Below are 144,179 nucleotides of genomic sequence, written 5' to 3'. Positions count from 1 at the left end.
CTATGGTGGACGCTGGGGTTGTGGGATGGCAGAGCCAATCCTGACCACCTCAGAGCTCCTGCATGAGGAGAAATGTCAAGCGTGGTTTGGGCTATCCAGATTACTATCCAGAAACATTTGTAGTTTGCCCCTGTGTGTGAATAGGGCCAGAATTTGCAGATATTCCAATTTTCTCCTGGGCAGCCTCCTGTCTTGTAAAGTCCATGAGCTTGAGCACTTACAAAACTCTTCCGCTGGTACCTGAGCCTGTGCCAAGTCCCACTGAAACATAAAATCCTGTTTAGATGTAGACAAGATTGTTCCTCTTATGGGATAATCTAGAGCGAGAATGGTCACTGTCTAAAAATGAGGGGTCATGCATGTAAGTCAGGGATGACTCAAACATTTTTCTGTGTTTGGAACCCTCTTCCTTGAGAGACAGTTGGAGCAGTCTTTGCATATTTTAGGGCAGCATCTTGTGGATTCTTGATGAGCGAGGGGTGAAAGGTTATTGGAGGGAGATGGGAGCATGGATTTGAAGTGACATTCAGATCAACTGTGACTGAATGGTTCTCTCCTATTCCTTGTTTGGATGTTTATCCAACATCCCTGTGGCCATTGGCCTTCAGCTTGCTATGGATGTATACTCTCAGATTTCCTCCATAAACCAATACTGCCCTTCTCCCCTCCCTACCTCCCCACCCACACCTTCTCCACCTATCTTCTTTACTCTCCATCTTCGGTCCGCCTCCCCCTCTCTCCCTATTTATTCCAGTTCCCTCCCCCCATCCCCCTCTCTGATGAAGGGTCTAGGCCCGAAATGTCAGCTTTTGTGCTCCTGAGATGCTGCTTGGCCTGCTGTGTTCATCCAGCCTCACATTTTATTATCTTGGAATCTCCAGCATCTGCAGTTCCCATTATCACTGCCCTTCTTTCCTCTTTTAACTCCTACCTTTTTGACCACGCTTTTGGTTATGAATCCTAATAACTCCTTATACACACTTCTCAGTGTCAAATTTTATTTATTGATGCATTTTGGAAGGTCTAATGCAGGACGGAAGTATACAGTAAACATCAGAACCCTCAGAACATTAACATACAGAGGGATTAAACGCACAGGTCCACAGTTCCCTGCCAGTGGCAACCCAAGTGGATAAGGTGACCAAGAAGACATATGGCTTGCTTGTCTTCATTGGTCAGGACACAGAGTTTACAGATTGACAAGGCATGTTGCAGATGTATGTTTAGGCCACCTTTAGAATATTGTGCCCAGATCTGGTCACCATTCTACCAGAAAGATGTGAAGGCTTTGGAAAGGGTACAGAAAATGTTCACCAAGATGTTGCCTCGTAGCGAGTTTTGAGAAGATTTGTAGCTCAGGTTGAGTTTCTGGATGTGAGTTTGCTCGCTGAGCTGGAAGGTTAGTTTTCAGACGTTTCATCACCATTCTAGGTAACATCATCAGTGAGCCTCCGATGAAGCTTCGTCGGAGGCTTACTGATGATGTTACCTAGAATGGTGACAAAACGTCTGAAAACTAACCTTCCAGCTCAGCGAGCAAACTCACATCCATGATAACAAAATGTGAAGCTGGATTAACACAGCAGGCCAAGCAGCATCTCAGGAGCACAAAAGCTGACGTTTCGGGCCCAGACCCTTCATCAGAGAGGGGGATGGGGTGAGGGTTCTGGAATAAATAGGGAGAGAGGGGAGAGGCGGACCGAAGATGGAGAGAAAAGAAGATAGGTGGAGAGAGTATAGGTGGGGAGGTAGGGAGGGGATAGGTCAGTCCAGGGAAGACGGACAGGTCAAGGAGGTGGGATGAGGTTAGTAGGTAGATGGGGGTGCGGCTTGGGGTGGGAGGAAGGAATGGGTGAGAGGAAGAACAGGTTAGGGAGGCAGAGACAGGTTGGACTGGTTTTGGGATGCAGTGGGTGGAGGGGAAGAGCTGGGCTGGTTGTGTGGTGCAGTGGGGGGAGGGGACGAACTGGGCTGGTTTAGGGATGCGGTGGGGGAAGGGGAGATTTTGAAACTGGTGAAGTCCACATTGATACCATTAGGATGCAGGGTTCCCAGGCGGAATATGAGTTGCTGTTCCTGCAACCTTTGGGTGGCATCATTGTGGCACTGCAGGAGGCCCATGATGGACATGTCATCTAAAGAATGGGAGGGGGAGTGGAAATGGTTTGCGACTGGGAGGTGCAGTTGTTTGTTGCGAACTGAGCGGAGGTGTTCTGCAAAGCGGTCCCCAAGCCTTCACTTGGTTTCCCCAATGTAGAGGTAGCCACACCGGGTACAGTGGATGCAGTATACCACATTGGCAGATGTGCGGTGTTTTTTTTTCCTCTTTCAGAGAAGGAGCGGGAGCATCAGAGGAAGTGACGAGGACCAGAGGGGCAGCCGGGAAGGAAAGCAGTGACCATATATATCAGCAAGGCGGCTTAACCCGAGACTCTACAACTGTAGAGTCTCCCACCCGCCCTCCTCCTCTAACCTAGTTAATAAGGTAAGGTTCATTCTAAACTTTCTCTATTGAACATAAGTTTGTTATTAATTTGTTATTATTACTTGAAGTGAGCTTTCTGCTTTAGTATTGAGTGGGTGTTCAGATAAGTGGGGTATGGATGCTAGGGCAGTTGCTTGCTCCTCCTGCAAAATGTGGCAGTTGGGAGATGTGGCACACGTCTCCGCTGGCTACATCTGCGGGAAGTGCACCCAGCTACAGCTCCTTGAAAACCGTGTTAGGGAAATGGAGCTGGAGCTGGATGAACTACGGATCATTCGGGAGGCAGAGGGGGTAATTGAGAGGAGTTATCGGGAGTTGGTCACTCCTAAGGCTCAGGACGAGGATAGATGGGTTACAGTTAGGGGGAGGAAAGGGGACAGACAGACAGTGCAGAGATCCCCTGTGGGCATTCCCCTCAGCAATAAGTATACCGTTTTGGATACTGCTGGGGGGGTTGACCTACCAGAGGAAAGCCATAGTAGTCAGTTCTCTGGCACTGAGCCTGACACTGTGGCAAAGAAGGGAAGGGGGCAGAATAGAAAAGTACTCGTGGTAGGGGACTCGATAGTTAGGGGAATCGACAGGAGATTTTGTGGGCAAGATCGGGATTCCCGGAAGGTATGTTGCCTCCCTGGTGCCAGGGTCCGGGACGTCTCCGATCGGGTGTATAAAGTTCTGAAAGGGGAGGGTGAACAGCCAGAAATCGTGTTACATGTTGGCACAAATGATATAGCCAGAAATAGGTTTGAGGATATAAAAAGTGATTTCAGGGAGTTAGGATGGAAGCTGCAGAGCAGGACGAACAGAGTAGTGTTCTCTGGTTTACTACCGGTGCCACGAGATAGCGAGGTGAGGAACAGGGAGCGGGCGCAGCTGAACACGTGGCTACGCAGCTGGTGTAGGAGGGAGGGTTTCAGATATGTTGATAATTGGGATGCCTTCTGGGGAAGGTGGGACCTGTACAAGAAGGACGGGTTGCATCTGAACTGGAAGGGGACCAATGTCCTGGGTGGAAGGTTTGCTCGAGTAGTTCGAGAGGGTTTAAACTAGTATGGCAGGGGGGTGGGAACCTGAGCTGTATACCAGAGGTGAGCGTTGATGCAGGTGAGGCAGTAGCAAGAGGTAGACCAGCTAGTGGGAAGGATTTTCCTGGGAAGGAACCAAGGGATCGGTTAAAGTGTGTTTGCTTTAATGCAAGGAGTATCAGGAATAAAAGTGATGAACTTAGAGCATGGATCAGTACCTGGTGCTATGATGTTGTGGCCATAACAGAGACATGGGTTTCTCATGGGCTGGAATGGTTGCTGGATATTCCAGGGTTTAGAACATTTAAAAAGAATAGGGAGGGGGGAAAAAGAGGAGGGGGTGTAGCACTACTAATCAGAGAGGGTATCACAGCTACAGAAGCTTCCATTGTCGAGGAAGATCTGCCTACCGAGTCAGTATGGGTGGAAATTAGGAACAGCAAGGGAGTAGTCACCTCGTTAGGGGTTTACTACAGGCCCCCCAATAGCAGCAGGGAGATTGTAGAAAGCATAGGTCGACAGATTTTGGAAAAGTGTGGACGCAGTAGGGTTGTTGTAATGGGTGACTTTAACTTTCCTAATATTGATTGGAACCTCCTTCGAGCAGAAGATTTGAATGGAGCTGTTTTTGTAAGGTGTGTTCAGGAGGGTTTCCTAACGCAGTACGTTGACAGGCCGACGAGGGGAGAGGCCATTCTAGACTTGGTGCTCGGAAACGAGCCGGGGCAGGTATCAGATCTTGTGGTGGGAGAGCATTTTGGTGATAGTGACCATAACACTCTCTCATTCTACATAGCTATGGAGAAGGAGAGGATTAGGCAGAATGGGAGGATATTTAATTGGGGAAGAGGAAACTATGATGCGATTAGACACGAGTTAGGAAGCATGGACTGGGAGCAGTTGTTCCATGGTAAGGGAACTATAGACATGTGGAGATGGTTTAAGGAACAGTTGTTGGGAGTGATGAGTAAATATGTCCCTCTGAGACAGGCAAGACGGGGTAAGATAAAGGAACCTTGGATGACGAGAGCGGTGGAGCTTCTAGTGAAAAGGAAGAAGGTAGCTTACATAAGGTGGAGGAAGCTAGGGTCAAGTTCAGCTAGAGAGGATTACATGCAGGCAAGGAAGGAGCTCAAAAATGGTCTGAGGAGAGCCAGGAGGGGGCACGAGAAAGGCTTGGCAGAAGGAATCCGGGAAAACACAAAGGCATTTTACACTTACGTGAGGAATAAGAGAATGGTCAAAGAAAGAGTAGGGCCGATCAGGGATAGCATAGGGAACTTGTGTGTGGAGCCTGAGGAGGTAGGGGAAGCCCTAAATGAGTTTTTTGCTTCTGTCTTTACGAAAGAAACGACCTGTGTAGTGAATGAAACCTTTGAAGAGCAGGTGTGCATGCTGGAATGGATAGAGATAGAGGAAGCTGATGTACTGAAAATTTTGTCAAACATTAAGATTGACAAGTCGCCAGGCCCGGATCAGATTTGTCCTCGGCTGCTTTGGGAAGCGAGAAATGCAATTGCTTCGCCACTTGCGAAGATCTTTGCATCCTCGCTCTCCACTGGAGTCGTACCTGAGGACTGGAGAGAGGCAAATGTAATTCCTCTCTTCAAGAAAGGAAATAGGGAAATCCCCGGCAATTATAGACCGGTAAGTCTCACGTCTGTTGTCTGCAAGGTGTTAGAAAGGATTCTGAGGGATAAGATTTATGACCATCTGGAAGAGCATGGCTTGATCAAATACAGTCAACACGGCTTTGTGAGGGGTAGGTCATGCCTTACAAACCTTATCGAGTTTTTTGAGGATGTGACTAGGAAGGTTGATGAGGGTCGAGCTGTGGATGTGGTGTATATGGACTTCAGTAAGGCATTTGATAAGGTTCCCCATGGAAGGCTCATTCAGAAGGTCAGGAGGAATGGGATACAGGGGAACTTAGCTGCTTGTATACAGAATTGGCTGGCCAACAGAAGACAGCGAGTGGTAGTAGAAGGAAAATATTCTGCCTGGAAGTCAGTGGTGAGTGGGGTTCCACAGGGCTCTGTCCTTGGGCCTCTACTGTTTGTAATTTTTATTAATGACTTGGACGAGGGAATTGAAGGATGGGTCAGCAAGTTTGCAGACGACACAAAGGTCGGAGGTGTCGTTGACAGTGTAGAGGGCTGTTGTAGGCTGCAGCGGGACATTGACAGGATGCAGAGATGGGCTGAGAGGTGGCAGATGGAGTTCAACCTGGATAAATGCGAGGTGATGCATTTTGGAAGGTCGAATTTGAAAGCTGAGTACAGGATTAAGGATAGGATTCTTGGCAGCGTGGAGGAACAGAGGGATCTTGGTGTGCAGATACATAGATCCCTTAAAATGGCCACCCAAGTGGACAGGGTTGTTAAGAAAGCATATGGTGTTTTGGCTTTCATTAACAGGGGGATTGAGTTTAAGAGTCGTGAGATCTTGTTGCAGCTCTATAAAACTTTGGTTAGACCGCACTTGGAATACTGCGTCCAGTTCTGGGCGCCCTATTATAGGAAAGATGTGGATGCTTTGGAGAGGGTTCAGAGGAGGTTTACCAGGATGCTGCCTGGACTGGAGGGCTTATCTTATGAAGAGAGGTTGACTGAGCTCGGTCTCTTTTCATTGGAGAAAAGGAGGAGGAGAGGGGACCTAATTGAGGTATACAAGATAATGAGAGGCATAGATAGAGTCGATAGCCAGAGACTATTTCCCAGGGCAGAAATGGCTAGCACGAGGGGTCATAGTTTTAAGCTGGTTGGTGGAAAGTATAGAGGGGATGTCAGAGGCAGGTTCTTTACGCAGAGAGTTGTGAGAGCATGGAATGCGTTGCCAGCAGCAGTTGTGGAAGCAAGGTCATTGGGGTCATTTAAGAGACTGCTGGACATGCATATGGTCACAGAAATTTGAGGGTGCATCCATGAGGATCAATGGTCGGCACAACATTGTGGGCTGAAGGGCCTGTTCTGTGCTGTACTGTTCTATGTTCTATGTTCTATGTTCTAACCTCTGCTTAATATGGAAAGTCATCCTGGGGCCTGGGATAGGGGTGAGGGAGGAGGTGTGGGGGCAAGTGTAGCATTTCCTGCAGTTGCAGGGGAAGGTGCCGGGTGTGGTGGGGTTGGAGGACAGTGTGGAGAGAACAAGGGAGTCACAGAGAGAGTGGTCTCTCCGGAAAGCAGACAGGGGTGGGGATGGAAAAATGTCTTGGGTGGTGGGGTCGGATTGTAGATGGCGGAAGTGTCGGAGGATGATGTGTTGTATCCGGAGGTTGGTGGGGTGGTGTGTGAGAACGAGGGGGATCCTCTTTTGGCGGTTGTGGCGGGGGCGGAGTGTGAGGGATGTGTTGCGGGAAATACGGGAGACGCGGTCAAGGGCGTTCTCGATCACTGTGGGGGGAAAGTTGCGGTCCTTGAAGAACTTGGACATCTGGGATGTGCGGGAGTGGAATGTCTCGTCGTGGGAGCAGATGCGGCGGAGGCGGAGGAATTGGGAATAGGGGATGGAATTTTTGCAGGAGGGTGGGTGGGAGGAGGTGTATTCTCGGTAGCTGTGGGAGTCGGTGGGCTTGAAATGGACATCAGTTACAAGCTGGTTGCCTGAGATGGAGACTGAGAGGTCCAGGAAGGTGAGGGATGTGCTGGAGATGGCCCAGGTGAACTGAAGGTTGGGGTGGAAGGTGTTGGTTCAGTGGATGAACTGTTCGAGCTCCTCTGGGGAGCAAGAGGCGGCGCCGATACAGTCATCAATGTACCGGAGGAAGAGGTGGGGTTTGGGGCCTGTGCGTCCCTAAACCAGCCCAGTTCGTCCCCTCCCCCCACTGCACCACACAACCAGCCCAGCTCTTCCCCTCCACCCACTGCATCCCAAAACCAGTCCAACCTGTCTCTGCCTCCCTAACTTGTTCTTCCTCTCACCCATCCCTTCCTCCCACCCCAAGCTGCACCCCCATCTACCTACTAACCTCATCCCACCTCCTTGACCTGTCCGTCTTCCCTGGACTGACCTATCCCCTCCCTACCTCCCCACCTATACTCTCTCCACCTATCTTCTTTTCTCTCCATCTTTGGTCCGCCTCCCCCTCTCTCCCTATTTATTCCAGAACCCTCACCCCATCCCCCTCTCTGATGAAGGGTCTGGGCCCGAAACGTCAGCTTTTGTGCTCCTGAGATGCTGCTTGGCCTGCTGTGTTCATCCAGCTTCACATTTTGTTATCTTGAATTCTCCAGCATCTGCAGTTCCCATTATCTCTTATACTATTTAAACTCTCATCCATGTTGCCTGGTTCGGAATGTATTTGCTAAGACGAGGGATTGGACAAACTTGGGCATAGTAGGAACTGCCGATGCTGGAGTCAGAGATAAGAAGATGTAAGAGCTGGATGAACAAGCAGCATCAGAGAAGTAGGAAAGCTGACGTTTCGGTTCCTGAAGAAGGGTCCCGGCCTGAAACATCAACTTTCCTGCTCTTCGGATGCTGCATGGCCTATTGTGTTCCTCCAGTTCCACTATATTGGACAAACTTAGTTTGTTTTCACTTAGATAATGGATGCTAAGGAGCGACCTGATAAAACTTACTATATTATGAGAGGCACAGATAGAATAGATATTCAGAGGCTTTTTCCAAGGGTAGAAATGTCAATTACTAGGTTTAATGTTAAAAGGGGGAATGTGTAAAGGAGGTGTGAGAGCCAAGTTTCCTTACACAGAGGTGGTAAGTGCCTGGAATGCACTGGCCAGAGGAAGTTGCAGAAGTAGACGCAATAGCAAAATTTAAGAGGCATATTGACAGATATAGGAATAGAGAGATGTGTGTAGAGGAAAGATTTTTTTAGTTTAGAAAGGCGCCACATGTTGGTGTGGGCTTTTTAAGTGGTGCTAAAGGGCCTGTTCCACTGCTGTGCTGTTCCTTGTTCCTCTGAATTGCCTTGGAATGTTTTACTATGTTAAAGGTGCTACATAAATGCAAAGTGAAGTTGTTACGGCCTAATCAAAAGGATGGCTGAAATCACTTTCCACTTGGTGAGCAATGAGTGCGGAACCATTGACAGCCGTGGAACCAGATCCAAACAACAAGCCAATGGCTACAGGAGAGGAAGCAATTAGAATGAGGGGGATGCTGGTAACTGAAGGAGATGAAAACACACCCAAGGGGTTGCATCTTGCTGAAGCTGTGCGTGTTTGAGGGAGCCACGACAAAGCAGCTGAAAAAATTGGCAGTCATTGGTACTCGATGGCGTTCTCCTACATCAGCCAGATCTTGGACTTGAGAGTGCAGTGCTGAACGCTATCCAAACCAATTCAAAAAGGGGAACACGTTCACCCATAAGCTGTAAAACAACACATTACTTTCTGCTTGAATGTCCTGGTTTGAACGTACATGGGACTCAAAAAAAAGAGCAATAGCACGTACCTGGATTCAAGTACAGGGAGGTCAATTTGGAGAAAGGCTCAATAGAGGAAACCAAAGTAAAAAATGATATGCAACAAATTGACTGTGCCATCCATTCCACGTACGCACATACCGATTTTTTATATTTTGTTGTAAACAAGATTGAGAATATTAATTGCACAGCATAATATATGTGGACGTGTGAATTATGCATCAGACTTTCGGGAGATCGCCTTCATCATATTCAGACGTTAAAGTTGCATGAGGTTGCTTGGTACAATGCAGTTAGAACCTCGCCCTGCCTGATCTACATTTAGACTGAGACCACAATGATGGGTTCGACTGTCTCTTCATTCTGACAGCTGCAGCAGGCCGAAGTTTGGGCACTCATAGCTCAGTCCCCAGCGGATGAAAGTCCACAGCACAAATTGCTCGTAATTTGACACTAATTAGCAGTAAATTGACAATATCTCTCGGAGAGGCTGCAAAAACCGATGTGGCTAATGCAACTGTTATAACGGGGCAGGAATGCGTTATTTGAGACTGAGCATGGCCAATTTTTTTTGCTGGGGTTGTGGTCGGAGGAGGAAAATATAAGCGTGCCCTTGGGAACAGCTTGTAAAATATTGATACAACAGCAGCAACTTGCATTTGTATAGCACCTTTAATGCAGTAAAATGCCCCGAAGTGCTTCACAGGAGTGGAATCAATTGCTGTTCTTTCAGTTTCTCGGTGCTCTGAGTAAACTTGCGGTCCTTGCGACATCTGTCTCTGCTATTCTGTTTCTAAACAAATAGTCAGAGGGGAATTTGGAATTACTGGCAGGTGTAACATTTAACTTCAATTTGCATAGAATTAACAACATGAAAACAGGCCCTTCGGTTTAGCTGGTATATGGAGGTCTTTCTTTGATGTATGAACCTATTTGTTCTATCTAATTCTATCAATTTTTTTTCTACTCCTTTTTCTCTCATGTGTTTATCTCTCTTCCTTCCCAACCGGCATCTGAGGGTCTTCATATTAATTACAGTCACAGCAAGTTCCTCATTCTGACCACTCTCTGAGTGAAGGCATTTGTTTTGAATCCCTAGTGACTATCCAATATTTACAGCCCCCTAGATTTGGACTTCGCTCCGTAAGTGGAAATATTTTTCTCTACTTCTGCTTGATCAAATCCTTCTCCAATCTTAAACCTGTTTATTAAACGATACACAATCAGTTCAATATTTGAATGGGTAAGTGTCATCCACTTCTGAAGTGAACCATTATAGACACAACACATGCTCAGAGCACATATCTTACATATTAATTACCAGGAATCTAGCATAAATGTAAATGAATGCCCCACAGTATATCATGCTATTTAAAGTGGAATTATTTTTACTTGACTGGATACAGAAAATGTAGTTCTTTAGACCATAAGAAGTCTTGCAGGATGTTAGGCTTGTGTATTTGTCTGCTCATAAAAATGAATGTTATAGCTGTTGTTGTTCACTGATTAGAGACTATTTTGCAATAATAATAGCACTGCCTTTCCTTATGTTAGCCGACAGATTGGTACTGATGAGAACAGGCAGGTGGGAACAGTGTGAATGGGTGGGAGGAAGAGGTTCAATGGATTGTAAATCCAGAAGGATGGAGGTTCAGGCAAATTAACAGCAGGTTGAGATTTAAAAACAAATTTTCAGTCTCCTAGCCACAGCTGGACAACAAAGTGGCTTTCGGGCTAGTGCGTGTGGTCGAGACCATAGCTGGTGATTTGGTACAGGCCAGAGGGTAAGAGATGGCATGGGTTTGGTGCATGGATGTCAGATAGATCACTGGATTGGGGGGTGAGGGGTGAGGGGCTGAAATGGGCAGACAGAATTCCATTCTCTCTGACGATATGGCTGATATTTACTAAAGATTCCTGACATTTGGCCAATGTTTGTAGGAACGGTTAGGGATGTTCTCTACAAAGGATATTTATTAATTATTATTTTGGGACTCCTATCCTAAAGGCTCAGCTGGTAAAGTCCTTATCCATTTGTTATTAAAGGGTCAAGTGTCACCTTCTGGTTTTTTGTTGCATAGTGTGGGCAGGAGTTGGAGACATGACTTCTCGCATCTATATTTCTCTCTTGGCCTTACAAACTGATCACAGAGCAAGGGCAGGATCCCCGATATCTGATCAGGAGCTGCTGAATAGCCTTTGACTTTTCAGAGGCAGTGGGTACAATTTGACTCTGGGCTGGATACCAGGGCATCTCTACATATTGATAGGCCTGGTACAGAATATCTTTGGGGACCAGGCCTCCAGCAGCTCATACAAGAGCCAGTGGATGCCTAGTTGCTACATCACCGTGAGGGGGCACTGCAGTGGAGTTTTGGCAATGCAGAGGGAAAGGAGAGACTTGAACACACACATCGAGTGAGGCGATGGCAACAGAACATGAAACAACACTTGAGACATAACATCAACCTGTGACACACCAATGTGAACATCGTAGAATCTGTTGTGGCCAGTATGAAATGGAGCCTTGGAAATCAGGAAGAAACTTGAACTGAATTATCAGTGAGGACAAGTCAATTCAGTTTGTACAAGTAAAATGATCAGGTTTCCAATGGGCCTTTGCTCCACTTGGACAACGTATTTGTAATTCTTAGAATCAATCTATTTGGAGTGTAGTTACTCTCCTTGGGAGAGGTGGGATTTGAATGTAGATCTCCTGCTCTCAAGATAGGGACAATACCACAAGACCCAATTCAATGGGAGTGGGGAGGTGTGGGGCGTGTGTACTGTTTTGAAATAACCAATGAAACTAAATTAACCAAATTTATTTATGAAAATAAACCAGCTCCCACTGAACGAAAGTAAACTGGGTTAATTCTCCTTAGCTAAAGGTACTGCCTCTGGGGCTGGTATGGTGCAGTGGTAGTGTCATTACCTCTGGGCCAGGAGGCCCAAAGTTTAAGTCTTATCTGACTCAGCGGCTGCGCAGGTTGATTTAGAGTAATTACAAGTTATCAGCTTCTTAAAGGGGCGCGATAACAAAGTCAAACTTTCAAAGCAAATACTTAATCAAAATGTAATTTTGGGTTAAAGTAATGCAATCCAGCATTGGTATGTCCACAAGTCACAGAAGAATATGTTCGCATTTGTGGACATTGAGGTCACGGGACATAGCAATGCAATACTTCCGCAGGTGAACACAAATGAAATTTAGCCATTCTGTCAAAAGGTTGAAAGCCTGAAACATAAACTACACATCTCTCTCCACAGACGCTGCTTGGCCTGCTAAATAATTCCAGCAATTTGATCTTTCTCATTACTGACAATTGGCCCAGAGGGACATCAATTGACCTCCGTCAGCATGAGCCTGTGTCGGAAGAGGATGAAAAAGGTTAAAGGAGGGTTGGCTGTGTGAAAGCTGGTGTTTTGATCCATTGGACGAAGGAAATTAGAATTGGGCTGGTTGTTGGAGCAGAAACAAAGATATTGTGTGTGAGGAAAGCTTTCATTAAAAAAAGTCATCTGTTTTGGTCTCTTTATTGCCTCTGAATGTTCATACTCCATCTGTTACCATTCGCCAGAAACTAAGTAATAGATTCATTAGGATGACATTGAGACAAGGAGGGGAGGTGGGGGGGGGAAGGAGGCAGAACTCCAGATTTAAAAGCACCTTGCATTTAAACAGAATTTGCATATAAATGGATTTGACTGGAGCAGCAGTATTCTGGGACAAATTATTCCATTCTCAATAAAGTGGACAATTCCTGACAAGCACGTCACTTCTTACAACAGATGCAGTGAGAAAGTCTGTGGATTGTTTTCAATACAGAGGTAACATCAGTTTCCGCTTGTGATCTTTGCTAGTCTCCAAACACCACCTTAACTGATCAATAATGCGAGGTCTACGGTTGTGGGACAGGGGTGGTGTGATCCCGAGCCAAAGTTGTGGTTCAACCGCAACACACACTGTCTAACCTAGTCCAGCTGTATTACCCTCTGCTGCCACTTCATCAACAACGATGACTGACATTTATAAAGTGGATTAAAACACCGAGCGATATTCTGAAGGTTTTTCACAGGAGCATTACCAGACACAACGTGACAATGTGCCACGTAAAGCAGACGGCAATCAAAACACAAGAATGCTGCTGTAGGTGCTGGAAATATGAAATAAAAGCAGAAAACACGGGGAACACTCAGCAGGTCTGGCAGCATCTGCGGACAGAAAGGGTCAGAGTTAACAGTTTGTACTGAGTTAATAATGAAAGGTCACCGTCAACTCTAAGACATATTATCGTCACAGTTGCTGCTTGACCTGACGAGTATTCCCGGCAAATTTTTTATTTGTTTTTATTTCAGTGATGGAAAGCCAAAAGGGGAGGAAGGGTCGAGGGAGGAGAAAGTTATTAATGATGGGATTCCAGAGGTCAGGATCTGGGTAGCTGAGGACATGGCGATGGACAGTGAGAGTTAGGAATGCGTAGGAGGCCAGAATTGGAGGAATGCAGCGATCTGAGTGGTTTTAAGGCTGAAGAGCATTACAGCAATAGGGAGTGACAAGGCCCTGGAGGATTTTAAAAACAGAATTAGAATGTTAAAATCCAGGTGATGACAGACCAGGAACCAATGTACGTCAGTGAGCACAGGGGTGATGGGTGTTTTGTGATTAAGGATATGAACAGCAGAATTTTAAAACTAACTCTGGTCCCATCAAAATCCGGTACTGACCTGGAAGTGAACCTGAGACCTGTCATTCTTAATGGATTAATTAATCACCAGAATAATCTCACTCAGCCATCAAGGAGGACCTATATCATTCTTATTCTTCAAAAATGTTTGGCAAACCTTTTGTTTGCTTGCCAAACACATGTCACAACAAAGGAACTTGAGTAAAATGCATCATTTCATTGTAAGGAAAATAAAATGATTATTGCAGCTTCAAAGCTGAACAGCTGTTCCATATACTCTCCCTTCCCACTGACAAAGGCAGCGGCCCCTAAAGATTCATGGACTCAAATATTCAAAGGATATAATTTTTTTTCCAAAAGAAACATTAGCTGTGCTGTTGCCAGTCATGTTGTAGCTGCTGAGAGTAGCTGTAAAGTAAGGAAAGTCACCATATCTTGCAGGAGAGCTGCGAAATGGACTAAGTGGACATTGTCTTAAATTACCTGTTAGCTTGCCCTCTCTCTATTCATACTGCCTGACCTGCTGGGATTTCCAGCTTTTTATTTGCATTTTCAGTCTTAAACTCTCGTTTTCACATTTCTTTAATTAGTATATAATGATGGGAGGAGTGTGATTCTGAATTTTTTATTTCTCTATTTATTTTTTAAAATTTCTTACTGTGATTTTGTACTTTTGGAAGTTTGTAATGCAGGACTTTTTACTTCTTTATCTTTCTAGCTTTCTTTGCTAAGAATTTGTACTTCAGAATCTGCACCTAGATAGGTTTGAATCTAAAATGGTGCTGTAAGCGATGACTTTTAAACTTTTCACTGTACTTATGTGAGTACATGTGACAATAAAGCTAATTCAACTCATTAGAGAGAGATAGTAGGAACTGCCGATGCTGGAGAATCTGAGATAACACAGTGTGAAGCTGGATGAACACAACAGGTCAAGCAGCACCAGAGGAGCAGGAAAGCGAAACATCAAGCTTCATCCCATGTCATCTCATTAGACAGAGACACTGGTAGTGAGTTTAACCTGAGGGTCAGCACATCAGGCAAGGGATGAGGTTGAGAGGGAGGGACTGTTGTGTCCACCTCAGTCAGAGCAATAGGTAGATACAGAAGTGAGTGTGACTGAACTCCAGAGGGTAGGAGTCCAGAACAGAGGGCATAGGTTTAAGATGAGAGGGGAAAGATTTAAAAGGGATCTGAGGGACAACTTTTTCACACAGTGTGGTACATATATGGAACAAGCTGCAAGAGGAAGTGCTGGAGGCATCTGGACAGGTATATGGATAGGAAAGCTTTAGAGAGAAATCGACGATAGGTGGCAAATGGAATTAGTTCACTTTTGGAAACCTGGTTGGCATGGATGAGTTGGGCTGAAGGGTCTGTTTCTGTGCTGTATGACTCCAACTCTACGTTGCCAAGCTTGTTACAAATTTACCGAGATGTAATTTTGCTTTACATTTCTTTCAGTGAGCTTTGCAAAATAACAGTTAGAAAAATGGAACCATTTTGAGATTATGACTTTGGTCAAATTTAATGGGAGCTAAATACCTCGTTGGTTAAAGGAGGGAGCTTATGGAATTGGGATGATGCAGAAATATAGGAGTAGTCATCATAGTGTGAGAGGACTGTAAGGCTGCTCTCTCTCAGCAGGCAGAGACAACTGTTGGTGGGTCTAACCTAAGGGCCACCACACTTCAAGCAAGGGGAGAGGTTGAGAAGGAGAGCCGTTCATCATAACATTAACTGGTGCAGGATTTGAGCCCCCACTGTTTGCATGACACTGCATCACAAACCAGCCATCCAGCCAACTGAGCTAACTGAACCTCCTGGGATAGGCAGGGACCACCTGTACTGAAACGTGCCAGACATTGCAAGAAATATGTGGAACAGTTCTAGAATTGTGATGACTCTGGAGTTGCTAATTTCAAATCACCACATGTGGGAAACTGACGAGATGAAGTGCAAGATGGTTTCACACCTTTCTTGGTATTAATCTCTTACTGAACTCATAGAATCCTTACAGTACTGAATAAGGTCATTTGGCCCATCACTTCAGGACAGCCCTCTGTGGATGAATCCAGTAGGTTCCATTTCATCACTCTATTCCTACTCTTTCCTGGTTTACATTCCTCAAGCACCCATGAATTTCCTTTTGAAATCGTTGACTTTCACCACTTCCACCTCCTTATAGACAGCAAGTTCCAGACAATCACCACTCACGGCAGAAAAGTATTCTTAAGGATAATGGCCCTGTATCTCTTGCCCAGAACTTTTAATCCACGTTCCCCAATCCTCGTACCATCAACTGATAGGAACTGCTCTCATTTCCCTACATTGTCTAAAGTTGTCATAATTTTGAACAAAATCTTCTCCAAATCTTCTTTGCTATAAGAATAACCCGAGCTTCATCAACTTTACTTTGTAGCTAAAACCTCCGAACCCTGGAACCAATCTGGAAATCTCTTCCACACTCTCTCAGAGAGGGAGCCTCACATCCTTCCTAAAGTTCAGTGACCAGAACAGGATGCAATACTCACAGTGTAGCCCAACCCCATCCATGTGGTGAACAGAACCTCGCTGTTAATGTGCTCAATGCCTCTATATAATATCCAAGAACTCATCTAATTGCTAAATTACTCTTTCAATTTGTCCTGCCACCTTCAAACTATGGTGTGCATGAATTCCCAGATGCCTCTGTATGTTCTTGAGAACTGTGCCAACTGTCCCATTGTCAGAGAAGAACGATATTGAAGAAGATATAAAATTGGTGTTGCACCTGACCCTGTTTTGATCACCGAGCAATCGAGGTTAAAATTTACACTCTGTCATTTGAGCTATGATCATATCAATTGAAGTCCAATATTTAATGTATTTTAAAGACACAATGCAAGGGAGGTAGGGCAGACAGTGCCTGAATGCTATTGTCACCGGGCTAGTCATCCAGAGGCCCAGGCTAATGCTGTAGTGACTTGGGTTCAAATCCCATCATGGCAGATGGCGAAATTTGAAATCAATAAAAACCAGGAATTTAAAAGACCCAGTAACCATTGTTGTAAAAACTCACTAGCTCACTAATGCCCTTTGGATAAGGAAGTCCAACATCTTTACCTGGTCTGACTTACATTTGACTCCTGACCATAGCAATGTGGTTGACTCCTAACCAGTTCCTCTTGATTAGGGATAAGCAACAAATGTTTGCCAACATCCTATGAACACATTGTAAAAAAATGTAGGAGCCCATTAAACTGAAACACAACCACATGCTGTGTTTCAGACACCATTCACTGCAGGATCAAACCCAACTTGTGTAGTAATGAACCAAGAAGCTCTGTACCGTGAGAAAGAAGCCAGAGAGTGTAGTGGATGAGGGTGGTACAGATCAGCAATCAGGAGGGTGGGAGTTCAAATCGGACCACTGACAAGTCTGGAAACTGAAGCCATGAAATACTAAATGCTATCAAACACATGGCTTGCTTGTTGACACCCTTTCCCACCCAGTTTGATCTAAAACGTCAAGTCACCACAGTCTTACCAGACCACATGGCTGCACTCTCATTAGTGAGAGATGACTGGTGGTGCTTTAACCTGAGGGTCAGGCAAAGGCAATGGTTGAGCAGGAGATTCCTACATGGTTTGATCCACATGTGACTCCAGTCCAATCCATAAGTGGCTCCTTCCCCCATCCCTGAAACCAGGAACGGGTAGTAAATGCCTTGCCAGATCCTGAACAGCAAAGGCTTTCAAAAAAGAAGATGGGTTAGCGTTGACATAAAACCTGAACTAAACCAAAAAGTAAGCAAGAGATTGGAAGAAGTAATAGATTATTTCTGTTCCAAGCTGAATTGATGATGCCAGTTGACATAATAGATGAACAACAACATTTTAAAAAAAGGTCACTGATGATAAAAGGCTATTTGGCTCATCAAAGCTCCCCCTTGACTATATTAACTCTCACATCATGGCAACTAATTGTATTTTGAATAACTCAAAAGTCTTTATTTTTATTCTCTATGTTGGTAGATCATTCAGAGTATTCATCAATCTTTGAGCTGAGGCATTTTCCTGCGATCTGTTCTCAATGTACATTTTACTTATTTCCATTTCTTATGGCCCCAGTAATAAACTGTCCTTATTTTATTTATGCTATTTAATATTTTATCCTTTGATGAGCTTATATCTGTCAACTTTAGCCTTTACTTTTCAGTTTTGTGCAGAATGTGTGTGCAATTTTAACTCTTAGACTCGCCAACACCATTCTAATTATTAAAAGCTCCATTTATGCCTTGTTGGTGATGGGGGGGGGAACACCTGTCTTCCACTGTTTCTCATTTTTATGTAGCATTCTCTGTCTTTCTCACTGCTGTAGTGATAAGCATTTAAAGCCCTGAATAAGAAAGCCATGGTTCGCAGTCCCAGAGACTTGACCCCATGCAATCCAGACTGACTCTCCTAGTGCAGGACTGAGGGGGTGCTGCATTGTCATCACCAGGTTATATTTCAGATGAGATGTTAAATTATCCACCCTTTCAGGTGAACTGAAAGATCCCTTGATACTATTTATTTTTTCATAGAATCCCTACAGTGTGGAAACAGGCCCTTTGGCCCAACAATTCCACACTGAACCTCAGAGCATCCCACCCAGATCCATCCCTGTAGGACCCACCTAATCTACACATCCCTGAACACTACAGGCAATTTAACATGGCCAATCCACCTAGCCTGCACATCTTTGGACTGTGGGAGGAAACCGGAGCACCCGGAGGAAACTCACGCAGCCACAGGGAGAACATGCAGACTCCACACAGACAGTGGCCCGAGGCTGGAATTGAACCCAGGTCCCTGGCACTGAGAGGCAGCTGTGCTAACCACTGAGCCACTGTGCAAAGAACAGCAGAGGAGATGTTCCTAGGTTCGAGCCAATATTTATCCCTCAACCACAGCCCTGCTGAGTTTCTCCAGCACTTTTTATGTTTGTTTCAGATCTCCAGTATCCACAGTTCTTTGTTTTATTTAAGTGTACAGCTCTCTGGATTCTGGCCACAGATACAGTGACTTGTTATGTACATAAAGAAGGGTTAACCTTTTGGTTAGAGAGGGCTCATCTGATCATTTAATTTTGCTTTTAAAGAGCTTCATTAGTTGAACTCCAACACCCCTGATGGACTGTCCATCTTCATTCTGAAGAAGGGTCACCGGACTCAAAACATCAACTCTGCTTTCTGTCTCTAGACCTGCTGAGCTTCTCTATCCATTTCTGTTTGTGTTCATTCTCAATTGTGGGCTGGGCTGTAACCATCATGCAGAGAGGTACTACATCACTCGTGTTCGCTGCAAAACCTTGTGGTCGGGAGGAGGGGGACATGAGATTGAAACAGGCAGATTGATTTATTTTGACATTTGAGGTCTCACAGGAACCAAGAGCCACTGGGGATGACCGAGAAAGGCAGGCGAGCAGGGGTGGGGGTAGAGACTTGGTGCAGGTTCAGAAACAAGTGCTGGAGTTTGGGAATGAGACAAATCATATGCAGATCGCGACTGCACATTTTGTTCTGTTTTCTAACTGTGACATGAGTGAAGAATTAAGATAAGCTTTGCGTGCTGAGTGCTCACTAATAGCTGGAACCAGGTCTCTTACAGCCATCCTGTTGAGTTCATTTTCCCTTCCAAATGTCTTTTGCTAGCCAGAAAAGCCCCAGCAGAGTACCAAGCTACGCCTGCAGAAGTGGCACCACCCATTGAGGTGTCAGTTTAATCTAAGTATGCTGAAATCACCCGACAGAAAAGCAACCAACTCTCACCCAAGAACTTCACCAAGACTGAACCCAATATGATTGTGTACCCTCTAGTGGCAAACCCAGGTACTGTAATACTGAGGCATTGCAATACGGTACCTCAGAGTGAAACCCAAGAGACAGATGGACTATCTACTGGGAGTCCACAAAAATGACGCAACACCTGATGCCAATTTAAAGTTTACCCATCTTGATGACAGATTTTTCTTCCGCCTTGTAGGAGGTGCTGAGTGTCTGCCTGTTTCTGACAAAACACTGTTAGTAAATGGAACGCTAAGTTCTGTCTCTGGGGGTGTCAAGTTGCACAAGGTTAAAAGCCACTGCACATGCTCACAATAATCACTAATTTGAAACAGGCCAAAAGCTGGAGGCACTGAAGCAGGCCTCTCCCATTTACCTGACTGGTCAACATAAAATGAGTGGCAGAGGTGACACCTCAATAGCCCTTCCACAATAGCATGAAATCACTGATCTCATTGGCTATGCTTGATTGAAGTGGAATATCAAGTGGAGATGACTATAGTTCACATGCCAAAGGCAGTTACAATCATGGCTTTCGAAAGGGAACTGGATAATCAGCCTAACAAATGATGGTTGCAGGCAAAAGATGGGAGTGTGAGCCTAATGCTCTCACAGTGAGCTAGCATGGATATGGCAGGATGAATGGCCTCTTTCTCGGCTGTAACTGTTCTACGGTTTTATCAGGCAGCTATCGTTGACAATGCCTTGCATTTATACAACCCCTTTGAAGCTGGGTGAACACTCCCGGTGGTTTTTACCGAAAGGAAATGAGACAACACATGACAGTGAGCCAAAGAAGGAACCGTTAGGACAGGTGACCAAAAGATTTGGTCAAAGAGGCAAGTTTAAAGGAGCAAGTCAAGGAAGGAGAACTCCTTTAGAGTCTAGAAGCCTGGATTCACGACCACCAAAACAATTCAAAACATACCTGTGAACCTAATCCCAACAACCTTCACTAGCTTAGTTTGCATTAACTAGTTCCTAATGAAAGTCACTCTAACAATGAATATGCATCACAGTGGCAGAAGTAAAGTGTGGACTGGATCAATACACTACAAGGGTTAGTGTCAAATTCTGTGGTGGATAATGTACAGGATTTGCCAGCTGGAAATCTACCTTCCTATTAGTACTTTTATACAAGAAACCAGAGAATGACCAAATCCAACGTCCTCTAAAGCCGGCTCTTCTTATTCCAGCAACTACATGACAACATTGTCATCCAGAACTGGCCCAGCAGGCTCACTTCCTTTAACTAGGCAAATGAGATGGTGCCATGTGCTATACAAAAGCTTGGCAAAAAGTCAGATTATATTATTTGGGCTTTCCTACAGGTCTACGGAGTCACCCAAAAAAAACCAAATACAATCAGCTAAAGAGAGAATTCAACGCATATTTAACTCCATACCTTTTTTCTCCTGACTGGATATTGTATTCTTTAATGTTCACAAAGCTCAAGAAAAGCATCCCCCTGTAAGTGACTCAGAAGTGTTAGCAGATGCAATACAGATGCAGATCTGTAAAAGAGATATGGAAAAAGCGTCTTGGCTAACACATTGCTAAATTAATATCACCCAACCAGATCAGTTGGTCATTTAGCTTGTTTGCTGCTCCTGGAAGTTTTGCTGTCCGCTGTCTGGTTCTGCTTGTGTTGGAACATTTCAAAAGGCACTGTGTTACTGGTAAACTGTTTTTGGAAGCCCTGAGGCCCTGAAAGAAGTTATTTTAGGAGCTTTACTGTTCCCTCTTTGTATTTCAGTATTTGTTTAGAGAATGTGGGCATCACTGGCTAGGACAGCATTTATTATCTATCCACCATTGCCTGGAGATTATTTGCATGCAGGGTGGGGGGCATCTTTTCATTTATTTGCACAATGTGGGTGTCATTTGTTAGCATGTAATTAATGGCCTTCAGGATGATGGTGGTGAGCTGCCATCTTGGACGGCTGCAGTTATGGAGGGCAGGAACACCTACAGAATGGTTAGGAGAGGAGTTCTGGGATTTTGAGCCCACGACAGTTAAGGAAAAGAAATGTAGTTCCAATTTTTTAAATGTCGTGGATGTCGAACTATCAGGTGACACTCTTGGAAGGCCCATGCTAACTGTCTGCGCAGTGAGGAGTTAGTCATTTGCATGCTAGGGGAGCACATTTACATTTATTTGCACAACGTGAGGTGTCACTGGCTAGCATATCTCTAACTGTCCTTGAGAAGTTACTGGTGAACTTCCTTGAACTTCTGTAGATATTGGAGTGTAAGGGCATCCACTGTGCTGTTAGGGATCGTCTCCTAGGATTTTGACGCAGCAACAGCAAAGGAACAGGGATATATTTCCATGTCAGGATGGTGAGTGGCTTGGAGAAGAAATTGCAGGGGGTGGTGTTCCCATGTATCTGCTGTTCTTGTCCTTCCAGACGGAAGTCACTATGGGACTGAAAGGTGGTATCTCAGGAGAACTGGTGAATTTCTGCAGTGCGTCTTGTTGATAGTACACTCTGAGTGTTGATGAGAGAGGGATTGAATGTTTAAGGTGCTGGATGGGATGTCAATCATGCAAGCTACTTTGTCCTGGATAGTGCCAAGATTCTTGAGTGTTGCTTGAGGTGCACTCATCCAGGCGAGTGGGGAGTGTTTCATAGCACTCCTGTCTTACACCTTGTAGATGGTCAATAGGCCATAAGGAGACAGGAATCACTCGCTGCAGAATTCCCAGTTTCTGGTCTGCTCTTCTGGCCACTGCATTTACTAGACCATTCCAATTAAATTTCTGGTCAATGGTGACACACAGAATGTTGATAGCGTGGCAATGACATTGAATATATAGAAAGTGTGCAGAATTTCTTGGGGATGGTCATTGCCTGGCCAATGTGTCATGCAAACATTACTTTCGACTTGTCAGCCCAAGCCTGGGTGTTGCCCAAACCTTGTTGCATTGAAACATGGACTGCTTCAGTATCTGAGGAGTTGCATGTGGCCCTGCAAATTGTGCAATCATTGACAAATGTCCTCACTCTTGACTTTCTGATGGAGGGAAGGTCATTGACGAAGCAACCTAAAGATGGTTGGGTTTAGGACACTACATTGAGGAACTCCTGCAGAAATGCCCTGAAGCTGAGATGACTGATTTCCAACAACCACAAGCATCTTCCTATGCACCAAGTTTGACTGCAAACAGTGGAAAGATTTCCTCTTATTTGCATTGACTCTGGATTTGCCAGGGCTCCTTGATGCCACCCTCAGTCAGTTATGGCCTTAACGTCAAGGACAGTTACACTCACCTCGCCTCTGGAATTCAGCCCATTTGTCCATGGTTGAGCAAAGGCTTATGAGCTGAGTGGCAACGGTGGAACCCAAATGCAGTAGTAATGTCACTGCATTAGTAATCCAGAGCCTCATGCTAATGCAATGTGATAATGGAAGGACATAAGTTTGAATCCCTGCAAAGCAGATCATGAAATTTGATTTCAATAATAAAAATACTGGATTTAAAAGCTGGCCTATTGTCATAAAAACCCACCTAGTTCACTAACGCCCTTTCAGTGAAGGAAATCTGCTGTCCTTACCCGGTCTGGCCGACAGACGACTGTAGACCCACAGCAATGTGGCTGTCTCTTAATTGCCCTCTGAAATGGCTGTGGGAGTCAATCAATTCAAGGGCGATTAGGGACGGGCAGCAAATGCCGGCCTCGTCAGTGCCATCCACATCCCAGAATCATTACAGCAAAGAAAGAGACCATTCGGCACACGAGCACCAGACAATGTGAGATTTTATTACAATTGGATGAGCCAACCACCACTTATCAGACTTAGACTCAGAAAGGGTTTTTTTAAATTTCAAAAATATACTTTATTCATAAAAATATCTTTATCAAGGAAACAAACATGGACGAAGAGTCACTGGATTTGGAATTTTCTTCACAGTTGCTGCCAGACCTGCTGAGTTTTCCCAGCAACCTCTGTTTTTGAAACATTGGAGTTTGACTCTATCTAACCAACAAACCATGGGCATCTCTTACTTGTACAAGATAATATTTACATGCACTTGGGGTGCTGGGACAGTCCAATACCCGAAAGGACCCCCATCTAACATCAGTGGGAAGACCTCAGACAGTGGTCATTCCTCTCCACCTATCTTCTCCTCTATCCATCTTCAGTCTGCCTCCCCCTCTCTCCCTATTTATTCCAGAACCCTCTCCCCATCCCCCTCTCTGATGAAGGGTCTAGGCCCGAAACATCAGTTTTTGTGCTCCTGAGATGCTGCTTGGCCTGCAGTGTTCATCCAGCTCCACACCTTGTTATCTTGGATTCTCCAGCATCTGCAGTTCCCATTATCTCTGGTCATTCCCCACTGTGCCTTGGCAGCCGCTACCCCAAGCTTTAGTGCATCCCCCAGCATGTAGTCCTGGGCCCAGGAACGTGCTGGTCTACAACACACCGTCGAGATCAATTTCTTGTGATATCTCATATAGTTTAGAGGCCAATCCATTCTCACCAGGTGGCCCAGCCAATGAGTGAACCATCAGAGAACAGTCTTTACCATGGAGTTAATGCACAACCCAGTATGTATCAGTGTCGTTAAGGTAACAGGGCAGAAAATCAAAGGGGAGAGACAAAATGCATTGTTGACTCTGAAATATGTTTTCCTCTGCCTACAGGCTAATGTTAAGAGCAGGTTTCTCTTCATATTTAGTCATTCGAACCTCACAGCGAATAGTTGGGCGTACAACAGCTAATTCTCTAATTTGTTGTAACCTGTTTGCCATTGTACTTAACACAATTCGACTCAATTTAATTTACAATGCTTGAATCAATCCAGAGTTGTAGTAATCACAGTGGCAAGACTTTGACATCAATGTCAAAGCAAAGTATTGAGTTCTTATTAAATACAGCAGCTCAAGAATCATTCACAGTTTTTTTGCAAATCGGGTTATAATCCCCATTGATGAAATCAGCCAACGTGTGCCTTTTAGAGGCTGAATTCTCACTAGTGTTTCGTTAAGGAGATCAGTTTTCACACTTTTCGGCCTTAGGCTCACAACAGTTTTATTGCTCTGTAATTTAGGTAATAGATTGGTGACACCTAGGACCCACACTAGATTAGGAGAGATGTTCACTAAGAACACAGTAGGTCATGGCCTAAAGCAATAATCCTGATGACAAGCATTTACTTTTAAATTAGAAATCCTAGGTGCAAATGCCATCTTTAGTTTAAATTACTCTGTCACCAATTTCTCTCCCACGAAAGGCGGAATTACAGTTGGAAATTTCCGTTTGGGCAGTTTTCTGAGAAACGGTGAAGAGAAATGTCTTTTTAGTTTGACAAGATGGTGGTATAGGCAGGGAGGGAAGTGAGGGCACAGAGTCAGGAGGTCCCTCTACGGGGAAACTGAATTAAGCATTTGAAACCAGGATCCCATTACAGATGTAACACAGTTGGAAATCTCTTCATATTTTTACCCGTGTTTGTTCTTTAGCCTAGCTTCTGCTCTCCAGTCTGCAAACACTGGCCTCTAACACAATGCCAAAATGATTTATTGGCAAACTGAGGCCAGTCCTTAAAATGGTATATATTAGGGGAATGTCACTAGGCTAGTAATCCAGAGATCCAGGCTAATGCTCTAGACAATTGGGTTCAAATCCTCCCTGGCAGCTAACAAATCTGGAATTGAAAACTAGCAGCAGCAAAGGCCACTAATAAACTATCACTGATGGCTGTAAGAACCCATCTGGTTCACTAATTCCTTTAGGGAAGGACATATGCTGTCCTTATCTGATCCAGGCTATATGTTAATTTAGGCTCGCTGCAATGAAGCTTACTCTTAACTACTCTGGGAATGGCCATGCAAGCCACTTAGATCAAGGGCAATTAGGGATTGGCAACAAGTGCTGGCCTTTACAGTGATGCCCACATCCCATAAGGGAAAGAGGCAAAAAGGATCAACTTTATTCAAGCAGACCATGCTTGCAAAATCCAAAACAAAACATCAACTGTTAGATGTAAGTCAGTGATTAGATGGCATTCACTGAACAATCTAGAGTGTGCTAATGGCTACACGAACAATCAGTTTAAAATAATAAGTCAAGCTTCTCAAGTGGCTCATTTATGCTTGCTATAAGTGGCACATGTTAATAGGGAGGGATCCATTCTCTTCAGATAATAGGATGTTATTCAAGCCTTATGTCATTTTGATTTACCTGAGTGTGTGAGGGACCAGGAGTTCTCCATTAGTTTCTCCATGGCTATATCTTGCTCAGTCAGTGTCAGTTTGCCAAATAAACACTATCCTTTTTTCCTATAAAATAAATGAGTGTGATTATTTGAAATTTTGGCATTCTTGCCTTTGTCCTGATGAGTGTAAGAGGAAAGTCTTCAGTGAGTAGTCACTTTTTTCAACAACATTCAAGTTTTACAAGATGTTACAGCCACATCTGAATCGTTTTACAATCTGGTTAGGAACAATAACTTCCTTAACATAGAGAGAGTTTGTGGCCCCGGGTAATTACTAAGAGAATAAAACCACAATTTTCCATGGGCTTGAACAAACAAAGTAAACTTTACTATACATGGTTAGAAAAGCAAAACAACCTCCTGGATGCGTGTCATATACTCTAAACTTCAGAATTAACATGAGGCAAATATCAGCTAACAGACAAACTATGGTTGAACATCTTATGGAGCCTATCAAATGGACAATGTAATCAAGACAGGACCCATGGATTTCTCAGCAATCTACCCTGACTATATTAACACTGGGTCACCAAATCTCACTAAAACATTGCCACCTTTTCAAAGGATTCCAATTCTTCACTCTGAAGACCTAGCACTGAATCTCCCTCAAAGCCATCCTGTCACAGCTGCCTCAATGACTTCTGAAAGCAAAGTAAATCAATCTCTTCCCCAACACTGGATTTCTGTGGCTCACATTAGAATCTCTGCGGAGGCACAATTTCAGCTTTTTTTCACTAGGAGTTTGCTTCACTAAGCTGGCACTGCATCTAGGTTTCTCTGAGCTCCAATATTTCTCAGCTGCAACAAGTAAATACCAGTTGTGGGTTTCCTTCATCCCACTCTCAGCTGAGCAATCAACACTGCAGAACACCCCAGTCATATGGGATTTCCTTTATCTCACCACATGCAGCCTATGTTTGGGTTTTTACATGCAACACTGCAGGAGCAGTCTGTTTGAACCTGTATAAAGAGGGACTAGGCCAAGGCTGTGCCAGCTGTCCTGTTCCAAGAAAGCAGCAAAGCTCCCAGTTCTCACGTTTGATGTGAATCTGCCCTTAATTCCAGATTCCCACCTGACCACAACAACCGTCAAGCCATTTATTGGTCAAAAACCTGTCTAACACAACTTTGAATATATCTAGTGATTCTAATGCTCAGGGACAAGCATTTAAGGTGAGAGAGGAAATGCGAGGGGCAAGTTTCTTACAGAGAGTGGTAGGAGTCTAGAATGCCCTGCCAGGATGGTGGGGGCATTTAAGGGATTTTTAGATAAGTTCATGAATAGGCAAGGAAACTGAAGGAACTGCGGATGCTGTAAATCAGAAGCAAAAATAGAAATTGCTGGAAAAGCCTATCAGCTCGTCAGCAGTATCTGCAGACAGAAATCAGAGTTAAAGTTTAGTGAGTTTTAGTCACTTAAAGTCAAGTGATCCTTCCTCAGAACATGCAAGGAATGGAGGGACATTGACCAAGGGCAGGCAGAAGGGATTAGTTTCATTTGGCATCACGTTCATCATAATCTCATGGGCTGAAAGGCCCATTTCTGTGCTGTACTGTTCAATGTTCTATATTCTCTGTTTTATGACACAGCCTTTGTTGAAGAGAATTCCAAACACTTATGTTCCTCTGAGAGAAGAAATTCCTCTTCATCTCTATCTTAAATGGACGATCCCTTAATTTTAAAAGTTGCCCCCTTATTCTAGATTCCCCAGTGAGAGGAAATATTCCCTTAGCATCTATCCTAACAGGGCTTGTCAGAATCTTGTATGTTCCAATAAGGTCACGTCTCATTCTTCTTCACTCCATAGAGGATAAGCCTAATCTGCACAACCTTTCTGCAACAGGCAACCCCTTCATTCTAGGAATCAGCCGGGTGAACTTTTTGTGTACTGCCTCCAATACAAGTATACACCTCCCCGGTAAAGAGTCCAAACTTGTCTGCAGTACTTAGGAATGGCCTCTCATCAATACCTTGTACAGTTGAAATGTGACTTCCCTAATTTTCCACTCCAATCCAATAAAAATACTAAAAGCCAATGTTCCATTCCCTAGCTTCTTTATACTAAGGTTTTTGTGATTTACATACAAAGGCTTCCAGATCACTCTGCACCATTGCATTTCACAGCATCTCTCTCTGTTTTCCTGTTTACAATTTACAACTCTTCCCACATTTATCCCCACATTATTCCGCATCTGCAAAATTTTCACCCACTCAACAAACCGAGTGATATCTGTCTCTTTGCAGACTCTTTGTATCCTCCTCAGAACTTGCCCTGTTGGAGCTTCAGTGGCAAAGTGATACAGTGTAGCACAAGGGGTAATGTTCCCTTCTGTAAGAAACACTGTACCCCTTTGAGCCTTCAGCAAGTGATGTCACTTGGAGCTTGCCGCAGTAATCGAAAAATATTATACAGTGGATTTGGAGAACGTGGAAAAAAATCTAAAATCAATGAAATCGTGCTTCTGCCACTGATGAGGTTTGTGCAAATTTGAAAGCTTCCTCAGAACCTATTAAACTATTCAGTGGCTGGTATAATAGCTTTTTAAAAGATTTTGCAATTGTGCACATTTCATTTTCATAAAGGCACAATTTGCATTTTGTTTCCTCTGCTGTCCTCAAATGAATTACATTAAAACGCAAAACAGTCTGGATGGACCACAGCCCTGACTCACTCCGGTTTGCACCTCCTTACTTTCTCCATAACAAACTCGACAGTTAACACTGAGGCCTGTCTGCCCTCTCTGCGCATGTTCAATACCTATTCCTCATCACATTCCTCTTTGGAGACCTCAAATCTTGCTTTCTTCTTTGATCTGTTCCTGGGATGTGAATGTTGGGGACTCAATAGTTAGAGGGACAGCTAGGTATGTTGGGAATGATCAAGACTCACGGTTGGTGTGTTGCCTCTCAGGTGCCAGGGTCCGTGATGTCTCGGATCGTGTCTTTGGGTCCTGAAGAGAGATGGTGACCAGCCCCGAGTCATGGTCCGCACAGGCACCAACGATATAGGTAGAAAGAGGGTTAGGGATGTCAGGCAGGATTTCAGGGAGCTAGGGTGGAAGCTGAGAGCTAGAGCAGACAGAGTGGTTATCTCTGGTTTGTTACCCGTGCCAAGTGATAGCAAGGCAAAGAACAGGGAGAGATTTCAGCTGAACATGTGACTGCAGGGATCGTGCAGGAGGGAGGGCTTCTGGTAATGGACAATGGGGCTCATTCTGGGGAAGGTGGGACCTCTACAACAGGATGGTCTCCACTTGAACCAGAGGGGCACTAATATTCTGGGTGGGAAATTTGCTAGTGCTATTCGGGTGGATTTAAACTAGCTCAGCAGGGGGATGGGAAATTGAGGTGTAGTTCCAGTACACAGGAGGTAGAGGGTAGGGAGGACGTGGACAGGATCTCACTGTCACAGGACTGTGCTGGCAGACAGCAAGATGGTTTGAAGTGTGTCTACGATAACACCAGGAGTATCCAGAATAAGGTGGGTGAGCTTGCAGCATGCATAGGTACCTGGGACTTCATGTTGCGGCCATTTCGGAGACATGGATAGAACAGGGTCAGGAATAGATGTTTCAGGTTCCAGGATTTAGATCTTTCATTAAGATCAGGGAAGGTGGTAAAAGAGGGGGAAGGTGTGGCTTTGTTAGTCAGGGGCAGTATAACGGTGGCTGAAAGAACTTTTGACAAGGACTTGTCTACTGAGGTGGGATGGGCTGATTCCAGAAACAGGAGAGGAGAGGTAACACTGCTGGGAGTTTTTTATAGGCCTCCGTAAAGTTCCGGGGATGTGGAGGAGAGGATTGGCAAAACGATTCTGGGCAGGAGTGAAAGGAACAGGGTGGTCATTATGGGAGACTTTAACTTCCCTAACATTGACTGGAAATGCTATAACTCTCGTACGTCGGATGGATCAGTTTTTGTCCAATGTGTCCAGGACGGTTTCCTGGCACAGTATGTCGAAGGCCGACAAGAGGGGAGTTCACACTAGATCTGGTACTTGGTAATGAACCAGACCAGGTGTTTGATTTAGTGGTAGGTGAGCGCTTTGGAGAGAGTGACCATAATTCGGTTACATTTAGTTTAGTGCTGGAAAGGGATAGGAACATGCCACAGGGCAAGAGTTATAGGTGGGGGAAGGGCAATTATAATGCAATGAGGCATAGAATGGGGCAGCGAAATGCAGGGGATGGGGACAATCAAATTGTGGAGTTGGTTTAAGGAACAGATATTGCGTGTCCTTGACAGGTGTGTCCCTGTCAGGCAGGGAGGAAGCAATAAGGTAAGGGAACTGTGGTTTACTAAAGAAATTGTATCTCTTGTTAAGTGGAAGAGGGAGGCTTATGTGACGATGAGACGAGATGGTTCAGATGAGGCATTAGAGAGTTACAGATTAGCTAGGAAGGATTTAAAGAGAGAGTTAAGAAGAGCAAGGAGGGGACATGAGCAGACATTAGCAGGTAGAATAAAGGAGAACCCTAAAGCTTTCTATAGGTATGTGAGGAATAAGAGGATGACTAGGGTATGAATAGGGCCAGTCAAAGACAGAGGTGGGAAGTTGTGTGTGGACCCTGTGGAGATCAGAGAGGTCCTAAATGAATATTTCTTATCTGTTTTCACTCAGGAAAAGGAGAATATTGTAGAGGAGAAGACTGAGTTACGGGCTTCTAGAATTGAAAGGATTGAGGTTAGTAAGGAGGAGGTGTTATCAATTCTAGAAGGTGTGAATGTAGATAAATCCCCTGGGCCGGATGGGATTTTTCCGAGGATTCTCTGGGAAGCTAGGGAGGAGGTGGCGGAGCCTTTGGCCTTGATCTTTGAGTCCTTATTGTTTACAGGTTTAGTACCAGAGGACTGGAGGATTGCAAATGTTGTGCCCTTGTTCAAGAAGGGCAGTGGAAAAGATCCAGGTAATTATAGACCAGTGAGCCTTACGTCTGTTTTAGGAAAAGTTTTGGAAAGGATTATAACAGAGAGGATTTATAATCATCTAGCAAACAACAATTAGATTGGAGATAGTCAGCATGGATTCATCAAGGGCAGGTCATGTCTCACAAACCTCATTGAGTTTTTTGAGAAGGTGACCAAGCATGTGGATTTGAGGTTAGAGTCCATTCAACAGTCTGATAATGGCTAGAAAACAGCTGTTCCTGAGCCTGCTTGCGCATGTGGTCAGGATTCCACCTGGTGGAAGAGGTTGTAGGAGGCCATTACCGGGGCGCAATGGGTCTTTGATGATGTTGGCCGCCTTTCCACAGTAGCAAGCCGTGTAGATGGAGTCCACGGGTGGAAGGTTGGTTTTCATGATGGTCTGGGCTTTCTGGGCACACGACTTTCTGTAGTTTCTTACGGTCCCTGGGCAGAGCAATTGCCATCCCAGGCTGTTATGCACTGGACAGTATGGTGTATCTGTAGAAGTTGGCAAGGTACCTTATTGACATGCCAAATTTCCTGAGCCGTTGAGGAAGAAGAGGCGTTGTTGTGCCTTTGTAACCATTGCATCTACGTGGGAAGTCCAGGACAGGTCATTGGTTATCGTCACTCTGAGGAACTTGATGCTCTTCACCCCCTCAACCTCAGTTCCATTGATGTAGATGGGGTGTGTTCTGTTCCTTTCGTTCTGAAGTTGATGATCAGTTCTTTAGTTTTGCTGGTGTTGAGAGGCAGATTGTTTTCACTGCATCACATCACCAAGCCGTCTATCTCCCTCCTGTATGTTGACTCGTCGTTGCTAGATGTCTGTCCCACTACAATGGTGTGGTCAGTGAACTTGTAGATGGCGTTCCTTCAGAATTTGGCAACACAGTTGTAGGTGTACGGGGGCTGGGGGGGGTGGGTGCCTGAGGATGCATCCTTGATGGAAAATTCCTTCCCTAAAAGGGCATTTGTGAAGTAGGATTTTCCCCCAACGATGGTTTCATTGTCATCACGAGACTTTTAATTCCATTTTGTTTTGATTGAATTCAAATTACACCATCTGCTGTGATGGATGCAAACTAGTCAAGTGATAATACCATTAGGCAATCAGCTCACCTTGAGGTATTATGTACAGTTTTAGTCACCACACCAAAGGAAGGATGTAGAGGCATTGGGGAGGGTCCAGAACAGGTTGATCAGGATGTTTCCTGGATTGGAGTATATTAGCTGTAGAAAAAGTTGGAGAAACTTGGATTGTCTTTGCTACAATGTCAGAGGCTGAGGGTGGCCTGATTGAAGTATATAAAATTATGAGGGGCATGGATAGAGTGAATAGTCAGAGTCGTTTTCTCACAGTGGAAATGTCAAATGCAAGGGGGCATAGGTTTAAGATGAGAGAGAGAGAGACAGAGGGAGAGAGAGAGTGTGTGTGTGTGTGTGTGTGTGTGTGTATGTGTGTATGTGTGTGTCTGTGTGTGTGTGTGTGTGTGTGTGTGTGTGTGTGTGTGTGTTGGTGTGTGTGTGTCTGTCTGTCTGTATGTGTCGGAAAGCACCATCAAACCCACAACCTCTACCTTGTGGAAGGACGAGGGCAGTAGATACAGGGAATACCACTCCCTGCAAGTTCCCCTCCAAGCCATCCACCATTCTAACTTGGAAATATTTCACCAGTGTTGCTGGGTCAAAAATCCTGAAATTTTCTCCCTCAGGCATTGTGGATCTACCTATTGTACACAGACTGCAGTGGTTCAAGAAGACAGCTCACCAACACCTTCTCAAGGGAATTTAAGAGAAGTGCAATAAATGCTGGGCAGCCAGTGACACCCACATTCCAACAAGAAAAAGTAATGCAGTAAAAAAAAGGTTACAGAGATCTGAGAGTCATTCAGCATCTCTGATTGGGACCCTGCACCAGAACCATAAGAATAGCCTGTCTCTCTAGACACTGTAAGCACCTCTGGCTGCCTGAAGCTCCCTTTTCCTCCTGATTTCTATTTGACCACAAATTTGAGCCATTATATCTTTACCGTATAGTCATCATCCTGGATCAAACGAACTGGACCAAATTAGAGTGGCACGCTGGCTCAGTAATTAGCACTGTTGCCTCACAGCGACAAGGATACAGGCTCGATTGTGGCCTCGGGAAACTGTCTGTGTGGAGCTTGCACATCCTCCCCATGTCTGTGCGGGTTTCATCTGGATGCTCGAAGTTTGCTCCCATGATTTAACAATGTGCAGGTTGGTCATGCTAAATTGTCCATAGTGACCAGGGATGCCTGGGCTGGATGGATTGGCCGTAGAATATTCAGGGCTACAGAGATAGGATGGGGTAGTGCATGGGGATGCTGTTTGGAGGGTTGGAGTGGGCTTGATGGGCTGAATGGCCTGATTCCATGTTGTTGAGTTTTGCTGATTCTATGAACTGTTCTGTTAACCCTATCAGGGGCATTGGGCTGCTGACTCTCAAGAGCTGGCTTGGAGTCTGTGGGACTTTGAAGATTGATCTCCAAGGTATAACTGTGAGCAAGCCCAGTTAGAAAAACCATGTACGCAATTTTTATTTATGTTTCAAACAGTGAAAGTATTCCAGAAGGGTCTAACAAAAGTCTACTTGTTTGGGTAGGTAGGTTGAAGCAGGGAGGAGACGTGATAAAGACTAGGTTCACACTGAAATGGTAGTGATGGTGATTTGGTTCCATTGTTGCTGGAGTCTTGGGAATGCCCCATGGAGGGTGTTACTGGGCAGATTGATGAAGAGTTCCATCGATCAGCAAACAGGAGGAGGCCTTTGAGATTGTTCTTTCAATGAAATTGTGGCTGATCTGTATATGAAATCTTTCAGTTTGCCTGGTCTCCGTGTCCTTCACCTGAACCCTACAAGTAGGGGGTCACTGATAAAAATAAGGGGGTTACTCATTTTAGACAGAGATGAGGAGAAATGTTTTTGCATAGATGGCTGTAAGTCTTTGAAACTTTCTTCCTTCAAAGACAACAGAAGCAAAGTCCCAGGCTATTTTTAAGAATGAGGTTGATAAAGTCTTAATAAATGTTGGGGTGATAGGTTATCAGGGGTTGGATGGGAAGATGGTGTAATCAGGCCAACCATCAGCCTGGTCTTATTGAACAGGCTCAAAAGGCCAAGCAGAGTACTCCTAGTCCTAATTTCTATCTGTGTTCATTTCCTCTTATCAAGGAAATACTCATCATTCCCAAATATAAAATTATGAATTGAACCTAAGTTCTCCACGTGAGAGAGGGAGAGTTCCACACTTCTGCCACAATTTAATTGAAGCAGTGTTTCTCATCTTCTCTCCTGAATAATAAATTAAATCCTGCTTTTAAAGTTATCTCCCATGTTCTGGACCCTCCACTTAGTTTTCAAATCATCTCCACTTTTTTATGGAGATGGAGCTCCTTTGTTGGTGGGAAAGGGTGGAATTGCAGAAATGTGTAATACTGGACTGTAGGATTCCTGAAATGTTGTTGTTAATAGATTGTTAGATATATCGAGAAACAGGTAATCTCCCATTTTTCCCCAGCTTCTCTCACTCTGACCTCTGAGAGAGAAAGCTCTGGATTCTTAAGCCATTCCTGAAGTTGGCATGTACTCTAAACTGATCTTTTCATCCAGCCCTAGGGGCCCATCACAAGCTGGAAAGGTAATGGCCTTGAAATATTTTTGCTGGTTTATTAATCCAGAGACCCAGGTAATGTTCTGAGAACTTGGGTTCATTTCCCATCATGGAAATGGAATTAAAAATAAATCTGGAATTGAGAGTCTAACAATGGCCATGAAACCTTCCCTGATTGTTGGGAAAATCCATTTCATTCACTCTAGGGAAGGAAACTGCCATCCTGAGCTGGTCTGGCTCACATGTGACTCCACACCCACAGCAATGTGATTGACTCTTAACTGCCCCTCTGGGCAATTAGGGATGGGCTGTGAATGATAAGAAAATGCCCAAAAGACTTGGTGGTGAAGAAATCAATGGAAGTCCAATTCATAATGTTCTATTTGGGAACAACAGGTATTTCCTCGCCAAGAGGATATGAACGTACATAGAGATTACGAGCAGGAGTAGGCCATTTGGCCCCTCAAGACTGTTCCTGTGTTCTGCTGGCTGTCACCAGCATGAATGAATGGAATCTCCATTCATCTCATCATTGCTTCTGGTACCCTGCTTTGCATAAAAAAAGCAACATTTACCACAAACATCTGTTGGAGGTGAGGTGTTTTTTCAGTGGCTGAGTATGTAGCATTCTTGTCCTTGAGACAGGAGGCTTTGTCTTCAGGTCCCACCCTAGAGTCTTAGGCCCAGAAATCCAGGCTGATGGTCCAATGCGGCACTGGGGAGGTGCTGCATTGTCAGAGGTACTGAGGTTTGAATGAGATATGAGACCCTGTCCCAGGTGGGTATAAAAATTCCTAAGGCATTAGTTTAAAGAAGAGTAAAGGAGCATTCCCTGGTATCCTGAGCAGTATTTATACTTCAAAGAAAGTAACATTAAATAAAAACATTATTTAGTCATTATTCCACTCACATTTGTGAGAGTTTGCCATGAAAATGTTGGCTGTCATGTTTCCTACATTACAGCAATGACTACATTTGGATAGCCTGTAAAGCAGTGATGTAAACCAAGGTGCTATATAAATGCATGTTTTTGCATGTTGCCAAGGTAACAAATATGACAAAATAAAGAAAAGGTACTTTTATATTAACTGACTGATGCAAATCGTCAGGCATTACAAAGTACTAACCCAGATCTCCCAGGAGCCCCTTCTCCCAAGATTGAATCTTTCAGTTCTCTACAAATACTGTCCAACTCTGCCTGAGTAAACCACCTTCCACTTGCAAAACCAACCTCAGCAAAATCTCATCCCTTAAACATCCAAAAGTTCCACCAATTCCATTTTGTTTTGTTGCAAACTGAGAACTGACTCTGACCAGCATCCTGTTCAACTGCTGATACCAACATAGTCTTTTTCTGCCTCTCCTACGCAGCTCCATTCTCTCTCTGTTTCTCAATGTCACTGTATCCAAAAAGTAGCCGCACTTTCTCTGTCAACTGCGATTTTCAATCTGTTTGAATTTGCTTGTTCCGCAGCAACCAGATCACTTGGGCCTGTCTCAGGCAGAGAGTACCGAGAATCACCGTCTCTACTCCCCCTCCACATCCCTAGCAATCTGCTTTACCCTTGGTTAAAGGTAATAATTTAAAACGTAACGTGGCCTGTAACATCCCTGTATTTGTAACACTGTGAAGTACCCTGGGGCCTTTAAAACATTGAGGGCATTATATAAATGCAAGTCATTGCTGTTATTACACATTCCCAGCCATCCATTCATTCATCCAGTACCTCGGTCAGACATCCAAGAATAATTAACTCAAGATCTTGGGATGCACTTCTAAACTGTGAAGGCTTGTGTCCCTCTCAGATGAGCACAAAACTATTTTACACCTGCTGTGTAACACAGACAATGCAAAAATAAATTAAATCCTGTCGAAAGCATGAATGAAACGAGGTGTAAGCATTTGTTACTTCTGTCTGTGCTGTAAAATTCAATGGCATGCAGTTCTGTTTTTCTGATCTTCCAGTGGTGCAGACCCCTGCATTTAGCTTTAACTATCACATGTGTTCCATAACATAAAGGGGAGGAAAAGATTACAGAAGCACGATAGAGGCAGACTTTTCTATGTTAAATAATACAGTTGGATCGTGTTGATTTATTCATGTGGCTCTGCGCTTCTCCTGATTGAGGCCAGTTGTCTGTTACTGTGCTGGCAACAGACTTCAGGCCAAAGCTTAGATCTTTTACAGATACACCATGGAAAGCATAGTGTCCGGACGCATCACGAATTGGTACAGCAACTGCTCCATCCAACACTGTAGGAAACTACAGAGAGTTGTGAACACAGCCCAGACCATCACGTAAGCCAACCTCCCATCCATTGACTCCATCTACACCTCTTGCTGCCTCAGAAAGGCAGCCAACATCATCAAAGACCCCTCCCACTATAATCTCTTCCATCAGGCAGAAGATACAAAAGCTTAAACACAACAGGTTCAAGAACAGCGACAGTAGGAACTGCAGATGCTGGAGAATCTGAGATAACAAGGTGTGGAGCTGGATGAACACAGCAGGCCAAGCAGCATCTCAGGAGCAGGAAGGCTGATGTTTCGGGCCTAGACCCTTCTTCAGAAAAAAGAACAGGTTCAAGAACAGCTTCTTCCCTGTTGTTAGATTTCTCAAATTTTAAATTGAATGTTGAATTTGCTTTTTGTGCATCTTCTTTACAGCTGTAACCCTCTATTCCTCGCTCACTCAATCACCCTATGATCTTTGTATGTTATGGTCTGCCTGTGCTGCACTCAAAGCAAAACATTTCTCTATACTTAGCTACATATGACTACAATAAGTCACATCAAATCAAATCTTCCCAGATTTTCAGTTTTCTTCTTTTCTGAGAGAATGAAAAAGGGGAAGCAAAATGACTGGGGACAGATAAACCCAAGATACACTGAGCTGCACAGTCATGGAGTGGCCTGACAAAGTAGCTGTGGTCATCCTTCGTTACAGAATCATTCCTCCACACCTACAATTGCACCCTACTCCAAATCCCTGTCACCCTGAGTGGGCCCACAGGTTTCACAACAGGGATATGCCACACCTGACCTTCTGGGCTCTACTGTGTTGTCACCAACATTTGCCATCTCATGGAGCCAATTTGACAATACGGTTTAGAAACATTCTCTTCACCACCCGACATCCTCAGCACCAACTCCCCTCCCTCTGTGTCTCCTAAAGACAATGATAAAATGCCTGTCACGTCCATGAGACTAATCTTTGGATGTGAAATGGACATCAAATATTCTGACCCTCATAGACACATAGACAGACAGACAGACACACACACACACAGATATATAGACATAGACAGACATAAACATGACGCACACAAAGACACACATACGTAGACACATGTACACAGTCAGACAGTCAGCAGGGCAAAAACATGTAGATGCACACACACAGTCAAATAGCCACACACTGGTGCACACACATAGACACAAATAGAAAGACTCACGTACAGGCAGCCAGGTGCCTAGACACACACACATACACAGACACAGACACAGACACACACACACACACACACACACACAGACACAGACACACACACACACACAGACACACACACACACACACACAGACACACACACACACACAGACACAGACATAAATAGACAAACACACAGATAAAAAAGATACATACTGACATAGATACACATATGCAGACAGACGCACATTGACATAAATAGACAAACACACAAATGCAGACAGACAGATACACACACAATAAGCATAGACAGATGCACACACTGATAGACAGTCATACGCTGACATAGATGCACACAGACAAACAGATTCACATAGACAGAAGTAGACAAACACACACACAGATTGACAGATATGCACAGACATAGATAGACACAGACAGACAGACAGACATAGGCACAAATAGACAAACACATACACAGATAGACAGACACATGCACACACACATGCACAGCTAGACAGACATTCACACGCACACAGACAGACACCCATAGACATTATTACACAGATGGAGCCACACACAGAATCTCACACTCGCTCACACACATACACACACACTCACACACACACACACACACATTCATACCTGCACTTAAATATAAACACCGGACATACATTAACACAGGGACACAGTGACAAAAGGCACACATAGAAACACATAGACACACACACACACAGACACATATGTAGACACATATACATAAAAACATGCATTGATGCAGACACACAAACAGACATTCACACACATAGACATGTGTGGACAGGCACGCACACATGTAGTCTCACACACAGACACACATAAAGCTTATCAGTCTCTAGAACCCCTTTGAAATTTAATTCATTCCCCTTTGAACATTCCTCATAATTCCTCAATGTATCTGCGTTGCTGGTGACATCAGCTGTTGTGCTACAGAACGTATGTAAATCAAACAAGGCACTGTAATAGTGTCTCACAAATGCAGGGTGTGCAAGGGGGAGGACAACTTTCATTGCGTCCTGGTCAATGGCTGGCAGCTGGTGTCATTGTGCCACCTCATGGCAGAAGACTGCATTGCGCCTGCCAGTCACTGCCAATGCACATCCGTTCCTGCTTCGCGTTTTAATTAATGTGTTTATTTTAAGTGACTTCAGCAAATTCTCAGTGAGATGTTTTCTGTGTGTGTAAGTAGTACCTGGAGCAAATATTCAATTAGCTTCACTGGTTAGGGAAAGTCAGGCTGAAGAGACCATTTGCTTTCTACAAGCCTACTTCAATTTTCAAAACCTGGGACCTTTTTGGAGTAAAAAAAATTAAATTACAAAACTGGAGGGAGGGCCCTTGATGATGTAGTGCATCAGCATATAAATGCTATGAGGGCATGTGGGGCTTTTCACCATTGCAGCCCCTCTCTAATCTCGTCACTGAAACTTGGCTCAATCACAGTCTGACGTCTACATGTTTTTGATTTGTATGGAAACCACAGAGGGAGAATTGAGTGGAAGTGTTTTGGAACTCACTGCCTATGGCACTTTAGGTATATCCACTTGCTGGGCTATGGGGTTAGGACAAGGGAAAGGGACTGACTGGGATGTTCCATGGACAGCTGGCCTGGCCACGATGGCCTGAATGGCCTCCTTTGCACCCCGAATGACCATGAGCATTACATAATCCAAGGTTTTTGTAGAGGAATCCAGCCAAGCTCAGAGGGTTGGTACAGACTCAATGGGCCAAATGGCCTCTTTCCAAACTGTAGGGATCATATGATTCTATAAGTTAGGGGGAACAAGAGACAAGGAGAAATAAGAGAGGGAAGGAGAGAGAAGGAAAAAGAGAGAGAGTGGGATGGAGATCAAGAAATAAAGAGCATGGACAAATGGGACTGAATGGCCTTCTCCTGCAGTGTAATAATCCTGTGAAATCTAACAGAGGCATCATGAATGTATTTTGTCAGCCAGTACATGTAATAGCCATTTTCATTGCTTTTCCTCTATAGGTTCACCTCACACAGGCCCTTTCAATGTGTCCTGCTCCCAAGCCTCTGTTTGCATAGTTTCTGGCTAACCACTAGGAGGCAATCAAGAGTGAAGAGCAAAATATGTGTTAACGGATACTTTTAATTAACCTGTTCGGATATTGTGTTACGCACCTCTTAAGCAGGTAGAAATCGAATCTAGGTTTTCTCCCCTAGTTTAAAGGTAGAGACACCACCATTGCGCCACCAGAGCCCTCCAGCACCCAGCTACATTAAGGTAAATAGTACCTTTCCCCAATCACTAAGTATACTTGCAGGGTAGCCATAGTGCCCTTACCCCTGAGCCGGGTGGTATTCAAGTGCCACCTGGTCTAGAGATGTGCAAACACACTCCTAAGCTAGTTGACTAGGAAAAATATCAGCCTTTCACAACGACTGGGTTTTGTAAAGTACTTCAAAGCTAATTAAATACTTTGGAAGAAATCAGGCAGATGTGTGGAGACAGATACCGAATTAATGTTTCATATTAATGAGCCTTTGTGTTTTGATGAAGATTCATCAAGCTGTAATATCAACATTTGTGGTATCTTCTGCTCCCAATGTTGTTGACTTGCTCACCGAGCTGGCTGGTTACCATATAGATGTTTCGTCACCATGCTAAATAACATCATCAGCGCATCCTCTGATGAAGCAATGTTGTTCTGCTCCTTTTGGAATTTATACGATCCACTGTTTTGTGTTATTTCCAGTTCTTTTTTGCAGGGGTTTGTATAAAAACCAAAAAAGAACTGAAAACGAGAGGAACTGGAGATGACAGAAAAAACACCTAAACAGACCGGATCATAGAAATACCAGGCAGAGCAGAACAACAGCGCTTCATTGGAGGCTGCACTGATGACGTTACCTAACATGGTATGAAATGTCTGTATGATATCCAGCCAGCTCAGGGAGCAAGTCAACAAGTTCATCCATAACCTGAGCTATAAATCTTCACAAGAACCTAAAGTATTTTCTGATGCTGTTTCAGAACTCCAGCATTTGCTGTTTTTTTCTCCCTTTATTCATTCATGGGATGAGGGCATCACTGGCTAGGCCAACATTTAATGCCCATCCCTAATTACCCTGAGGGAAATTGTGAGTCAACCACATTGCTTTGGATCTGGAGTCACATGCAGGCCAGACCAGGTAAGGATGGCAGATTGACTTTCCTAAATGTATGCGTCCATTTGTGACTGTTATAATGCAGGAAACCTGGGGCTGGCTAATTTATACACAGTAAGCTCCCACAAACAGCAATGAGATAATGACCAGAGCGCAAGTAGGGCTGAGCCACGAAAGAACATATTTAAAATGAAGGATAACTGCTCTTCTCTGCTTCAAAATAGTGAAATGGTATTTTACAGTCACCCAAGAATCCAGGTAAACCATAACGCTTAACGCCTCTCCTAAAAAGCAGCATACTTCAGTGGGAAAAACACTTTTCAAAATCAAATAGATCCCATGCGAGCACGGTATCAGAAGTCTAAAGCACACATGAGTTTGGAGACATGCGGATATATGGTTGGTAGGGACACCTGGTGCAGATACAGCCTTCAGTATTAAACACTGAAGTTCCAGCGAGAGATTGGAAACATGCCTCAGGAGTTTGGTAAAGCAGCATTGCTGCCTGAATATTTCACAGCACAGCTCACCGTATCACAATATGATCCCTTGATCCACATGATATGCCACAGCAGCATAGCAAGGTTCCTTTGGCAGTACCTTCCAAACCTGGGGCCCTTTAAAGTTAAAATTGTTGCACACGTAGGGTACAGCAGCCAAAGTTGTAAAGATCCAGGTTCAACGCAGCAGGCCAAGCAGCATCAGAGGAGCACAAAAGCTGACATTTCGGGCCTAGACCTTCATCATCTTTTTCTGAAGAAGGTCCTAGTCCCGAAACATCAGCTTTCCTGCTCCTCTGATGCTGCTTGGCCTGCTGTGTTCATCCAGCTCCACGCAGTGTTATCTCAGATTCTCCAGCTTCTGCAGTTCCCGTTATCTCTATCTAAGACCCAGGTTCATTTCTTATTGCTAGGGAGTCTTCATTTACCTGAACAATCATATTCTAGGGTGAGCAGTGGGGCAAATGTAAACTAGGTTCCCTCCTCCCATTATCAAAACTGTTGCTTTCTCATTGCATCACATGTGAACAATAAATTGCTTAAATACTGAGACATAGCAGCTAACAAGCACTAAGAGAGCAGCCAAAATGCAGTGTGATCAATAACAATTTAGTCAGCATTCTGGCTGTTTTTTGAATGATGGAGGAATGTTGGCCAGGACACGAGGAGAGTTCAAATAACACCACAGGATTGTACAAACCACCAACTTCACTGGAATAGGTAAGAAAGGTCTCACATTAATTTCTCAGACCTCAGGAACACATGGAGGCATCAGTCCACGGTTGGTGCTCAGGCCTGGAGTGGGGCTTGCAAATTCAGAAGCCGAAGAACAAAGAACTGCAAATACAAATGTAAAAATTGCTGGAAGAACTCAATAGGTCCGGCAGCATCCTTGGACCGAAAGCAGAGTTAATGTTTTGAGTCCAGTGACACTTCTCCAGAACTGGATTCAAAATGTTAACTCTGCTTTCTGTCCACAGATGCTGCTGGACCTGCTGAGTTTCTCCAGCAATTTCCGAAGTTGTTTTGAATTCAGAAACTGTGTGTTTTAATGGCTTGGATCTTTGGTTGTGGTGATGTTTGAGGGTTGGCTCAGAAACCACCTGGATGTGTTGTGATAAGCTGCAGCAGAGCAGGGTCACCTTGTGCTGGTGGTGAGAGTTCCATTACATCCAGAAGGAATCAGCACCTTCAGGGTGGAGAGAAATGGGGATAATGGAGAAACTTTCCAAAACCTTCTGAACTCTAGACATGGAAGGACCAAGTCCTCATGTACGTGAACATTGCCACCTTAGATTCTCTGAGGGCCTGCACGTTCTTCTCCACGTCAAACACTTTATGAATATGTCGGCATTCCTTCAATGTCACAATGGGTCAAAATTCTGGAATTCCCTCCCTAAGGGCATTGTGGATCAACCTACAGCACAAGGACTATAGGGGCTCACATCCATTGGGATGGGTAACAGAGTCTAGCCAAGTGACACATCGAGAAACAGGAGCAGGAACAGATCACATGGTCTATAAAGCCTGTTCCACCATTCAACATAATTATTGCTGATCTTGGACTTCAGTTCCACTCTCCCACCAATACCCCTATCCCTTGATTCCTTGGGAGGCCAGACGTCCATCTATCCCAGGCTTAAATATATTCAAGGGGACCCGTGTCGTGCAGTGGTAGTGTCCCTACCTTAAAGCCAGGAGACCCACTTGGTCTAGAGTTGTGTAACAATATCGTCAATGCTGTAGTGTTAACAAACCTCTGGGGGACAAAATTCCGGAGATACACGGCCCTTTGACTGAAATAATGACTGCTCACCTCAGCCCTGAGACTGTGACCTGGCCAGGGAAAGAATGGGGCTGTTAGAGACCAAAAGGGGCAATCTGCGTGTGGATTCAGAGGACGTGGGCGAGGTCTTAGATGAATATTCCTAATGTGTATTCAGAGAGGAGAAAGACTTTGAAGCCAGGGATTTGAAATAGGTTGATTCAAGGATTGAAAGGGTTGGCTTATGAGGAGAGATTGACTAGATAGGGATTGCATTTGTTGGAATTTAGAAGAATGAGGGGGGTTCTTATAGAAACATATAAAATTATGAAGGGAATTGATAAGATAGAAGCAGGGAGGCTGTTTCCACTAGCTGGTGAAACTAGAATTAGGGGGCAGAGCCTCAAAATAAGGGGGAACAGATTTAGGACAGAGTTGGGAAGTAATTTCTTCACCCAAAGATTGTGAGTGTGTGGAATCCCTGCCCAGTGAAATAGTTGAGGCTACCGCATTGAAAGTTTTTAAGGCAAAGATAGATAGATTTTTGAACAGTAAATGAGCTAAGGGTTTATGGTGAGTGGGCACGTAAGTGGAGCTGAGTCCATGAAAAGATCAGACATGATCTTATTGAATGGTGGAGCAGGCTCGAGAGGCCAGATGGCCTAGTCCTGCAACTTTTTCTGATATTTTTACTTTGGTTGGGATATTGAGGCTTTAGAGCATGTTAAGATATATAAGGAGGAGGTATGAAATGTTTTAGAAAGCATAACAACGCATACATCCATGAGGCCAGATGAGATGTATCCCAGGCTGATAATGGGTAGCAAGGGAAGACATTGCTCGGGTCCTGGTGGAGATATTTAATACTTTAATGGCCACCAGTGAAATGCCAGACAACCAGAAGTTAGCTCACATGGTTCTTTTGTTCAAGAAGGGCAGCAGGGATAGGCCTGGTAATTACAGACCTGTTAGTTTGCTGTCAGTGGTAGAGAAATTACGAAAAAGATTCTGAGGCACATGATTAATCAGTACTTGGAGAGGCAGAGATTGATGGGGTAGTCAGCACAGAATTGTTAGAGGGAGGTCCTGCCTGATTAATTTAGTTGAGGTTTTGGAAAAGGTGACTGACGGTAGTGCAGTTGATGTGGATTACACAGACTGCAGTAAGGCTTTGACTAGTCCCACATGGAAGACTGGTCCAAAAGGCAAAAGCCAATGAGATCCAAGGCAAGAGGATAACAGTGGAGGCTTATTTTAGTGATTGGAAGCATATGACCAGCAGTATACCACAGGAATGAGTGTTGGGACCCTTGCTGTTTGTTGCGTACATCAACACCTTGGGTATGAATATCGAAGGTTTAATTAGTAAGTTTGCAGGTGACACAAAATTGTTAGTGTTGTTGATAGTGAGGAGGGTGGTCTCATAAGACCAGAAGGTATAGTAGCAGAATTAGGTCATTCAGGCCATTAAGTCTGCTCTGCTATTCGATCGTGGCTGATATATTTCTCAGCCCTGGTCTCAGGCTAGAGAATGATATCGATCAGCTGATAAATTGGGCAATCATTGGAAGATGAAATTTAATCCCAATAAGTGCGAGGTGATGCATTAAAGGAAGGAAAAACACGACGTATGGTTGGTCCCTATTGTGTACTAAGGAACAAAGAGACCTTGGTCTACAAGTTCATAGTTCCCTGAAGGTGCCAGCACAGGTACACAGGGTGGTGAAGAAGACATTTGAGAATATAAGATATAGAAAGTCTTGTTACAACTTTATAAGGCATTGGTCAGATCACAGATGGAATACTCTGTGCAGTTCTGTCACCTGACTGTCAGAACTATGTGATTATACTGGCGAGGGTGCAGAGGAGCTTCACCAGGATGTTACCTGGGATGAGAAACCTCAGTTATGAGCAGAGACTGGATAGGCTGGGCACACTCGCAATATTTGAGAAGCATCTGAATGAGCATTCAAAATGCCAGGCTATAGAAGGCTTTGTACCAAGAGCAGATATATGGGATTAGTGTAGTTTGGTGTTTGTTAGCCAGTTTGGAGATGGTGGGCCGAAGGGCCTGTTTCCGTGCTGTGTGAATCTTTGAGCAGAAATAAGTTCTGTGTCTGTCCCATCAAGTCCCATCAAAAAAGTGGAAGGAATGAATGAACCAACATCCTAAAATACTATTGTAACAATGGGATGGTCAATGTTATCATTGCACTTCAGTGTTCGTTTTGGAGGAAAAATGATTAAAATTGTGTTTATTATCAATTCATGGATTAAAGCATTTTGAACTGCTGCAAGAATTGTGCTTTGAACTTCACACAGCTTCTCATTCAGACAGACTAACAAATTTACTCAATTGTATGGAAATTCTGAAGGATTAATTAATTAGTAAGACAGAACTGTTCAGACAATCGCACCAATTTCACCTCCTGTTTCCATCATGTTTAAAGTGCTTTGATTATAGCTGCTTTTGAAGAGAATTTGTCTGTCATCAAGCAAAGTAAGTCTGATTATGTGAGATTGTGTTGTGCTGAGGAACTCTAAAGCAAAGAAGAAATATTCTTTATAATCTCAGTTTAACCATAAGATCATAGGACATGGGGGCAGAAATTAGGCCATTCAGCCCATTGAGTCTGCTCTGCTGTTCAATCATGGCTAATAAGTTTTTCAACCCCATAACCCTTGAACCCCCTTAAAGGTGTTCCCTTTAAGGTTGTGTCCTCAGTGCTCTCCTATCAATGGAAGCATCTTCCCAACATCCACTCTGTCCAGGCCTTTTAGTATTCTGTAAGTTTCAATTAGATACCACCTCATCCTTCTAAACTCCATTGAGTATAGAGCCAGAGTCTTCAAATGTTCTTCATGTGTTAGGCCTTTCATTCCTGGAATTGTTCTTGTGAACCTCCTCTGGACCTGGTCCAGGGTCAGTACATCTTTCCTGAGATATGGGGCCCAAAATTGCTCACAATATTCTAAATGTGGTCTGACCAGAGCCTTATAAAGCCTCAGAAGTACAACCCTGCTCTAATAGGTAGCCATGTTAAGCAGCTCCAACAAACTCCACACAGGGTGGCAGTTAAGGCTTGTTTCAGACTTCCTGTAGCAAGCTCCCAATGTCAGGAAAGGGGCACTTATAGAAGAGATTGGCACAGGTCAAGACCGACTGTTTGTGAGTGGTTCCTCTGCACCTCCTTGTGGCTCTCACAGGACTGATGAACGTAAGACCATAAAACATAGGAGCAGAATTAGGCTAATTGAGTCTGCTCCAGCATTCAATTGTGGCTGACATGTTTCTCAATTACATTTCCCTGCCTTTTCCACATATCTCTTGATCTCCTTCCTAATCTTAAGACTTAAGTCCTGTGGTGTTTCAGTTTTCCAAAGCCTTTCCCCACTTAGGAAAATAATCTACATAAGCAGCACAGTGGCTCAGTGGTTAACACTGCTGCTTCACAGTGCCAGGGACCTGGGTTTGATTCCAGCCTCAGGCAACTGTTGGAGTTTGAATGTTCTCCCTGTGTCTGTGTGGGTTTCCTCTTGATGTTCTAGTTTCCTCTCACAATCCAAAGATGTGCAGGCTAGGTGGACTAGCCGTGGGAAATGTAGGATTTTGGGGTGGGATTCAATGGCCTGCTTCTACACTGTAGGGATTCTATTCTTTTTAAACAAAGTGCATAACCTCACACTTTCCCCACAATTTATTCCATCTGCCTCTTCATCGTCTGCTCTCCTAACCTGTCTAGGTGGAAATGCCCCACAACAAGATCTTTTAGGGTTAAGTAAGGTTTAGTACTATATTCAATACCCAGGGAAATGGTTTGTGACCACACATTAGCAAACGTGTCCAAAGGAAGACTTGAAATAGAAAAGAAGCAAGAGAAATTACAAACCACGTAAAGTCAAAGATGAGATCAAAATCAGTTCACATGAATTAGATATAAATGAGCTAATATTCAGTTGAAGTTCTTTCTGTTTCCCCAATACTATCTATCTAACAGAAGGAAATTCTATTGTCCGAAGCCCTTTATTGGAGCCTGAGGAAACAGGAGGAATGTTCGTGTGTCTGGAGTTTATTTTCTCACTTTGCGACTAGTTTCCCCATCCTCACCTCATGTTACACAGCATGACTGAAATCAGCCTTATCCTTCTTAATGATCCTTAAACTTTTCTTTGGTATTGCTTATGGTCAGTGAGCAGCCTAGAGCACAATCTCTTATATCATTATAAATTCTCCATTGCATTCCAGTTAGATAAAGCCGCAACCCAGCGTCAAATAATCAATACCAAGTCTGAAATTATTGAAAGAAAACAACTCCCTACAGTGTATGGAAAACTAAACACTTGGGAGGTTCTACGTTGAATTCTGAAGAACGGTCTCTGGGCTCAAAATGTTAACTCAGAGGGCCTGCCAGACCTGCTGAGCTTCTCCAGCAATCTCTAGGTTTGTTTGTTTCACAGTGGGACCACATTGTGACCAATATAAATAGAAAGGACAACTTGCATTGATACATCTGCGTTAACATAGAAAAACATCCTAAGAATTTGCTGGCACTGGCTGTATTTAATGTCCGTATAGTGTAGTCTTAAAGCTGTGTGTAGTTCCTCTGGTCTTGTGTGTCAGTTGTTCTATTAAAAATCCCAATGTCCACATTTACAATGAAAAATTACTATGTAAAGTTGTCATTCTGTTACTACACCTGTAGAACATCAGTTTTTGCACTTCTGCGTTCCTACATTTCATTCCATAACTCTTCACTGTAAATACACCGTCTTTGATTTCAAGGCTGTCACTTTATTTCATTCAGATTTACAGTGTGTTGGGCCTCTGCTTGTGCAGCTTTAGGGAGAAGATTCCAGGGTTTGGGCTGCAGCTGGCAAGGCTGCCAGAGGTGGGGCCACAAACATTCTGGGATCCTCAAGCGGCTGGAATTGTAGGAGGACAGAGATCTGGAGGAGTTGCTGAGCTGGAGGCGTTCACAGAGAGGGGGGCGCAATGTTCTGCCTTGTTTCTGTTTGCCGTGCCCAGTCTGCTTGTTCAGTGCGTGGTCCCTTTACGATTGTCACAGTGCTGCTGTGTCTGTATCTTCAGGAGAATGTGGTTTCAGTGCGGCCTGTTTGCTCTCAACCTGTCACCATGCAACCACAGAATTTACAGGGCAGGGGCACATAAATCTTTGGGGGGGGGTCTGTAAATCAGGGTGATGGGCAATTATTATTATTTATCACGTGAATTATAATCAAACTGTAAACATGCCCACATTTCCTGTCCACTACATCGCCCTTACGGGATGTGCAGAGGTAGTGGCAATGTCACTGGACTGTCAGTCTAGAACTCCAGGCCAATTTCCTAGAAGATGTTGGTTCAATTCCTGCCATAGCAGCTGCTGAAATTTAAATTTTACAATTTTTTTTTAAAAAGTGGAATTAAAAATTTGGCTCAGCCGCAACCATATAACCATTAGTGGTTGTCATATAAAAAAAACAGCTGGTTCATCTTGGGGAAGAAAATCTGCTGTCTTGACCTAGTCTGGCTTACATATGATTCTAGATAAGCAACATGATTGGTTCTTAACTATCCCCTGAGCTGATAAAGCAATAAATATTGGCCCTATCCTATGACACCCATATCCTGTAAATGAATTTTTTACAAAAAACTTGACTTGGTATCCCTGCCACAGACAACTCAGACAGGAGCTAAGTGGTCTCAGTATCAGGCCCCAAGGGAAGGGTACCTTAATGACAGCAATTCTTCAGCTATCTATGAACATGATGGAGTAGCAATATTGTTTAGCTATTCCTTTTTTAAATCAAGTTAAATGGTGGAACATGAATTGATGTTTACATTGGCAGAATTTTCTTCTTTTTGATTTTCATGGGCAGCCCCCTCAAGATGTCTTTTGCACAGTCAGTAGGAACTGCAGATGCTGGAGAATCTGAGATAACAAGGTGTAGAGCTGGATGAACACAGCTGGCCAAGCAGCAACAGAGGAGCAGGAAGGCTGATGTTTCAGGCCTAGACCCTAGGCCCGAAACGTCAGCCTTCCTGCTCCTCTGATGCTGCTTGGCCTGCTGTGTTCATCCAGCTCTACAAGATGTTTTTTGGCATCAGGCCATCCCATAGTGGACTTGACTCGAAGGGCTATTCTACTTTGAATATTTTTATAAAGGAAATAATTTTGCTGAATATGATCCTCATTCAGAGAAGATCTGCAAATGAAATATAGACTGGAAAACCATTTCACATTGGAATCATGACCTTTGTGTAGGCCATTCTCCAGTTGAGATTTTTTTCATTCATTCATGGGATGTGGGCATTGCTGACTAGGCATCCTGAGTTGGTGTTGAGAAGCTGCCTTCTTGAACCTTTGCAGTACCCCACAGTGCTGTTAGAGAGGGAGTTCTGAGATTCTGACCAGTGTCATGGGAGGAACAGGGATATATCTCCAAATCAGGACAGCATGAATCCTAGAGAGAAACCAACAGGGGGTGATGTTCTCATATATCTGCTGCCCTAGTCCTTCTACTTTGCAATGGTCTTGGATTTGGAAGGTGTTGCCTAGGGAGAATGACCTGCCGTAGCATCCCCTTCACCTCATCATGCTGTATGGGTCAATATAGATTGCACCACTATCAAGGACCATCCTAATGTATTTTGGTAATTACTCATAGACCTGCCAACCAAATTATAGGCAGAGAGCTGAGGAAATGAGGATGGCAAAGGCCTGTTCATCATGGTTAGCCTTTCAGGAAGGAAGGGAGAATATTTAAGAAGCTGAGAGTGTGGGAGTGGCAGGTAAATATATTATTTTAATTTAGAATACATACATTTTAATCTAATCCTTAAACTACTCAAACTGATGTAAAGGTGCAAAATAGGTTTTTCAGTAAAAAAGTTATTTCATGGGATGTCACAACAATGGCAAGGCCAGCATTTATTGTCCATCCCTAACTGCCCTTAAAGTGATTGGCTGATGAGACCATTTCAGAGGCCAGTTGAGAGTCAACCCCATTGCTGTTGACCTGGAGTCACATGGAGGCCAGGCTGGATGAGGATGGCAGATTTCCATCCTGAAAGGACAATTAATGAACCAAATGTTTTTTAAAAAAAATAATCATCAACAATAGCTTTGTGGTCAACTGCAGCTAGCTTTTAATTTCATGCTTGATTAACTAAATTGATAATCCCACAGGCAACCAGGGCAGGATTGAATCCCACCCTCCCCAGAGCAGTAGGCCAGGCTCTAGGTGACTAGCCTAGTGACATTCTCACTGTGCTGCCATCACCCCCAGACTTCAGTGACATGCCTGCATGGAACGTTGAGAAGGAAAACTTCATTTTAGAAAGCTGTTTGTTTTTTGTATCTCCAATTACTGCATTGGAGTATTTATTTTCTGCTGCAGTACAGTTTTCTGGGCATTATTTACCCATTGTTACCTCACTCAAATGCCCATTCTTCACCCATGAGCATAAACAAGTCAAAATGACAAGATCAGACAGCATCTCTTTTCAAGCCTCGGGACCGGACGGGGCAGAAGTTCTAATTGAGTCGCGAGTACAGGTAGCTCCCAAGTCAAGGACTCTTCAGAGTGGAACATAGGAAACAGTACAAAGACTAGACCATTCAGCCCATCGCACAATGGGCATTACTGACACAAGGATTCTTAATTTGTGCAATGGTGAGTTAACAAAGGAATATTTAGGCACTCTGCTCCACTATTCAACTAGATCACGGGTTACAACCAGATGTGGAGAGGTCATGGTTCCCCAATGTTTAAACTCCCTTTCAGTCAGATGCAACAATATTTCTGAACCTCTTAGCATCTGGATATAACACTTCAATTAAACTTAATGAAATCAAAAATGTAGGGGAGCCAATTCCAGGGTCTACTAATGTGAAAGTAGAGTTTTATTATCTGAGAAATGTCATAGAGTACAACAAACACATTCACAAAAGATAAGTAATGAGTTTACAAAGAAGGTGGTGGTGGGGAGGGTGTAAGGAGAGGGGCAATGTCCAGCACAGGCAGGAAGGAAAGGGTAATGGCAGCTTTCACTTTCTAAGAGGCTTTGAGTTGCGAGAGTAAAAACCTGAATCCCAACGACTTAGCTGCTATCCCCTTTCTCAGAAGTGGCGAAGATCACAAATGCCCTTTATTGCCCAGTCAACAGGGATTTTCCAATTTGTATTTTTCACCAGATCTGGTTTATTGGGATTGAGAGAAAGGGAGAGAGGAGCTTCCTGTATCCTTGCTGTTTTCAGGCCATATTGCTTTTTGTCTCCTCAGTGTTCAAAGTGAGTAACTAAAATATGGTTAGTTTGCATACTCTAAGTCCAGTTCCATTGTCTTTTCCTAACTGAAAACTCTACAGGTAATCTTTCATCTTCGGTACACCACATCATCAAGAGTTAATTAAATCAAGAGATGCCGGTTTCTTGACACTCACTGAGTTTCTGCTTTTTGATTAGTACGATAATTGTGAGGCAGCCCTTTTTTTGTGTTGCCCCACATGGGGTGCCTAGGATTGTCATCATAAGTCAGTAGTCTTTTTTTAGAAACTACTTTAAGCTGGAGAAGGCTCAGAAGAGATTTACCAGGATGTTGCCGGGTAAGGAAGGTTTGAGTTATAAAGAAAGGCTGGGTAGGGTGGGACGTTGTTCACTGGAGCAGAGGCGGTTGAGAGGTGACTTTATAGAAGCTTATAAAATAATGAGAGATATAGACAGAATTAATGGTAGTTGTCTTAACACTAGGGTGGGGGATTTCAAGACTAGAGGGCACATTTTTAAGCTGAGATTTATAAAAGACACAAGGGCTAAATTTTTTTTTAAACACAGAGCCGGGTTCACGTGTGGAACGAACATTCTGACGAAGTGGTGTATGTCGGTACAATTACATTGTTGAAAAGATGTTTGGATAAGTACGCAAACAGGAAGCGTTTAGAGGGATATAGGCCGGGGGTAGGACTAGTTTAGTTTGGGATTATGTTCTGCATGGACTGGTTGGACCGAAGGATCTGCTCTTGTGAACCTGTGAGCATTACCTTGGCCCTCTTTGCTGCTAGCTCAGTGACATGGCCATTACCAGTATCTCTCTGGTTTGCCCCATCATTCCCAGTTTCTAAATATCAGATCAAAAACCTCAGTTTATGTCCCAAACGCCCAACACGTGAACACAACTAATATCTCTTCACAGTGGAGAGATAAGCAGCAGTTCATTGTGCTGACAATTACAGATGGCCCCTGAATGTGACAGCTATTTTAATCTTGATTACTCAGTTGCTATTTTCAACAGCGAGCATACTGTACCAGAGCTTAACAGCTCCATGACGTCTTACGCAAAGACATGGACAGACTTCCAGGTTACTGTATCAGACCTGGCAGTTGGCATTTTTAGAAGTCTCTTTACCACAGAGAAATCCCACTGACCGTTTCCTCAGCTTTTCTCCTCTGCCTTCTGTGACTCAACAGGGAGTGGGCAGGAAAAGAGAGAGTGTAGGGGGCCAAGGTTACTCTCCAGCTCATTTATAGTCCAACCAACATACACAGCTGATCCAAGGATTAAATTCCAGTAAGCAGTCCCAAAGTCCTATTCTGCACAATTCCTGGCCCCAAGTCTCACAATAGTTAATTGGAAAATTCTGATCCCAGTCTAAAATGTAGCTCGCTTATCCAACGCACTTGATATAATCAATCCCCTGCCACCTTTCGTACAAAGGTGACAAGAAGCATTTTAAAACTAGACGTCTAATCTGCTTCTGAAAAGTCTCTTTGTTCTGGTTCTTTTTATTGTTTGGATTGCAATGCAGAATAATTAAGCAGACATGAGCACAAAAGAGAGGAAAACTGATTATTGGAAGTGCTGCATGAAGCCTTGGAGATTTATTGTTGCTGTCCAACACTAATGTGTTTTGCTGGCTGACAAATTCTGATCACTTTGTTTCTAGAAATGACAGCACTTCACTCCCATCATCCTACTGCCTCTCAATCCCGCCCTACTCTCCCACCTACCCATCCTCCTGACAACTCTCAATTCCTCCTCTCCTCTCCCAACCTCCTGGTGCCTCCGCAATCCCCTCCCCTGTCCTCCTGATAGCCCTCAATACCTCATCTCCCACCTTGTTGTCCCTCCACTGTCCATCAATCCCTCTCCTCTATCATCTCTCCATCCTCCTGATGCCCCTCAATCTCAAAGTGACACAAAGCAGAATTGATCACTCAAATCAGTAACCATCATTCGCAACTCACATAACTCACTTTAAATCAAAAACCTCTGCCTAATATCCAGAATAAACCTTTTATTAACCTGTTCTGACCTTGGCCAACAGATGATCCCATTAAGAATGAAATTAATTTAACTAAATGTCATGGATGCACTGTTTCACAGAATGCTTCCATATAGTTGGGAAGGATGGAATTTTGGGATAACTTCCCCCTATCAGTTCAAAAGGTGGAACACAATGGTAATTTGCACTGCTGCTTAGCTTCCTTTGGCTCAGGAAAATTGTCCTTTTTCTCTTTCTCTACCAGCTCTGTGAAACGAGGGCATAAAGTACCTTAAACCACACTAGTTACAGGAACATTACACCAGGTAAAGAATACCAGATGCCAGATGGAGGCTATTGGCACAACCTACAGCTAACAAGCGTGTTAGGAAAAGAGCAAGTGAGAGAAATGGAAACCAAAAGCAGACATCTAGAGAAATTTGGAGAGAAGGGAAGGGTGAACACCTACTATAGATATGGAAGTTCTCATTTTGGCTGTTCAGTCAAATGGGGAAGTGGAAGCTGAACATTTCAGGATAATCAACAGATGGGTTGAAGACAGATACAAGCAGAGATTCTTCATTCATCGTCACCTCTTAGTAATTATTCAAAAGTTAACCCCCGTCTCAAAAGAAGTGCAGCTGAAGCCTTGCAAGCAAACAGAACGGGTGTCTTTGTCCACTGATTTTTGTTTCTCACATGCTGATGGAATCCATGCGACACCGGCAAGGCCAGCATTTATTACCCAGCTCTGACTTGAGGAGGTGGTGCTGTGCCTATCGGATGTAGGTACAGCCACAGTATCATTCAGGAGGGATCCCCATGATTCAAGAATTCGGAACAGGAGGAGACAATCTCACGGCTGATCTCACCTTGGCCTCAACTCTACTTCCCTGACCACTCTCCAAAACCCGTTAGCCTTTTATGAGTAGTGGGTTATCTCCTCAAATTTATTCAGGGTTCCCATATCCACTGCACTCTGGGGCAGTGAATTCCACGGATTCATGACCTTTGTGAAAGAAATAGTTCCTCAACATCTGTGTTACACTTGCCACCTTCTATTCTAAAATTTGTACTTCTTGTTCTACAATCCCCAAAGGGGAAACATTTACATTTACTTAGTCCACGGCCTTCAGCATTTTGTATACCTCAATTAGATTGCACCATATCATTCTAAACTCAAAAAACCTTCAGCCTAAACAGCCCAATGTATCCTCAAAAGTGAAGGCTTTCATCTCTGGAATTAAGCTAGTGGACCTTTCCTGAACTACCTCCAGTACAATTACATCCTTCCTCAAGTAAGGCTGTATGCTATATTGTATGTAATATCAACCATATCCAATACTGCAGCTGCAGGCTCATCAAGGCCCTTGTAGATTTGCATCAACGCTTCCCTACCTTTATATTCCATTCCTAGAGTAACAAATACCAAAATTCCATTTGCTCTCCTTATTACCAACTGTGACTGCACACAGATTACTTTAACTCAGTGATACATCTCGATCAGAGTCAGGGCAATGAAAGATTCAGAGACGAAATGACAGCCAATGGTGCTCCCATACAGTGCCTGATCTTATCCTTCTAAGTTTAGAGATTGCAAGAGGGCCTTGGGGAGTTGATAGAACACATCATGTGGTGGTACAGACTGCTGCCACAGTGTGGCAGTGATTGACAGAATGAATGCTTCAGGTTAGGATTCAATCAAGTGATGCCTTTGTGCTGGATAGAATCAAGCTTCAAGTGCTGTTGGAACTTCATTCAAAAGAGGAGAGGATTCCATCACAGTTTTGACTTGGGCAGTGGATAGGAATTGAGATACTTGCCACTGAATTTCGAACTTTTGACCGACTTTTGTTGTCACAATACTTCTGTAGCTGGTCCAGTTAAGTTTGTGGTCAACATTAACACCTAGGGTGTGTGTAGGGAGAGATTCAGCAATAGTAATACAGGTAAACATCAAAAGGGAGATGCTTAAGCAGTCTAAGAGATAATCGATGCTTGATATGTAACTATCCTTACACAGGGCAGCTGGTTCAGGCAATGAAATACAATTGAGGGGAAATTTTTCTGCTATCTTTGTACATAAGCATTTCATTAGATAGGACTGTACACAGGGATGCAACCCACAGGTACCCGGTCTGTACCCTTCATTCAACACTTTACACCTTCCTTCACCTCACTAGACCTGCCATGATTGCTTGTGCCAGTTTATTGTTTCTCCTGAAAAGGTGTTTGGGTAAAATAACTTCCCATTTTCTGGCACAAAGAGCACAGGAAAGTGCAAATGAAAACAAAGTGCTGGAGAAATGCAGCTAATCTGGCTGTGTCCATAAAAAAACAGAGTTAACATTGCAAGCATTCTATGTGTCTTCTGCTCAGGACAGACAGACCTACTCACCCCTCCTTCCCTTTGTCAGAAGCTACCATTTTCCAGAGACAGTAGGAACTGCCGATGCTAGAGAATTTGAGGTAACACAGGGTGAGGCTGGATGAACACAGCAGGCCAAGCAGCAGAGGAGCAGGAAAGTTTGACGTTTCGGGAAAAGACCTTTCTTCAGAAATGCATTTCTGAAGGGTCTCGACACAAAACATTAAACTTTACTGCTCCTCTTATGCTGCTTGGCCTGCTGTGTTCATCCAGCCTCACACCATGTTATCTACCATTTTCCAGGCCCCTTTGCAGCTTCAGAGAGTCACATTGAACTCAAAGTGCTAACTCTGCTTTTTTTTTTCTCCTCCGCACAGACTGTCAGACCTGCCGAGTTTCTCCAGCATTTTCAGTTTTTATTGCACATCTCCAGCATTTTGTTTTTATGAAAGGGAACTGTAATCTGCTCCCTAGGCTCATCACAAGCACTCCAACCCCAAACAATTACCATCCATCTTGGAAGAGACTTGGAACTGTTTAGCAAGCAGATTAAAAGCGACTGGCATCAATAACTGCTTTTAAAAATATCAATATTAAGGCCTCTGATTCACCTGCTGGGTGTGGGGCAAAGACCAACATGAGGTTGAAAGTTTGACATTGTGCTACATGGACTGCTTAGTAAGAGAAATCTGCTTTTGATATTTTTACTTTCCCCTGCAAGAAGGCAGAATGTGCAAAGGACAGAGGGAAACCATTGCAGTTTTCACAGGGGTGGCACAGTGGTTAGCACTGCTGCTTCACAGCCTCAGGGTCCTGGGTTTGATTCCAGCCTCAGGCAAGAGTTTGTACATTCTCCCCATGTCTGTGTGGAATTCGTCCCCCCAACCACCCACAGACCTCAAGATGTGCAGTGCCCATAGTGTTCAGGGATGCCCAGGCTGGGGAGATAAGCTGTGGGTAATTCAGGGTTATAAAGGTGGTGGGCTGGGTCTGTGTCAGGTGTTCTTTGGATGGTCAGGCCAAATGGCCTGCTCCCACACTGTAGGGGTTCGAGAAAATTAGACATTTCCAAAACATGCTATTCCAACACGAGGCCATCCTAAGGAATAGGCCATGTGGCTCCTCAGGCCTGTTCCAGCATTCAGTAGGCTCATAGTTGATCTGACATTCCTCATGTCCACTTTGCTGCCTTTTACCCTGTAACCCTTGATTCCCCAACTGAGCAAAGAATCAATCTCAGCCTTAACTATACTCAAGCAGTCTGCCCCACAGCTCTCTGGCCATGAGCGCCAAAGACTCAACACTCAGAAGAAATTCCTCATCTCAGTCTTAAATTGGACATGCCTTCATTCTGACCTTAAGCTTTTTATAAGATGTAAATATTACAGATAAAGCAAGAGTTTGGGGGACGGCAGCAAGGGAAATATCACTAAGTGGTGGCAAAGTATGAAAAAGGCAAAGGACCTGAAATTGTCTTGGGTGGATTTTAATACAGAACCATACTGAGGCAAGATGAAATTCCTCAGTCTGTCAGACTGAAGGCATAACCTGATAAACTGATTACAATAGCTGAAAGTATTTTGCCCAAGCTGGTTAATTCAGATGGTAAATCTATCTACATAATTTCCCACCCCAAAACACTAAACCAACAATAAATGAATGCAGCAATTTGAAATTTCTAAATGCTTTGCCTGAACCATGTGGATTAAGAGACCAGAGGTGGAAACAGGAAAAAAAAAACAGAAAAGTCTCAACATTTCTTCAAACCCATCAATGTAACTTCCTCACCCCTGCAGAAAATGAGTTTGCATTCAGCACATTTTAAGAAATGGAGAAGGGGGAGGAGAGTTGGTTTTAATTGGGGTGACATGGTGGCTCATTGGCTAGCACTTCTGCCTTACTGCCAGGGTCTTGAGTTTGATTCCAACCTTGGGTGAGTGTGTGTGGAGTTTGCATGTTCTCCCCATGTCTGTGTGGGTTTCCTCAGGGTGCTCTGGTTCCCTCCCACAGTCCATAGACACGTGGGTTAGGTGATTGACCATGCACACAACAGACAATTTAGTAAGCGGTGGGAAATATAGGGTTACAGGGTCTGGATGGGATGCTATTCGAAGAGTTTGTACGGATTTGATGGATTGAATGGCTTGTTTCCACACAGTGGGGATCCTAATGACACTGAAAGCTGGTCTCAGGGAAACCAAAACAAAAGAGCACTTGTATTTTTTAAAACAATAAACAGGGAATGATATCCAGTTTCCACTTACCTGAGGTACGATGCAGCCTTCAAAAACATTCATTGCCCCCAAAGGAATTGGAAGGAAGAAGTGATGATTGGGCCCAGCAGCCAATCAGATAAGACCATCACAGATCTGATTTGAGGCTCCAGTTCCACATTCCTTCCTTTTCCCAACAACCCAGTAAATAGGAATCTAAAGACACCATATCCCTGTCCAGCTCAAAAACCATCGTGACATCTATTAAGTAGTAAATCCTGCCAAAATGTATGTGCGCGCGTGTGCACATTGACGGGGGGCGCAAATGGTAGAGAGACATCACACGACCTTCATCACCAAATTTCTAAGGGAAAGCCAAAGGAATTGGAGAACAACCTGGATGTCTATGAAGAAAGGCTGAATAAACTCAGATTGATTTCTACAGGTACAGAAGGCAACAGGGGGCCTGATAGAGATGTATAAGATTATGAAGGGCATCGACCAGGTGGATAGAAAGCAGCTGTTCCCCTCAGTTGAAGGGCCAATAGTAAGGGAGCTTGTGGCATAGTGAGGTGTCCCTAGGTCTGAACCAGAAGGCGCGGATTCAAAGTCTAGCTGCTCCAAAAACGTATGGAAACAACTCTGAACAGGTCGAATAAACGATATCTAACGTGGTTTGAGGTGAAGGGCAGGTTTGGAGGGCAGTTGGGGGAAAAAAGATTTTCACCCGGAGTGTAGAGGGGATTGGAATGCTCTGCCTGCGAGGGTAATGGAGGCAGGAAAACTCTCAATTGCTAGAAAGAGAAGCAAACACAAGACAGATTACTGCCTGAAGAACTGTAAATTGAGAGAAGGGAAGTGTGCACTAGTCACTGAAATTAAGCATGCAGGTGGTAAAGGTGGCAAATGGTATGTTGGCTTTTGTTGTGATCGGTTGAGTACAGGAGCAGGGGAGTGTTGTTACAGTTATCAGGGTCTTAGTGAGACCACACCTGGAATTGTGCGCACAATTTTGTTCTCCTTTTCTGAGGAAGGACGCTCTTGCTGTCTACAGAGAGCTGCAAAGGTTTACCAGGCTGATTCCACGGATGGTGGATCTGATGTTTTCACTAAACACTAGACAAATTGGCGGGGGGGGGGTGCACGAGGGAGAACATCTCAGACTTAAAATTCCAACAGGCCTGGACAGGGTAGATGCAGGGAGGAATGTTGCCAATGGTAGGTGTCCAGAAGCAGGGGTCACAGTTTGAGGATTCAGGGTAGACCATTTAGATGAAGATGAAGATGAAGATGAAGAAACATTTCTTCACCCGAAGAGTGGTGAGCCTGTGGAATTCATTGTCAAAGGGAGCAGTTGATGCCAAAACATTGAATGCATTCAAGAGGCGGCTAGGCATGGCACGTGGGGTGAACGGGATCAAAGGTTATGGGGAAAAAGCAGGATTAGGCTATTGAATTGGATGTTCAGCCATGATCGTGATAAATGATAGAGCAGGGCTGAAGGGCCAAATGGCCGCCTCCTAGCCTCTATATTCTCTGTCCCCTTTAACTTTACAATGGGTATAAAGAGACTGTTTTAGGAGGTTAAGTCACTTGGCTTGAAAAGGATACACATATTGAATCGGAAAGATTTCAACCATTTCAGCATTTTGCATTTTTACTCGTGATGTCTTCATTTTCAGTAAAAGGAGCAGACAGAAAAACTTTTTATTTTCACTGAATGCACATTTTATTTGTTTAAATCATTAAATGGTACACGTATAATGGCCAAACCATTGAGGTACCTGTCTGAAAGGAATTATAACTTTGAGCAGCTGTGTGGTTTACTATTGGGGAGGAAAGGGTGTACTTCAGATTATAGGGAAACGAGATTTATTATGAAAATGAAGAGGGGTGCTGGATTGAAAAAGTTATATTTAAGCAGCCCAAGTTCAGGGCAGGGAAAAGAGAAGAATCACAAGAAATACATATGTTCTGATGTAGCTTAGAGGCAGAATCAGAATTGAATAGATCCATTACATTCAACGTAGAAACATAATCAGGAAAGCAAGGGAATAAAAGGGGCAGTGTAGTCGACAATACTTTTTTTATATTTCACCCAATTTTCTTCACCCCACTCCTCAAAGTGCCGTGCAGACAGCCAATTCAACAGCCAGTTTACATTGCCTCCCACGACATGATTACAGAAAACAAAACAGTAATTATGACCAAGAAATAGAATTACAAAGGGTATAAATTATGGGGTCTCAGGAAGAACAGCAAAAGCACTTCATTTTCATGTGAACTTATCCACCTTGTGGCAAAGCATGGGAACAGCATTTATAGGACAAGGTGGCAAGCCAAGCCTCCAGCTTGGTGCAATGCAAATATCAGTAAGAGGAAATCAGGGTCAGAAATTTTAAAAATTAGCCAGTTAATTTTTAAAAGAAAGCCTTTGAACATGAGTAAAGATCTGCAGTTTTTTTGTTTGTTGCAGTGAATTACCAGCAAAACTTCCAGCAAACCTCAATCAGGAATAAGGCTATTAAAACTGGTAATAGAATTCTATTAAAGTCCTGCCACTCATTTTGCCCTTCATAAATTTGCTTATCCACACGATACTATGCACCTTTTCAATAAATGTGATTATCTTCATTTGCTTGTGTTTTTTTTTTAAGATAAAACGGTAAACTTACCGTCAGTAGAAATGCACATTACATGCGTCACGTCCCGGCAGTATACAGTCCCTCTTATGCAGCATTTGCAACTTTCTGCACTCACCCAACAGATAGCAGCACTTTACTACAGGGTACTTGTACCTCACCCTAGTGGGAGAGACTAGGATCAGGGGGCATCATCGCAGAGTCAGGGGTCACACATTTATGACAGATGACAAACAGTCATACAGCACAGAAACAGAATGTTTGGTCCAACCAGTTCATGTCGACCATGATCCCAGACTAAACAAGTCCCACCTGCCTGTTGCCAGCCCATATCCCTCTAAATGCTTCCTATTTGTGTACTTATCCAAACGTCTTTTAAACATTGTAATTGCACCCACATCCACCACTTTCTCAGGAAGTTCGTTCTAGAAATGAACTGCCTTCTGTGTAAAATATTTGCCCAAGTCTTTTTCAAATGTCTTTCCTCTCAGCTTAAAAACGTAACCTCCCAGTCTTGAAATCTTCCATCTCGGCAAAAAGACAAACTACTAATAAAAGTCTATCTATATTCCTCATTATTTTGTGAACTACTGTGGAATTCTTTACGGCAATGCTCAAATTCACAGAGGGCTGTCAAGCCTGGGTCAAGTATATCCAAAGCTGAGGAAAAAATTTTAAAAGTAGAGAATCAAGGGTTATGAGGAAAAGGTAGGAAGTTGGAGTTGAGGATTATCAGATCAGCTGTATCTCAATGAATGGCACAGCAGATTTGATGGGCTGAATGGCCTCCACCCAATGTAAACTGGTTGTTGAATTGGCTGTCTGCACAGCACTTTGAGGAGTGGGGTGCAGAAAATTGGGTGAAATATAAAAAAAGTATTGTCGACTACACTGCCCCTTTATTCCCTTGATTTCCTGATTATGTTTCTACATTGAATGTAATGGATCTATTCAATTCTGATTCTGCCTCTGTAAGCTACATCAGAACGCATGTATTTCTTGCGATTCTTCTCTCTTTTCCCTGCCCTGTACTTGGGCTGAATGGCCTCCACCATTCCTATATCTAATGGGTCTGCATTCTTCACTATCCTGACCCAACAAAAATCTAAGGACCTAAGCCTTGCAAGTTCAATCTGTTTTCTGGCATCTACAACTCTGAATCATAGAATCTCGACAGTGCAGATAGGGGCCATTCAACCCATCAAGTCTGCACCGATTCTCTGAAGACTGACCCACCATATCCCTGCAAGTCCACATTTCCCATGGCTAATCCACCTCGCCTGGGCATCCCTGCAAACTACGGGCAATTTAGCACAGCCAATCCACCTAACCTGCACATCTTTGGGCTGTGGAAGGAAACCGGAGCAGCCGGACGAAACCCAACGCAGACACGAGGAGAAGATGCAAACTCCACCCAAACAGGGCTGAAATCGAAGCTGGGTCCGTGGCACTGTGGGACAGCAGGGCTAACCACTGAGCCACCCTACTCTGGGTGTAACTACATTTTTTGGTGGGATGAAGTACATCTCAGTTTACCTCCAAATGGCCTCACCAGAAACCATTCCAAGAGTTCCACTTGGACCTGCTATCCCCAACACAGGAGATAGGTTAAGTCAGTGGGAAAGGCATTGATGGATGGAGTACAATGTTGGTAAATGAGGTCATCCATTTTGGTGGGAATAACAGAAAAATTGACTATTATTTAAATGGTGAAAAATTGTTGCATGCTGCGGCGCAGATGCATGTCTTGCGCATGAATTGCAAAATGTTGGTTTGCAGGCACAGGAGGTAATTGAGAAGGCAAATGGAATATTGTCCTTCATTGCTAGATGGAAGGAGTTTAAAAATAGGGTGTTTATGCGGCAGCTGTGTACGCAGTTGGTGAGGCTACACATGGAGTACTGTGTACAGTTTTGGTCTCCTTACTTGAGAGAGGATGTAATGGTACTGGAGGGGATATAGAGGAGGTTCATGAGGTTAATTCCGGAATATGAATAAATTGCCTAATGAGTAGATATTGAGTAGACTGGGACTGTACTGATTGGAATTTAGAAGAATTGGGTGGTGGGAGTGGTGGAATCATATAGAAACATGTAAAATTATGATGGGAATAAAGAGGACAGAAGCAGGGAGGTTGTTTCCACCAGCTAAATTACCCACAGGGAGGTGTTGAATATGTATACAAGGAAACGCAGGGTTACAGGGATAGGGTAGTGGGGTGGGTTCAGGTGGGCTGCTCTTCGGAGAGTAGGTGTGGACTTTATGGGCCGAATGGCCTGTTTCCACACTAGGGCTTTTATGAAAACCAACTCCAGAATTCAAACGCTTAAAAATGAGACATATAACCAATGGGCTACTGTTTACGTGAAAGTAATACAAAAGGAAACAGCTTACAATGTTTATAGTACAGAAACAATTTTAAATAACAGCAAGCCAACATTTAGCCAACTGTACCACTGCTCTCAATCCTCCTGTGCTTCATATAACAATCCTCTAAGGACATTAATCAATGCACTGTTACAAAGCATGCCATACTCTGCAAACCCTAACAATATTGCCCCTATTTAGAATCTAACGCCCTAGACAGAATGAAGTTCGCCCACAAATTTTTAAGAAGGTTTGTAGCTCGGGTTGTGGATGAGGTCGCAGACTTTCTCACTAAGCCGGTGGGTTTGGTTGCAGACATTTCATCACCCTGTTATTTCGTCAATGCACCTCCAACGAAGCGTTGGTGTTCTGTCCCACTTGTTATTTACATGCCTCGGTTTGCTGGGCTGGTTGGCATTACTTCCGGCTGTGTTTCTCAGTGGTTTGTATATCGGGTCCACTTTGAACCAGATCACCTTTGAAGACATCATTGCTCCAGGGAAACCATAGTCAACAAGGGTTGGCACAATTGAAATACATGACAAGGAATAATTCATAGAAGAAAACTGCCTTTGAGGGAAAGTCAGATTGATATCTTTGCTTGCACCTTTATGTCAAATTATGTAATTATGTCAAAAGAAAATTAAACCACCATTCAAGTCAAGTAAAACAAAGGGCAAACTTTTGGTTTTAAAGTGAATAACCTTGAAACTGCAATGTGACAGACTGGTTTTTGTGGTGTTGGGCAGAGGAGAGACTAGGCCTATTCTGTAAAGTCAACATTTGAATTAAATTCTAATCCTAGTGTAAATTACAATTTACTCACTAGCACTCTCACCCTAAAATCTAAAGGTTGAGTGCTCAATGGCAAAAGTCAAACAAGATTGACTCCAGTGCAGACGTAGAATGTGCTAATAATCTGGGGTGCTATCTTTGAACGGCATCTTGCTCTGGTGATTGTAAGAGTACAAAGAACAACTGGGTCTGGAGGTTTGACATGTACGTTGAAGGTACTATCTTGAACAGCACTGGAGTTACTCCAATGTACTGGGCCAATTCTCACACCCTCTTTTCACAAAGTAAATTAGCTAGTTGTCATCATACCATGGACTCTGAATTAGTGATAACGGGAACTGCAGATGCTGGAGAATTCAAGATAACAAGGTGTGAAGCTGGACGAACACAGCAGGCCAAGCAGCATCAGAGGAGCACAAAAGCTGACGTTTTGGGCCTAGACCCTTCATCAGACAGGGTGAAGGGTCTAGGCCCGAAACTTCAGCTTTTATGCTCCTGAGATGCTGCTTGGCCTGCTGTGCTCATCCAGCTCCACACCTTGTTACCATGGACTCTGAATTGCTGCATTTCCTGCATTACAACAGTAGCTGCAATTCAAAGAACTTCATCTGCTAGGAAAACTTGGGTGTCCGGAGCATGCTATACAAATGCAAGGCTTATTTCTAAGAAAAGAAACAAACAACATGCAGAGTCAAAATGCAGTCCAAAATTGGCAATGTGACTTAGTTCTGTTATTTAAATTGGGTAGAAACATGAAACAGTATTGAGAAATGTAGAGCGAATGAAAATAAATGTCAGATACACAATGAATTGAATTCGGATGTACTTAGAAATGGCCTGGGGCTAGTAAGAGACTTGTCACTTTCAATATCTAAGCAAATGTGAAGCAAATAAAAGGAGAAGACAGAATGCTCAGATAAATACAATCAGAACAAGAGAAAGTACAAAAGATGAAGACTACGTTAAGGTTTTACAATGTACACGTCAGACCTCCAGAACCATTTGCTCTTAGTGCTTGCCACAGAGAATGCAAATCCATTAATGATGAGTTAGGGTAGATACACACAAGTAAAGGCTCTGCCTATTATGGAGAAAATATTAGAAAAGCAAAAATTAAGTTAAATTGGTTGAACGTCAGTTAAATCAAATTGGATGAAGGTACCCCCAGGAAGGTAAATTTAACTGGAAAACTTGTTTTTACTGGAGGATAATAAAAATGCAGTCACTCTCCAGGCTTCAGGAAGATTAAGAGGATGGGCCGTTGGGGGATGGGGGGTGTGGGAGAGCGAGCTGGGGGGAGGGGGGGGGAGGGGGAGGAAGGGGAGGGTGTTGGAACAGTACTTGAGAATGTACTAATATGAATAGACAACAATATACAGGTTCCTTAATCAAGAGCCAGCTCCTACCCACAGTTATTGTATACAAAATGCCCAGGCTTTTGGCTGCCCTTCAAGCAGTTAGCAGCAGCCCCTTTGGGAATGTACCGAAGTGCATTCTGCGCATGTGCATTTCCTTTGGAATAACTAGAGGCACACAGTGATTTAGCGCACACAGCTCAATAGCCAGGTAATGTGGCTCTGATGATTAGTATGTGAAGACAAAACAATGCCCAGAACACACTTAATTCGTTCCATTCTGCTTTCAACACACACCCTCCCCTTCAACAAGGCTTCACACATGGGCTTGATCTGATGGGCACTTCATGCAAGGAAGCACTCCCTCAGTGTCAGATGACCTTGGATTATATGGTCACATCCTCAGGTGGGGTTTGAGCCGACAATCTCAAAGCAGGAGCGATGTCAACAGATGAGATGTCAATATTGTTTTAAAAAATGTATTCACGGGATGTCATTAGTTCAGTCAGGTCATCCTTCATTTCCCAGAACTAAACGCATTGCTGTGGGTCTGCAGTCATGTAGAATCACAGAATACCCAATGTTGAAGCAGGCCATTCGGCCCACCAAGACCACAGTGACACCTCCGAAAAGCATTGCACACAGACCCATGCCCCATCCTATTTCTGTAGCCCTGCATGGGTAATTTACCATGGCCAATCCACTTAAGCTTGTACATCTTTGGACTGTGGGAGCAAACTGAAGCACCCAGAGGAAGCCCACACAGACAATGGAGAGAATGTACAAAGACCACACAAAACAGTTGTTGGAGGGAATCGAATCCAGCTCCCTGGCACCGTGATGCAGTAGGGCTAACCACTGAACCATTCTCACGTATGCCAGACCAGGTAAGTATGGCACATGTCTGTCCCTAAAGGATGTTAATGGTTTGCTTCCCTAAAAAAAAGAGAAGACTCTACGATCGCTACACAGTCACCATCAGGCTGGTTTTTAATTCCAGATTTCTAATGAATTTCACCATCTACCAGTGAGATTTATACCAAGTCTGGTTTCTGGGTAACTAATCCTGTGACATTACCACTATGCCATCACCTTCTCCATGGTGTGATGCATAAAACAATAACCAAGCCAGCGATTTCACATCTGAACCAAAAATAACACAAACACAGATTGTGAGAAGCTCCAAATTATAATTTAAAAAAAACCACCACACAATCTCAGTTCCATCAAGCTTTTCTTGATACTTTTTACAGGTCTGTACAACCAAGTAGCAAATAGTTCATTGATCACAATATCATTCCATTCAAGTAATCTAGCAAAACTATTCTGTACAATGACAATTAATTTTGTTTCTTAAATATCAAATTAACCAGACATGACTTAAATCGAGTGACAATCACTTACCTATCAGACACCATAATTTTTGGAAAAGTTCCCTTTATGTACTCCATTGAGATCTTACAAAATATTAATACAGTGACTTATATACACATCTGCACAGCTAGCAAATGATTGAATTACAATGCAGTGCAAAATGAGTTTAGAAAAGGGCCTTGGGCTGCAGACTAATAGCTCTCTATCCATTGTGCATGTCCTTTCTCCACCAGAATTCGGTTTAAAAACAGGACCTTGGAAAGAGAAAAAAAACATGATTTTAGCACTTGCAACAGGAGACAGGCTCGCAAACATTTCCTTGTTCAACTGAAATAGTCTGATCCAATTTGACACACAGAGCCCTCACTGTGCTGTGGCTTAGGTGGCAGTATACTTACCTCTGAATTAGGATTTGGGTCATCACCCACGAGTGTCTGAGCATTAAAAAAAAATCAAGCCTGACACCCCAGTGCAGTACTTGAAGGAGCTCTGTGCTGCGTGGGTGTGTGCTTTAGATGAGAGGGTGCAAGGATTTAGAGTGGTGTCCCTTTTGCCTGGATGGATGATGCAAAAGATACCAAGGCATTTCTTGGATGATTTGGGGACACTTCCCCAGTGCCCTGACTGATATTTATCCCTTGTTTGATATTTTAAACACATCACCTGCTATTTATGGAAACACACAGTCAACATAAATTGGCTGTGGCTTTTCCAACATTGCAGCAATGTACTTCACTGATCGAAAACGTGCCCACTGGTTGTGTAAAGCGCTATACGAATGCAAGTTTCTGGATAATTTGTGGGAGTGATTCAAACTGACTTGCAAACCAATTTCAACAGCAAAACAGTTCTGATCATTAAATAGTACATTCTAAGAATTCAGAGACGTTATTAAACAAAGGTCTGTATCGGACAAAGGAATCCTCTGATATCATGCACAAAACCTCAGCTTCAAACGGGCAAAGGATTTACAGTAAGACAACTAACTGAATTGGTAATTCCTTCCTGTGACCATCTGCAGTGGCTCCTTGGCAATTTGTCAACAGGTTTATTAACGCTTCAAACAGAATTGCTGAGCAAGAAATGCTTTGCATGCCCCAGTGAGATGAAACAGAAAAATAAAACTGCTTTTGTGTGACTATCAAGTGGGTAGCGTCTGCCTGATACACCCATCTTGACAGAAAAAGGTGGTTAACTGAAAGGATAAATACCTTCCCAAGTATGGAATGCATGGTCTGATCAAGATTATTCTGAAAAATAGACTTTATGTTTTAATTAAAACTAGAAAGTGACATTTTTAAAAAAAAGCAGTTATTAATTTTGAGTATTTACTTCATGCTTTGATGAGATGTAGGGGGTCACTGACCACACACTGGTTGCTCATCCCCAATAGTCCTTCAATTTAAATCACTTTCCAGGCCATTGCTGACAAGAGCAAAGAGCCACAGCTTGACCAGCAAGGACAGCAGGTTATTTTTTCTGAAGGATATTCATGATAAAGACGGACCATGATGACAACTGAAGGCAGTTTCACATTCACCATCATCCAGACTAGCTACAATCCCCAAGTCATTAATAAACTGAATTTAAGTTACATCAGCTGGTGGGTCTTGAACTTGTGTCTTCAGGACTATTACCACAATGAAGGAAAAACAGCAAGGCAGGTACATAAGATGCAGGAAGGAGATATTCCAGCTAAGGTTTTTCATGATGCTGTACTTAATGGTGTGTTGCTGAACAAAGAGACCTTGGGCTGCAGCTCCATAGTCCCTTCAAAGTGGAGTCACAGGCAGAGTAGTGAAGGCAGCATTTGGTAGACTCACCTTTATTAGTTAGTGCATAAGTTTAGGAGTTGGGAGGTCACGTTCAGGCTGTATAGGACATCGGTTAGGCCACTAATGGAATACTGTGTTCAATTTTGGTCTCCCTGCTATAGGAAAGACTTGGTTAAGGGCTCAGAAAAGATTTACAAGCATGTTACCAGGTTTGGGCTACACAGGGGGAGACTGAATAGCTGCGAATATTTTCCCTGGAGTGTCAGAGGTGGACGGGTAACTTAATAGAGGTTTATAAAATCATGAGGGGCACAGACAGGGTGAATAGTCAAGGTCTTTTACTCCAGGGTGGGGGAGCCCAAACCTAGAGGGCATAGGTTTAAGGTGAGGGGGAAACGTTTTCACAGAGGGTGGTGCGCATATGGAATGAGCTGGTATAATTACAACATCTGAAAGGCAATTTAGAAGGGTACATGACTAGGAAGGGTTTAAGAGGGATGTGCGCCAAATGCTGGCATGTGGGACTAGATTAATTTAGGATGTCTTGCCAGCATGGACAAGTTGGGCTGAAGGGTTTGTTTCCATACCGTACAACTCTATGATTGAAGTCTTATGTAAAATAGTCTAAGGCACAGTGTTCAAGTTGTAAATTTCAACCTAGTCTGTTCCTCTTAAACCTTAGTAATCTTAAACAAATCCCACTCCATCAGGTTATGGCCTTTTTCCAACAAACAGAGAAAGCAAATCCATTTATAAACTTGTTTAGCCTGGTCGAGTACAGATTAATTTGAAAAGTCTCGTCTACAAAAGGCTAGTTGCAAGGTTCTTCAACTTACCTCATCTCCAATTATACTCCACAGGTTTATTAGAGGCACACCACTGTTGTCATAACCAGTCACCTGAAACAGGTTAAAGCTAGGATCAGGACAACATTGCAAACAAGATGCATTTTAACACGAAAGATGTAGTTTAATCAAAAATAAATTTCTGCACATTACTCCTCTTAAAGTTACAAGAGAGCAGCTCATGTCAGGCACACAGTTTGAGAGATAACACCACAGACGTTAGCACAGAGACAAGTAGTTAAGAATAACAGGGTTACTTTCCTGGAGGTGGGGGTAGAGTGGAGGGTACTACATTGCATTCTATCAATTTAAACATGCATGTGCCTCTGACTTCAGCACATAGCCAAGAAACTTGGCCAGCCCCAGTGCTCCCATCAACCTTGTACAAGAAATAGCAGCCATTCAAATCCATCTCCATCTTTCAAAAAGGTCATGCCTGATCTAACTGAGGTCTTAACTGGACCTTCCTGCCTAACGGCAATAACCCTTTGATACATGAGTCAATCTAAAAACTAACCAACTCAGCCTCGAATATAGTTCATGATCCAGCCCTCCCTGGTCTTTTGGGGGAAAGAAAATTCCCAAGACAAACCATCCTCAGAAGAAATTCCTCTTCCTCTCTATATCATAAATGGGAAAGCCCTTCTTTTTAAATCTTTACTCCCTCTTCCTACACTACCCACTGGAAGATATAAACATCTCATCACCTACATTACTGAAGCCTCTGCGAATCTTAAGTGCTTCGATAAAATATCCAGGCAGAATTGGAAGATAAATACCTCTTACTGGCAATAGTCAAAGGGCTACAGTACACAGCCCTTCAGCCCATTGCATCCACTCCAGTCAAAACCCACCCATTTTAATTCAATTTGCAGCACTTGGCCCATACCCTTGTGCACTTGCAATGCCAAGCCATACATCTAAATACTAAACCGCCTCTATCACCCTTAGAAGCAGTGAGTGCCAGATTCCCACCAGCCTCTGGGTGAGAGTTATCCTCACATCCTCTCGAAATCTCCTACCTCTTACCTTAAATCTACACCCTCTGGTGATTGATCCCTCTAACAAGAGGAAAGAGGATTCCTGTCTACCCCGTCTCTGCGACCACGCACCACCCCACCCCACCCTAAATAATTTTATCCATCTCAATCACTTCCTCCTACAGTCTCCTGTTTCAAGAAAAGCAACCCCAGTCTGTCCAATCTCTGTTCATCAACTCTCCAGCCCAGGCAATATCCTAGCAAATCTCCTCTGCACCCTCTCCTCTGCCATTGCATCCTTTATACAAAGGAGATTCCATAACTGCACACAAAACTGTAACTGTGGCCTAACCAATATTTTATACAGTTCCAGCATAATCTCCCTGCTCATAAACGCCACACAAATAAATGCAAGTATCCCATTTGACTTAACCACTTCATCCACCTGTCCTTGTATCTTAGGGGATCAATGTACATAAAAACCAAGGCCTCTGATCCTCAGTGCTTCCTAGTGTCTAGCTGGTTGTCATCACGCGTGCCCTTGGTATGATGGTTGCACAATGGTCAATCTTGCTCATAAACTACCCTTCATACTTGGGCAGTAATTGCAAAGATGCTATTTGGATATTGGGATACTAGAGGTAAGTCGAACAATACACTTCCTTGTACCTATAAAATAGGATCAGGATTGTTGGAGCAAAAGCTGTAGGCCATTCACTCTTCTGTTATGATCAATTCATGTTTGATCCGTGCGTCAACACCATCCAGACTTGGCTCCACATTCCTCAAAAACTGCTAAACAACAATTAAAAACCATAAGACCCAGTTTTTAAATTTAATAATCTTCAAGCACGAGAATCTAAACTGCAGTCACAATCCTTCCTACTTTCTCTACTCATTAACATTTAATACAATCGATCTTGGATTTTAGTTTAGTTTCAAATTCAACGGCTCAACTCGTTTCCCCACATTTCCAACGTGTTGCTTTGTTGGAGACATGCTCCCTGTCAGAACCTTAAAATTAGAGCTCAGCTGTTCAGAGGTTGTGATGTCTCTCTTCCAGACTCCACAAAAGAGTTTCCCTCCATCTAGCTCACCAAATGCATCAAATAACCAGAGCAAAAACACATCAAATGATTTTATTCCCACTCAGCTCTGAGACATAGTGAGACACATGGTGGTTGTCCCAAGGTCACTAACCAAAACCAATTAACTCAGCAACAGTACAGAAAATTAAGGAGGACATTTCCTGCTTTATGTGTTTATTATACACCAACTGAGCTGCCAGGGCTGGATAACGAAGTAAAGATGCATCCAGCAGGTGGTTACCTACTGGATGAAATGTGGTTGGATCATTCAAATTCCCTAATGTTTACCTTTATCCTTACGGTACCCAAGGAGGGAGACTCCCAATGAAAATTTTGAGCTGCATCCGAACACAGGAAAGGGATAGAGTGGCTAGTGTCTTGGTGCAATGATAACACGGAGGAAGAAAGGAGAAAGACACACACCCCCCCCCCCACCTACATCAGTGGTGCTGAGATGGAGAGGGTTGAGAGCGTGAGGTTCCTGGGAGAGATGATCACCAACAATCTGTCCTGGTCCTCCCGCTCTAATGCGATGGTCAAGGTGGCACAACACCTCTTCTTCCTCAGAAGGCTTAGTGTATTTGGCATGTCCATAAAGGATCCTCACCAACTTTTACAGATGCACAATAGAAAGCATCTTATCTGGTTGCATAATGGTCCGGTACAGCAAATGCTCTCCCCAGGACTGGAAGAAACTGCACATAGTTGCATACACAACCCAGACCATCACAAAAGCCAGTCTCCCATCCACGGACTCCATTTACACTCCTCCTTGCAGCGGAAAGGCTGCCAAAGATCCCACCCACACCAGTAGTACTCTTCTACAACCTCTTCCAGCAGGCAGAAGATGCGGAAGCTCGAACACACGCACCAACAGGTTCAAGAACAGCTTCTTCCCCGGTGTTAGACGGCTGAGTGGATATCTCAAATTTCCAGGTTTGTGCACCTCCCCTGTGCAGCTGTAACCCTATGTGCCTCGCTCTGTTTAAACAGCTAACGACTTGTATATCCTTGCACAGGTATTTTTGATAACACAATAGTTGAGTTCTTGTGTGACCTCATGCTACAGAAAATGACATTAAAGGCAGATCATTGTAGAAAATCACAACTGACAAGTAGCAAGTTTGTGTTATCCGAACAGTGCCACTACTCAATCACGTTACAGCCAATTCGTGTTAACGGAACATGTGTTATAGCAGAAATACCCGTATGTTATGATCTGTCTGCACTGCTCACAAACAAAATTCTTCACTGTACTCAGGGATATGTGACTTCAAAAAAAAAAATCAAAATCAGCTACATTCAACTAAGCCTTAAGCGTTGTCAAACATTCATCTTACAAAATAAGCACAAGGAAAGAATGAAGTAGCTAGGACGAGCTACAAAAAGAGATGAGATGAAATATAAGCTGCACGATCTGGAACAGAGTGATGGAACACATGATGATAAAAGGTTCAATGAGTCAGTAGGAAGCTCACTCAATAGCATCGTGTAATATAATCTGATTAACTCAGACCTAGTTGGCGACTGGAATGGTCAGTCAACTGGGAAGCATTTCACCTGATGTCAAGGTGAAACACATCGCAATGAGGAGCCTACCATTATCGCACAAGGGAGCAGATACGTCGTCCACTTCTTACAGACAAACCCACAGGTATCAGGTCATTGACGTAACAGTTAGCGACTACCACTTTCCCAGTAAATCTTACCTGGGCAAGCAGAGCAGCACCACGGGTCATTTCATCCATTGCTGTGTTTGCCTCTTCAGAGAAATGGTCCGCACCTGTCAATCACAGAAAGAAATAGGTTACCCAGAGCACATTTGTTACCTAATGTAGTCTGAAGGAACTGCTGAGACCGAATGAAATGGGGGAAACTATTGATGGATATATTAACCAAGTTAATTGGGTTTGAGTTGGTTGCATCAATACAGGGATCTAGTAATTAGCAGGTGGGAGTTTTTTGGTGTGCGGTTAATTGAAATGAAGCTCTCACAAAATTGCTGACGTAGATTCTGTATAAACACAGTTATCTCTTGGAAGACATCACAGCTTTATATCAGAAAGATTCAGAGTTTAAGAATGACCATACAGTACCATTTGGAAGGCAAGTCAAGAAGTCACCAACCTGGGGGAGGCATTATGTTGTCTAGCAGGACCTCAGTGCCTTGGAAAGGTAGTGATACAAAATCAGACCTATTGGTAGAGATGCACAAAATGTTCAGACATTAGGAAAGATCGGGAACCCCTATCCCTCAAGCAGTTGGAATGTAAAAAGCTTACACACACCAAGGAATGGGTTGGTGCAATCCCCGTTCAAAAGTGGAGTTGTGCTTTCTGATCAGCTTGCTACTGTTCTAGCTGTGCATCCACAGAAGACAATTTCCCCAACATTTCTTACAGCTGAGTTCTAAGGGGACAACTCTGTCAAATTCACAACTCTCTGACCCTGCCTACTCCGCCAACATTCAGAGGCAACACCCAAATGATCCCTTTTTTAATCTTGAGATTCCCGCAGTCCAGATAAGGGCATTGCCAAGCTCTACTCTTGAACATTCTCGGGCACAACTTCAGTCTGCAACTAACCTGAAAAAAACTCAGACACTTGGAAATCATTTTCGGGCCCCTCGAATGCCCATGTTCCATTTGCATCAATGAACGCAATCACTCCCTGGACTCCACCTTTTATATGCTTGCTCACCAGCAGCACAGGAATCTTTTAAAATCACTATTCTCTTATTCCCTACATGCTGAAGTGGCCGAACGTGATCACAAAGGGTACTTTGTGACAGCTGCTCATTACGCCGCACAAGCACACTTGCTCCGCAACAATCATTCCTTTGTCCAATTCTTGCTGAGCATGAGCCTGCCCACCTGAGAGCAAAGATGTTATCCCCACTGATTTGACTTGACCTTCCTGTTTGTCCAAGCCATTCAACTTTATATCCTAGATCAGCTGCACTGGAGACTGGGCAGAACACAAATGTTAGCTTTACCAGTGATAATGGGAACTGCAGATGCTGGAGAATCCAAAATAATAAAATGAGGCTGGATGAACACAGCAGGCCCAGCAGCATCTCAGGAGCACAAAAGCTGACGTTTCGGGCCTAGACCCTTCATCAGAGAGGGGGATGGGGTGAGGGTTCTGGAATAAACAGGGAGAGAGGGGGAGGCGGACCGAAGATGAAGAGAAAAGAAGATAGGTGGAGAGGAGAGGTCAGTCCAGGGAAGACGGACAGGTCAAGGAGGTGGGATGAGGTTAGTAGGCAGGAGATGGAGGTGCGGCTTGGGGTGGGAGGAAGGGATGGGTGACAGGAAGAACAGGTTAGGGAGGCAGAGACAGGCTGCACTGGTTTTGGGATGCAGTGGGGGAAGGGGAGATTTTGAAGCTGGTGAAGTCCACATTGATACCATTGGGCTGCAGGGTTCCCAAGCAGAATATGAGTTGCTGTTCCTGCAACCTTTGGGTGGCATCATTGTGGCACTGCAGGAGACCCATGATGGGCATGTCATCGAAAGAATGGGAGGGGGAGTGGAAATCGTTCGCGACTGGAGGTGCAGTTGTTTATTGCGAACCGAGCGGAGGTGTTCTGCAAAGCGGTCCCCAAGCCTCTACTTGGTTTCCCCAATGTAGAGGTAGCCACACTAGGTAAAATGGATGCAGTATACCACATTGGCAGATGTACAGGTGAACCTCTGCTTTATATAGAAAGTCATTTCGGGGCCTGGGATAGGGGTGAGGGAGGTGGTGTGGGGGCAAGTGTAGCATTTCCTGCGGTTGCAGGGGAAGGTGCCGGGTGTGGTGGGGTTGGAGGACAGTGTGGAGTGAACAAGGGAGTCGCGGAGAGTGTGGTCTCTCCGGAAAGCAGACAAGGGTGGGGATGGAAAAATGTCTTGGGTGGTGGAGTCGGATTGTAGATGGCAGAAGTGTCGGAGGATGATGCGTTGTATCCGGAGGTTGGTGGGGTGGTGTGTGAGAAAGAGGGGGATCCTATTTGGGCGGTTGTGGCGGGGGCAGGGTGTGAGAGATGTGGGGCGGGAAATTCGGGAGATGCGGTCAAGGGCATTCTCGACCACTGTGGGGGGGGGGGAAGTTGCAGTCATTGAAGAACTTGGACATCTGGGATGTGCGGGAGTGGAATGCCTCATCGTGGGAGCAGATGCGGCGGAGGCGGAGGAATTGGGAATAGGGGATGGAATTTTTGCAGGAGGGCGGGTGGGAGGTGGTGTATTCTAGGTAGCTGTGGGAGTCAGTGGGCTTGAAATGGACATCAGTTACAAGTTGGTTGCCTGAGATGGAGACTGAGAGGTCCAGGAAGGTGAGGGATGTGCTGGAGATGGCCCAGGTGAACTGAAGGTTGGGGTGGAAGGTGTTGAAGTGGATGAGGGAGGGGTCCTTGAGGATAACTGCAGCCAATTCAGGAATAGAACTGAAACTGCTAGAGTCACTGAGCTAACCAACAATCCTCCCTCAATTAACTGGAAGAAAGATCTGAAGGAACACTGCCCATATCGTGCACAAAATTGGTGCGAGCTTCAAATTAAAGCAAGTATCCTCAGCTCAAAACATTTCCCCCATTAACACCAAAACTCCATAACTCGCTTAAAGAGAAAGTTAGGCTAACAGAAGACCAAGTACCCCCTCACCGCACAACACCTCAACCAATGCCAAATTTAGGACCATCGCATCAGAATAGTGTTGTTGATCTCAAACAATTCATTCCAACCCTTGTGCATTAAGAGACTCCAACTTTTCTACATTAGGTTACCTCCAGTTCAACGACATGCAAAACAGAGGGGGACCAGATACATCACCTGATTTGCCTCAATGCTTCTATTTTAACGCGTTCATAGCCTCCATAGTCAACATATCGGATTTCAACTTCATTTGTCTCTTCAAAATAGGCAACAACCTGCGCTCGCCACCAGGCACCATCAACTGCAGGAGCTGCACAGATTATTCCAACTGTAGGAGGGAAAAAGACACATGACTAATTCTTTTTGCATCCCATAACCAATATTACTACTTCAGTTTGGAAGCGGGGAACAGGCGATGCCAAACCTGTACAGGCAACTTTGGAAACCTCAGCTGCAGTGCGACATACAAATGGGGGCAGCACGTAACAGGAAGGACGTGAACGCACTGGACAGATGGTGCAGAAGCAGTTACCAAGAATGCCTCCAGGAATGGTGCAGTTGAGTGAGGAGGGTAGATTGAAGGCGCTGGGACTGTTCTCCCTTGGCAGGGGGCAGTGGACAGGAAGTGCGATAGAGGTCAAAAATCATGAGCAGACAGGATAAAGAGAACTCCCCCCAACCTCAAAAGGAAGAAAGAAAAAAGGGTAGAGATTGTAAAATGATTTGCAAGGAGGAGGAGTGGGGGGGGGGGAAAAAAATACAGTGAGAAACTAGGGGCTGGAATGCACTGCTCAGAAAATGAGGCGGCAGGCTCAACTGAGGCATGAGTGTGATGGACAATTATATGGGTAAAAATAATGTACACAGAAATTAGGGAAAGATGGATACTCTTATGATGCTCATTTAAAGAGCTGGTGTAGGCACAACAGGCTGAACAGCCTCTGCCTATGTTATAAGACCTCTGTGGTTTTGTGATGTTATTAGATTAAAACTCAAAGGCTATAAGTTCAAATTCTTTGAAAAAGTTGCAAGATCCTACTCAATAAACCAGTCAGTCATTCCTAAGCCAACTCCAGCATGTAGTTTGTCAAAACCCGTTGATAATGGATTATCCTCAGCTGTAGGAACAAAAGAGAAGCCATTTGGCCCAGATGGCCCATCACATTAGCCTTGCTCCACTCCAATTGGCCAAAACATGCGAAGGAAGCAGACCTCTACTTGACATGGACTACTTGCCATTAGCTCCTACTTAAGGGACAGCCCCAAGCCCCTCAGAATTGGATGAAGACTCCTGTAAACTTGGTAACTTATCTAGAGAACAGAGATAGGAATCACTTCAGCTCAATAGCACAGAGCGGGGGTGGAATTGGTTCAGGGAGGCAAGGAAGTCAAGTTAAAAGAAACAATCTTAACTCTGCAAGTTATTCAATCTTGCCTTGAAGGGAAGACCAGTTTGATTCAGAAAACTGTTTTCTCAGATGAGAGGAAGTCTGGAGGATTGATAGAACAAAGTCGCAACTCCCCTCAGTACAAGGGGATGAGATGGTCTAGTGCAGTTGTAACACAATTCTTAAAGGGGCAGACACTGAGCAAAACTAAGAACCCAAATTTCTTGTCTTCTGTCTTCCTGGTGATATCAGCCAACATTGTGGCCCACTCCTAATTGCCCTTGAATGGAGGAGTATCTTGTTTGGCCATTTTAGAGGGCAGTTAAGTATCAAACTCATTGCTGGCAATCTGAATTCACATCAGATCAGAGGTGGTGTCACAACTGCCTCTCTAAAGGGGCATTTACAGTGATAATATTTTGTGTTCCCATCACTGAGATTGGCTTTAAAATCTGGATTTATTCCCGAATTTAAATTCTAATCTCTAGTTGTCACATTGGATTTCAGCCTAGACCCATTCTGACTGAAAGTCACCTGACTTGAAACATCAACCATTTCCCTCACCACAAACGCTGCCAGACCAGCTGAGTTTCTCCGTCAATTTCTGTTTTTGTTTGTGATGTCCAGCGTCCGCAGTTTTATTAACAGTGTGACAGAACTGGCTTCAGAAGAAAAGTTAGATGCAGGCCTTAGAAGAAAGGCATAAAATTAATCCAGTACTGTGTTTGCTGGAACACATGCTTGCATACTCAGAAAAATGCCCCGTTTTGAAGGCAGCTAGTTCTCTCCACTGTTAACCCGACAACAGATTAATTCATTCGTCAAAGACTAGAAACACTTAACTTCTAATGGAGGTGTTAGTGTTGGGATTCCTGGCTGAGAGTAAAGGAGGAACATTTGTTGATCCATGCTGCGTAGTACATGACATGTAGGGTGGGTGTGTTGCTGTACAAACATGTGCCCGGCATTGACAATATTCACCACCAGCACTTCCACTGTTACGCCATCAGGAAGCATGAGCTGTGAACAAGATAAATAATTTCAAATTAGGTGCACAGGAGGACAAGGTTTTCTTCAACTTCTTGACTGGCTGGGGCATAAAGGGCTACCAGGAAAGGGGATGAGGCTTGTCAGATCAGTCACAATCCTAATGAATTGCAGGCCAGGCTCGAGGGCCCAAATGACCTATTTCTGTTCCTATGGTTTGTTGAGTTAACACTGCCCTATGTAGGGAGCTTGCCCATAGCAAACAGTTCACAGGATTTGCTACAACAGGGCTCCATCTGGTCTGTTGACTTGATTATCCATTATTGCAGGATTAAATCTTTTGCGATCAGATTTTCTCCCCTCCCACTGGATACCGATAACCAGCCAAGACAGGTCTTAGATAAAAACATAAATCTGCAAAAGGACAGGGTGAGAAACCCGTGCAAATCACAGTAAAAACAGACAGGGTCCGAGCTGAATTGTAAGACAACCAGTGACTGGTGCTCCAAATCAAACATTTAGCTTACCCAGGAGGTGATCGGTAATGAGGGTAGTGTCAAAGGTGGTGGTGGAACATATAGATTCCTGAGATCCAGCTCCTTAAACTTCTTTCCAATCAAGTTAAGTGCTTTGTCTACCTGCTGCTGATTACCTGTTTCCAAACAGAAAGAAAGCCAGATGAATTTAAACCCTGACTTTAACTGTGTTGTCAGGATATCACAAAGTGCCTTACAATCCATTCATTTTTATGCCCAGACAGAGGCAGAAGTGCAGCCGGCCAACAAATGACAAAATCTTCCAAGCAAAAAAAAAAGCCAGAAAGTTGGGCTTGGGCGGAGGCAGTGAAATACTAACAGGGACTGGAACAACTCCCCAACACCACCCCGAACTGGTTTGTGACATCTCCGACACAGAAGGACAAAATCGGTCTCACGCTGAAATCTCATCTGAAGGACAGCACCTCTGGCAATGCAGCACTTTTGCATGCAGCCTCAAAACATCAGCTTAGATCAAGAGCCCCATTCTACTTCGGGGCTTCAAACATTCGGCAAAGTTTACCCAGTGATAAAAATATTCGAGTCCAAACCCTCAGCGGAAAAAGTTAAAGGTAAACCTTCCAAGCTCCTACTGGCAACTGTGACTGTGTGGACATTCAGCGGTGACGTGTTCTGACAGGATTTACTTGGTCATACCAACATCAGCAGAACTTAAGTGTTGGGCCTTAGATCTCAGCCAGTAGTTTTGTGCTTCATACAGCGAACAGCCAATGGGGAACTTCAAACCAGCATCTACAGGAAAACAACACATACGGACCAAATACTGAACTACAGGAGCAACCATCCCAACACCCACAAACGAAGCTGCATTAGAACATTATTCCAACGAGCCACCACACACTGCAGCACAGAGGAAAATCACCTATACAGCGTATTCAAAAAGAATGGGTACCCTATGAACACAGTCTGCCGATTCCTCAGCAATAAACCCAAACAAACAGACAAAACGGGCTCAGAAACCATAACCACTCTCCCCTACATCAAAGACATTTCCGAAATGACTGCCAGACTACTCGGACCCCTTGGCCTCAGGGTAGCCCACAAACCCACCAACACACTAAAACAACAGCTAATGAACTTAAAAGACCCTATACAGACAACAAATAAAATGAACGTCATCTACAAAACACCTTGCAAGAACTGTGACAAACACTACATTGGACAAACTGGCAGAAAGCTAGCCACCAGGATACGTGAACATCAACTAGCCACAAAACGACATGACCCACTATCACTCGTATCCTTACATACAGATAAGGAAGGACACCACTTTGATTGGGACAACACATCCATCCTAGGACAAACCAAACAGAGACACGCACAAGAATTCCTAGAAGCATGGCATCCCAACCGGAACTCCATCAACAAACACATTGGCTCCAAATCAATCTACCATCCTCTGAGAAAGAGAACGGGAAATGACATCACCAATGCAGGAAATGACATGACCAACCCAAGGAAACCTAACCAGATAAATAGAAAGCGGGACATAACACCAGCGCTTCGTCAGAGGCTCACTGATTATGTTACCTAGAAGGTGACGAAACGTCTGAAAACGAACCTTCCAGCTCAGCGAGCAAACTCACATCCAGAGCTACAAATCTTCTCAAAACTCACTAGTTTTGTGCTTTGTTGAATTCAAAATGGTGCTCAGAACAGCTATGACAGCACCTGATTGTTTGAGTGTCTATTCAAGGGATCACATTGTAAATATTGCAAACTTCGACAAAAATCGCTGCAGCTCAGAACTCAAGTGACACGGAGAGATGATTTTCAACAGATGGCTGAAATTCGCACGTCTTATTTCTTAATCCAGCTCATACACTGATCAATTAAAACAAAACATTTCGCATTTCAATCCCAGGATACCATTAAATACTTAAGGATTTAAAGAATTAGAGTCCGAAAATACAAAAGTATGACATAAGGGAAATGTGCCTTTTCAGGGAGTTGTCAAACTGCAAGAAACAATCCAACGTGAGAGATTTTCTTACAAAGAAATAAGTTGGGCAGGTCGATGGGAAAGTCAAGCACATGAGGTGTATTTGGAAATCAAAATGAAAATATTCACAAGCTATTTGATCTCCTGGAAGAAACACCATGACCAAAAAACAAGTTACCAAATCTACTCCTGACTGGACTCACCTTCTATATGACAGATCTGGAAATCTTGTGTGTAAGGCAGTGTGGAGATGTAAATCTTGGCACCAGAGGATTGCTTCAAGAAACTCACAAATCTTCCCTGTTTACCAATTAACCGTCCAACCAGATGCTGCGAGCAGAAACACGGTAAATTAGAAACTACAGAAAGATCACATTGTCCTGGCGCAACACTACAGAAACATACCCAATTCCTCAAAGCTTGCAATTTGTCACATTTGGGAATTGGGTTTTCCTCTCGTTCTCACTGCAAGCATCCTTGCACCAGAGTCACAGAGACTGCAACAAGGTCTCCCCTCACTCCTTAATTATGGCCTAACAGAATCCAGCCACCTACTGTGCAACTGCATATGTCTGCACAGAATTCCACTTCAGCTAGGGACACAACACCTACACAAAGAGAGTGACTAGCAAATGGCAGATAAACTTTTCCTGCACATTCACCCTCCAATGAGGAAATTGCTGCAACTAAAGCCAAACCCACCTCTTTGAAACTCCTGTCCCCCCGTCATGCTAGGTTAGCTAAAACTTGCTGTTATAAAGTACCACCTTCTGTACCCCACGATTCAGGAAGTTACTTGTAATGGCAACCACTTGCCACAAGGTGACCTCAGTGTCCTGTCAAAGTGCTATCAAGCAGGGCTCGCATCTAGTATCACGAGACTCAAAGGTCACAAAACCTATCAAACTCCACAAACTTAACCGAGGAGTTACTTCATAAAAAGACAGCAGTCGATAGAATTGCACATGTTGTCAATCTGGTTAAATATTTGGTTACAGTCCAATACCTTCAGTAGATGAGGGTTAAAGGGTTTCAGTAGATGAGGGTTAGAGGGTTTGGGATACGGGAAGAGGCTGAATAGGCCAGGTGTAACGTTATAGAGGTTTATACGGTCATCGGGCGCACAGATAGGGTAATTAAGCAAGATCTCTTTCCCAGAGTAGGGGAGTTCAAAGCTAAAAAGGCATAGGTTAAGGTGAGAGGGGCAAGATTTAAAAGGGACCTAAAAGGGGCAACTTTTACACACAGTGTGAGATGTGTGCATGGCAATGTGGTGCCAGAGGAAATGGTGCAATTAGAACAACTGAAAGCCATCTGCATGTGTACATGAATAGGAAGGGTTCAGAGGGGGATGAACCAAATGTTGGTAAATGGGACTCGATTTATTTAGGATATCTGGTCAGCATGGATGAGTTCGACCAAAGGGTTTGTTTCCATGCTGTGCATCTTTATGACCCTAAGGCTAAAGCACCAATTCTTCCTGCTGTGTCCTTCTCAACCTTCAAACAAGATTAGATAGTCCTGCTTGAGCAGAACATGCAAACGACAACAGTTTCAAATCCCAGGAATCAGCCACAGCAGACATATTAATTTGGCATTTTTACCTTTGGCACCTGGACCTCCCAGATGGTGAGTTCAGCTTGGTCTTGTATTGCATTCAAAGTTGCTCCATCCTTGTTCAGGGTGTCTGGTCCACCTGCAGGACATCCACTGTCATTTGAATCCATACTGTTCACATCTGAACCTGGAAAATTCAAGAGCAAACTTGGCACCAGAAACAAACGAATGCTCAAAATTAAAATGTTGCAATGCTTTGAAATATTGTAGCAGTGAGTGTAGCAAAGCAAAGTATCTGACCGGGCACCTGGCCAGCCAGCTGAGGCAGGAGTTGTAAGGGGATTGACTCTCCCCTCCTCATTTCGAAGGTGGGAGTCAGGGTGCAGCTCCCAATCGCTGTCTCCAAGCCACCAGTTGGAAGATTATGCTCACAGATCACAGAATCATACAGTACAGAGAAGGCTCTTCAGCCCATTGAGTCTGTACCTAATCAACCCATCCTGGACACAGATGGCCATTGTAAAGGCCAGGTAGAGACATGTGTGACATGATGGCTCGAGAAGCCTGTTTTCACTCTGATCTGCATCCCATTAGAATGCACTTATCAAACCCAGGTCCCTGGTACTGACAGGCACTGTGTTGCCCAAACAGTGACGAAAGATCAAATCTTTCTTCATCCCACTCTAGCTCCACAAAGCTGTCACCGGCTTGTGTCGGTGAATCACCTCCAGTTGAGGGAGAAAATAGGAGTCCCATTTGCACAGCAAGTCAGGAAGACCATTCGAATCACACTGTCAATAACTCAGCAAAATGTGAATACTCAATCCCAGAGGGATGTTTTGCGAGCACGACTTTACTGAGACACTCAGGACAAGACCCCAGTGCTGAAGCCTTAATCTTCATCCTGCAGATTTCACATGAAGGATTGCTTTAGTCTCACTGGGTTCTGAAAGCTGCACATGAGCCAGCATAATCTGGCCTGGCTCAGAGCTGGACACAGCTGTTCTGCTTTGTATCAGCTCATTAAATGGGGTCGAAATGTTACCTCATTTTTAATTCAGAGCCCAGGGGCACTTATCCACATCCAACTGGGTGGCTCAGTGTGTAGCACTGCTGCCTCAAAGCACGAGGGACCCAGGATTTCATTCCACCCTCTGGTGACTGTGTGCGGAGTCTGCACATCCTCACAGTGTCGGAGAGAGTTTCCTCGCTCAGCCCAAGGATGCACAGGTTAGGTGGACTGGCCATGCTAAATTGCCACGTAGTGTCGAGGGCTGTGCAGATCAGTTACAGGAAAAGTAGAGTTACGGGGATAGGGTGGGTCTGGGAGGGATGGGCTTCGTAGAATCAGCATAGACTTGATGAGCTAAATGGCCTGCTTCCACAACGCAGGGATTCTATGAACAGGTCTGGGAGGTGATGAGTGCTTTCAAAGGGGTCTGAAAAAAAGTTAGGACTGAGGAAAGCCTGGAGCACCACCCATTATAAACACCAATTACTTGGAGGAACAGCTTCAGATCACGAATGAGAAGACCCAGCTTCCCAGTAATCTCCCAACGACGTTCATCATATCAGTTTTACTATCAGGTCAGTGCCCACTCACAAATAACATCTCACTGAAGGCAAGAGTCACCTTCTGTTAGGATAGCAAGCAGGTTTCCTCTACCACACCAGGCCCTATAAATCCCTATCCTAATAAGGAGGGTGGCAGCACCAACCCTACGGAGAGAGAAGGGCAGATAGCAAAGTGATGAATCACCTTCCTGATTCACTGCAGAGAGGAACACCACTCACTGCTGACAGGGAGAGGACTCCATTTCAACCTGGTGACAACGAAGGAACAGCAACATAGTCCCAAAGTCAGGATGATGTGGTAGGTTGGAGGATATCATACTGGTAATGCACGGCCCTTGTCCTTTTGGTCCCTCAGCATGGGGTCACAGTGGAGCTTTGGTGAGTTACTGCAGGACTGATCGTACACACTATCATGCTGGAGGGAGTGAATGTTGAGGCGGCAGAGGCCTCCCATTAACAGGCACTGTGTCTTAAGCTTATGGATGTTGTTGGAGCTGCACTCATCCACACCAAGTGGAGAGAGTATTCCATCACAGATAATGAAATGTGAGGCTGGATGAACACAGCAGGCCCAGCAGCATCTCAGGAGCACAAAAGCTGACGTTTCGGGCCTAGACCCTTCAGAGAGGGGGATGGGGTGAGGGTTCTGGAATAAATAGGGAGAGAGGGGGAGGCAGACCGAAGATTGAGAAAAGAAGATAGGTGGGGAGGAGAGTATAGGTGGGGAGGTAGGGAGGGGATAGGTCAGTCCAGGGAAGACGGACAGGTCAAGGAGGTGGGATGAGGTTAGTAGGTAGGAGATGGAGGTGCGGCTTGGGGTGGGAGGAAGGGATGGGTGAGAGGAAGAACAGGTTAGGGAGGCAGAGACAGGCTGGGCTGGTTTTGGGATGCAGTGGGTGGAGGGGAAGAGCTGGGCTGGTTGTGTGGTGCAGCTGGGGGAGGGGACGAACTGGGCTGGTTTTGGGATGCGGTGGGGGAAGGGGAGATTTTGAAGCTGGTGAAGTCCACATTGATACCATTAGGCTGCAGGGTTCCCAAGCGGAATATGAGTTGCTGTTCCTGCAACCTTCGGGTGGCATCATTGTGGCACTGCAAGAGGCCCATGATGGACATGTCATCTAAAGAATGGGAGGGGGAGTGGAAATGGTTTGCGACTGGGAGGTGCAGTTGTTTATTGCGAACCGAGCGGAGGAGTTCTGCAAAGTGGTCCCCAAGCCTCCGCTTGGTTTCCCCAATGTAGAGGTAGCCACACCGGGTACAATGGATGCAGTATACCACATTAAGCAGAGATTCACCTGCACATCTGCCAATGTGGAAAGTCATCTTGGGGCCTGGGATAGGGGTGAGGGAGGAGGTGTGGGGGCAAGTGTAGCATTTAGTATTCCATCACACATTTGTCTTGTGGATGGAGGACAAACTCTGGGAGGAATATAAAACAAAAATCACTGTGTACAATTCTCAGCCACAGGCTTGGCTCCTGGAGCTAGCGTTTACATACACATTGTTGTCCAATTAGGTCTGATCTAAACAGTCAACATCTTCAGGGTCAGTGATGTTGGTTAATGGTGTACAAAGATGTTTACACCTGAGCATATTAAACACATACAGCCTCAACGACCTGAGCCTGAAGGCTGGCACTGCATGGAAACACAAGGTGCTGTAGCTTCTGAGGAGTTGCAAGTGGAACAAAGTGATGCAGCAAACACCTCCCACATCTAACCTTATACTGGGGTGAAGGCCACTCAGGGATGAGCTGGAAATGGGGTGGAAATAGTAATTCAGTTTATCGTGCAGCACAGTTCATTTACAATTCTGGAGCAGCCACACATACGGACACTACAGTGACCAGCACTTATGCCTGGCGCATTGCAGACTGCATGGCTACATAGCTAGAGAAATGCCAACACAACCTGCAAACCACTACCCAGGGCACTGCAGAAATCCCTATAGTGATGGCCTGTAGCCAGAGGAGATTGCCCTCTAATAGCATGCCCATTAGTACTCCAGCAAGCAGGGGGCAGGGCCAATTCTGGAGGCCAGTCTTCATCCTGGTGGAGCCATGTAGTCGCAGGCAGCCTTTGTTGCAGATATTTTCAAAACTGCTTGATCCATGATGTTATTACACACCTCTGGAGCAGGTGGGACTTCAACGTGAGCCTCCTGGCTCAGAGGTAGGAACACTACCACCACAGCGCAAGAGCCCTTTGCCCATGTCGTATTCTGTGCCAATCGTTACCAGTATCCCAGAACTGCGATGCACGGTTGAGATTGTGGGGATTGCAGCCTAAGCCCGAAGTGGATTACCCACCTCAGGGTTTTGGCTGGAAATGAATGCAAACCCTTCAGTCTCACCTCTGCCACTGAGGCACCAGCCCCCACCCTCACCCCGAATTATTGGCTGGGATATCTTATCCACCATCATCTCTCATGACAGGAAAGGGGAGGCTGTAATTTGATTTGATGGCCGGGGGGGGGGGGGGGGGGGGGGGGGTGGGTGGGGGGGTGGGGGGGTGGAGAGAAGAAATCACACAACTGTCTACCCCACAGAGCTGCCATGGAGTAAGCATTTACTGTTGTCACGGGCTTTGCCAGGTTGGCATGTCCATGCCTGGCACTATGGTCTGCCACCACCGTCAATGAACCAGGGCTTGATAGTGACGGCAGAGTGAAGGTGGTGTTGGGTATAGGGTTACACATTGTTGCTGAGTGTGGTTCCGATACCAACTGCCAACTTTGAGCTGTTAGATCTGTTCTGAACCGATCCCATTTAGCAGAATGGTCATGTCACACAACACAATGGAAGAATTCCCAGGTGAAGGTAGGTGTTTGTGCCCATCAGTGCACGTCATCCAGCTGTGTCAGGGATAAATGCATCTCTGACAAGCATGTTGGTGAAGGCAAGACCAAGTGAAATGGGTGGGATACTCTAAGGGTCCTTGTGGACTTGATGGGCCAAATGGGCCAGTTCCACACTGAGGAATTCTATGAAGTAACTGTACACTGCCAACACCTTTGGAGCATCTGTGCTACCAAAAAGAACACATCCAGGGACGGTTTAAAGGATCCAGAAATATATCTGGAAAACACAACTGTGGGAGAATGACTAGGAGAAGCTGCTGCTTGACTAGTGTATAGGACAACTCCCCTGATTTGAACATAAACCCCTGAGTGTTAATGAAACGACAAGTGATCAGACAGCACCTGAGTTGACTGCACCATGAACAGGAAAGCTCGTATCTTCAAACACTGAAGCTGGAGAAGTTGGAAACGAAGATAAGGAGGGGGAGTGCTGATGTATTATTTTCCCCAAAGTGCTGGGGGAGAAAAAGGGAGTATTTAACTGAATGTAATGTAATGTAATAACAGAATGGATTCACAGCAGAAATTACACTGCAGGTCACCTACCTGTCTCCAGAATCACAGAATCCCTACAATGCAGGAGGCCATTCAGCCCATCAAGTCACACCAACTCCCAGAACAGCATCCCATCAAGAGTAAGCCCCTCCATAAATCCCATAGCTCCACACTTAGTGTGGCTAAGCTTCCAAAGAACAGCTTTCAAACTAGGAACAAATTGAAGACTCAGTTAATTGGGAATCAAGAAAACTTCAGATCTCTAATTTAAGGCTGCACATATCCAAGGAAAAAGGAATACCAGAAGCTGTTTAACACCATCAGTTCAAATCTGGAATCTGAATTCAGTTGAAACAAGCAGTGAACAACAGGATAAAACGATGCAGTTCTGTGCATACGATAGAAACACGATAGCCATGATCACAGCAGTGCAGAGGTGGTTTGTTTAAGGCAATGGCTTGTGTGGTAAAGTCTTAGTTATTTTTTAAAAAAAAAACTTAAGTCAGTAATTCATGCCTGTTGCCCTGTTCAAATCTAAGTGGTTGTAATATTAAGAAATTAATACTTGGTTAGTTAAATGTAGAGACAGTTCACACAAATGATTTGATAAATGAGGATATTAAACAAATCTCTAATTTTGATTTGTGCGAGTCCAACTATACCCCCAAAAAAATAGAAGCCTGATCATTCCAAGTTCGCAACTGACATAACTTGGTGGGAACGTGTTCAGAATAAGATTCAACGTAGCTTCCACAGGTTTTGCAAACTCAAATGGGCACAGACATGGCAGATGGGACATGTGGGAAAATATGGGGTTATCCACAACGGTTGGAAGAACAGATGTGCAGAGTTGTTCTTAGATGTCAAGACGTCAGAAACCAATAATGTACATTGGGACCTAGGTATCCTAGTCAGTAGTTAGGGAACTCTAACATACAGGTGCAGCAAGCTACTAGGAAGGTTATTGATATGTCAGCCTTTATTATAAGATGATTTTAGTATAGGAGGAGTTAAGTCTTGTTTCAAATGTCAAGGAGCATGGTTAGCTGGAATAGTGTGCAGTTTTGACATTGTCATAGAGGGAGAGCAACAAAGGCTCATGAGAGCTCTTCCTCAGACAGCAAGGCCGTCCTGGACAGAGAGAGATTGGGCAAACTGAGCCTGCATTCACTGGAATGCTGATGGATGAGGAGTGAACTAATTGAAACTTACCAACTACTTAAAAAGTACAATGTTTCCCAAGTTAAGGAATGTAGGGCCAGGGATGCAATGTACAGTAAGGGAAAACCCTTGCAGACTTCTATTTTGTGAATTCTCAATTCCACAGGGTCATGACAGGGGGCAGGTGTGTGCGTGCACACGTGCACCTGTCTGCCTGTGAGACAAAGACAGATTGAGGAGATTTCTAAAACACCAACAATAGTGTCAAGGTGACAGTGTAAGAAAAGGCAATGTGGTGGTGAATGTCAACCAAGATCTTATTGAACGGCAGAGCAGACTTGATGGGCTTCTCTGTCATCACACATGCCGAGGTAATGTGGCTGCACGAGGTCACTCCATCAGGGATATGATGCATCAGAGGGGCTCATGAAAATCAAATAAAAAGCAGCAGGCAGTGAAAATCTCAAGCACCCTCAAAAAGCACAAGTTAATCCCTGCTCCACGTTTACACACTGTACTGTTATTGCTGTCTTACCTCCAGAATGATCGAACTCCATTTCAAGCAGCAATTGAGAATTCCCATCAGCTCCTTCTTCTACACCTCCTCCATTGGGCACCCTAGCTCCTTGATGCTGCTGCAGTGGTCCATGCTTGTGTTTTGGATCCTGCTCTAGGGGTGTTCCTCCAGTCACAGGGTCACACACAGCATCTGTTTGCTGACTTCCCGGGGCAGGTGTTACCTTGGGATGCAAAGGCTCCTCTTCTCCTGTGGCATCCGAGTAGACAACACCGATCCCAGAATCCTGACCCGCTGCATTCAATTCCTCCAAGTGTTTCTTGGCGGTGGGCTGCACCTCCTCGGTGGAGGCTCGACTCTGGTCTCCCTGTGCGTCCTTCTCACAATCCTTCGGAAGGCCTCCCCTTGTCCCGGATTCTCCCAGTGCCATTTCGGGCTCTGGAAGCTCTCCCTCACAGCTGTGCCCGACCCTGGACACCGCACGACTGCTCGATGTGCCCTGGTGGCTGGCCGGGTCACACCAAGCTGCGCCGCTTTCTGGTAGGCCGTCCCCAACAGCCCCATCTTCTGAATGGCAGCCAGAGTCTTCTGCTGCCAGGTTATCCTCTTCCGAAGGCTTCTCGGGCGCAGGGACCTCTCCGGCAAACTCACTCCGACCATCGGGTCCGGCAGGCCTCTCCTCTGCGGTGGAGGCAGCACCGGCCCGGGACACGGAGCGGTCCTCTTCGCTGGCCTGTCTCACCCCGTCAATGCCGGGCTCCGGGACTGAGTCGTCAGCAGTGGCCGGCCGTTGGACAGAGGGATTCGCTGATTTGCCTCTTGCCGCCCCGGCCACACATGCACCCTGCGTGCAGGGTCCGAGCTGTGAAGCAAAGAGTTCCTGCTTCGCAGCCGTTATCACCTCGGAGATCAAACCAGCCGCTGCCGCCTCGATCTCGTCCCGAGCAACGCCTTTCGCAGCCGCGTCGGCCGGCAAGCCGTTCCCGGTGGGGGCGGGTGCCGGGGCTGGAACGGGGTCTTTGCCAAGTCGGCTTCCCCGGTCGGAATCCTGGCGGGGAATCAGGAACGGGCTGAGGCGGACGTTGTTGAGCGTGGCCTTGAAACAGGGGGGTTCCGTCAGATTGCCCGCGTTTTCGCCCTCAGGCTCAGGCCTTTCCATGCTGGGGCCATCAGGCGCCGGCGGCTCACGTTCCGCGCGGCCGAGGCCCGGCAGAGCTCTGCCGTTGCTGTCCCTCTCTGCCTCGGAGTTGACGGAGAAGTTGTGGATGGGGAAGGGGGCGGGCGACTTGACCACACTGCAAACAGGGGGCTGCCAGATCTCCAAGGGGTCACCGCTGACCTTCTCCACCATCTGGTGGAGGTAGCCTTCCTTCTCAACCTTGGGCGATGTCTGGAGGGGACCTTGCACGTTGGACATGAACAGTACTTCTTGAGATCGGGGTGAGGAGCTCAGCAGCATCGTTGGAGTGTTGCTTTCCACGTTGGCATCGCGTTTATCCGTCAAGTGGCACAAACTGCTCTCGGGTTCCGCCGCCTGCTCTGAAGTTTCCACCTGTAGAGCTGGCACCAGCTTCAGGGGCTTGACTACAGTTTCATCTGCCTTTTCCTCACTGGCATTCGTTAACTCGGCCACCGTATTAACATTCTGGGGATCCTTCAGGTCTGCGCAATGCTCTCCTCCACCAGCCTCGGCAGAGGATTCTGGTGCCAGAGCAAGCTTAGCCTTGCCACGACCACTTTCTCGGCCTTTCTTCCTGGTTATGTACCACCACCAGCCGATGAGGGCCAGCACCCCGGGTAGCGTATACGGAAAGATAGTTCGAAACCTCAAAGCCATCCTGGTATCTTGTCACTCATCTGAAAAACCAACATGCAGACTGTCAATGCACACAATTACTCAATGGTGATATTACTTTAACTGATACTTGATATATGTAGCGCCAGACCTGCATTGGGCACGAGGACTCAAATCAAACCCACAAGGGATAACGTGGAAGCCCACGTCTAGGATAATATGCCCTGTTGCTTTGCACTGAGCCTACAAGGATCAATTTCTCTTTGTGAGAAAGGGTGACATGAGGAGAAAGATTAAGTTATTGCTGATTACTTTGTGACAGCTCAAAAATAGTACCCATTTCTCTCTTCAGTCATGCTTTCTGCACGATGATGTGCAAAGGACAACATACAGAGGCAGACACTTTGCTTAATCATCCCTGCTATGGCTGCTCTGACATTGTTTGGTCTGAACATCAAGGATAGCTAACTTCAGTGGCAAATGACTTTATTAGGCAACTACTGAAGAATACACAGAGTACAAGTGTTCCCTGCCAACTGGCACTGTGCCCTGAGAGGAGCTGTCAGGAGTTCGAGGAGGTTACTTAACGTGGTCCTGTGCAGCCATTCTAACAATTCATTCGTCAAGATAATGTTTGTGATCACTTTCACTGTCCTTCAAAGTTATTGTTTTGGATATCGTGCGACAGGATTCCTGCACAAGATTTTGCTTTTTTAATTGGGAGATGCAATTGCTGAAAGACTGGTGGGTTGAAATAGAGCAGTTCCTAATGACCTATTAATTGGAACATAGTTGACAATCCTAAGGAACACTAACTGACTGCAGTAAAGCAGCTGACTTTCCATACCTTTTCTCCTCGGTATGGAATCGACTTATTTAGCCCTTGCAGGAAACCTCTAATGCAGTGGTTCCAACTTTTTAAAATAACATGGTACACTTCAAACAAGACAATTATACGGCACACCCACTTTTTCCGGTTCAACTGTCTGCTCATAAATGTCATATTTACTACAGTGATGGTCTTAGAGAGGACTGCAACACAACACACGCAACAAGTTCAAGAAACCACAAGCACACTACATTGCTTTTCATTAGCTCTGCACAAGATTTCACATCGTACCTGGAGAGTCCTTGCTGCACACTAAAACTACTGTGCAGATAGCAATTTCTCCATTGTTACCAGGGCTCTTTGGCTGTACCAATGGGTAAGTTACATGGTACAGGGTTATTCACCGTATTTAGAAGTCTGCCACCCAAATAGAACCACTTGTTGCAATTTACAATGAGAACTCTGGGTCAAATATCGAAGTCCTTCCAAGGAATTTGGGGTTTGTAAACCTTTGCTGGAATAGGTTTTAGTGCTCATGGATCTGCATCTTTTGATGCAGGCATCTCCAAACTTATACCCCTCCTTGAAAATGCTATCAACCACTGTGGCATTTGCATTAAAGTAATACAACAGCTTTACTTATCAAAAGGAATGAGATGCCACTTGTGAGCCACTGAAGTGAGAGAGAAAGAAGTGGATGACTATTTCCTGCCTGTATTGTATTCTCCAACAAATTTCCCCTCACTTACTTGGATCACGAATTGAAACCAGCTTCTTGACCAAGTACCAGACACAGGTATACAGAGCAGTCTGTCACTGCGTCAAGACACATCAACAACAGGGAGACGAAGCATCAGCCAAGTAACCAGATTCGTAACAGGGCGATTTTCAATGTTTATTTGCTTCTAGTAACATCTAGGAAACTGCAATCGCCCCTCGATGGAAACCACTTCCCTGTGTTGTGTCCACAGACAGCTGATGATATTAAAACCAGGCATCACGGGACAGAGGATGGAGAGTGAGTTGCATTGTGTGTTTACAACAGCAACCGCACTTTGAAAAGTTACTTCGTTGGCCGTGAACTTTTTGGGAAAGTCCCATCAACTCTGCACATAACGAAGACCTTGCAGTCTCAGGGTAAACTAGAAAGGCAGTTACCCGTCTCATTCTCCACTTAACAGCTGGACTGGGAGAGAACAACAGTTGCTGAAAATAAAAACATCATGGACAACATCACTCAAAACTATATTCAAGTGTAATTTCACAGGCAAGGTTCATACATCCAGCAAGTTACACAGCTCCTTCAGCACCTGAACTGGTACATTAAAGGAGGGTCAAAATAGCAAAGCTTAAAGTAGACAGATGTCACCTGCCCCAAATGACTGGGGAACAGTTTACAGTAAGCCTCATTAGTGCAGGAGATCACACAAACATCTGCATTAAGCTAAATACCACTGAATATTTTCTAAGCTGTTAGAGAAAAAAAATCAGATAAAGGAGCCATTAAGGTAATGACTTGTGCTTTGTTTTGCTTCTGCTCTCAATTACACAAAAAAATCCACTTTATATCTGTTATTAAATAGAAATCCAACTTTTGTGCTGGTCAGAATTACAGTAATGAGTCCTATAAGGCACAAAGGGACAAGCTGCCCCTTGCACCAAATCATTAACCAGATTAAGTTCAGGGAGAGAGAAAAACAAAAGCTGTTTAACCTGTTTTTTAAAAATATGGTTACTTGAAAAGAATTCACTGGTTCAATGAGTTCACCTGGAGCCCATTACTAACATCCAATAAAATGTAGTCAAATTTAGGAAGGCTCTAATGTTGTGAATGAGGCTCTGTTCCCCTCATCATTCCTGCTGCTTCCATTGGTCCTGCTCCCAGAGGGTCTCTCTACTCTCACTGCTCCCTATGTCTAACTTGCTCATCCCCAAACTTAGCACTTCACAGTTTTACTCATTTACCATTGGTCATGCCTCAGCCACCATGGTCCCAAGCCTTGCTGTAACCCTTCAAAATCTTTCCAACTCTTTAAACCACCTTTTAAAATGCATTCTAAAACCTCTTTGGCTAAACTTTTTGGCCATATTTCTCCTGACCTCTCATGCCGTCCCCTCAGTGCTAAGTTTGTGTTTATAATGCTCCTTTGAAGGCTTTGGGGTATTAAATTAACACAACAACAGATTCTGTCAATACAAGCCATTGCCATTAGTGCTGAGGTGAGACAAGGCATCTTGCTGAATGAACATCAGGTTTTGAATGGGCAACAACTGGGGTGGATTTGTGCAACCACAGGAACACATGGAGCCCTCACACCCTACACAGGGCAATTAGCACTGTTGCCTCACAGCACCAGAGACACAGGTTTGATTCCACTCTCGGCTGACTGCCTCCGTGCAGTTTGCATGTTCTCACTGTGTCTGTGGGGACTTGCTCTGGGTGCTCCTGTTTCCTCCCACAGTCTAAAGATGTGCAGGTTAGGTGGATTGGCCATGCTAAATTGTCCATAGTGTTCAGGGTTTGGGAGGTTAGGTGGTTTAACCACATGGGAAAGGTGGGGGTACAGGGTACAATAGAGGGCTGGGTACGGGTGAGATACAGAGGGTCAACGTGGTCTCAAAACGGGCCAAACGGCTGCCTTCAACACTGAAGGAATTCTGTGACCCGACAGCAGAGAAATGATTATTGGCCATGTTGGCATTCTTTACACATCCCAATGAAGTCCCTTCTCTGCTCAAAATGTACCACTAAAATTGAGCAAGCAGGCTCCCTTCCCTCAAGGTTTTGTTTCATAAGTCTGCCAGTGGGTTCCTCACGAACTACCACAAACCTGGGATTGCTGCAGTAGCACGCACTCCTGCCAATATGGTCTGTGTCATCTGCTCACGCAATGAGCCCGATGCCAAGACAGGGCACATCAAAACTGTCTTGTGATAATGACTACCCTAACCGTGACTCAAGTTACGTCATGCAAATTCACCACAGCCTGCTCTGGCTGCCATGTTTATTTCTGTGAAAAGTACCCCAGTATATCCCAGGTTACCCTCGCTGTGTTAACAATCTCGAAAAATGAAGCATCAGACAAAGTCTCTCACGGCTAATTTGCACTGAGCCCAACAAGTGGTACTCTTAGTGGGCACAATGCTGCCATCAAGCTTAAAAAGACATTCTGCCAACTTCACAATGAGTAGTGGGGTATAAAAGTTCAGTGCTGGTGTGATGCTAGGTATGTAAGTGGCACCCAATAAACAGTAGACTATATCAAATGGCAAGCCTCCTGGACTGCTCACCGTGGGCAGTAGCTGACCAATCACTGGATTCAATTCTACGACTGTGCAGCATTTACTAAATAATCCAGACTATGCCAAGAATTACACTGCAAACTAATTTAAGATCAGTCAGGTTCTCAGCACATTTCATTTATTTGTACTGGGGACACGTATTCACATGTTGCCCCATGTCATCAAAAGGAGTTCACACATATATTGAGCAGTTTTCTTTGACTGTCATTCCCCAGGGTAGCATCCTCGGCCAGTCTATCTACATGGTATGCTAATCAGCTAACCAAGGCCAGGAGTGAGCAATTCCTGCTACATCTCCATCTCAACAATGGCCGAACCAACCAACAATCTCTTCTCATGCTGTTTAAATTGGCACTCCCTTTCAAAGTTTGGCTTCTTGTCTCTTCACCCTGACGAGCGAAAGACAAAATGCTGCAGATTTGACTCTTTTCATACAACACTGAAGTTGATAACTACCAAGCAATTAACAGACGGTTTGCTTGAACAGCAGTCAGAATACATTTACTTTTTCTTAGGACCATTCTGAAATGAGAACATCTGGGGCCCTCTTGGGGAACACAGTGTTCGCGTCTCTACCCCCACACTGAGGGGCCTGGGCTCAGGCCCACCTTAATCAGAGTTGAGAGATAACCACGCCAAACACGTTAATTCCAAAAGACATTTTTTTTTAGAACCAGACTACTCTACTCTACTCTCACTGTGGTTTGTCCCCCAATCTGGGGCCAGTACTAGCATCTGAGATATTTTGAATTGGATGTTAAAGAGGGCCTGTCCTACTTATCCTGGAGGATGCGAAAACCCTTTCTGACACTCACAAGCCCCACTCTTTCTCTATGTACAAAGTACCACCCCTCAAATACCCCAGTGGCTCAGCAATTCTCATTTACTATTTGTGGAATCTCGCTGTGAAAATTGACCAGCTGCATTTACCTACAGTGATAACCAAATCTTAAAATAAAAGTGACTCGGGAATATCAACACATGGCACAGTATTTACACAAGCCCATTCTGTACTCTCAATTGAACACAGAGCAGAACAGCACAGCACAATGTCTTTGCTAATCATGCTGCCATTCTAAACTAAATTGATCTGCCTGCACATGATCCATAATCGCTCTGTTCACACTTGGTCATGTGTCTGCATAAATGCCTCCTAAATGTTGCTTAACACATCCTGCTGCTACCCACCTCCCGTGGGAGCACCTTCCACCCTCTGCGTAAAAACCTTTCTTTGCATATTTCCTTTAAACTCCACACCCCCTGCCTCACCTTAAACCCATGCTCCCTAGCATTTGACATTGCCACCCTGGGGAGGAAAAAGACGACTGATTACCCACCGAATACATGCTTCTCACTATTTTATACATTTATCAGGTTGTCCCTCAGCCTCTGGTGCTCCAACAAAAACGATCTAAGTTTGCCCAACCATTCCTTATAGCGAATACATTCCAACATCCAATTGTAGTCCGAGCAACCTTAACTTCTCTGGAGAAGCAGACTATCAAAACTTTTATTAATGGAAAACCTCATATGCTCAGTCCTAGGACAGTCAGCAATACTCTGGGCAAACTAAAAAAGGATACACATTCCTTTCCCTTAAAGGACAAGCACACAACATTGCTAGGCTGAAGCAGATGACAAGTGCTTCAGAAGCAGGTTGTACAGTTTTGTTTTACACATTGCTACAAAAATGAAAACCCCACACATAACACGGCTGGCCCATCTTCCACTGTCAGTTTCAAGAACCAAGATTGCATTTTTACATTTGCACTTAGAAATCTATTCAAGGAAGATTTACCAATGATGTTCAATAGCATGCCTGCACTCACCTACAACGCTGAGTGGAGGCCCAGTGTGCCTAAGTTTACAACAGTAAACAGTTCAGAATGATGTGCTTTAAAATATTTCTGTGACGGTCAAGATGGCAGGATAACCCCAGGGTTGTGACTAAACGTATTGCACAAAATAAAAACCCATGTCCCACTGCTTACAGTTTGAAGCATATGACGTGTGAACAAAGTTAAAATTTTTACATCCAGGAACGTAAATCTATTCCCTTTCCAACCTTGCCACTACCCCACCCCCCCACACAAACTTCGAAGGGCTATTTGTAGCGAAAACCCTCACTAACCCTCAGCTGACAAAGAATCTTGCTGGCTATTGCTTTGTAAAGCAACAAAAATTCTACATTACAGAGCCAAACATGTATAAAAAGCAATGCATGTTTGACACTAAGGAGTATTCATACAGCAGCATAAACTGAAGCAATGTAGCTACACTGCAAAAGCACAGTTCAGTCAATTTATGGTAAATTTGGAAAGACTCAGTTACTTAAGCTCACTGAGCTCCACAAGGTCAAAGAGGGAGACAACAGAAGTGTAGGCCGCTATGCAGTTAATTAATTATAGATGTAACCACTTGCAGGAAGACAGCGTCTTCAAGGTTAAGAGACCCCCGTAATTAACAGAAACAGGGGCAAGGCCTGGTGTTAGCATCCTTCGAGCAAAAAGCTCAACAAACAACGACTCAAGTAAACACATTTTAGGTTAAGTGGCCAATGATAAATCAAGGTTGAAATGCAGTATTTGTTAGCCAAGTCTCCGATTAAACAATGAGCTTAACCTTGCCTATTATCAAGAGAAATATTGCAAGTGTTGCAAGTACGTAACAGATTCATCAGCAAAGCTGATAACTTGGTTAGTACCAGTCATTGCTCAGAACGTAACATTCTCACCTGAGCCACAAAGTTCTGGGCTTACATTCATTCCTGTCAGACATCAGCACTAAATCTAGATTAATACTCCAGTGCAGCATTGAGGAAATAACATGAGAAGGAAGATCCTGCCTGCCCAATGCAGTCACGGACAAGATTCAGGAGCAATTTTGCAAAGCAAGTTTCGGAGTTCACTCTATCTGGTTTCTTGAGCCATCCATTATCCCCTACAAATACACTTGGCCAATGCAATGGACATTACAACAGTGGCTGCGCTTCAAATTACGCTCAAGTCATTCCAAGTTGTTTTTGGGGAACCATGAAGTCAGGAAAGCTGCTGTAAAAAAGCCAGTTTCTTGGCTCTACTTGCGCCAGCGACAATAATTGGGATTATTAGAGATCCATCTCATATTTGTCTGAGCCACAAAATAGTACAGTTTGTTGGACAGATTTTTATTGCCAAAGTAGTTTTGATGAGACTAGTGGCAGAATTTAGCCTGGTATTACAAGGGTGTTACCTGTGGATTCTGCAGCACCACAGATTTTAAGTAGCTGCATCATGTTTAAATGCCAATTTAAATTCATCTTCTCCATTCCAGCCACTTTTCCAAAAAGGAAAAAAAAATTGGTAATTCCTTTCCTGGTGGCTGCATTATTTTTATAGTTGAACACTGTTGCATCTGCTCCAGCTATCAAATTTCAGGCTGTGTAGCCCTGTCACAAGTGGCAAACATCGAGACCAGCAAGCCCCGGTGATGGCACTCTGCTCTGGCTTGTCGTCAGCTCTCAGCCAGAAGCTGTGGAAGTTTGAAAACTCAAAGGCCTCACACTAACAACCACTTGGGAGTGCCAAGGTCAGAGGTGCTGGAGCTCCACAACGAAGAATACCCAATCGTATCTATAAGTAGTGAAAAGAAAATGGTGTTAGTCAACCTGTGCAGAACAGCAAAGGAAGACTACACCTGTCCAATCAGCACCAGCCCTAAATGAACAGGATCCTGGTCCCACACGCTCCAATGTTACTTAAACAATGTTGGCTGAAAGGATCATCCACGTACACTTACATTTGCATTGCCTGCTCTTCAGAATATTTTTATTTAAATATTGATCAATGTGTGCGTTACACACTTCTGAGCGAAAAGGCTAAGTTATGCTTAAATTACTGATTCCTTTTTTTAAAAAAATCCAGCCTCCGTTCTGTAGCTCAACTCATCACAGCAACTTTTGATCCTGGTTCAAGGATATTTCAGCTTGCTGCTCAATGTACATCATCCACTGATATCTTCTGGTTGCTGCTAACACCAGCACTGGTTCATGCATCCTAATAAGTTATCATATACATAGGTCTCCATACGTCAAGCTGTACTGTGGGTTTACTTGCAGTTTATGGCCTTTCCACATACTGTCCCCTCACTCCTGCTGCCAACAAGGTAATTCAGCCTTGACCTAGTTGCAGGAGCAGAGTGAGCAACTTCAGCCATGTGGAAGCTTGTAGTTGAGCTCCTGCTCAGAGCACCTTCAAAAGAGAAAAACGCAGAGAAAGATTCTGTAAGCTTCTAAGTCATCACTGTGCCAATGAAGCACCACCTCTGAAGCCAGGATTACACACACTAACCCACCGAGTTTGCTTTACCAGTCTGAGTAAAGGGTAGTCTAAGAGTGCGGCAGAATGTGACCTTTAATAAAGAAGTCAGCCATTTCGCCCTGAGCCAGTTTGACCATTTATATTTACATGTAAATCCGTAGTGATGCAAACTACATATAAAAATCACAGCAACCTTACTTCACATCTTCTATAGACTCCCCAGTGTCAGTAGCTTCGTGTGACAAAGTCCAAATTTCTAGTGTCCTCTTGTGGAGGAGCATCGAGACCTCGCCCTTGGGCAGTTTTAAGTCGCGTCACCTTGTTCTGGGCTCACCGACCATTCCGCTTCTACTCTGTGGCAATCTTTAACCTCCTTCAAGTGATTTCAGTTGGCCCCAAACTCTTCAAGACTCAAAGGAATAGATATCTGAGTTATAAAAATGTACAACATGGAAACAGAACCTTCTGTCCAACTTGCCCATGCTGACCAGATATGCAAAATTAATCAAGATCCGTGTGCCAGCATTTGACCCATCTCTCTCTAAACCCTTCCTATTCTCATACACAGATGCCTTTCAAATTTTCTGATTGTACCAGCCTCCACTACTTCCTCTGGCAGCTCATTCCAGACACAAACCACCACCTGTGTGAAAACATTACCCCTCAGGTCCCTTTTAAATCTTTCTCATCTGATCTTAAAACTAAGCCTTCTAGCTTTGGATTCCCTATCATGGGGAAAACATCTTGGCTATTCACCCTATCTAAGCCCCTCGATTTTATAGACCCTTATAAGGTCACCCCCCAGGAAAAATAGCCCCAGTCTATTCAGCCGCTCCCTATCACTCAAACCCTCCAATTTTGCAACATCCTCGTAAATTTGTTCTGAACCCTTTCAAGTTCCACAATATTTTTCTCATAGTAGGGAGACCAGAATTGAACACAGTATTCCCAAAGTGGCCTAACCAATGTCCTGCACAGCCACATGCTCTGCCATCTCATATACTCAATGCACAGACCAATAAATTCTACCAAACACTTTAAATACCCTCTCTACTTGCAACTCCACATTCAAGGAACTATGAACCTGCACTCAAGTTCCTTTGTTCAGCAATACGCCCGAGGATCTTACCTGACATTACCATTAAGTGTGCAAGTCCTTTCCAGATTTGCCTTTTCCAAAATGCGGCATGTCACATTTGTCTAAATTAAGCTCCAAGCGCCACTCCTCAAACCGTCTGATCGAGATTCCGCTGTACTCTGAGATAACCTTGTTCACTGCGCCAGTAATTCTGGTTTGCTTATGCAACCTGTACTGTGATAAAACTCATTTTCAAAACAGCTCATTATTCTGACAAACCTGCACCACGCCCATTCTAAGGCCAGTATGTCTGCCTGAAGTGGTGATGCCCAGCACTGAATGCTCTTAAAAGGTGAAGATATCTAAGATAGCCTCCTTCCCCAGTTCAAGCCGACAATGGTGATCAGTGTATCATTTCTCATTTTCATCAAACACTTGACGTAACTCGTGATTAAACTGCCTGGTGACACGTGAACCAAATTGCATGGCAGAATTTTAAAACAACACTTGTTGCAAAGATACTAGCTCACAGGGAGAAGGTGGGAGAGCCAGCAACAAAATGGTACTGAGAAAACATAAATAAGCTGCAGAGCTGGGCTGAGAGGTGGCAAATGGAGCTTAATGCAGACAAGTGTGAGGTGGTGCACTTTGGTAGGAGTAACCAGAAGGCAAAGTACTGGGCTAATGGTAAGATTCTTACCAGTGTAGATGAGCAGAGAGATCTCGGCGTCTGTGTTCACAGATCCTTGAAAGTTTCCACCCAGGTTGACAGGGCTGTTAAGGCGGCATACAGTGTTTTAGCTTTTATTAATAGAGGGATCGAGTTCCGGAACCAAGAGGTTATGCTGCAGCTGTACAAAACTCTGGTGCGGCCGCACTTGGAGTATTGTGTTCAGTTCTGGTCACTGCATTATAAGAAGGATGTGGAAGCTTTGGAAAGGGTGCAGAGGAGATTGACCAGGATGTTGCCTGGTATGGAGGGAAGGTCTTATGAGGAAAGGCTGAGAGATTTGAGGCTGTTTTCATTAGCGAGAAGGTGGTTGAGAGGTGACTTAATTGAGACATATAAAATAATCAGCGGGTTAGATAGGGTGGATAAGGAGATCCTTTTTCCTAGGACGGTGACGGCAAGCACGAGGGGGCATAGCTTTAAATTTGAGGGGTGAAAGATATAGGACAGATGTCAGAGGTAGTTTCTTTACTCAGAGTAGTAAGGGAATGGAACGCTTTGCCTGTAACGGTGGTAGATTCGCCAACTTTAGGTACATTTAAGTCATCATTGGATAAGCATATGGACGTACGTGGAATAGTGTAGGTTAGATGTGCTTGAGATCGGCATGACAGGTTGGCACAACACCGAGGGCCGAAGGGCCTGTACTCTGCTGTAATGTTCTATGTTCTAAAGTGTGGCTTTTACTTTCTCTTCCCTCCTTTGAAGTGCTTCGCTAAATACTGATATAGTCATAAACTTGATCCTGATCAATACAAGAATCAAATTATTTAAACCCATTTTCGTATTAAATTTTTTTGAAGTATCTCAATTTGAGATGGATAGTCCAGGGGAACTGTAGATTTAGAGAGAATCCACATTTAAAAATTGTAATAATTATCCAGCACCACCTTTCAACTGTTCACCTGTTTTCTCTAGAATTTAGACTTCCATCAGACCTTCTGCTAACTTTCTAACTTCGATACTACCAGGAAAAGATAGGGTAAATAAATTGTTTGCACTTGGAGATTCTAGAATGAGAGGGCACTGTGAAAATTAGGGCCAGGCCATTCAGGAGAAATGTTACAAAGCACTTGTACACGCAGAGGGTGGGGAGACAATTTGGAACACTCTTCCACAAATGGCAGTGGGTGCTTGATCAGTTATTAATTTTCATTTGGAGATAGATAATCTTTCATTCAGCAAAGCTATTAAGGGATATAGGCCTAAGGCAGGGATATGGAGTTAGGCCACAGATCAGCCATAGCAAGCATGAGGGGCTGAATGGTCTACTCCTGTTCCAGAATTCACAAATTCAGATTAGTAGCAGCTTCTATCCACCTCCTGGCTATTCTGAAGGTTTCACTTGACACCATGAACTGAAGTTGTACATTTTGAAAACAGACCAGCACATTTTAGAAAAACAGCACAGAGCTGTCAACTTTGGCAGAAAATATTTACCGTCAATACTTTTGTACCAACCTCTTCAGCAAAATTCAAATCTCAAATTTTTTCACATCTTACCCATATATGTATTGTCCCAACAGTAAACTCTTCAATTTATATAGCACCTTTCCTTGGTGTCAGGGCATTCCATATCACTTCACAATCTGTTAAGCACTCTTGGGAGGTAGTGTTTGAAGGTAGGAATTACAGCAAGCAATTTGCACACAGAAAGCTCCCACAATGTGAGAAACAATCATCTGCCCTAATCCTGCTCATGTCAGAGCAAATCAGGACACACCTAATCATGCTGAAGTGTCCATGCCCCCCATCCCAGAGTGCAGGGGATTTCTGTTTCATGTCATGTATGAAAGACTGTGCCGCCCAGATTGAAGCAAATGTTCAGCACTGCACAGGGAGTTGCCAGGACATGCACCAGTACTTAGCAGTCAATTCATCGTGTGAAATGTGCTCACTTTTGTAATTTAGGAAGTGACTAGCTACGAAAGACTGGAGTTCCAGCATGACACTTCAAGAGCCTGGCTGCTGTGGGGCACAGGTCATTGGGGGGTACCTCCTTGACAGTAATACTGGCTTCAAGCTGAATTATGCATGGCTACCACAGCACATATCACTGGCAATTACTTGAAAAGAATATGAAATAACACAGTAGATTTAAGGGGTAGACAGATCTTTAATTGATAACGGCTTGAAGGGTTATAGAGAACGGGCAGAGAAGTGGAATCGAGGCAGAGATGAGATCAACCAGGATTGTACTGAATGGTGGAGCAGGCTCGATGGGCTGAATGGCCTACTTCTACTTCTCCTAAAAGGCAGCAAATAACATTCTAAAATGGCAAATAAAAACATCCACAAAGTGCTGACCAGAAGAAAAGAATACTTAAAGCTCCTCAGTGGGTGCTGAGTTGCTGTAACACAACATGAACAACGCTGACATTTGTAAAATCAAGCACTCTATAACCGTGGCCAGAATTTCACATTTTGAGAGCAATTAAGACATATTAACATCACATTTCAACTCTGAAATCTGATTCTCAAGTTGTGAACGTCTACTTCGAACACTATACATTCGTTTTTTTTTAAAATCGGCCCACTGAAAGCAAATGGAATTAATAGCCTATTGATTTCAATCAAATCAGAACCAAGCAAGACACTGCGTGGACTCTTCCCTCGTGTTTTTACCAACTGCTTTTATGCCTACTGGCCCAATATTCTGTTTGCAAGCCACAGAAGTGACCAGTTGTTTCTAACTCTTTACAACCACCATTCAGAACAATTAGTTTTAAATTGACAAAACTAATATAAACCCAGCTGCTAGTTATTGATACAAGACCTAGCTGATGAAGTCGCAATGTCCAAGAGATAAGCAGCACTTCAGTGGGCAGAATACAGTCCTTAATACAACAGCTCCAACTCAGTACATACACAGCTGATGTACTTTCACTTAATTACAAAGTCAAGGCACAGCCTCTTAGTACATCTGTAATCCTGCTGCAGTCACGGACATCTAGTTTTCCTTTCTACTGTACCACATCTAGAACAACATCCCTGGGAATCTAAAACAATGTAGTTTGGCTCAAATAAAAATTCCCAACATAACACAAATCTATTTTGTTTCCCCTCCAAAGTGTTGCAAGGTTTGCTAGATATTTCTGGAACAATTTTGCAGACACTGCACAGCTGGGTTTCTGTGAAAGCGGTTGGCTGGTATAAACATGTCGGGGATGAAAGGCCTGTTTCTGTGCTGTCTAACTCTGCGTAAACCTTCCAATACTGGGAGGCCACGGATCAACACCACCCTGTGTAAAGGTTTCATCAGTACCATTCTCAGTATCACAACATCCAGGTACAGGAGGAATTGCGCACAATAGGACAGCAGATGCTCAGGTTCTCGCGTCACGTTTCAGATGTGGCATGCAGGAGGGGGGTTCCACCACACGTTCAACAGCAAGCCAGTCATACTGAGTCAGTCTGCATCTCATTTTAAGTCTCTGTTATAGAAACATTGTGCAGTTTTATGAATTATATCCATCAAGCCACTCAACAAGCCTTTCAGAAGAATCAAGCCATCATCACACCACCACGACAGGTTCTACAAGTTGCTTGGGCCCCATTCACAAAGCCTGGCCAGTGCCCCGATTTACAAATACAGGCGTAACCTGGAAACACCATTACCCAGATGCCAATGATCCCCTTTACACTGTCTGTTCAAACAGGCACCTCGGCTACTTCGCGTGCAAACTCTCAGGTTGGGCTGATACAAGCCCAGGGACATGACCCACCAAGATACAGTAAGGTCTTTATATGCATCATTGTTGGCACCCTTAAGTCATATATGTCAGTACAGTCCAGTTTATTTCACTGGGGCGGAGAACAGGAAAAGTAGTTGTGTCTTCGGCTACTTCAAACTCAGCACTAATCTATAACAAAACTGTGAAAGCAGAGATAAACACAACTCAAAATAGTTGGACCCACGACAGCAGTAGATTCCTGCCATGTGAATGAGCTGAGACTTAAAGAGAGAGTGTTCGACAGGGTATACTGGCAATACACCCCAAGTTGCTCATTGTTCACATGGAATCATACTTGGCACTTCAGCTATTTGTTTGTGTTTCCTAGCACGTGCTCATTGCTGGTAAGACCAGCATTTGTTACCCAATCCTAACCACCTTGAACTCTGTGGCTGAATGACCACTTTGGAGGACAGTAAATAGAGTCATTCACATTGCTGTGGACCCAGACTCACATGTAAACCAGACTGGCCAAGGGCATGAGCGAATCAGGTGGGATTGAACACAGCAAGGACAGGGAAGAAACGGGGAGGAAGAGATCCACACCCTGGCATTCCCCTGCCATCCAGATATGAATGGAAGGTGGTGAATCTAAGATAGCGGCACTGTCAGCCAAGGGGACGACCCTACAACTGTACCAAGTGTATACACAGTAACCAACTGAGAAGGCTTTTAATAGTGGTCAAAATCTACCAACAGCTCGGGTGCTTGTTGAAACAACAGAATGCATACCAGAGCAGACGTGAGGCAACAGCAGCCAAACAGGAAAACCTCTGAATACCACACTTCAGTCATGCAAACTGGAAAAGCCAGTCGCGTGGAGGTTGCTGGTGGGCTGAGCTTCTACCAAGTTTAATATTGGGGTGGTGAATCATGCTGGGACTGGGTCACAGAGGGCACCTGCAACATTTCTCAGACCAAAAATAGACAAGGGCTCAAGTGCACGTGAAGGTCACGTTCCAAGGGAAGAAATACACTTTCCCATCTCACTCCTTTCCACCATCACCAGCCCCCTCAACACACACGCGCACACGTGCACACACACACACACACGACTGATTTGTCAGGCCAAGACATTACACAGCACTAAACCATTCACTCAGAACAACCTTCAAATCCCTGGAAGCCTTCCAAAGGCCTAAAAGAGCACAGCAAAATGCTGAGTTTACAGTTATCGACTAGTGACAAAGTGATAAGTGTAGAAGGATAGAGGGATAGAGGGATTTACTTTGTGACTGAGAGACTGTTGCTAACTCAACTCAGTATTGCAACAGAGCTGAATTTTAGACAAAGGAAAAAATGCTTAGGATCCATTTAAGTGTTGGATCTAAATTTGAACACTACCCCTTTGAAGGACTGTTAAAACTTGAGTGTGAAATGATACTTTTTAAAAAAAAACGCACAGGCAAGGAGGCCTGGCTTCAGTCAGACCTGAGACTGTTCACCTTCAAGCAGAGATTGACACAAAAGTGACAAAGGGTTTCAATAAAGTATCAAAACAGAAACTGCTTCATGTGGCAGAACAGTCTGCAACTAGAGGGCATATTAATTCGACAAAATAGCAAAAGACGGACCCAAAGGGCAAAAATAATTTCAAGAAGCAGCACAGGTATGATCTGGACCAGCAGTGGAAGCAGATTCACAAAACCTTCAATGGCAATGAAGCATCAGGAGGGAGAAAACGGCAGGAAAATGGAGGAGATCAGAAGAATGGGATCGATTGAACAGCTTTTAAGCTTCCCTTGATACTCTGGGCTGAATGGTCTCATCTCCATCAGTACAACTGCGAGTCTGTTAACAACCTGATCAAACACAGTGGACCATGACAAATAAGAAAGTCCTCTTCCAATTTAGTGCCTTTAAAAAAAGACTCTGCACAAAGTGAATTGTTTCCATGGAGCTCAGACATTGGAAGCCAGATCCTGCAGATGCCCTATTAGAATTTGTGCACAATATGGCACTAACCCACAGCCCACATCCCAGCTCCTTGCAGCATTCTGGATACAGGCAAGAGGAGGAAAACCTTACACACTCTCAGGTCTCTTTCCCCAAGTTCCGACCACCTCATTTTCTGACCTTTGCCTTTGTCAAAAGGGATACACCCCGGCCATCCAATGTCATTTCAGTTACAGTGATATATAAATATAAGCCTCAAAGACTGAAACATGCACGAAGAGAGATCAAAACTACAAGGAAAGTAATCATCCCAAGGCTTAACAGAGAGGGAGAGGCAGCGAGAGCAAGTGCAAGAGAGAATTTAAGATTCATGATAACACTACCAGTGATGACGGGCTTCAGTGACAGGGAGAGATTGAAGATCATAGAATAAAATCCCAACTGTGTGGATGCAGGCCCTTCGGCCCAACAAGTCCACACCGACACTTGGAGCATCCCACCCAGACCCATCCCCCTATAACCCACCTAATCTACACAGCCCTGAACACTACGGGCAATTTAGCATGGCCAATCCACCTAACGTGCACATCTTTGGACTGTGGGAGGAAACGCACGCAGACACGGGGAGAACGTGCAAACTCCACGCAGACAGTCGCCCGAGGGTGGAATTGAACCTGGGCCCCTGGCGCTGAGAGGCAGCAGTGCTACCCACTGAGCCACCACGGCAGTATAACAGCTGATCAAGTTTGTCAGGTCAGAGACTGTTATTGCCAACTCCACCACAAAAATAGTCCAAAAGGAGCCAAATAGTATTGTTACTATTAAATTTTTATTCAAATTTGTGTGAAATCTTAGTCTTCTGTTACAGTACTCTTCATATGGTCACACAAATTTGAGGGTGCATACATGAGGATCAATGGTCGGCACAACATTGTGGGCTGAAGGGCCTGTTCTGTGCTGTACTGTTCTATGTTCTATGTCTATGTTCTATACACCTGGTACAGAGGGCTGGCTTGAAACTTACAAGGCCAAATAGTTTTGCTTGTTTCAGAGCAAAGGTTCGGATAGATCACGAGATGGGGAGAATCCCTTTTGCAAACTTTCACTGATTTTAAAAAGTTAATTTTCCACTTTTGGTCCCAGTGCTTGGATTTCTTCAATGCATTTATAATACTTGGACATCTGCCTAGGCTGTGTAGAGAGATTCCTCCAATCTCTAATGATTGCCAGCCTAAACATCATGAGGATCAACTAAGGTATTTTGTCATTATGTTGGTGTTGTTCACTCGGAAGCAGGAAGGGTATGTTAAATCACGAAGCAACTAGACAAAGCAGATAGTAAGGTTTTTATTGCAACCCCCACCCTCGAATGGTACAAATGGGTGTGAACCAATAAAATGATATGGCAACCAAGACCATTCTCTTACACACAGAGCAGATCTGCAATTCACCGCTTAAGCGGGCACAAGGCAGAGGTGGGCTCAACCATGGCTTTCAAAATTAAAAACAGAACTGGATCATAAAACTGCCTGCAGGGCCACAGAGGCAGGGAATGGCACCAAAGGAGCTTCTCTTGCACAGAACCAACAGACCTGATCGGCTAAGTGTCATTTTATAATATTAAATGAGGTCATTTCATGTACTTAATTAATACCATTCTACAGTAATCACAGAAGCAAACAGGACATGATTGACATGCCAATAAATACAGGCTGCTGACATGAGCAGCAAGCAAGTTAATACTGTTCTGTTGGAGTGTGAGGGCTGCAAGGAGACAATGTGAAGTCATTACCACTTGTGCCAAGGTACATGAAGCCAGACACTGGCATCACGAATGAATACTTGAGTTGAATTGACACATGTTCAATTCTTCAGCTCTGGGTATGCAAAAATATTTAAAATATTAACCAAGTTGAAAGTACACGCCAAGGGGCTTCAAATGGAGTCAAAACAGCTTGTTAACATACTACTGCCTGGTGCCTGCCGAGTTCACCGACCCTCACACCAGGCATCTTCAAACTTCTGGCATAAAACAGGGATGCCTCCTGACAGCCAAGTTTAGTCAATCCCAATCTGCACTTAGTTGGCAATAAGACACAAAGTTATGAATCAATGGAAAAGCCCACAATTCTCCCAAACATTATCCCCATGTTTCTCTTGGAAATGAAAGATTGAGGTCAGTTGTTAGACCTCCGCTAGCAGATGTGAGGATCCAAAGACTTGAACATTCAGAGTGCTTTTTAAGACCAGTAGAGATTATAGCCAAAGCAGTATTTAAGTGCAGTCGCTGTTGTAACGTTAGCTTCCAGCATTTTACATCTGAATGTTCACTTCAGTGTCAGCCAAGTAATCCAAAAGAAATAGCCATACCTATTGTGACACTAACTTCCAGCTCGAAGTGGCAACCGAACACAGACAAAGGCCCACACAGCTGCAAAGAAAATCAGGGAATGCTGGCAAACACCCAACAATTTGGCCACTTGGGAAGACTGTAACAACCCACTGTGCTTGTGGACGTTCACGTGCATCCACAAGGTACGAGTTTTTTTAAAACATTTTTATCAAACCCTTATCTTCCTTTAGATTCCACACTGAGCTTGCAAGCACTTGCTCACCTTTCTGATACCCACGCAGCTCTCTGGTAGCGATCCTGAACCATGATAGATGCTGGGCCAGCAAGGTTTATAATAGATCACCACACAGATTGTGCGCCTGCCCATGCACGAGAGAGAGAAGTGGGGTCAGCACGGGGACAGCAAAAACCACAGGTTCTATTCCCTTCTGAACTGCCAATGATTCTCAGGTTTGACTTTCAGCACACAGCTTGCCAAGATTACGGCAACATTCACTCGCGCCACCTCGGGATGGAATTCAACAAATGCCAACTCAACCCAAACCATGTGACCACCTCCGTTACTGTCACCCACCGTGAGAGCTTTTAATTTTGGCAGATCCCAACACATTTGGCCCTCGCTACAAAGCACATGCCTCAGCAAGACCATCAGGATGGTTACTTCATCGAAGGTGACAGCATAAGGAGATACTCAACGCAGCAGTCAGGCTGCAAATAGGTCAACTCCATATCTTGGGAGACAAAGTGAAGAAAGTTACAAAACTCCAATAAAGCAATTGTTCTCCAAGCGGATCAGACTTAATTAGCTAGTCATATGAAACTAATAAATGGGGAAAAATCAGTTTCCTTTTGTGCAGACAAGATGGATAACTGCTTCAACCATCAGAAACGACCTTGAAGCCAATTGCTATCTGTGCACAAGTCTTAACTGGAGATGCCAAGGAACATTTAGTACCAAAATGCTCTACAGCAAACAAATTCCAAAGGAAGAACTACATTTTTTAAGTGAAACCCAACTTACTGTTCTGCAACTGTCTGAGCATTGGAATGGATGTAATCTCCCAAAAAGGCTGCAAACGTCTGGACAGTGGCAAGAATCTCAAAGTCAGAGGTGCAAAGCAGCATCACTTAATGAGGAAGACTACCTCCAGCTGCATGTATGCCAACAATACTGAGACACAACTCAACAAAGCTACAATGTGAAACAACTTTCAAACTTCACACACTTCATGGATGGAAGGGAACTTGTCTTTTCCTCCCCTGCTACAAGCTCAAAAATCAGTTGCCAACTAACGCTAGAGATCCAGGTGCAAATTACAATGACGAGGTTAAACCACCAACATTCTCTCTAGTCATAAAGTCAGAGGTTTTAACCAAAGATTTAAAAAATACACAAACTGACCAACAAATATATCACCAGTGTCCCTGGGTCAAAATCCTGGAAGTCTCTCCCAAATGGTATTGTGGGTCTACCGCCAGCATGTGAACAGCATCAGCTCAAGCAAGCAGCTCACTCCCTTTCTAAAGGAAACGAGGAAGGGATAATAAATGCAGGGCAGCCAGTGAAGCCCACATCTCATGAGTGGCCAACAATAACTGTGCCATACTTAGGGATTGCAGCATTTTCACAAGCGCTCTCCTCAAATGAGCTGGCAGTTACATGTTCCCCCCGACCCCCTCCACCATTCACTAAGGCAGGGCTTCCCAATCAGGGCTGCCATTCCAAATGGGATCACCCTGAAACACTGGGTTGACAAGTTGAGGCAGCCACAGAGATTTGGAGTGGATGTGTGGCACCTTGAAATTATCACGGAGCCCAACCCAAGAGGGCCCAAGCCTATCCTGAAACACCCTGGTCAAAGGCTTGGTTGCTTCCCCCTCATTGGGCAACTGCTACCTTTCACACATAATGCACCCCCAACACATACCGTAGAATCCCTACAGTGCTCAAAGAGGCCATTCTGCCCCATCAACTCCACACATCACACCCAGACCATCACATCTTTCCAACAAAACATTCCCCATGGCTAATCCACTCAGCCAGCAGATCCTTGGACACAATGAGCAATTTAGCCTGGCCAATCCACTTAATTTGCACATCTTTGCACTGTGGGAGGACACTGGAGCAAACACTTACAGGCACGGGGAGACTGTGCCAAGTCCACACAGACAGTTGTCTCAGGGTAGAACTGTACCTGAGTGCTGTGAAGCAGCCATGCTACCCACTGTGCGGCCCTTCAGATCTCCCTGCTCCGAGTCCTACAGGAGTACAGCCCTTCACAGGATACACTCCTCATTCCCTGCACAAGCCCAGAGCTTCACACAACGTGGGCACAGTTTGGCTGAAACAGGACATTTTTCATGAACTGAAGAGTTGCTCCCCCCTCCCAATTACCACTTTGAAACAGATTAACAAAATCATTTATCAAACTGTTGCTCGTGGGACTTGACTGCCAACAAAACAGGAGGGACAATGGTTCACAGAGTGTGGCAACACTTCAGAACTGAAGAAGAGTCTCGACCCGAAACGTCAGCTTTCCTGCTCCTCTGATGCCGCCTGGCCTGCTGCGTTCCTCCAGCTCCACGCCGTGTCATCTTTAGATTCTCCAGCATCAGCAGTTCCTACTATCTCTCCCCAGCTGTCACTCTTGGCCACGGCTGATTCAGCTCTCAAAACTTGAAGACATATCCTGAAAAAAGTGTGGACTGTCAAATTCACCATCGTTATGTTGGCCAGTAAGGATGCTTTACCTGACAGATAATGGGAACTGCAGATGCTGGAGAATCCGAGATAACAAAGTGCAGAGCTGGATGAACACAGCAGGCCAAGCAGCATCATAGGAGCACAAAAGCTGACGTTTCGGGCCTAGACCCTTCATCAGAAAAAATAATTTAGCATCTGACAGGGTAGATTTGCAGATTAACAGCTCTTGGGCATGTCTCAGCCAAATCACTACATTTACAGTTCAAGCACTAACTTTTTCCCCTGGGTGAAGTTCAAAGGTTTATGTAGTGGGTTTTATTAGCCCTTATACCCAGTCAATCTAGCAGTGCCCTACTCTTGGTCTTCACAAACCGAAATTCATTGCAGATTATTCAAGGTGTTACATACAATGAGTATTTATTAGTGAGGGAAGCTGGATCTTCGCTACATATTTCACAACAAATAGCGCTTTTATATCTTCTCACATGCCACCACGCAGCAAGTTAGAGCCTTAGTTTGACCTTTCATACAAATGGGCCTCCGTTTCTGTGCTCAAGATTCGAGGGCGAGACTTGAATCTCCAAACCTCAGGATTTGGAGGTAAGCCTTGCTGCCCACTAAGCAAATGACAAACATTTTGCAGCAAGTGAGAAGAGATACTACAGCGAATTGAAACGAAAATACATTTGGAAAATTTTACTGCGCCTTATTTTAATCCACAACTTCCCCCTGCCTTCCCAGTAACCATCCTTAAACAGGTTTAGATTATTTTTGGCAAGTAACACAAAAAGGAGTGTGCACAGGCAGTAACATATTAGAAGGAAAACTATTTTTTTTAAAAAAAAGAGTAGGTTTAATATTCAGACCACCTCTTTCTCCAACTCACTCCTTCACTCAAATTTCCAGACTGCACATTTAATTTTTGAAAAAGGCTAGTGATTCAGCTACAAACTGTTTTCTCATCAATAGAAAACTCTTCAATCGCTCTGCCCCTCTCTCAAGCTGAGGATTCATGCAACATATTTGCCAAGAGGAGTTTTCATCACAACCAGAGCCAGGTCAGGTTTGGACTGCATGATGAGAAATGGATCAGAAGTGAACTCAAACCCCTACAAATGTTCACTAACTTGGAGGTGGATCTCACGGTCAGGCATTTCAGACAGAGAGAAGAGGAATGTCTTCACCCAACAGGATTGTGAACTTTTGACTCTCTCTACAGTGAGCTGTGGATCCTCCTTCATAACAGAAATGGACGATTTAGTTTGCGTGCAATAAAATCTAAAGGGACAAACTGCAAAAGTGTAATTGAGGCCAATCAGCCACGATCTTATTGAAATGGTGCAAACTTTAATGACTGTTGAAGTTGGCCAGTCATCCAACTTTCAGACCCACAAAGTCATCCATCTGAAACAGGTGGTGGCCAATCCCACCCCTGCCCAATTCTGCTCCACCATTCAATAGGATAGTGGCTAACCTGACATTCCTCACATGCACTTTCCTACCCTTTCCTTGTAACCCCTGAACCCCTTCTATTTATCTACCTCAAGCCTTAAATGCACACGCGGAATCAGCGCCCCACACTTCTGTGGAGAGGGAGTTCCAAAGAGTCAACACTTGAAGTCCCCCTTATCTCAATCTCAAATTGGCACCCCTTAATTCAGAGTCTGTACCCCCTGGTCCGAGGCTCTCCCACAAAGGAAAACATCCTGTCAGCATTTACCCTGTCAAGCTCCTTAAGAATCTGGTTTAGTGTTAGCACCTGTCATTCTACTCAACTCCAGTCCCAACCTATTCAGCCTTTGTTCACAAGGCAATCCCTCCATACAGGGGTCTATCCTAGTGAACTTTCTCCAAACTGTCTCCAAAAAAATCTTTCCTCAAATAAGAGGACCCAAACTGTTGTCAGTGCTCCAGATGTTGTCTGAAATATAAAGTCAGCGCATGAAAGCGGTGCTGTGGGACAAAGCTTCAAGGACATTGTATAGACCAAAGTTAAAAATCTGTTAAACGGAAATAAACCAAACCCTGTAAGAGCCCCAGTTGCCAGTCCCATGAAAACTTGGATTCAACAATCAAGGCTCAAGCAATAAACAAGGCACAAGTCTCAAACATCAGCTGGAGGTCACAGTGAGAAATTGATCGAATTCCCAGCAATAGACATCAATCGGGACAGTTTCTAGCTGACCTACCGTTACAGCAAAATGTTCCTTTTCTGTCTGCATTGTTAAACCAGGTAATCTTCCAAATGAACAGCTATGTGGTAGGTTCAATTGCAATAGCCAGAATAAAACTCAAAGGAATTCAACCATTGAAGGTCAATCCAGCCCTGTCCATGGATACACCCCCTCCCAACAGGTGGCACCGGATGAGTCTGTTGTCGACAACCAAGTCCACATTTCCTGTTCATAGGCAAGATGCCAATTTGTTATCTGTTCTAACAGTAACACAGGTGGAAAACAGAATTCAGATCCCTGCTCAATTTTTGCACTTAGTGCATCTACTGGGACTAAATGAAGCCTTCGCAAACTGGGACAACGTTGGCAGCTTTGAACACTCAGTGCCAGACCACAACCCTATTTAAACATGTTTTTCTGTCACACTCACTGCAACACACTGAAACAACTAGAGGTCAAGGGAGAATCTGAAAGAATATATCCACAGACATTTACAATTGATCAGCTTCTCTCAAAGCAAAGGAAGGTTTAAACACCTGTGTAACAAGCACAGCTATTAGGAAGAGGTCGAAGCTCATCATTCCCAATTCAAGGTTAAAATGAGCAGCCTGTAATGATCCAGATTACCCTGGTCACCCTAAAGGATTCTTTCAATGTTGAGCTCTCCTGCACACATCTACATTTAACCTCACTGAAGCGTGAAACATTCTTATAAACAGCGGTCAGAGTCTCGGGTTCAAGCCCTTCCCTTGCTTCTGACCGGTGCAATAACATCTCTGAACAAGTTGACTAGAAAATAGCTACAAATTTCTTGAAAAGTATTTTTGGGCGAGTACAGGAAGCATGCTTCCCCAAAGGGTCTCTCCAACTAGGAAATAAACTCAAAATAAGGGGCAGGCTTTTCAGACAAAGAGGAATGTCTTCTCTCAAGAGACTGTTAGACTAAGGCAGCAGGCCACCAAACTCAGACGGCCAGCACAGAAACAAACCTTTCAAATCTAACTCCTCCATGCTGACCAGATATCCAGTGTAAATCTAGGCCCATTTGCCAGCATTTCGCCCATATCCCTCTAAACCCTTCCTAATCATATACCCAGAGATAATGGGAACTGCAGATGCTGGAGAATTCAAGAGATGCTGCTTGGCCTGCTGTGTTCATCCAGCCTCACATTTTGTTGTCTTGGATTCTTCAGCATCTGCAGTTCCCATTATCTCTGATACTATTTTAACCTCACTGCGAAGCCTCTTCCAGGGATGCCTAACCTGAAGAAGTTCCCCTCCTCCCTCCGGACCAACCTCAGGGAATCTCTCCCCATCTTCAGTCCGCCTCCCCCTCTCTCCCTATTTATTCCCGAACCCTCACCCCATCCCCCTCTCTGATGAAGGGTCTAGGCCAAAAACGTCAGCTTTTGCGCTCCTGAGATGCTGCTTGGCCTGCTGTGTTCATCCAGCCTCACATTTTGAGGTCTCTAATCATCTACCCACCCAGATGCCTTTTAAATGTTGTAATGATACCGTCTCCACCACTTCCTCTGACAGCTTGTTCCATATAGGCCCCACCCTCTGAAAAAGTTACCCCTCAGGTCCCTTTTAAATCTTTCCCATCTCACCTTAAACCTATGACCTCTTTTTGGACTCTGCCACACCAGGGAAAAGACCCTGGCTATTTACTCTCTCCACATCCCTCATTATTTTAAATGAAGTTCTACAAGGTCACCCCGAGCCTCCGATACTCTCGGGAGAATAACCCCAGCCAGGAGAGCCCTCAGCCTCTCCCTATGGTCAAACGCCCCAAACCTGGCAACATCCTTATATATCCTTTCTGAACCCTTGCAAGTTTCACAACATCGTTCCTATAGCAGGGAGGCCAGAAGTGCACACAGTATTCAAAAAGTCTTGCACAGCCACAACATGACCTCCCAACTCCTAAACTCAATGCATTGACCAACAGAGGGAAGCACAGCAAATGCCTTCTTCATGATCCTATCTACCTGTGACTCCCTTTCAAGGAACTATGAACCTGTACTCCCAGGTCTCTATTCAGCAACACACCCCTGGACCTTGCCATTGAGGTATACAAGACCTGTCCCAATTGGTCTTTCCAAAATGCAGCACGTCACATTTAGCTAAATTAAACTCCATCTGGCACTCTGACCCATCTGATCAAGATCCCGATGTACCCTGAGGTGACCTCCTTCACTGTCCACTACACCTACTACTGAGGGAAAATTACGACATGGCTGTAAAATTGTAACGTGGCAGCAACAAGAAGTGGGGATGAGTAGTTACTCAGATTGGCAGGATGGGTGACCAGTGGTTCTGTGTTAGGGCCTCAACTATTCACATCACTTGTTCATGACTTGGATAATGGCATAGGAAGTAGCATATCCAATCTCACCGATCACACTACGTTAGGAAGTATAGATGACAGTTTGAAGCTACGAAGGGATATTGACAGGCTAGGTGAATCAGCCAAACTGAGGCAAATCAAGTTCAGGTGCATGGATCTTTCAAATGTCTCAAACCAACGCAGAAAGTAATAAAAAAACACTAATGGAATGGAGTACAAGGATGCAGATGTTATGCTGCAGTTATACAAAACCTTGGTTAGACCCCACTTGAAGGGCTGACAGCAGATCTGAGCACCACACCTCAGGAAGGATGTACTGGCCTCAGAGGGAGGCCAGGACTTGAGGGATTAATTTAGAAGAAAAGATGGGACAAAGTAGGTCTGTTTTCTATAGAATTTAGGTGGTTAAGAAGTGATCTGATGGAAGTCTTAAAAAAATAGCATGAGTTCATCTTTATCAACCCTGTCTTCTCCATCTTCCACTGGTAGAGCTTCTAGGACTAGGCGTCATAGCCTGAGAATGAGGGTCTGCCCATTCAGGACACGTTTGGATGCAATTTTATACAAAAGGGTGGTAGAGCTTGGGAACCCTTTTTTTTACAAATGGCAGCCGATGCTAGATCAGTTGTTAATTTTAAATCTAAGGTTGATAAAAGTTTATCCTGCAAGGTTATGAAGGGATATGGACCAAAGGAAGTTAGATCAGCCATGATCTCACTGAGTGGCAGAACAGGGTGAAGGGGCTGAATGGCCTACTCCAGCTCGTGCATGGACAGCCCAGTTCCCACCCCTACTGCGAGTTCATCTCACACACTTCTCTTGCTTGATGGGAAACGCACCCAAAATAACCACTTCTACAACCTGATCACCTGGGACAGGCATCTTTCCTGTGGAGTATGTACAGCATCTAAAAATAAGTGGATCAGGACCACCCAAACAGAAAGAGGCTCACCACATCTTTAGAACCAGTCTACCCACAGTAGAAATTATATTCCATTTAAACTATTACTCTTAATTCAGTCTGACTGATACCTACAATTTGGACCAACTACCCAAAGGCTCTTGCTCTCCAATGCAACTGAAGTACGAATCAAGTTACAATCGGCTTAATTCTAAGTTTTGTTGAGGGCGGAATATGCAACACACCCACACTGGAGCTCCAGGAATTAGCGCCTACTTCAAAACATTCCCACCTCGCCAGCACTGGGGCCACTAAACAGCATTGGTAATAGAAGGATCACAGTTGCTACCTGAGCGAGTCACAAAGGACCAGCTCACCACCCGCTCCAACAGATGCTGTCAGCGGAGCTGCAGAGTCCCAGTTTGTTTTAAAATCGCACACTTCCGCGGGTGAAGGTTGGTGGAATTGCGCTGACCTCATTACAACGTCCGGCCTGGAAATGAGCTTGACTCTACAGCAGGGAGGGGTCCAACTTCACACAGCAATCCAGAACAGTCCCCCTGACACGTGGAAAGGGAAGCAAATCTCACTTGGCAACGAGTTAGCAACCTCATCCAGCCTCTCCTTACAATGAGAAGTGCACTCGACTCAGATTTAATAGGCCAAGTGAAACTTCTGAGCTCAGACTGTGCCCTGAATTCGGCACAGGGTTAAGCTGTTACCCAACTGTCGAAAATAATCCATGTTTACATAATTAGTTCCTGCTGCGGTGCCCAATGGTTGGCAACAATATCCCCTGTAATTTTTCAGGGAGTACACAGGTGATTTGTATAAGTGTGTTGCCCCATCAAAATCTGACTGGAGAGATGCACAGGCACAGTAATGTCGAGGAATTCTGTTCCAGCCAGCCGGGGGAGGGACGAGGACTAAGATAGCCTCCTGGATGGGCTCGTTTCTTCCCTCTTGTGACTATGGTTCCGTGGTAAATAATGCTGTCAGCCCAGAAATAAAAACAAATCTCAGGAAGGTCACAGCACATCGGCAGACCAGCTGTCTTATCACATCAGTGCCAAGCCTCTGCTAGAACAATTCAGATCATCTCACCCACACCCAGCCCCAAAAAAATCCATCTCCATCCAGCTATTATCCAATCGCTGGGCCGAGTCATGCCCAGCACACTCCGAGGCAATGCATTCCAGATCCTAACCATGTGCTGCAGCTGAAGGAGATCCTTCTCCTCACCTTATTTTGCCAATCGTTTTCAGCAACGTCCCTTCATTCTCAACCCTGGTGCCTAGAGGAACAGTTTCTCCCCATATACACTGTCACGATTTCAAAAAACTCTCAAATGACCCGACACGAATCCCAGCTTCTCCAATCCAGCCACGTCAAGTGCGGAGCTTCAAAGATAGTGTCTTTGTAGCTGATCCAGATACGTGACAGTTATAGTTGCTTTAATCATTGGATGCAAGGTATCATTTGTGAGCATGATGAAACAGCTTCCCAGAGAAAAGGAGGCAGCCCAGGCTCTTAAGGAGTGGTAAAGTTATTTCACTGAAACTCACACTGAATGATACGCACCTGTACCACCCACTCCATTTCAGAGTGAAAGCTACACCACTCCTATTCCAGTTACAATTCCAGTCACAGTTAATAGGGTTTGCTCTTTGAACTGTTTATTTGTAATAGCTGACCTTTCAAATCACCACTTGGCTTTCCAGTATCTTTATTAAAATGCTGATGACATTTTCACATCGAGCGGAAATAAGACATTTTAAGAACAAGCAACCCGAGGAGGTAAAGACAACATTTGCACATCTGAGGAAAAAAATGCCGCTCTGAAAGAAAATTATCACTTCAAGCATGATTGTTGACATGGCTCCACTTCTAGAATTAATTTCCCCATGACAGACGCCAAGCAATTTTCCATATTCCAGCTGCTCACAGTAGTCCCACCTGGATCTGGCTGCAAATTACTCTCCCACCTCCTGGGAGACATCAAGAACTGATCATAGAAGCAGCGTTTATATGGCCACATGGAAAACAGGAGCATGAAGAGACCATTCCACAGCTGATCATCTATCGCAACACCATATTACTGCACTGCGCCCATATCCCGCGGTGTTGCCATGACCTAAAAATGAAGCAAACTGTCCTGGATATACTCATTTACTGACCCTCCAGGGTTGCGAATTCCAAAGATTCACCAAAGTGAAGAAATTCCTTCTCACCCTCATTCCCAACTCAGGGTGCTTGGCAACTTCCTCTTCTCCCTCCCAGGCACATGCCAACCATTACATCAAACACGTGCAGACTGATCTCCAAAGCCAATGGTTGCAGGCAGCACAAGGATTGCCTGTGAAGTCTCATAGTCCATTCATACACATTTGGTTTCTTCTGTTCCCAGAGTCAACTAAAGCCACTTGCATCTTGTATCCCCCTTCAATTCAATCATAGCCCCACCAGTACATTACCTTAGATCCACATCCCTCACACCCTCTCCTGTCCCAATAAAAATCACAAATATCACAGCATAGAATAAGGCACTTTTAGAGACCAGTGGGCACCTCTGGGGTAGGGGATGTGCCATCATCCAGACAATGTTATTTCAATTGACTAAATTTCCATTCACCACTAGTTTGTGAATTTGTTAGTATCCTGTTAAGGGCTGTTTATCCACATTCTGAATGGAATGGAGACAGCCATTGTGACTCAAAATCCAGGCTCACTGTATTCCAGATCCCAACCCTATGACTATGCCAAAAGGTTTCTCATGATACCATTGCTTATTTTTGCCACTCACCTTAAATCAATGCCCCTGGCTCTCAATCCTTCTGCTAACAAGAGTTTTCCTAATCAACAGTGGCCTCATTGCTCAGGATTTTGAGCTACCCTTATCAAATCTCCTCTCAATCTCGGCCAACAGACCAATGTCTGGGTGCACAGCCAGATCTCTCTGTGCCTGTGACACATTCCTACCAAACTGACTCTCAGCACACTTCTCTGCATTCATTTCCATTTGCCACATGTCTGCCCATTCCACTAAACTGTCTATGTCCTGCACCATGTTTCTCAGTACTTCCATGTAGCATCTGCAAACTTTGTAATTGCACTCTGCACACCAAGGTGTCGGTCATCAATGTATCACCAAAGAAACCACAGATCATCAAACCAGAGTCATACAGCATGGAAACAGACCCTTTGGCCCAACTCGCCCATACCAATCACGTTTCTTAAACTGAACTAGTCTCATTTGCCTGTGTGCAGCCTACATCCCCTTAAACCTTCCTTACCTGTAGTTCCAGCATACAGCCCTGGGGAACTCCATGACAAAAAAAAATTCATTAACCACTTTTTCTGTTAATTTTGCTCCTGTCCTTTTTATTCCACGAGTTATAACTTCGTTCAGTCTTTTGAGAGACTTTTTTAATCAAATGTCCTTGTGCACCATGTCAACACACTTACTATCAAAACTCTATCTGGATAAACAATTTGCCCTTAAATTCATACTGGTCTTCTTCAATTAAGCCAGATTCACTCAAGTGACTAATCATTTTGCACCGATTTAATGCTTCCAGTAGCTCCCACACCACTGACCAACCTACAGCTACCTGTCTCAACTTCACACTGACTTCTCAGCAATGGAGCAACATTTGCAATTCTCAAGTCCTCTGGCTTCACCCCACAGTCTGAACGCTTCCACTATTTCTACTCACTTCCCTCAATGTCTAGGGAAACATGTGTCCTGCCCCTCACCTAATTTAAGTACAGACAGCACGTCCAGCATGTGCTAATTATAAACTCATATTTCTGGACTGTCTCTTTGCACCATGACAGCATTATCTTCCTTGGTAAAGGCAGACAAATTATTTGATCAAGCCACGCACATTGTGGTTCCTAAAATGGTCCTACCCATGCTTTTAGCATCTGCAGAAAACTGGGGTTTCCCCTTTGTGCTCTGATATCTGTAGTGACCTCTCCCCAGCTCTATATTTTCTTGACAGAGGAAGCTTCAAGTATGCACAAGCCTTCAGGGGAACCAAAGATTCACCTTTATGACATCACCTCTTAACAGCTTAGCTCGAGCAGCCAGATGTCAGTGGCTTGCTCTGGATTGTATCAGTGGAATTATTTTCTCTGAAAGCGCAAGTCAAAACCATAAATCTATACACTTAACAGTAAGGGACGGTGGTTGGATGTTGCTGAAAAAGAGAGTCCTTGGAGCGTAGGTTCATAGTTCCTTGAAAAGCAGACAAGATAGTGAAGGCAGCATTTGGTATGCTTGCCATTATTGTTGGGAGGTCATGCTGTTGCTGCACAGGACACGAGTTAGGCTACTTTTGGAATAGTGTGCAATTCTGGTCTCCCTGCTGTAGCAAAGTTGTGGTGATCTTGGAAGGGTTCAAAGAAGATTTACAAGGATGTTGCCAGGGTTGGAGGGTTTGAGCTACAGGGAGAGGCTGAATATGCTAGGGCTATTTTCCCAGAGTATTGGAGGCTGACGGCTTTGTAGAAGTTTATGACATCATGAGGGCACTGACCCTATCACCAGGGTAGCAGAGTCCAAACCTAGAGAGGGGACAGATTTGAAAGTGACCCAAGGGGCAACTCTTTCACGCAGAGGGTGGTGCGTGTATGGAATGAGCTGCCAGAGGAAGTGGAAGAGGCTGGTACAATTACAACATTTAAAAGGCATCTAGATGGATATATGGATAGGGAGGGTTTAGAGGGATATGGGCCAAATGGAACTAGATTTATATATGATATCTGATCGTCATGAACAAGTTGGACCAAATGGTCTGCATTCATGCTGTACAGGTCAATGACACTATAACTCACTTGCTGAAAAGCTACTGAACAGCCTGCCATCTACAGAATATCTTGTCATTTGCTAACCCAATTTGAGCAGTGCCTAAAACTATTGTCTGGTGTGTACCGGCAGCTAAGTACTAAATCACAGAACCCTGTTTTATTGCATAAAAAAGGAACATATGGCACACACAGCACCCACTCCAGCTCCACAACTAAGGTGCCATCTACTCAGGGGGTCATTTCTCAGGGCGGAGCACAGACGAGGGTAAATTTTTTTGGTTTAAAATTTAAACAAAGTCCAGCAGTTCACTGTCAATCATCAATAACAGGAACATTCTTCACCAGAACCACCTTCCAAACAAATCGGTACTTTCCTCTCATTGAGAGAAACAATGTGCCACCTTCAATTTGGTAAATTGCCCTGAGTGCAATATGAAAATCTTAAATTAAAAAGTCTTTCACCATCATAGGAATTTATTTTAAAATTTATATCATTGTCAAGTCCAGTACTCAACTCTCTCCTTCACATAGGGGCTGTTCTCCACTGTGGAACCAGACACAAACACTTTCAAGATGCACAGGACCATTTCTTCCATTTTAATCAGTGCACAGTCCAATCTACCAAAGCAGCAACATTTTCAAGAAGAAATTCTGACCCACCTTTCAGACATTTTCAAGTTGTTTTGTTCGGGCAGGTTATGACAACTCTGGAGCTAGTGAGCCTTGAGCCTACTCCTTCCAACCCAGAGGTTGGAATGCTATCACTGTGCCATGAGATTCCCAAAGGTAAATCACATCAATGACAGGGCTGTTAAGAAGGCATAGTGTTTTAGCTTTTATTAATAGAGGGATTGAGTTCCGGAACCAAGAGGTTATGCTGCAGCTGTACAAAACACTGGTGCGGCCGCACTTGGAGTATTGTGTACAGTTCTGGTCACTGCATTATAAGAAGGATGTGGAAGCTTTGGAAAGGGTGCAGAGGAGATTTACTGGAATGTTGCCTGCTATGGAGGGAAGGTCTTACGAGGAAAGGCTGAGGGACTTGAGGTTGTTTTCATTAGAGAGAAGAAGGTTGAGAGGTGACTTAATTGAAACATATAAAATAATCAGAGGGTTAGATAGGGTGGATAGGGAGAGCCTTTTTCCTAGGATGGTGACGGCGAGCACGAGGGGGCATAGCTTTAAATTGAGGGGTGAAAGATATAGGACAGATGTCAGAGGTAGTTTCTTTACTCAGAGAAGTAAGGGTATGGAACGCTTTGCCGGCAACAGTAGTAGATTCGCCAACTTTAAGTACATTTAAGTCGTCATTGGACAAGCATATGGACGTACATGGAATAGTGTAGGTTAGATGGGCTTCAGATTGTTGTGGCGACTTGCCATACCATCGAGGGCAGAAGGGCCTGTACTGTGCTGGAATGTTCTATGTTCTATATAATTCCTCTTCTTGGTGGCAGTAGCAAGTTACAGTGATGTTTCTGTATGGTTTTCAATCAGGGCCCTGTCTCATGCAAAGTGAATGGGACAAGTACACGAGTGAAGTGGCACAACCTTGCCTCCCTCTGACCTGTCTTGCAGATTTCAATCCAACTGATTGCCATTTTAGGATCACCATATACTACTGACTTTAACAAACCTCGAAACTGAATTTTGCAACTTTAAAAGCAAAAGAGGGGTGCGCAACACATGGTACACTCTCTTACAGAACCTGCCACTTGAATATACCAACAGTCTTGGAACACAAGCCAAAATCTATTAAGCACCACGTGGCCCAATCATCTTGAGCCATTGCCACAGATCAGTTCCAATAATGGCACCTGAACATAGCCCCTACTACGTGCACCTATATCATCAGGTTCATGTCCAAGTAATTTGCCTGTAGATACAATGCTCAGGTGCCAAAAACTAGTTTAAAAAACTTGAACTGCACTCATGTTTGCAAATAGAGTTCTAGGAACAAAGATACATTTTTGAGGATTCTCTATCCTTCAGGCAAGACATGAATTCCAACTTGCACTCTGTAGAGGCACTGAACACTAAGAGTTGAAAAGTACGCATCCCTCAACCCTGCCCTGACTATGCTTCAGTCCCAACCGACAGGTGGCCTTTCTTCAACATCTCTCCCTCACTCCCAATCCATCTTCTTTTAGGTTGCCAGTTAGGGACTGGATTGCACAAAAAAACAAGAGAGAGACCTGATCAGTAAGGTGTTTTTCATTCATTCGTGGGGTGTGGGTGTTGCTGACTGGGCCAGCATTTATTGTCCATCCCCAGTTACCCCTTCAGAAGGTGGCAGTGAGTTGCCTTCTTGAACCGCTGTGATCCACCTGCTGCAGGTAGGACCCACAATGTCTTTAGGGAAAGAATTCCAAGATTTTGACCCAGCAATAATGGAACATTCCCAAGTCAGGATGACAAGTGGCTTGGAGGGGAACTTGCAAATGGTTATGTTCCCATGTATCTGTTGCCCATTTCCTTCTAGAAGGAGGCTGTCTGAATAACTTCGGTCAATTTCTGCAGTGCATCTTGTAGATAGTACACACTCCTGCTACTGAGCGTGGGTGGGGGAAGTGGATAGTATGCCAGTCAAGTGGTCTGCTTTGATGGCAATGTTTCTCAAGTAAAAACACCACAAGGTTGCCCAAGCTCTCAGTACAGGATGTTCAGAGCCAGTATCACTTCCTATTGGCGTAAAATATCTGAGATATTCAAATTAACCTTCATATGATGTCAGTCTTCCTGAACACCTGCAGCAAAACCTCAAATTCATCACCAGAATGGAGCTTCTTGCTATTTATCCTCCACCAAGTTGAACTCTTGTTTCACATCCATTTAGTCTGCCAAGTCCACCACCAAATCACTCACTCTTCTCCCAATTAATATATGTCCATGCACCTCTTCTCTGCCCCTGCTGCAACAGTAGCTAGCATTGCAAATGCCCGATTCCCACCGCCTGGCACTATTCCCCTTTCAGCAGTGGCCCTCCAAACCCATCAATGTATCGAAAAACAAAAACAGAAATCACAGGCAAAACTCAGCAGGCAGGGCAGCATCTGTGGGAGCAAAGGCAAGTCATGCTAACAGACTAGTGACTCTTCACCAGAACTGCTCAGTTTTGCCAAGTTTCTGGTTTTGATTCAGATCCCCTGCATCCACAGTTCTTTGTCTTATGTTAATGTGTCTAGAAACCCTGGATGTCGGCATCAGATCCTGCAACCAGCCCAGTTTGCTCATCCACACTAAAATTCAGTTTTTGAATGCACAAAATTGTGTTCCGACCTTCCATTCTGAGCTTGCTCAAGTATAACATTTATCTCTCACATGTGCATTCTATCCCTTCTTCACCCACAAGTGGTCACCCAGGCCTTAAGGCTTCATGGGCACACAATGGCATTCCCTCCCTCCTTGACTCCAGTGGCTGCTCCACTTTGGCAACCACAGCCTCTGTGATCAACAAGCATGCATCCCCTCGCCCACAACCGGCCATGTTCCGCCCACCCCCCTCCCCACACCAAGAAAATTTGGTTATCACCTGATGATGGGAACTGCAGATGCTGGAGAATCTGAGACAAAGTGTGAAGCTGGATGAACATAGCAGGCCAAGCAGCACCTCAGGAGCACAAAAGCTGACATTTCAGGATGAAGGATCTAGGGCCCGAAACGTCAGCTTTTGTGCTCCTAAGATGCTGCTCGGCCTGCTGTGCTCATCCAGCTCCACACTTTGTTATCTTTGGTTATCACGTGATGTCTGTCTTCATTCAAAGCCTGAAAAGCACAACAGCCAATACAACCTTTCATAATTGCCACAAACATCAACAGTCCAGCTCCTTTTCACCAGAGTGGACACTTCCATGTTGCAATGTTACGAACCCAGGCAAGTAGGTTCCTCCACTTAAAAAAAGAAGTGTCAACTGTCAATGTGCAGAAATATACTCAAGTGTGTGCAAAGAAAGCTCTTCACAGTTAACCTGTCCTCTGCACATACATTCCCCTACGCCCAGTCAGCACAACTCCAGTTCCTTTGTCTCGATTCCAATCCGAAGTCACCCCAGACCGGGAACAAATGCCACAACCAAACAGAATCTGGCACAAGACACATTTGCACAGAAACAAGGTCAAATTCATTTTAGGGCGGGGCATTAGCAACAGCACTGATAAGAATAGGATGTGAGAAAGTAGTCATTTCAAGATGCAGCTAGCCGCACAATCACTGCAGTGATTTTAACACAGGATCAACTGGAGCAAACTTCAAAACTAACCAGCCGCCCATATATTACAAAGAAACTATACGCGTCAAACACATCGGATATACTGCCTGAAGGGGTGGAATGAAAATTTCACAAATACCGATAATACTATGAATCTGAACAGCAAGGCTAAAACAGAAACTGTCATATTGAAGTCTCACACACAAATCAGTCACTTTTAATCTGTAACAAAGCTTAAAAGAGCAGTAAAACAATCAGGGTCAGACTGGCATGGTACTTTTTTTTTTAAAGGTGCAGTTTAAAAGCACAACACTGAGATACTATTTCCAGAAGACCAAGCACTACTCTCTGAAGGAACCCCGATCATTAAAATTCAATTTATTGCATAAAAATGCCTGAGTCATGAGGCAAGCTGAAGTAAGAACAAGCCATTCAAATAAAGCCAGCTACAATAAGCACTGAGCTCATTCTGCAAGTTTCCTGCTGCCATAAAGGGCAAATCAGGACGTGGGCAGCATGACTGGCATATCCCGTGCCAAAAACATTTGCGTCTTGAATGTGAAATTGGGAGCGCAGACAAGCCGTAAGCACGCATATTTGCGAATGGCAGGTATTTCTAGAATTTGCTTTGCAACAACGGCCGGAGAAAACAAAAACTCTTCACACAAATTAAAATTAGCAAGACACCTTTCAATGAAATGAAGCCAATTCCCGACAATACCAGAAAGAACTAAATACTTGGTCAGAATTATTTTTGTTCGCAGACAATACTGTAATCGCTAGCTTCTCCCACAGAAAAGCTTTCAAACACCGGTTCGCACTGCTGTTTTTTGACAGTATTGCAAGGCAGGTCCCCCCCCGCAACCAAATCCGCGTTGCTCGCTCCCGCTTCCCAACCGATTCGAGGGAAAAGGGCCGCTCCGCAGAAAGGCGAACAGCGGCCGCCCAATGACCTCCACTGCCACCCCATTCCCCCGGAGTGTCTTTCTGCAGCGGGGCCGCCCAGCTCCATCCCCCATCACTCGGCTTTAACCCACCAGCCGCAGTTTGGCGACCACCCCTCTTCCCCACCCAGGCCCAGCGAATCCGCACGGTGCGGCCCGACCTTGGGCTCAGCGACTTAGGGTCACCCCGCAAAGGCACAGCGCCAGAGCGGCAGGTCCCCGTCTTCCAGACGGGAGAGCGTGAGGGGGGACCGGGATAAATCCAGTGCCCAGACCCAGCGCATTCACACAGGCCTCAGCCAGAGGTTGTGGGGGGCGGTGTTTGAGGGGTGGGCTCACGGACTGTAACTCACCCAAGGGAGGAGGATGGGGGACAAGGTCACCAGGTTGAGGAGGCCTGCTCAGACAGTAGGCCGAAGCCAAGTCTCTCACTCTCTGCGCCGCTCTCAGACTCCAGGCTCCACGGCCGGCCCACGTGCTCCCACCTCCCACCGCAAACTGATACATTCAGCGGCTCTCGCGAGATCTCCGGCCCAGACACGCCCACCCGCCGCCGGCAGCGGTGGACGGACGGCGCACGCGTGGGTCTAGCCCCGCCCACTGCAGCCCTGACAACGTCTCGCGTCTCTGAAACCACGCCGTGCCCCGCCCAGACCCTTACGTCAATGAGCCCGGCTCCACCACGCCTCCACTCTAACGTCACTGAGCGCTACCCCGCCTTCCTGCCTTTCCCCGGCCCTCGGAGTCACGTGAACCCGTGCTCAGCCCAAGTGCTTACGTCATGACGCCCCACCCACAACGCCGAAAATCGCTGTCCCCGCCCCCTACTCTTCATTCAACCTGTGGCAGCCCTTGAGGAGGCTATTCAGCCCATCATGCCAAACAAGCAAAACAGGCCAATATCCCACAGGCCCGACCAGTCCGCCTCCACTGACACCCGCATCCGCTTATCCAAACTCGTCCTCACCATCAACAATTTCTCCTTTAATTCCTCCCACTTCCTACAGACAAAGGGGGTGGCCATGGTTACCCGCATGGGCCCAAACTGTGCCTGCCTCTTTGTAGGTTACATGGAACAGTCCCCGCTTCCGTACCTACACCGTACCTACTATCCCCCACCTCTTCCTCCGTTACATCAATCACGGTACTGGCACCACCTCATGCTCCCATGAGGAGCACAAACAGTTCATCCAGTTCACCAACACCTTCCACCCCAACCTTAAGTTCACCTGGGCTATCTCTAACACCTCCCTCACCTTCCTGGATCACTCTGTCTCCATCTCCAGCAATCACCTACAAACCGATATCTATTTCAAGCCCACAGACTCCCACAGCTTCCGAGAATACACCTCTTTCCACCCACCTTCCTGCAAAAATGCCATCCCCTATTCCCAATTCCTTCAACTTGGCCCCCAGGATGAGGCATTTCACCCCCGTACATCTGAGATGTCCTCGTTTTTCGAGGACCGCAACTTCTCCCCCTCGGTAGTCAAGAACACCCTCGACCGTGTCTCCCGCATTTCCTGTAACTCATTCCTCACACCCTATTCCTGCAAATAACAACCAAACAGAAGCCCCCTCGTCCTCACATACCACGCCACCAAAGTCCAAATCCAGCGCATTATCCTCCAACACTTCCACCATCTGCAATCCGACCACACCACCAAAGACATTTTTCTCTCCCCACCCTTGTCTGTTTTCCAGAGGGACCACTCTCTCCATGGCTCCCTTGTCCAGTCCACATTCCCCTCCACACCCAGCACTTTCCCTGCAACTGCAGGAACTGCTAAATCTGTCCTACCACTTCTCCCTCATCCCCATCCCAGGCCCGAAGAAGACTTTCCACATCACGCAGAGGTTCACCTGCACATCTGCTAACCTGGTATACTGTATCTGCTGTACCCGTTGTGGCCTCCTCTACATTGGGGATACGGAGCGGAGCCTTGGGGACCCCTTTGCAGAATACCTACGCTTGGTTCGCAATAAACAACTGCACCTCCCCGTTGCAAACCATTTTGACATGTCCATCCTGGGCCTCCTGCACAGCCATAACAATGCCACCCGTAGGTTGCAGGAACAGCAACTCATATTCCTCTTGGGAATCCTGCAGCCCAATGGTATGAATGTAGATTTCACAAGCTTCAAAATCTCCCTTCTCCCTACTGCATCTCAAAACCAGCCCATCCCCACCTTATCCCCTCCTCTCACCTCAAGCCCCAACCCCATCTCCTACCTATCAATCTCATCCCACCCCTTTGACCTGTCCGTCCTCTCTGGACTGACCTATCTCCTCCTTACCTCCCCACCTACACTCATCTCTACTGGCTCCATCCCTGCCCTTTCACTTGTCTGTCTCCTCTCCACCTATCTTCTCCTCTATCCATCTTTGATCGCCTCCCCTTCTTTCCCTATTTATTTCAGAACCCCCTTCCCCTCCCCCATTTCTTAAGACGGGTCTAGGCCCGAAACATCAGCCTTCCTGCTCCTCTGATGCTGCTTGGCCTGCTGTCTTCATCCAGCTCTGTGCGTTGTTATCTCAGATTCTCCAGCATTGGCAGTTCCTACTATCTCTCCCAGGCCAATATCCTGTTCTTTTTGCCCTTGAACAACATGTCTATTCCAAATAATCATCCAAACCCCTCTTAAATGCCTTCACCGAACTTGCCTCCACCACACTTCCAGGCATTAAATTCCAACCCGATCAATATATTCTTCCTTCATTTTTTAGCCTTGTCGAGGAGCTAATCAGTCAATGCTTCCCATTTGGTTTATCTGTTATCTGACATGGTTTCACTTTCAGATTCTGGTCAATGGTTAACTCTTGGAGCCAGTTGTTCCAAACTCCATACTGATTTTGTCAACCGATGTTTGGTAATTTCCTGGTGGAGGTCACTGACCTTTCGTGACAAAATATTGCAACACAAGTCAAACTCGCCTTCAGTGATTTCCCCTCACATCCCACCACAATCCACTGGCAATAAGATCAAGGGGACAATAAGGACTGGAGATGCTAGAAGCCAGAGTCTATAGGTGTGAGACTGGAAATGCATAACAGGTCAGACAGCGTCCACACAGCAGGAAAGTCAGTGGAAGTCAATGAGTCCTGAAGAAGAGTTTCAGGCTGAAATGTTGACTTCCTTGCTCTTGGATGCTGTCTGACCTGTTGTGCTTTTCCAGCCTCACACCAATATTCACAAAGGTCAACTCAATTCCCTGGTTAAAATCACTTTACCTAACTCATCAGAGGTCAGCACACAGTTATACTAAGTAGTTTGGAAGCCAAGTGGAATGTTGGCCTTTACTGCCAAGGTTGTAATATAGAATGAGGAAGGTCTTGTTGCAATTGTACAAGCTATTCATGATACTGTACCGGGAGTTTGTGAATAGTGTTTCTGAAGGGTTATAGCTGTGTTGGGAGCTATTTAGAGAACATTCACTAAGTTCGTTCTTGGAAGAAAAGGTTTGCCATACGAGGAAAAGTTGAGCAGCTGGAACCAAACTCATTGGAATTTCAAAGGATGAGTGGCAATCTTGTTGAAATGTATAAGATTCTAAGGGACTTGACACAACAGATACTGAGGAGCAGGGTACAGTTTCAAAATACAAGGAGGACTTTACGACAAATATGAGGAGGAAGGGAAGTCTGGAGAAAGATACAATGGTTTTTGTTGAGACCTGTCCCAAGCGGCTCTGTGATACAGGAGTCTGTGCTCTTTGGTCTGTTCAAAACATGTTGTTCTTCCCGAGCAAGGATTTGACCTCGTGTGAGTGTTGCAGGCTGGCACATTCCAAGGCCCAGGACTATGTGCTGAGGGATGCATGAAAGCTTGGGGTAGCTGCTGCCAAGAGGCAGTGGGGAAAGACCACTGTCTAAGATCTTTCTGCTGAAGTAAAGGGGGGATCTGTTCGTGTACAAGTAAGAAATGCCTTGGGTTTGTTTGTTGGATGGAGTCCCACTCCAATGTGTATTTCTTCGTATGCTACTAAATAAACCTGAGCAGCTTCAGTGAATATGTGTGTATCTGAAGATATTATGATGAAGAAAATATATTTTTGAAAAATTAAAAAATGAGAGTATTTGTTTTTCTTTCAGAGGGAGTTAGTCTTTGCAACTCTCTTTGACAGTGATTGGGGAAGCTGGCCCATTAAATTATTCAAACCTTGTGTTGGACAGAATTTTGATTGACAAGGAAATTTAGGATGATGACAGGCAGACAGGAAGGTGGAGTTAAACCACAATCAGATAAACCATGGTTTATTCAATGAGGGAACAGGCTTAAGGGGCTGAATGGCCTACACCACTTTCAATTTCTAATGCTGTTAAAACAGATGAACTGCAGACAAGCATTTGGTGGCACTTGTATTCACTCTGCTATCAACAAAATCTTTTCTTACTTCTTTGCAAAGATCATGGATCTGTATAACATGCACAAAATACATAATTCTCTCAGTTTCTGTCTGAACATTTTTTAAAAAAAGATTAATGGTATTTGCTGCCTATTCTATTACTTCAAACTGACAAATAATTTCGTCAAAATCTAAATCTATTTTAATGGAAATGTTGTACTGTAAGGCTCCATTAGAACAGCTAAGTTTCAGAAATCATTTTCAGCAAGATAATTGGATGCTGAAAAATTGAATGCGGTGGATAGACCTGCAACAAGAAAAACACAGTAAATCAATGTTAAAAAGGCACTATTCTTAAGAGAGTTTGACAACTTCTTAAGAGATTTGTGGTCGCTGTGTCATCAGAAAATATCATTCATTGCAGCATAATCACTACATTTATAAATTGTCCCGGACATGAGGGCAATGTCTCTTGAAAGTAGCTGTCTTCCATTCTTTCTCAAATACAGTTAATTTCCAAAACGAATAGCTCAGGTAATGGTAGATTAGCGATAATGTCACTGACTGGTAATCCAGAAGCAGAGGCTCACACTGTGAGTTCTGAAGAAGACTCTTGGTGGGTTTGAATGTCAACTCAACTTTCTCCACAGATGCTGCCTTGCCATGCTATGCTTCTCTAGCTCTTCCTGTTTTTTGTTTTGGATGTCCAACACCGGCAGCACTTTGTCTCTATTTTAGTGCTGTGTCAATGTGGGCTCAAATCCCACAAAGGAAGTCTTTTCAGGAATCCAGTTAAGAAACTCAGGAATAGAATGGTCTCAGTGATAGTGCCTATGAAATCGTCATCAATTGTTGTTGTCTGGCTCACCATGGGAAGGGAAACTTCCTGTCTTTAGTTAGCCTGGCCCACCTGGGACTTCAGAATGGCTGAGCAAGCCACTGAGTTCAAGAACAATAAGGGATGGGCAAAAAAATTACGGCCTTGCCAGTGCTGCCCACAATTTTTAAAAAAATGCATCACCCATATTTTGATATAACAAGGTGTAGAGCTGGATGAACACAGCTGGCCAAACAGGATCAGAAGAGCAGGAAAACTGACGTTTTGGGTCGTACTATCTCTGTAACACTTTTAACCCATATTTTGATAAATGGATCAAGGTGCCCCATCTAGTGTTGGCTGTGTGTAATAGTATGCACAGAGCTGAAGAGCACAGAATGATTTATAGAGATAATGGGAACTGCAGATGTTGGAGAATCCAAGATAACAAAGTGTGAAGCTGGATGAACACAGCAGGCCAAGCAGCTTTTGCGCTCCTGAGATGCTGCTTGCCTGCTGTGTTCATCCAGCTTCACACAGAATGGTTTTAACATTTTTTTTCATCAACCTGTTCAGAGATGTTATCTCACACCTCCGGAGCTGGTGGGATTTGAACTCCTTGTTCAGAGGCAGGCACGCTACCACTGTGACACAAGAACAATTTTAATAAATTGTTGCCTGTACGTTAGTGATGATAAAAAAAGTCATTGACAAATTCTTCTCTGTCGAGTATTAATTAATTTCAGCTTCCAAAATGACTTCAGATCAGGCTCGATGTCTGACTTGGTTAGTGAAACTTGAATCCTAAAATTCCTACAGTATAGATAGATAGTCTACACCAAAGCTCCAAAGAGCATCTCAAACCACCCATCCCACTCTGTATAACTCTGCATTTCCCATGGCTAAGCCACCCAGCCTGCAGATCCCAGGGCACTATGGGCAAGTTAGCATGGCCAATCCATCCTAACCTGCACATTTTTGGACTATGGGAGGAAGCCCATGCAGACAATCGCCCAAGGTTGGAATCAAACCTGGATCTCTGCCTCTGTGAGGCAGGAGTGCTAATCACTTTGATGGCATGGAAAGAGCACTGGCCGACAGTCACATCACTGAGTTCCCGATGGAATTGTGTCTGTTCTGAAAGTAAATACCTTTAAGCAGTGGGGGAATGGAGACAATGAGAATTGTCACTGAAATGAAGCAGTGAGATAGGTGCACGGCAGTGAAATGAGCTTGCTCATCATACTTGTGGAGGATTATGTGTTAATTCTGTAACCTGTTGCTTCAAACACTTGCTCACACCGCAACCCTCACCAAGGTTTGAAAATGTTCATGACTCTCAGTGAAAACATTAAACGCTGGGTCTGGGGGCTAGAGTTCTGATGCAAACTGGGGGACAGGGGTGTGTGTGTGTGTGTGAGAGAGAGAGTGGGGCAGTTGAGATGTTGGGAACATGGATGCAAAGTGCTTAACCCTTAGGAATTTTACTTGCTTTTTGGGAGCAAAAGTCTGGAATCAAAGATCAGTTAGGTCAAAACTCTCGAAAAAATTGCTTACCATGATCTGAAGGGAGCCTATGGCTGTTAACATTTTATGAGTTCCACAGAAACTATTACAGTGTCAGAATCTCATCTGTGTTCTTTTGGTCTCCTTCTCTGAAGTTGGATATGCTTGCGATGGCGAGAGTGCAACAAAAGTTTCTGAGACCGACTCCTGTGATGGTAGGACTGACATTGGAAGACAAACAAGATCAATTCAGACTACATTCATAGGAGTTTACATGATTAAGGGGTATCTCACAGAAACCTATGAAATTCTTACAGGACTATACAAGGTAAATACAGGAAAGATGTTCCCAATGACCAAGGAGCCCAGAACCAGGGGTCAGAGACTAAGGAAATGTGTTAGTTAATTGAAGTCTAGGATGAAGGAAACTTTCTTCACCTCGAGCGTGGGAAGTCTGTGGAATTTTCTGCCACAGCCAGCAGTTTAGGACAAACCATTGAAGGTTTTCAAAGAGGCATTAGATATGATTCTTCGGGCTGAAGGGACCGAAGGGTATGGAGGGGGAGAAAGTAAGAATGGGTTGCTGAGTTGGATGATCAGTCACGATCATACTGAATGGCAGAGCAGGCTTGAAAGGCTGGACGGCCTACTCCGGCACCTGTTCAAACTAGTGGGTGGCACGGTGGCTGAGTGGTTAGCACAATGGCCTCACGGCACCAGAGACCTGGGTTCAATCCCAACATCGGATGACTGTCTGTGTTGGAGTTTGCACATTCTCCAAGTGTCTGCGTGGGTTTCCTCTCACGATCAAAAGATGTGCAGGCTAGGTGCACCATGCTAAATTGTCTGTGGTGTGTGGGTTATAGGGGGATGGGTCTGGGCGGGATGCTTCAAGGGGCGGTGCGGACTTGATAGGCCAAAGGGCCTGTTGCCAGACTGTAGGGAGTCTAATGTGAAATCACACATTTTCCTACTGGTTGAACAAGAACACTGTGGAACATACTCAATTGCTCATTGAATCCAAGATAGCAACGCACAATTTTTGCAGAAACTCCTGCTATTTGTTGCCATTATTTGAAGATGCAAATTTCAGGTGTTGAGTGATGATTGCATTTTTAGCTCAGCAAACAGAGGCTGACAGAATGCCACATGAGCAGAGTATACAGATCAGTGGACTGAACTGTTTAATTAAATACTTTGTACATTTTCCAATTTTTAAGCCCATAGAATGTTATACACATATTTGCAAAATAATAATGAATAAAATTAATACTGACTTTAAGAGCTTATATGTCTTTCACTGCACAAAGTTCAGCTTTTCATTCTACTTCATGTTTTAACTTTTGTCCCTGTGCTCAAGTCTAACAATTGACCAAATTCTGAAACAAATACACCATTTTGCCCAGAAGCCATTGCTGGCTTTTTGTCATGCTGCTTTTAATTCTCTTACCCATCAGTTATTTTTGTGGTAGCCTATCAGCAATAGCACTAAATCCAGAACTTCAGATCAATATTCTGGGGACATGAGTTCGCACTGGAAATTGCATGCAGAGAGGAAACAGAGGTGCTCTAAGTAAGGTTTACAGCAAGAGCACAGTCTGCAGATGTAGAGGATAAGAACTGCTGACCAAGGCATCGACCTGCAGCAAGATCGGTGGCAGCAAGATGTTACAAATTACAATACAAGGCGAGTTCGGGAAGTAACTATTGGGATTGGTGAATACTTCCAGTCTTAATTTGATATGATTTATTTGTCTGTCACATGTACCGAGGTACCACAAGATGTTTGTTTGTGTGCAGTACAGGCAGATCATACCATACAAAGTGTATTAGGCTAATAGAACGGAACAAGGAACACAATGTTATGGCTGTAGAGAAGGTGCACAGAGAACGAGATGAACAGTAAGTATAAAATTTGAGAGGTCTATTCAGTAGTCTAATAACAGCAGGGAAGAAGCAGTTCTTGAATCTATTCATATGTGTATACAACCTTTTATATCTTCTGCTCAATGGAAGAAAAGGAGAAGTAATGTCCAAAGTTTCCATTTAGGTCTTGACACGTTTCTTCTTCTTTCTTAAAATAAAAACAGTTCACTAGGTGCAAGATTGATGCAGGTGCAAACAAATTAATGACAATGAAGGGTAAAGTGCATGGGTATTAGAATAAGTAATAAACAAGATAGCAGCACAGGGACAGTTAGTGCTACTGTACTGGAAGCTGCTGGGCACCAGCGTGATACAGGGTGAGCACATCTGAACTATGTTTACAACTCAGTGAACTCTGAATCGATTTGAGGAGCTGGGGTTTGAGCCGCAGACTCTGTACCACGTCAGGGAGGGGGAATAGCTAATTGGACACTACTCTTTGGGCAAGTACACTCCTCAGATCAAGTAATTCAAATGGGGGGTCTGTGATCTGGGACAGGAGGGTGTAACTCCTGGTGGGGCAAATGCAGAAGGCAGTTTAGGAACTGACAACCATCCAACAGTTACAAGCTGTGCAGATGAATGATGACAACAGGGAGAATGAGCAACCTGACCAACATCATACTGAAGTAGGGGCAGGAAACAGGAATGTAGTTATGGTAGGGTGACAGTATAATTCAGGGGAGATGACACCATTCTCTGCAGCCTTGAGGGCATATCCCAGTATGTGCTAGGCTCAAGGACAAGAACTCTGGACTGAAGAGAAACTTAAGAATTAGAGGCAAGGAAGCCAGTTCTGATCCTTGTTAGTATCAATGATGTGGACAGGACAAGAAAGGAGGTTCTTCTGAAAGAATTTAAACAGTTAACAACTCAATTAAAAATAAAACTTCCAATAATTGTGGATGTACGAGTTATTCTTGCTCACTGCAGCCTGGATCTGAGATAATCCAAATTCATGGTTCAAAATGTGCACAAACTGAAAAAGCCAAAGATTAAATGTTTGAGTAAAATGCAGGCTCAAGAATAAACTAAAACAGACCTTTGAAAATAAAAAAATATTTTAATGATTTAATTTAAAATGGCACAAAGTGGTTGCAAAGGAAGTGACACAACATGCTAGGGTGGCCTGATGGGATAAATGGTCTTTAGCACCACGACAATTCAAAACTGCAGACGTTTGTGCGGGCATCTCTCTCAGTCCAGTGTGTAGCAAGTTTAGAAGAATGAGACAATCTCATTGTAACATATACGATCCTGTGGGAATGTGATGGTATAGATGCTGAAAGGTTGTTTCCTCTTGTGAGGGAGTCTTGAACTACTGGGGGGTGGGGGGGTCACAGTTCAAAATAGGGCTCTGCTATTTAAAATGTGATACTTCCCAGAATGATGAACCTGTGGAATTGTCTTGCCCAATGACCAGTGGGGTCATTTAAAAAAAATTATGGCAGAGCTAGATTGATTCCCTTTTTGTTCCAGAGTCTGCTCAAGTTATCAGGGATCTACAAAAATGTGAAAAAGGCCAAAAATCAGATCAGCCAACACCTTGGAAAATGGCAGAACAGGCTCAAGGGCTGAATGGCATTCTCTTGCACCAAATTAACGCACTCATATTTGCACAGATTGTTGACTCAGAGTAGCTAAGGAATCATTTCTTGAACAGCACACGTTATGATCCCAGTCTGAAGCCTGGTTGACAGACAATATGTTTTGTATTTGACAAGTTGGTTCCTGGATTCGTCAGTTAGTCACTGAACATCTTCACAAGGGACTGCTTGTGTACTTAACACAAATGAACAATTTCTTTACATAAAAGAATATTTTAAAAAGACAGTCTTTTCAAGAACAGCAAAAGGATTTCATCCTTCTCCCCAGTAATATCCTTTATATACACTCAACCCCAGCAAATTCTCTCCCAGCCTCACCATTGGATTTCTTCATCAACTGATGAGATCACAAATGCTTCCATTTGGTGACTTTTTGCTCATTGACCAGATGTGACTCTCTCAGTTATTGTTTCTGAGAGACTCACCAATAGAAGCGAACTCACTGGACTCAAGAAAAACAAGTCCATACCTTTACCTAGCCCTGTTTACTTGGACAGCTAAAACAGCTTAAGATGAAAATGAAACTGAAACTTGTGATGATATGGATCTCATCTTGCTGAACTAGACCTGCTGGTGGCCTTTTTCCCCCGTGTTTGTAGCTTGTAAATATTAAACTTAGTAATTATCGAAGCAATTGTCTCAAGGTTGCTTGTCTAATCATTTAGTTTGAGATGTAGGATTTCTTGGGAGGTGCTATTTTGATTCACTGATTAAATGATTTCCAACCTTCAGAAAAAGTCACTTCACAACTGAAACCCAATAAAATAATTTTCTCTCCTTTAGAATGCAAGTTCCTGAATAAGGAGGATACACTATAAACTTTCATCACAAAACTCATTGGCAACCTCAGACTGTCTGATATGAATTTACACTGTTTTTGTGTCTGTCCAAAATTAGCAAAGGTGTGATAAGCATTTAGTATCATGGGCGATAAGAGTCAATGGTTGGGCTGAACAGCCAACTCAATCATGGCAAAGTCATTTGCAACAATGAAATTGGGACCCAATGATTGTTACTTGTACTTTTTAAATTGATAACATCAGAGGGACATTGAGCCCTGAAAGCATTCTGGCAATAGTGCTAAAGACTAGTGCTCTAGAACTAGCTACATTCCCAGCCAAGTTATTCCAGTATAGCAACATAAACATCTACCTAAACACTTGGAAAATTACCCAGAGGTGCTTGGAGTGCAAACTGCAGGATAAATCCAACTTAATATTTTACCACCTGATCAATCTACTCCTGATCATCAGCAAAATGACAGAAGGGGTCATTGATATATTTGGTCATCAATAAGCTGCTCAGTGACACCCAGTCTGGGTTCTGCCAAACCACTCAGGTCCAGACCTCATTACAGTTTTGGTTCAAACATGGACAAAAAGTTCTTTACTCCGGAGGTGAGGAGGGATAGACTTCCCAAGAGCATCAAGGCGGCATTTGACAGAGTATTACATTAGAGAGCTCTAACAAACTAGAATCAAAGGACTTGGGGAAAAAGATTTATGCTGATTGGAGGCAAACCAATCACAAAGGAAATTGGCTGTGCTTACTGAAGATCAATTTTTCCAGTCTCAGAACATCAGGGCAGATAATTGAATAAACCCATTTAGAGGTGTCATGTCACAACTCATCTCTGGAGCAGGTGGAACTTGAACACAGGCCTTCTGATCCAGACGTAGGTACATGATTATTGCACAAGGCACCTCAAATTCTGTAGGGTGGAGTCCTAAGCCCAAGCATCTTCAGTTGCTTCAAAGACTGACCTGTGTCATAAAGTTAGAAGGGGAGACATTCGCCAGTAATTGCTCAATATCCAGATCCTGAAGCTGTTTGAGTCCATTTACAAAGCTGAACAACATCCAGCACTGGACTAGTGTGCAGTGTGGATGTCAGTTATCACTTAAAAGTCAATAACCATCCCCATCAAGACAGAACTGAATAATCCCCCCTTGACATTCAATAACATTACCATCACTAAATCCGCAACCAATGAGAACCTCAGCTGATCCAGCCTAAAAAGATACTGTGACTGCAACAGCATGCCAGTGGTAGGAATTTTGGGGTGTGTTTCTCACCTCCTATCTCCCCAGTGACAGTCCAGCATGCACAAGTCAGGTGTGTTGTAGGATACTCTCCATTTGTCTGGATGCGTGCAGCTCCAACAACACAAGAAACTTGACACCATTCAAGATAAGGCAGCCCACTTGATTTGACACCTCTTTCATAACTTTGTACATTCTCTCCCCTTTGCCACCGAAGTAGTGACAGCAATGTGCATCACCCACAAAATGCACGGCAGCAACTCACTAAGAGTCCTTTGACAATGCCTTTCAAATCTGCAACCTATACCATCTATAAGGATAGTAGGTACACAGAATTGTCCTCTAAGCTACACATCATCATGATTTGGAATTAAAATCCTGAAACTCCCTTCTGAACAGCATTATGAGTGTCCATACTGCCCAGTGCCCAAAGTGGTTTAAGAAAGTGGCTCACCACCATCTCCTCCTGTTAAATGAGGGAGAGGTAACAAATACTAGCCTTCCCACCTCCCAGGAAGGGATTTTTAAAAAAAATTCCTGCATTCAATTTACTACCTTGAGTTTAGATGGACAGAATGATTCCTGTTAATCTGCTTTACTGAATTACATAAAATAGGTAGCATGATTTCACTTTAAACCTCAGTGCTTCATGAAGTTGGTCTGACAGATATCCTACAGAATACAGCAAAAAAAGTCATCCTTTTAGCAGATCTGACCATCCGATATTCGAAAAATATGCAAATTAGGATCAATAGACCATTTAGTCCTCACTGTCATTTTACGAGGGCGTAGTGCTTCTGATCATTGTCTGAATTCTCGTCCTTCCTCTCACCCCTGACCCTCTGACACCTTTGTCACTCAAGAATCTTTTCAACATGGCCTTACCATCGATAATTCTTTTACCCACATCTCTCCGGATAAAAATCTGTGGAGATACCAGTGATTTAAGTATGGGAACTTATCTGCACAAAACATGCATTCTACCACTGGGTTGCAGGTGTTCTTGAGCGAAGCAGCAGCATCCATCTTAGAAGTTTAATGCTCAACAATTGAAGTTCCGATTAGCATCAGAAGTTCACATTATCCTGTGCTGGACAGTCTTCATAGTATTAACATCATTTCTGATGGACAGGCCATTGTGTCCAGTTAAGCTAAACCTGCCTGCTGAGGCAGGTTGTGTTCTGCCAGAACATCACCCGAAAGCATGAAGGCACTGATATACTGACTGGGAGAGTCAGTTGACTGCTCAAGCACAGCACCTCCCAGGCAATTCAGACACAAACCACTTGATGGCTCTGTGACTCAACATGGAGATGTAACGTCAGCACCCAGCGGAAGAAGGAAGCTACTAATTTCATTTCCCCAAGCAACCATGTGCTGCCACTATGGAGAAACTTTTGGATCCAAGATTAGGCTTCTCAGTCATGTGTGGTCTAATCTAGCCTGACTAGATAATCTTTGATTCTAAGGAACTGCTGACAAGTATCCTTTCCACAATATAGCATCCAAATCTTCACATAGCACATATCTATGACTCAACCACAGCAGTGATTTATCACAAGCACTAGCTTGTGTTCAAATTTCTTATTTGCAAATCCCAATACTTTTTAAAGAAAAATCCTTGTCCCACATCTTAACTAAGTTCTGAACTTGTTTCCAGACATGGAAATTTATTTCCAATGAACTTTGTGGTCATTTCTCCATATTGAACTGAGTCTGCCATCTTCCTGCCCAGCCTGGTTAATGTCCTGTCTTGCTGATCCTTTTTCACTTGCAATGTGGCTTTTACAACTCTTACCCGATAATAAGGAGCACTTCCATGGAAGAGATGGTTGCAAACATTTCGTAAATCAAACTCAAGACTATGTTAGGTGACAAATCACTCGTTTTCAGCTTAAATAACCCTGTGTATCAAGAAGAGGAAACAGTAGTCCAGAGATGAGAAAAACAGGTTTGTTGAAGTGATCAAATCTTATTTTAATGCTGCAGCATCCCCTTTCCTCATCAATTTTGCAAATCTAAAATGAACAGTGGTCCAAATACAAATGCAATTCACGGACTGTCTTTGAGAGATCAAATGAATGATCAGCTTTGGAAGGGAGAAAACTTTTAACATTTACAGAACTATAAACAGCACTCAGATTTTATCAAGTTTATGTCAGCTGTACATGAAGAACAGGAAAAGGAATACTGTAAATTGATATTGCACTTCTGTGCTACCTGAAAATCAGTAAACACTTGTTTTACACGTCTTTGAGGATATGAGTGATTAATTTATTATATGCCACACGGTGAGTGTAACATGATTTGGAGGAGACAGGTAAATTTGGACTTCTGGTCTTCTAAGCTCTCCGCCAATGGGAGTTTTCCTCATACCACTTCAGGATCAACAACTTGGCAACAAATCAATTACTCTTTTACAACAGATCAAATCAGGCTGGCAGAAGGTGGAACTCATGGCTGTGGTCTCCTCTCATATAGCAACTTGTGCTACTAGAAACACTTATGGGGGGGAAAAAGTTCTCAATCGTTCTTCCCTTTTACAGAATCAAAGCCTTTGTGAATAATCGCTGTAAACCTCATACACCTCACCAAAACTGACTGTACAGTAAACCGGCAACTAAAGTAACAGGTACTGGCAACTACCAAAAGTGGTGAAATGGTCCCATATTATGGCCTGTTCTTCTTTATTCTTCAATGGGATACGGACATCAATGGCAAGGCCCAAACTTGTCGTCCATTCTGGATGCCATTGAAATGATTGTGTCTCTTGAGCCATATCAGACGGCTGTTGAGTCAACCTATAGATGTTGGTCTGAAGTCAAATATAGGCCAGGTCAGGCAAAGGATGGCATTCTTCCCTCCTCAGGGGCTAATTGTGAACCAAATGGGTTTTTACGACAATTGACAGTGCCATGTGCTTACCATTAGACAAATTCTTTTATGATTCCAGATTTTACTGGTAGATGACATTATCACTGTCTGACCACCACCTGGTCCTGCACTAGATCAAAAGTTACCAGAGGCCATAATGAGATTTAACATTTTAAATTATATTTTGTTTGTCAAAATTTTTAGCCAATGAGACCTGCAAGTAATAGTACACAGTATTTTCTTTTGTCTCCTTTAATGACATAAAATGCAACGGAAGGGAAGAGAGAAGTTAACATTACTGACACTAGAATAATCAAATTTTGTTATGTTATACATGTACAGCAACTAACTGCTTTACAAAAAGCAAAATAATACAGTATCATCACATGTATTTACAGTGTAGTAAATATACCTTTATCAATTTTACACAAAAATTATTTACAGATAACATACTGCAGTTTAAAAAAATCTGTGGCCAACACTAGCAGTGACTTCTTGCGATAAGGTCTGTTGCATAACATTGACTGAGAGAAACACCTTTGATTTGTAGATCGTTTGTGCGTGCGCACACATGAGACAGACCCCGACCCAGAAACTAAATCCAGGACAGTGACGCTAGACTCAGCTAGCCCTGGGTTAATCAACATTTGACTGTATTGTCTCTAGGGCACCATTCTTAAGACCACACTGAAACGTGTTGTTAATCGTACAAGATATTGTTGCTGTTTCATTTTTTTTTAAACACCATGGCAGCTACACAATTGTCCCTAAAGGAGTCACGTTTGCTGAATACCACAAATTTAATACTAAGTTTTTTTGTTGTAATAATTATTTGTTTTGGCAAAGTTCTTGCATATCATATTTTAAATTCATAGTTTTTCCAGGACTGTAAACAAATATAAAAAAGACAACGCCTTTGTTATTTGAATCAGTAAAATAAATGCAATGGTTATGTACAGTTTCTATGATTGCTGCAATGAACCTAACGTGAGAGTGTTAAATGTGCTTTAAACATGGTGATTGGTTACTGTACCTACAGTTTAAAGGTTTCTTTTGTGAAACATAGGGAGTTCTCCTCAGAGCAAAAATCACCAACGGATGTGATTAATTCCTACCCATTAAGCCACTTTGTAGATTGCTGAAAAGTGCACACAAACAGCAAAGCACTTTTCATTATTATATAAAAGGCAAATAAGTTAGATCCATCCTTTCTGCAATTAATGGCTTCCATTTTTGACAACTATTAACAGTGTTGATAAGATTTTCAGTGCCTTTTTCTCTTGCCCAAACCCACCCCCAAACAAAGATGACAGGTAAGCAAATTAAAAATATTTCTTTCCTTTTGAAACGGTACATTCTCCAAACCAGGACGACTTTCTGGAAACATTGCAGAAAACACTGGTGACATGAAAGAAGAAATGAAGAAGGTAGCAGGGGCAATTTTCAGTTGTTGTTATTGATCGTCAGGCAGCATATTATCTGATGTGGCAGGAACAGAAGCTTCTTTCTTGAGGGTGGGGAAGGGGTAGGAGGGCTTCACCTCAGCAAAGTCCAACAAGATTTGATGGGTCAGTCCCAAAACACTTCACACGATCTTCTTTATGCTGGGACGCTTGAAGCTGCCAGCACTGCGCTGTTTCTGCACTTGGCTTGCAGATCCATGGCGGGTTCGCCCACTGTTGGTGTGTCCTGATGTCGGCGAAAGCTCCACATTCTCTTTATCGATCCCTGCAAAGTCACAGAAATACACATGGTAAAAGTTATTCATTTGAAGATAATGTTTTGGCGGTTGTAAAATTGCTGGAGGCCTGATACAATATCAAGTGTAGCAGCTACAAGGGCAATCAAGTCCCTCAGACATGTTCTTGGTATCTGTGCCCTCCTCAACACAGATGGAATAAGCCAATCAGGACAGGTTACCCAGAACATCATCTCAGGAGACATCACACCAAGGCGTGTACTGTCACAAACACATACCATCTTCAAAATGCTACTGCATTCCAGGTGACAACACTTGCGCATTAACTTGTGTGGAGCTGGTGTTATGGGCGAACTGCCTGAATTCTAACCTGCTAAGATTCCATAGCTACAAGTCTAATGTTCTGGTTTCCAGTTCGCCCTTCCTCTGTCCTGAAGGTGGCAATTTATATTGGTCAGCTTTGATACATACCAGCAA

General features: G+C 44.3%; 2 protein-coding genes across 6 annotated transcripts in view; both read right to left on the bottom strand.

Annotated features, from left to right (window-relative positions):
• Positions 1-66,208: 66,208 nt before the first annotated feature.
• akap1b (A kinase (PRKA) anchor protein 1b) lies at positions 66,209-127,410 on the bottom strand. 2 transcript variants are annotated; one of them, XM_059655320.1, is made up of 11 exons: positions 127,238-127,410; positions 88,794-90,632; positions 82,216-82,355; positions 80,815-80,941; positions 78,640-78,764; positions 77,970-78,145; positions 75,915-76,067; positions 73,228-73,295; positions 72,810-72,883; positions 69,024-69,086; positions 66,209-66,666 (listed from the first exon to the last, which is right to left on the bottom strand). In XM_059655320.1, the coding sequence occupies exons 2-11, from the start codon at positions 90,610-90,612 to the stop codon at positions 66,604-66,606; spliced, it is 2,808 nt and encodes a 935-aa protein (XP_059511303.1). In that variant the 5' UTR covers positions 90,613-90,632; positions 127,238-127,410; the 3' UTR covers positions 66,209-66,603. The 2 variants fall into 2 exon arrangements, with proteins under 2 accessions (XP_059511303.1, XP_059511304.1); XM_059655321.1 differs by lacking the exon at positions 127,238-127,410 and adding an exon at positions 100,130-100,239.
• Positions 127,411-142,239: 14,829 nt separating this feature from the next.
• Positions 142,240-144,179, bottom strand: part of nf1a (neurofibromin 1a) — a 313,607-nt gene continuing 311,667 nt past the window's right edge. For all 4 annotated transcript variants that reach the window (XM_059655316.1, XM_059655318.1, XM_059655317.1 and 1 more), the window contains one exon: positions 142,240-143,731. In XM_059655316.1, the coding sequence (XP_059511299.1) occupies positions 143,589-143,731 (143 nt within the window). In that variant the 3' untranslated portion in view covers positions 142,240-143,588. The remainder of the gene's footprint in view (positions 143,732-144,179) is intronic.

Source organism: Stegostoma tigrinum, chromosome 27, assembly GCF_030684315.1.
Source record: "Stegostoma tigrinum isolate sSteTig4 chromosome 27, sSteTig4.hap1, whole genome shotgun sequence".
Lineage (NCBI taxonomy): Eukaryota > Metazoa > Chordata > Chondrichthyes > Orectolobiformes > Stegostomatidae > Stegostoma > Stegostoma tigrinum.
Note: the sequence above shows the minus strand (reverse complement) of the source record. Positions and strands in the feature narration are given on the sequence as shown.

Bases quoted from the DNA above. Each gene is read 5' to 3' on its own strand.
- akap1b (XM_059655320.1), bottom strand. From the start codon at position 90,612: ATGGCTTTGAGGTTTCGAACTATCTTTCCGTATACGCTACCCGGGGTG. The intron at 82,356-88,793 runs GTAAGACAGCAA...TGAATTTTCCAG, and splicing joins GGAGTTCGATCATTCTGGAG to GTTCAGATGTGAACAGTATG. The intron at 72,884-73,227 runs GTTGGTGACTTC...TGTGATTGACAG, and splicing joins CAACATAATGCCTCCCCCAG to GTGCGGACCATTTCTCTGAA.